The sequence below is a fragment of the Perca flavescens genome, chromosome 14, assembly GCF_004354835.1.
Source record: "Perca flavescens isolate YP-PL-M2 chromosome 14, PFLA_1.0, whole genome shotgun sequence".
Taxonomy (NCBI): Eukaryota; Metazoa; Chordata; class Actinopteri; order Perciformes; family Percidae; genus Perca; species Perca flavescens.
The window spans coordinates 32,370,681-32,512,731 of NC_041344.1; the positions used below are offsets into that span (position 1 = coordinate 32,370,681).

The 142,051-nt window shown below is 43.0% G+C and overlaps 2 protein-coding genes across 3 annotated transcripts; both read left to right on the forward strand.

Moving 5' to 3' along the window:
• Positions 1-3,544: 3,544 nt before the first annotated feature.
• Positions 3,545-11,923, forward strand: LOC114568226 (replication protein A 32 kDa subunit). Of its 2 annotated transcripts, XM_028597692.1 has the most exons (9): positions 3,545-3,798; positions 3,887-3,927; positions 4,015-4,149; positions 6,582-6,695; positions 6,785-6,841; positions 6,958-7,065; positions 9,232-9,330; positions 10,112-10,209; positions 11,508-11,923. In XM_028597692.1, exons 1-9 carry the CDS (start codon positions 3,786-3,788, stop codon positions 11,587-11,589), a joined length of 747 nt encoding a protein of 248 aa, XP_028453493.1. In that variant the 5' UTR covers positions 3,545-3,785; the 3' UTR covers positions 11,590-11,923. The 2 variants fall into 2 exon arrangements, with proteins under 2 accessions (XP_028453493.1, XP_028453496.1); XM_028597695.1 differs by lacking the exon at positions 9,232-9,330 and having other exon boundaries at positions 3,546-3,798.
• Positions 11,924-48,078: 36,155 nt separating this feature from the next.
• On the forward strand, positions 48,079-97,372 carry foxo6b (forkhead box O6 b). Its single transcript, XM_028596902.1, has 2 exons — positions 48,079-48,591; positions 93,808-97,372. The coding sequence occupies exons 1-2, from the start codon at positions 48,079-48,081 to the stop codon at positions 95,518-95,520; spliced, it is 2,226 nt and encodes a 741-aa protein (XP_028452703.1). The 3' UTR covers positions 95,521-97,372.
• The last annotated feature ends 44,679 nt before the right edge of the window (positions 97,373-142,051 follow it).

Here is a 142,051-nt window from a genome sequence, read left to right on the forward strand (position 1 = left end):
AGAAAAAGGCAAGGGATTCAGTGAATGTCACTGAAAGCACTTTTATTTAGTTTATATTTATTCATCATAACTAACTACCGCATTATATGGAGGAGCTGTGTGAGGCTGGATTCAGTGTGATAACTGCCTCGGTATTTTTTAACCAGGCCAGCCCAATGTCAGCCAACAGTCTACTTATGCATGCAGTGCCTCTCACCTTCAGGGAAGAAGTGAGAGAAGACACCAGCACACACAATCCTCCATGAGCCAGAGGATCTCTGCTTTTATTCTATGCTTCTTTTTTATTTTTTTTATTTGATACATAATGTTGTTGTGTTTAACTTGATCTCCTCACTGTGTCACTGCTCCTCGTTTCCTTTGGCTCTGGATCTTACAGTAATCCCTTTCTTCATGCTTCTGACAGGCTAATTCTAAGCCTATTAAGTTGTTGCAGCATTTGGCAGAGGATCATGCACGGGACCCCTTTTTGCCTTTCACGTCATACATAATTTGTGCACTTTTTTTTCTTTTTACAAATTTTACAGGAATCTGCAAAACCAAACAATCCTGGCTTCTTCTTTGCTCTCAGACTCTACCAGAAAATACCAATTTCTTTTGACTTGTTGCCAATATTTATCTGCTAGATGGCCTTCAATTCTCCCCTTAGCTGTAATAGTTTTATTTCCGGTCATGATGTGATTGAGATTTGGCTTAATTTCTGAAATTCCTGGCCTCATTGATATTGCACTCAAACACCGAATTGGCAGAAGTTGTGCTTGAGACAACGCGCCACGTTTCACTGACTTGGTATGAATAGCAATGCCACAAATCAGTATTAAAACCCGTCTTCGCTGCAGGGCACCCGTACTGCTTTGTTGGGCTTCTGTGGCTTTCGGTTTCATGAGCAGCAAAGTTTGGACTCAAAAGTAGGTCACCCATATCCGCGACGCTCTAAGTAGAGCAGAGGATGATGGGTAGAGTAATTTCCGGACAGATTTCTTATTTCAACCTTTCTAGACAAGGGAAAGGGGGGGGAGACAATTTGCTTCCTGTGGGGTTTGAGACATTTGCCAAACAAGTGCTTGGTCTGTGGCATTAAGAGATTTCACCCTTTTGATTTGTTGTATTCAATTATTTTGCACATGTGTAAATACTGTACAGGATCAATTTGGGGGGGGGGGATGAACAAAGGTTGATGTACATTGGACTGGATGTGCTCTGTTTTCAAGCCTGACTTGTTTGACATGTAAATTGCTGTGATGGATTCAGTTTGACTTCAGCTCTTAATTCAGCTTCAGTTCACTTGGAGAAAATGTGATATATTTACAGGTTAATACTGTCGGTGTGCTAATGATAACTGTTTTTCCTTTGCCTTTTTTGTTTTTTTTGTGTACGCAAAAGCGGTTATATAAAGTGGGTCAACTCAAATTGTCGAAACTTTTCTGTCTGGTACCGGGCTATTCTGGAACTGGAACAGCAGTTTTCGTTGGATCAATCAATCAAACCTCGCCACTTTGCCAGCCCTGATCCAGGACCAGCATACAACGTACTGCTTTGCTATCTCCTGGGACTCGGACATTTCAGTCACTGAGTGCCTCGTAGAATCTGTTATGGGAAGAATGTTACAAATAAAAACTTCGCCGCATGGTCGGAAATGTTTTCAGCGACCAGATGGAGAAATAAAACTCCAGTAGGCAGGTTGAAATTTACAGAAAACATGACGAGATTTCTTTTTAGCTTCTTCGCTGCTCAGCAGCAGGGTTACTATTGAGAATGTGGAGATGACGTCACTACACAGCACCCCGCCCCCTTCTGCCATTTTGGGAGGCTACCCGCCAGAACCGTTCATTGTTTGTATTGGTAGCAGAAGAGGTTGTTGTAATTCCTCACTATTTTTAAATGCCTGGAAAACACTGCTTTGTAAAAAAAAAAAAAATGCTCCAGTGTCTCACACGATTGTCGTGGAAACCATAGGAACCATATGTTAAAGTTTTTTCGTTTCCCTACATGGAAAAAAGCATGAAGGGAGAGCATGTCTCCGATGTGACAAGGAGACGTCGGATTTCTTGGGTGGCTGCAATTGGAAGAAAGGACCTTTCTCTGGTCCAGCACAGAGACACCACACTGACTGGAAAGGATCCCTACAGAGATAGACCTTTTAGTTTAACATAAAACAGCCCCGAAATCACCATCACCAAACTCTACCAGACTCCATGTAAATAATCAGTACTTTTAGAGTGTATAGAGCCTGCATATTTTCACATGTAAATGGGTGAATTAAGGGTTTATTTCAACCAAACCAGAGTGATGATAGTTGGAACAGTGGAAAGATGAACAAAGACTGCTTTTGGTAGTTTTATTTAGTTTCTGTCCACTTTGAATGAAGTGTGTTTTATGATGATAAAAGTACTGATTATTTACATGGAGTCTGGTAGAGTTTGGTGATGGTGATTTTGGGGCTGTTTCATGTTAAACTAAAAAGATCTTACTCTTTAACTAAAAGGTCTATCTCTGTAGGGATCCTTTCATAATGTTGTCAGACACTATAATAATCTGAGTCTGTCAGCGGCAAAAACTGAACTTTTAGTGTACACTAACTGATTAATATACTGGACCAGTTTCAGAGATTGTTTCCTATCAGTTTGTCCCTGTAAGGGCCCTTTTCTTTTGCTGCCTTCTTCTTAATTTTCTCGTAATTTCCCTGTTTAAACCATGGATATATTAAGAGAACAAAACGCCTTAATGATAATTCCTTGAGCAGTCTTTTCCAGCTCCGTGTCTGTGTCGCTCTGACACTGTTGCCCCTGGCAACCGTTGGCGTAGGATCCCAAAATGGTGGACGGGCTCAGACCATTGACAAATCGTGACGTATGTCCTCCTTCTCAATAGTGAACTACAACAAAAAATAAGCAGTAATAGATCTTTTTAGTACACTGAAACTAAATTAAAGCTAAATAAAAAATTGCCTCCTTAAAAACTAATAAAGGGCGCCCGGATAGCTCAGTTGGTAGAGCGGGCGCCCATATATAGAGGTTTACTCCTCGACGCAGCGGGCCTGGGTTGGACTCCGACCTGCGGCCCTTTGCTGCATGTCACTCCCCCCCTCTCTTTCCCCTTTCATGTCTTCAGCTGTCCTGTCAAAATAAAGGCCTAAAAAATTCCCCAAAAATAATAAAAACAAACCGTTTTAGTTTCCAGTCAGTAAATCTGCACCATGTTTTGTAGTGATTGTAATGGAGACGTCAACATCCCTGTTGTGAATCTTACGAGTCACTTTTAGCGACTGAAATCTTGAAGTTCCAGGAGATCCGGCTGCAGGACTGTGATTAAACACCACCTGGAACGTCCCACCAAATACATATCTGAACTCCCAGGCAGGCAAACTTCTTCTCTCACACTTTTGTATGAACAATTTCTGCTCTGATGTCATTGTAACATATTTTGAAGAGATTAAATGAAGTTTTATCAAAAGTGGTGTGAACCCCAGTTATTCACTGTTGAATGGATTCTCAATGAAAATAAATAGTAATTGGAATTGCTTTAAAGAAATGTAGCATGCAAATGGCTTCACAACTGTCCAGTTCCTCCTCAGCCCGTGTTCTTTGGTCCTGCACTGCACCATGGGTAATTGCTGTAATTTCACACACCTGTTGGCCTAGCATAATGAAGCTGCTAGCACAGTTAGCTCTGTTCTCTATCCAGTGCATTCCAGCCTGACTGAGTTGCCTTCTGACGGTCTGGAAGTCTCTGGGTTTTGCTGTAAATACCTGTAGCTGCCAATGTGACAATATTGAAGATATTTTGTCATGTGGAACCAAGGTAAATTAGCAAATATAGAAGTCCCTCCAACAAAAATAACTGTCAAGTCTATGTTTGAATATGGTTAGCATGTTTTGCTTTTCCATAGCTTGCAGTCAGCCCTCGGATGGGATGCCCAGCCACAAAGCAGTGAGTTCACTGGTGCTTCTGTCTTCTGTTCTGTCCATAAGTGAAATACTATGTAAGGGTCTGAAGAAACTGTGTTCATTCATGCAGACTGTAATGGATTCCTCCCTGATGTTGCCACAGAGGTCAACTCTTCTGATTTTGCCGTGCACAGTGTCTCAGCTGCTGTCTGCCTCTCGAGGCAGCGACAGAACCTTTACAATCTGCAACTGGGAACTCAACCAGGTATTTGCATTGGGCAACAATAGATTAATGTAAAGCACTTTGGGTTTCTCTGTAATGAAATGTGCTATATATGTATGAAATAAAATTGCCATTGCACATCTATAATGTCATGACAAGGGGCAAATTCCATCTGCTGATGAAGATCATGTGATATGATCGAAAGCTAGAGAACACCTATTAAATAGATCTTGAGGTGAGATTGGTTTGCCAACTGTGGTTTCCGGAACAACTTAAATACTTTAGCACTAATACAAATTAGTTTAGGACATGGACATGACTTGGGGCTTGTTCGTATTGACTTGGGTAGTGACGCGAGACTTCATAGCCAAGACTTGAGACTTGCTTGTGTGACCATTGGCCTTCTCCATGGGTGCTCTGTCCCAGAAAAACCCACGGAGGAGACCAAGCACCCATGTGCACCAGCGTCCACCCAGAATACACTGAGTTTGGATCAACAAACAAGTTGATCCAACCACTCTAAACTTTGTTAGAGTCAAAAGTTTTAGCTTAAATGTGACGGGCTAACGTTAGACTCACTGTGGCAGGTGAATTAATCAAGTGCACGGCTGCAAGAAGTAACCCTTTCCTAGTAAAGAAGTAACATCAGTGGTGAGTGAAAACTAAATCTGATGTTTAATATTTAGTAGCAGTGTGGGCCTAATGTGTTGCTGGTTAACTGACTGTATTTTATGCCATGCACTTGTAGTATAAATCGGCACCTATGCTTGTGACTTATGAGACAATGACTGCCCACAGGGTTCCTATGTGAGTCTCTAAAGGTCTATGGTGTGAATGTGAAAATGTCCAGACTAAAAGTTTTGATTTGGAGGGGCAGGGGGGGCGGGAAATATAGTAACATTCCACTATAAACATGACAATGGATGTTAAAAGGCCGTCAGAAAGTACGATTTTTGAAATGGTAAATTATGTATCGTTCGTGTGTTCTTGGATGTCGTTCAAAAACCTGGAAGTATACTGCCTTTTTCACTAGTAGGCATAAGTGTAGATGCAGGGGGCTCAAAACAATAGCTGTCTACTTTGCATCATTAGGGGGTTAAAGGCCCAGTAGGTAAGACTTATAAAACTAACTTTCTGTCATATTTGCTGAAACTGACCCTATGTTCCAGTAGAACTACATGAAGCAGGTAATAAAAAAAAATAACCTTACCTAGAATTTAAAACGTAGCGGGTCTTAAAATACACTTAACAGTTCAAACTCGTTATAGATGAGCCAGGTCTGCGCAGAATCGATCACCGGCAATTGCCGCTTAGATTTGTGTCCGACTTGATCCCAACTTGCTCTGATGTCATGCAACGATAACCTCATGAAATCAAGGCGGCCGCAGGTTTGAGACCCATGCAGTGCAGTTGCTAAGACCCAGGCGGACCCAGGGCATGCTGGGAAACGCCTGGCTCTCAGCTGATCTAACAGCTGATTGGTTCAGAATCGAAAACATGATGACGTATAAACTTTTTATTGTTTTTGAATCGGAGGGATTTTAACTATTTTTCTGATTTAAAGGCTTACTCTGTAAAGAACACATGTAGTGTGCCTGGTGGTTACATTTAGAAGAGCGAGACTAAAGTCTCAGAGAAACTAAATCTGTTGAGATTACAGATCATCTACAGTATGTTGTGTATTAACATCAACACCAGATCACATGTAGAGCATTTTAACAGCTACTGTCTTAATAAAAACAACTGGAGACTATCTACAAGCTGATACATGGATCTGATAACATTTTAATAAATCGGAATCCGACCTAACAGGATGTGAGTGTTTCTTTGACTTCCTGTTCAGCCTGAAGGCTGCTGGAATCGGCTCAAAACTGTCCGACTTCACCGTGGCTTTTTGTCACCGCCCGCGGCTGCTGCCGCCCGCTCTCGTCCACTTTACAGGCGAGGTTTGGGCTTTAGTAGAAAGGGGGGAGGGACTGAGGGACTGAGAAGTTGTCGATGTTCAAATTTTTTGACTAAGTCCTGGATCCTACCTACAGTACCTTTTTAAAGAACACAGCAGGAGCGTGAAAAATGATTGATTTAAAATAAATTTAAACTTTTTGAGCTTCTGGCTTTAACAAGGTCACGGTTAACAGATTTGTTCTTGAGCTGTACATGATTCCTCAAAAAAAAAAATCCCAAAAATGTGATGTTTTGAATATGCTGAACGTTTTGAACAGTACAGGAGAATAATACTTTCCTTTACATAAATAAAGACATTGGTACCATAAATTGTTGCATTAGAATGCAGGAAATTAAGAAGTTTAAGCTAAAAAATGTATGGAGGAGGACCCCCAGACCCTGCCATTATGTGTGTGTGTTAAAACAAAATCTATGCACTTGCTTGTAGGAACACATGGAATATGTTAAGTTGCCAAATTCTTGAATGGAATTTGGTCTGAGATAACCTGTTGTGCTTCCTGTCACTGCAGGTCTCTGTGGTGGGCATCATCCGAGGATCGGCTCCCTTTGTGACCAACATCCAGTACTCTGTGGATGACATGACTGGCCCACCTTTAAATGTGAAGCAGTGGGTTAACACGGAGGCCAGTAACATCAGCAGGAATCTAGAAATCATCTAAAGACTGTGCACTTTTTTGCTAAATAATAAAATTTCAAATTGTGTGTCTCACAGGACTGTGCTTCTCCTGGAACATATGTGAAGGTGACTGGAAGCCTACGCAGTTTGGATGTAAGCAACGCAAACAAAAGGTTTAGAGATGATGGGCTTTAAAGGGACGTGAACATTGATTTTTATTTATTTTATTTTGACTGTATGTGCCTCCCTGTTTTTTAAATGTTGATTAGGGTCAAAGGTCATTGCTGGCAATGGACATTCGTTGTATCAAGGACCTCAATGAGATCACGTCCCACATGTTGGAAGTGGTACAAGCACATATGCAGCTTTTTGGAAAGGTACACCAGCTCGTGGAAGGTTTCGAACATGTAAACCCTTGATTTTTGTGTAGAGCTCAACACACTGCAAACGAAGAAAACATGAAAAAAAACATTCAGGAAACCTCATCAACAACATTCTGCGTCGAGCTTAGCGTCGCCCACGACGATTGTTATTGGTTTAAAGTAGGGCTGTACCGAATTCCATTTTTTGACCTTTGGTGCTTTTTGACCGAAAAAGTGGCAGCGAGATGAAGCGACTGCTTTGTTAGTGCTTGTTTAATTTTTTACCTTCGTAATGTTAAAAACCTTTTTCACAGTAGCGTCACGGGACTCTCACGACTGACGAGTCTGATAGCCGGTTAACGTTACGTGATTGTCCACAGCAGCATCGTTTTTTGCGAGACTATGTCCCCTGGAAACAGTTTCCGTTGTGCTGGACTTTTTGTAGAGCGCTTCTCTATTTGCAGTGCTTTTTCTAAATGATGCGCATGTGTCAAGTCTATTATCTATCTATAAATCGGGATTTCTCTGGGCCTGTGGCCCCACACATGCGCAGTACAGGCATGTTTTGAACGGGCACTGCGCTAGTGTTTTCAAATGTGTTGTAAAATTGGTGAGGTTTCTTCATCTCTTTGTGTCGTGTCTATTTGCATGTGTTTTCTTAAAGGAATATTTCACCGTTGGAAAGCTGAATATATCTTTAAATTGGGTCATTTATGTAGTAGAAATGTGAAAAATGAAAAAGAAATTTAATTGGTGCCTTCTAGGCTGAGAAAAGCCAGAAAATGTGTTTTTGGCTTTATATGGATGAAAGACACCAAATCCCAGAATGCACCTGCTTTGCTGCTTTGAGTCCAATCCCAAGCCACGCCTACCGCTTGACAGACCGAGGCATTCAACTCCACTCAAGCGTGTTTTATTGTCATTTCAACTATTATATACGAAACAACGTTTCATCGTGACTCAAGTGGTGTTACACATTTAAAATATATAAAAACAACATATGAAACAGGCTACATTTAATGCACACACTTTATAGGCTCCGTAAAGTTCAGCTAACGCATACTAGCATTAGCGCTTGGTGGGCTGTAAACACAGAGTATAAACACAGCCGTGAATTAGCGTGGAATGTAGAATGGTCGGCATTTAACATTCACAAACTCCACCAGCAGTTAGCAATTAAATGGATACAAATCACATTTCTGCACCATTCCGTCTTAACACAGCCCACCTCTTTTACCCGGTGGCAGAGCATCTCTAGCTCGGAGGGCTAGCAGGCCTGGTAGCTGGACAGTCCGGTACACTATTCAGGCATGTTTCCACAACAACAAAAACACAGCAGTCTCTGAACTCGCGTTGGGAGTTTTGTTGAAGGTGGATATAGTCCAGTTTGTTGTTTTAATGAGCGGACACTTGCGAGCAGGATTGATGGGAAAGGTGGCCGGCTAGCGTTAGCTTTCCACCTAGCCGATGAGGATGTCCCCTAGTCAGTTAGCGGCATCGAGCCGCTGGTCTCTATGCAGGCGAAGCTTGCGTAGTGTGTCGAGTATTCCGTCTGTAATAACGTTTCCTGCATATTCTCCGATCTGTACCAATGTATCCCGGTGGTACACACGTGTGGTAGTTTGAATGCACATAATTGTTGTAAATGTTTGCTGCTGAAAGCAGAGAGCCTGTTTAGCGAAGCTTCAAGATGGCTGACAGTCGTTTTCATTCGGAATACCTCGGCCAGACTCGGCAGTCCAACCCCCTGTGGGCGGGTTGAAAACATGCGGAAGTAGCTCCTACTACTGGCTGTAGTCCTTTGGCTCTGGCCAAAAAAAATCCTCCGATGATGCAAAAATCGTCATTTTACGTCATCGGAAGATTTTTTTCCAGACCCCCGATGCAGAGATCACTCGTCTCGGGCACATGAGGGAGGGAAGCACGGTCATTCAGAAATACTACTGGGTTTCTACTGATACAAAGCTGAATGCTAAATCGGTGAAGTATCCCTTTAATTTTCAGTGCGTTGAGCTCTTAGGGCCACCGTATCCTTGAGTTAAGAGTTGCATTTCATAATTTCAGGTTCAGGTATTTAGTAAATGGCCTCAGCTGGCCTGATTTCGGTCTATGCCCTCTTAACACTAGTAATACTGCAAAAACCCATTTTTAGATTTTTCTCCGCCTGTTATGTTTATCCAGGCATTTGATGTGAATATGAATACCATTGTCATCGGCCATGGTGGCGGTGAACATCCTAAAGGCGTCTTGCCAAATGGTTTGTCCACCATCCAGGCTCAGGTAAGTGAAATGGGTTTAAAGGTTCAGTTCACCCATTGTGTTCCCCAATTTGTGTTTAGTGCAAGTCCTCATTTCCCTACTCTATATCGATGGCGCTCCATTTGCCAGATTGCTCCGGTGCTGCCGGAAATTCTGCCCAGATGTCCCTAATTTTCGGCCTGATGTCCGTCCCCTTCCTCTTCCTTTGTGTTGGTGTTCTAACCTCTGGTGGATTTATGAGGACTATGGTTAACTGCTCCTCAGATCTCTGAAATCCAGACAGCTAGCTAGACTAGCTGTCCAATCTGAGTTTTCTGTTGCACGACTAAAACAACTTTTGAACGTACACACGTTCCACCAAAACAAGTTCCTTCCTGAGGCTATGTTGCAGTGGCTCCGTCCGCCCAAGACGATTGTGATTGGTTTAAAGAAATGCCAAACCAGAGTACGTTTTTCTCCCATCCCAGAATGCAGTGGGGACTAGCCAGACCTTCCTCCACAGCGCTGTGGAGGAAGGTCTTGCAAGGCAAGACTACCATATCCCCAAATATCTACAACAGAGGTTCAGAGTGCAAAGGTAGCCCAACCCATCAAGTCATAATGGTGACATTTATTTAAGGGATTCTAGTTAAAATAAGGGGAAATCTTAATATCAAGAAAAAGTGAACCTTGTTATAGGTTTCTCGTAGAAATAGTATAGTATGTAGTTATAACAAGAAAATATGAATGATTTGTGCATTTAGTGAGATGCCATATGAACAACGGGGTTGGAAAGTGATTGATAGTTGATTTCCTGTCTAAGGTGATGCATGTGATCCAGAGTTTCTCTGTCAGCGATATTGGCATCGGGTTCAATGAACTGCAGTCCCAGCTCAACCACCTCAGCGTGGGAGACCTCAGGTACCTCTTGACCTCACTCATCTCTGGATAAAGGCACACTGGGTGATGATAGGCCACTTGCAATATTCAGACTAAAGCCTGGGTTATACTGGCACGCAACACCGTGGCGTGGGCTAGAAGACTGCATTGGGATCCCGCGGGACCTAATCCATATCAACAACGTTCCACTTCTGGGATTATACACATACCGTTGGATGTCAATTACCTTCCTCTTCCTTTGTGTTGGCGTTCTGACCTCTGGGGGATTTGTGAGGACTATGGTTAACTGCTCCTCAGATCTCTGCAGGGTAAATCCAGACAGCTAGCTAGACTATCTGTCCAATCTGAGTTTTCTGTTGCACGACTAAAACTACTTTTGAACGTACACATGTTCCACCAAAACAAGTTCCTTCACGCCGCCCAAGACGATTGTGATTGGTTTAAAGAAATGCCAATAAACCAGAGCACGTTTTTCTCCCATGACAGAATGCTTTGTGGACTAGCAAGACCCTCCTCCACAGCGCTTTGGAGGAAGGTCTGGCAATGCGAGACTACGTGGGTTTTAACAGGGGCTGTGGCTGTGAGCGGGCTGTCCAAAAATAAAGTGCTGTAACCGACTGCCGAACTGAGGTTTGCCTAGCTAAGTTTAATAAGAAAATCGGCAACGCACACGTTGCGTCCAGTTCAGCACCAGTCAAACACTAACACGCGGTGCGCGGTCACGGAAGGCTTGTATCATGTGGACATGCCGACAGTTTTGTTGTCATTACTTAGAATTACTCATGGGGGCGGCAGAAACTCATATATAGCTTTCAGAAAACAGTGCCGCACAGCGCTCTAACACTGGCCTCCAGTAGATGGCGCACACTGCGAGCACACTCTTTCCATGACGCCATTTTTTTTTTAGCTTTTACAAAGCGATCTCTGAGGTTTTTCCATACTCTCAAGCAAAATCATTCTACTGTTCCCAGTGCGGTGTCTCTCTCTGAACACACATTTAAGGCCGTTTGACTCCCTCCGCTCATATCACCCTACAGATGTTTGTAGAGGCGAAGCTGCTCGGTCGGTCTTCCCAGCCAACCATGTTGAAACGGAGCGGCACGACCACATGCCATGACCATTTTGCGGTGGCTTCGCGCTGGAAGTCACAGCCGCGGTGACGTCATTTTTAAGGCTCACACAGCTTGTCCCGGGAACACCACGGCGACCATCAACCTAGCTCTAGCCGTATCGCTCCACATACTGAACCCTTTATTATCTGATACTGATTGTCAAACAGACGCAACCTAAATCAGCAACCTGTCTCTCTTTCCGTACAGAGCGTCCCTGACATTTCTGATAAATGAAGGCCATGCCTTCTTTACCATTGATGAGCATCATTTCAAGTCAACAGAACATTAGCGGGCTAGCTGGAGGCATCACAGTCCTGGATCTGATCAGGATGTACCCACATTTTTGGAGTGACATACATATTTTTTTGGTTAAATTTAGTAAGTTTATAACTAGTGCTGTAGCTGATGGCTTTGTTTGTCTTGGTCTAAATATGTTATACCCTGTGGGATTACACAAACGGGGTTTATAGTGCATAGAATTACTGCCCTGATGTATTGCTCTGACTTCTTTATGCTGACCATATATATTTTTTTTCTAAGTTGTGTATGTGTGCTGAATTTGTCTGTACCCTGCAAATGTTATGTTTGCTGTATATAAAGGGACTGTGACTCATCAGAATCAATCAGAATACTTTATTGATCAGTTAAATTATTCATTTGCAGTTGCTCACAGTCAGTTTCAAGGTAAAATAAGAGTTGTCTGTAGCAGGTCTCATTTATATGAAGTAATTCTTAGTGTCTGTACATGTATTGTAGACATGCTAAGCCATATTGGCAGCTATGGATAATTCTCCATGTACATATCTTTCACAGATGACAAGGGAGTTACAATCCCTGGTGAAAACATTGTGAAACATGTAATTGACTGATCATACAGGTTTTGCAGCATTAGTAGACATTTGTAGTTGTTGTAGGTCTTAAAGGTGTGTGTGTGTGTGTGTGTGTGTGTGTGTGTGTGTGTGTGTGTGTGTGTGTGTGTGTGTGTGTGTGTGTGTGTGTGATAGAACTTCCTGTGGCATGAAATTAGCCTACCTGGCACTTCCCGTAAGAAAGAACCTCAAACAGCTGTAACAATGTACACAACTGTCATGTGAACTGTTTGCAGATAGTTTTTCTATCACAGTACACTAGTAGTAGTGTGCATCTTTTGTTATGCACTACTTACTACTACATTATAGAGTCATTTAAATTTAATTTTCACTTAATTTTTTAAGTGCATGCCAGATCATCTAAGAGCAACCAAAACTCCTTTTGGACAGTGAATTCTGGAGGGGCTGTGTTTGACAATTCTATGTAACCTTCTGAAACATGCAATCAAAAACTCAGGCCCACTTTAGGCTGTGATTGGCCAGGTGTGCAGAGGTGTGAAAGTAAGGCCATTTTGTTCTTCAAACAACCTACTTTATTAACCCTCTGAGGACGCAAGACGCAGCGGCGCATCCAAACAGTGTTTGACAAAACTCCTACTCAAAAAGCGAATAACATTTCAGACATTAATTTACTATTTTTAACTTAAGACTTTGGTAAACTCATTTCAAGCACCAAAACAATTCATACAACACATAAGTTAAGGTTTGTTTTCAAAAGAGATTTGAGAACTTTCAAAAAGCCAACATCAACGTTTTAGCTATAGCGTCAAATTATCTCTTTACACATTGCTCTAGGAAAAAACTGGGTCCTCTATACAGAAAGCTAAGTTTGTTCTGAACATTTTGCTATGAAAGACGGGCATCAGTTATATTCAAATACCTTTTTAAAAAGGTACATTTAAGATATGTGATTAAGATATATTGCCTTTCAGACCTCAAAGAATTAATCACCTTTCATTTGAACCATGAATGATTTTGAGGAATAAAATATATATTAAGTGGATTAGCACAAAATGTTGTAAAGACATTCATGATCCCCTGATGATGAATCCTGATGATGACTTTTGATAATCCCCTGACTTTTTCATAGGAAATATTTAGGTTCAGGGTGAAATTTCTCATAACTACTAGATAGATGCCATGAAATCCCCACGATTAATTGTAATAACTTTGGTGATCCTCCTGACTTTTCAGCGCCATCAAAATTTAAAAGGCCCACTATCTTAGTTTATGGCAAAAGACCTTCCATCAGCCTCAGCTAGAGTGTTAATGAGCAAATTTGAGCATGCTAACACACTATCTACTAAACTACGGGGAACATGACACACCTTTCCTGATACCTTTTAGCTCAAAGCACTGCTGTGCCTAAAGCGTGATTTATGGTTCTGTGGAGGCTCCATGCAGAGCTTTCGCCCAGAGATGTTCACAAGTAATTTTTTGGAAGTCCAAGTCAAGTCTCAAGTCTCTGGCCATCTGATCTGTCCCCAACACTGTATTGTTAAATCTTATAAATTCCAAGCATGTCCTGTAGCTACCATCCATACCATACAGTATCAAAATCAGTTGTAGGATAACTTTATGGGGTCTACTGCATGTATATTTCAACATTTTGGTATCGGACAACATATAGTCTAATCTTCTGCTACTCAACACATCCCTCTATCCCTCAGACCTGGTGAAATATTAACCTACAGACCCTTTCCAAAAAATTAGAATATCATGGAAAAGTTTATTTATTTCCATAATTCCATTCAAAACTTTAAACTTCCATAGATTATAGATTCAGGGCCCACAACTTAAACAATTTCAAGTATTGTTTATTTGTACATAATTTGGGCTTCCAGCTCATGAAACCCACGAAAACAGGATTTCAAAAAATTAGAATACTGTGAAGAAATCAGCCCAAATTTTACAGGGCATGAATGTTTTAAACTGATTGTCACACACTACTCATCTACTAAACTCAAAGCACCTGCACAGGTTTTCCCAGGTGTCATTAAATTGCTTCACTTTGATTCAATTGTCTCAGTTAGGATCAATATGGGGAAGACTGCAGACTTAACAACTGGCCAGAAGACCATCATTGATACCCTCCATAGGATGGGTAAGCCACAAAGGTTCATAGCTAAGGAGGCTGGCTGTTCAGAGTGCTGTGTCCAAGCATATCAATGGAAAGTCTAGTGGAAGGGCAAAATGTGGCATCAAACAGAGAAGATTCATGAATCTGGCAGAGATCCAGAAAGAGTGGAATGAGGCGGGAGTCACAGCTTCAAAAACCACCACATTCAGACGAATCCGGGAGATGGACTACAACTGTCGGGTTCCTCGGGTCAAACCGCTTCTGAGCCTGAGCCAATGTAGGAAGCGTCTCAACTGGGCCAAGGAGAAGGACTGGACTGTTGGCCAGTGGTCCAAGGTCCTCTTTTCCGATGAAAGTAAAGTGTGCCTTTCATTCGGGAATCAAGGTCCAACGGTTTGGAGGAAGACTGGTGAGGAACAGAACCCAAGCTGCTTGAGGTCCAGTGTGAAATATGATTTGGGGTGCAATGTCCAGTGCAGGTGTTGGTAAACTCTGCTTTCTTAAATCCAAGGTCACCGCATCAGTCTACCAGAATGTTTTAGAGGACTTCATGATTCCTTCTGCTAAGGATCTGTATGGAGATGCAGATTTCATCTTCCAGCAGGACCGGGCCCCTGCCCATACCGCCAGAAGCACCAAAACCTGGTTTGATGCCCATGCCATCACAGTGCTTGACTGGCCAGCCAACTCGCCGGACCTAAACCCCATTGAGAATCTATGGGGTATTAAGAGGAAAATGAGGGGCACCAGACCCAAAAACAAAGAAGAGCTGACAGCAAGCATCAAGGAAATCTGGGCTTCCAGAACTCCCAGGCAATGCCACAGGCTGATTGCCTCAATGCCACGGCGCATCGAGGCAGTGATTAAGGCAAAGGGATTCCCTACCAAGTATTGAAGATTGACATATCGTTTTGAAAGTACCTATTTTGATTGATTTGATGTGATCCTAATTTCTTTTTTTTCTGCAAAAACTGAGAAGTAAATGGTCACTTCACAGTATTCTAATTTTTTGAAATCCTGTTTTCGTGGGTTTTATGAGCTGGAAGCCCAAATTATGTACAAATAAACAACTAAATACCTGCAATTGTTTAAGTTGTGTGCCCTGAATCTATAATCTATGGAAGTTTAAAGGGTCTGTATGTCTGTCACATCATATGGATACAACTATAAAGATATAATGTGCCTGTTCCTAGCATCAGCACAACACTGTGCGATGGTTTGCTTGTTACCTGTGACGATATATGCTAAATTTAACGTCTCTTTCACATTGCAAGTGACTGACCTTTCTGGGTGCGTTTTGAGATGCCTGATGAAGTCCGACGTTGATCCGGCATCATTTATCTTGGTGCCACACACCTTGCATGTAGCTGTTCTCTTACTGCCACTGTTTACCAAGTTATTGAAAGCAAAACTAATGACAAAAGGCACAACTCTGGGTGTGTGCGTCGATCTCTCGTCAGGCTACAGCGTAGGTTCGTATCTCCACGTACCTACGTACGTAGCCACGCCATAGATTTAACGCAGAAGCACAAATCACGCTTAAGTGAGACTGTTCTCCCCTGAAAAACGCCCTCATTTGTTCAAGCAGCAAGCAGTAGTATTTAGGCTGTAGAATTTATGATGGGAGCAAAGCAGGTAATGAAGTACAAAACGCCAAATTTCCGTGTAAGGAAGAAGGTACGGGTGGTGGATGGGTCAAACAAAGGACTTTCATGCAGGAGACTGGGGTTCGTATCCTGTTTATGATTAAAGTAAATGGCAAGTTTCTCTTAACTTCAGAGAACAAACGGAGCTACTCCATGTTCCGCTTCACTGGAAGTTAAGTAACGTGTGATTTTAACCCAAACCACAATCTTTTTCTAAACTTAAACTAAGTAGCTTTTGTGCCTAAACCTAACCAAACCATGACAGCTTCACTTTAACAACAGGTTAAAAACCGTGACAGTTACGAAGTTTCCATCCACTTGTCAATCAAATTATCTGAAGTTGGGTACAAAAGTCATGCGAATAAAGCTGGTGAAAGTGTGTTTCCATCCAACAGCTTTAAAGTGAATAAAAACCTGTGCGTAATGACGTCACATGCTGTTTTGTGATTAAATTGGTATATCGAATTGATTTGAGACATTTTAAGGTGTTTCCATTCATTTTTGCACTGAATCGCACAAGATTCAAGCAAACTTTTGCGAACAAAGTTTTGCTAGACAGAAGTAGTTGTTAATATTAGAAGCCAAGCTGTAAGCTCCGATGGGCCTTTGGCTGAGGATCTGATCCAGCTCATCAAAAAGGTGGAACTTGCTTTACATTTTCCCTCCGGCACCGCTGCGAGACAACTCTCTTTTTTTGAGCCGTGTATCACTGTTTGAGCTCCTTCCATTTACTCCACAGGAAATCGAAATCCAACGATTATAGAAGTTATCTCACGTTAATGTGTCAGATAACGTCCATAATATTTGGACATTGGGTTAGATTTGACCGTTTTAAGTGGTTATGATGAGCAATATAGAAGAGAATTTTTTTTTGGTGATGATTGATCGTTGTTTAGGTACATTAAACCACGTTAAGCTTTTTCCTCGCCATATACGGCCACTGATGAAGAAACCATTAAGGACTTATAAAGCCAATGAGAACCGTGGAGAGTCAAACCCCAGCCGCTCCGCTGCCCTGAAGCAGAAACGCTTTGTCAGATAACGTCCATAATAATTGGATACTGGGTTAGATTATTTGACAGTTTTCCATGGTTATGATGGGTAATATGAGAGAGAAATTTGGTGATGATTGATCATTGTTTAGGTACATTAAACCACGTTAAGCTTCTTCCTCACCATATCAGGCCACTGATGAAGAAAACATTAACGTGAGATAACTTCTATAATCGTTGGATTTCAATTTAGTTTTTTTGGCAGGCTTAAGTGTTCATGACAAGATATGAACATGATAAATCTGGTTATGTTTTATCGTTGTTTAGATACATTAAACCACGTTAAGCTTTTTCACGTTAAGCGTTTTAACCATTGTTGGTCATTTCCTTCGCGAGCTCCTGATAAATGATGGCGTTTCTTAGATTTTTGCTATCTGAAATAGCTGTTATATTTTTGTGAAAATATAACAGTGAAAGTGAAAGGCACCCTGAACCAAAACGGCTACCACAGCATTTTGCAGCACCATGCAGTACCCTCTGGTATGGGCCTAGTTGGTCAGGGGTTCATCCTACAGCAAGATAATGACCCAAAACATAAGTCCAAGCTATGCCAGAACTACCTTAGCAAAAAAGAACAAGATGGTAAGCTTAAAAACATGGAGTGGCCAGCACAGTCACCAGACTTAAACCCCATTGAGCTGGTTTGGGATGAACTGGACAGAACAAGTGCCACACATTTATGGGAACTTCTGCAACAGAGTTGGGAAGAATTTTCTGAAGAATATTTGATTTTCATTGTAGAAAGAATGCCACGAGTGTGTTCAGCTGTTCTATCTGCCAAAGGGGGCTACTTTGATGAGTCAAAAATTTAGAATACATTTTGGTTTATAAATTGATTCAATGATTTCTTTTTTAACTTAAATTATTAATTTGTTATATTATTTCATTTCAGAGTACAGTAAGACATTGAACTGCATGAATTTCTATAAAAACCTGGAAAAATTGGGGTGTTCTAAAACTTTTGACTGGTAGTGTAGGTAGAAAGTGTCGCTACAGTGCCGTTACGTCATTCCCCAGCTGCAACGAAGGTGCAGAGAGCGCATATGTGGAAGACCAAGAAATTCAGACCAATCAGAGCAGACTGGGCTGTGTTAGGAGGGGGGCTTAAAGAGACCCACTGTATGAGAATAATTTTTTTTTTTTAATTAAAAATTAAAGCATTAAAACATGTTATAGTAGAAATCCAAAATACATGTCTGAACCTGAATATGAGCATGATATGGGACCTTTTAAAAAAGATTTCTTCTTTCTTCTAGCCACTAGTCCAGGTTGTGGGTTAGATGGCAGACGATTGCAAGCTGCTCTTAAAATGTACAAACAAATTGTAAACTCTTGAAACTTGATGTGAATCTATTTAGTCTCTAGTCAGAGAACAGATGCATTGTGATCCTTTTTAGAGGATTTTCCACAGAAAAACAATAATATTGTAATTTTTTTATTGTCATCTCTGCTATTTGTTTCTTCTCAATGTCTCACTGTTGTCCCTGATAACAAAGAAACAAATAAAATGGCCATTTGGCCCTGGCGTGTCTTTGTTAGCACGTGGGACTTTCCTGGGAAAAATACGCATGGAACCACACAAGCCCCAGCAGGGTAGACTCCAGCATGTGGTTCAGGGCGTCTACGCGGGTCTACATTGTTAGGGAAAACCCCCAAACCCAAAGCAGTAGCGCACCAGGGGAGCTGATTGCAGGGGAGGGTGAAGAGCTGAAAGGCCTGCTGGGATTGCCTGAAGAGCCAGATAGATGTCTTTGTTTGCTGCTGTCGGTTCTCAGCAGGGTCTTAAAAAAAGTCTGGATTAAAATAAAGCCAAAACTCATTGTGAGCAGCTTCAAACTCCAAACAAAACTGCATTTCTCGGGATCTGAAGCTGAAGATTGACAGCTGTAAGTAAGTAAGTAAGTAAAATGTATTTATAAAGCGCTTTTCACAGATAAAGTGCTGTACAAAAGAATAGGTAAAACAAACAATATAAAAATGTATATACATATGTAAAATTAAAGTGACACTAGTGAAAACCCATCAACCAAAAGCTTTCCTAAATAAACATGTTTTCAGATCCTTTTTAAAAGAGACCGCAGAGTCTGCCAGACGCATGGACAGGGGCAGGGCGCCCCACAGTCTGGGAGCAACAGACTGAAGAGACCGGTCCCCTCGGGTCTTATAACGAGTCTTAGGGACTACAAGCAGGTTCTGGCCAGCGGACCGAAGAGTCCGGCCAGAGGAATACGGCTTCAAAAGGTCCAGGATGTACTGTGGGGCCTGACTGTTTAAGGCTCTGAAAGTCAGCACTAAAATCTTAAAATCAATCCTGAATTTTACAGGGAGCCAGTGGAGAGCCGACAAGACTGGAGTGATATGAGACCTTCGCGGGGCACCTGTTAAAAGTCTAGCAGCAGAATTTTGAACAATTTGCAGTTTGTTCAAGGCAGACTTATTCAGTCAAGTAAAAACAGAGTTGCAGTAGTCAAGTCTTGTTGATATGAAAGTGTGAATTATCAATCCAGATCCTTTTTTGACAACATTTTGCGAATTTTAGAGATGTTCCTAAGATGATAAAAGCAATTTTGGACGAGCTGTTTTGAGTGTGTCTCCAAAGACATGGCTTGGTCAAACACAACCCCCAGGTTTCTGAGGAGCTCAGAGAGCCAATGTGCTGTTTGATCAGCGGGATCTTATGGTCTGGAGCAAAGATCAGCGTTTCAGTAGAGGCATTAATAATTTATAGCTTATGCTGATTTTCTTTTTAGACAAATTATTTTATGTCTCTTTGGCTCATATATATTTCTCATACACGAGCAATATGTTGGTTTCACTGAAATGTTTTCTTTTATTCATGCCAGTGTTTCCCATACATAGGTTCTACTTGGGTGCCCCGGCCAGGTAGAAAAAAATCCCAATTAAATTTTCTTTCCAAACTAGGGATGCACCAAATCCAGGGTTCGGATCAGCCGAATATTGGGCTCTTTGACGGGGTTTGGTTTCTGACGAACCTTAGAATTTTTTTCCACCGAACCTTACGCTTGCACTGCGTGCGCTACGCTGGTCGACGTAATGTACGTGGACCGTTCAATGCAGTAGGCTGTGAGAAACCAGCCAAAAGAAGGCGACCCAAGTCGAGCCACACGCCCAACCCGCAATACCGACCTGTCCTGCGGCGGCAAGGACCCCAAACGACACACATCGCCGCTGCCAAACGATTAGTTGCATTTGCAATAATCATTTATCCTAATCGCAAAGGCTGTGATTTGGTCACGTGACTTAAGAGAGCAAATCAGTCTGCACTCCACAGAGAAAGCATCAACTTAGCACGCTAACGCTACGCTGTACCATGAGCAGATTTCTGTCATTCAGACAACTCTGAGTTGTAGTTTAAAACTTTTACCACCATTTTAATAAAATGAAGTGTTTTATGCAGGCTTGATTCCATACATGCAGTTAATGGGTACAGGCACGCAGAACTGAAGAATCTTAGCAACAATAAGCTCTGATTAGCGGTTAGCTCCAGTTAGCTAACTCCGTAACTGTACTAATAAAACCATAGAAACAATGCGGCCACGCTGCTGTGAAAGCTCCCCGAACGTCATTGATCAGAGTCTGGTTGTTACCCCTCTCCGCGGCAGTCTCCTCCGCTCCATGTCTTTATAACGGAGCTAGCTAACCAAAACTGACTGGAGCTAACCGCTAATCAGAGCGTTGCTAACCGATCCTTCAGTTCTCTCTGCCTGTATCCATTAACTGTATTTATGGACCGGAGCCTGAATAAAACCCTTAATTTCATTAAATTGTCTGTAAAAGTTTTAAACTACAACTTAGAGGTGTTTGAATGACAGAATACTGCTCAGCTTGTAATGTTACTTACGACACTGAGCTTAATATAAACTTATTTATTAATTCACGGTGTCAGCAGCATGGCTTCAATCACTTCCTCTAATCCACTACTGGCATACTTATATATTGATCAGGTAGCTATGCCAACACTACAGCCACCTAGTGGTTGGGGTGACATCCACTTATCACTACACTGATGAGATCTAAATGAGTGCAATAGGACAAGTAACGTTACGCTATAGTACAGACAGGGATGCACCGAATCCAGGATACGGCTTCTGATTCGGCTGAATATTGGGCTTTTTGATGGGGTTCAGTTTCCGCCATAGACATAACAGTCTGTGGTTTCTGCTGAACCTTAGAATTTGTTTCCACCGAACCCTACGCTTGCACTACGCGCGCTACGCTGGTCGACGTAATGACGCCGCCGTTGATTATGGGAAGGTGTTAACGTAGGTGCAGTAGGCTAAATGCATAACGAAAACACTAACAGAACATCATTTGCACACTTAAACTAGGACAGGAACCGTTAATAACCTAGTCCCATGATCCTTTGCACTGCCGTGCAGAACAGTCAACACAACGGCATCCTGCGGGCCGTTACATTACACTTAAAAAAACGAACAATGATCTAACCAACAAAATGAACAATTATGATCTTCAGATAGCCCTAGTCTTATATGATTTAACAGGAGTTAGGAGGGAACAGTGTTTCAATTAATAATCTTTTTTTTCTTTCTGTTTGGATCATAGTAGTATTACAGGTATTTTATCTGTTGAACCGTTAACATTTGGCACAAAAAAAACCATTTAATTGACATGGCTACACTTTTTTGTCAGTTGTTTAAAATTTAACGAGCAATTTCTTGTATTTTAGCAAAATACTGAAAGCAGCCGAAAAGCAGAACCCAGTAGGCTACATTTTAATATCTGTTTATTTATCACACGTTGTATCATTATCGCGATAGTCTACAATGTTAGGGCATGTCGCGTATTTTCCTCATAACTGTGCAGCCTTAATAACTATCCTGAAATTGTGTCAGATGCCGCATAGTGTCGCAATATTTTCATCTGTATCATTTTTTTGTCTAATTAGTTAATAAATAAAATAGCTTTTTCTTTCTAAATTATCTGATAATGTTATGTAGTCCTTGTTTTCACCTTCGTTTGACTTGTTTATAACTGAACCCATTATAACTAAACCCAGCCATTACGTGCCACGCCGTCACATCCTGCACCACACACCACACACAAGTCAATTCTCAACCTGTGGGAAACGCTGCATGCTTTTATCTTCTATTCCAGTGCAATAATTACATCAATACCTGTAAAAAACTAATTACATTGGATTCATGTATCTGGCTTATTAAGTTTGAACCTGTGTTGTCGGCTTAAGTTGTTTTTGTCTTTGTAATATTTGTCCTGTCCTTTATTGCACCAATCGGGAGTAGCGCTCCTAATTTCGTTGTATTCTGCACAATGGCAATAAAGGCTTTCTATTCTATTCTCTGTGGGTCTTAATGAATACATGGGTAATATACAAACCACAATGCATTACTTTTCATAGTTATATACAGTGAATGAGGACAGCCTGTTTTTTTCTGGTCACCTTTTCATTTTTAGTAAAATGTTCACTTTGAGCCCTGTTTTTGTAGATGCTGGGAGCAGAGTTTGTTGGCTTAAAAAAGATAAAAAAGATACTTTGTACAGCTGAGGTTAGGTAATAATTCTGTGTCAGTTTATCACTACGGGCAACTGCTTTCATACTACACATATTCAGTAGGGGTGGTGGGGTGGGGGGAATGGATACAGCATAGTATCGCAATATTTTCTGTGGTAATACTGTATCGATACACAGACGCCAGGTATCCATCTTTTATTATATGAATTGCACATAAAAATTTACGTTTTTTTGTCAGTTCATCTGCTTGACAATCTAATTTTGCAGCAATAAAATTGAAGTGAGATAGACAAACAGAGAAATGTATATTTTTAGCTGAAAAGATGTTGATAAAGTTTTCCTTTGGGAACATCATTTAAAGTTGGAAAACAGGTAATAAATTGCAATATGTCGCATTATGTTTAAAATCGCATTGTGACAGAAGTCATTCATGCCATTTTATATATGAAAAATATTTATTTTCAACAATACCACATTGGACCCTTTTCTCACATGGCTGGTAATTCAATCAGGAGAGACTTCGTTGCAGATATACAAAGATGTATTGTACATATGCATAATTTGAAATGAACCGAGTCTTTTGGAGATTAGACGCATCATTATAAAATCATTTTTTAAAGGGGTAGAGAAGCCAAGACATATCCCCCCTGATGGAGCCTAGACACTGGTGATGGTAGAGAAGGAACCCGATGGAGCTGTCTGCCGGAAGGGGGATCCCGTTGGACCCCCGTCCAACGGGATCTGTTGGTCCATGACAGGGCAAACAAATACTGTTACTGTACGCTGTGACCTCGGCAGTTTGATGATTGAGCAAATGAGAAAAATAAATAACTACATAACTTGACATTTGAGGCTTTAACTGGTCTTACTCTTCCTGGAGTTTGTTTTATGGATGGACAGTAGTACACACTGCACTAGTTTGCCTACTTTAGATCAGCTTTAACTGCTGTTGCAACTTTTTGGAGAAGTTTCAAACTTCAAAGTTCTCAAGTTCTTTCTGTCTCATGTATATTTTTCCTTACCACCCTCTGTACAAATTCTTCTTTGTGTGAATAATATTTGGTCAGTAGCTGATTTACTCATAAAAATAGGAACTAAAATGTCACACGCCAGGAAAGGAGTAGTAGACATACCTGTAATAGACTGTGACAAGGCTATGAACTGTGGGTGAGGATTGACTTCAAAGGAACTCAATAAAGAAACCGCTATTTGTGACAGTAAAATCAATGCTATTTTTTCTCTCTCTTTTTCTATTTTTATAGCAGAATGTGGCTTTCTAAGCAAGTGCCATTGTCAGATATTTACGAAACACTTTGAGTGAGAGGGCTTTAATTGATATGACTGTTATTAGAATTCATCTGTGCTTGATATTTGGATAATAAACTATAATCCATACCTCTCACTTGGCTGTGTGTGAAATGATGTGAAGGAGGATTAGCGGGTCCCTGGAGAAATGTCCCGCTGAGCTTACTTTACTTTCATGTATTCACTTTTGTCTGCACGGTGCTGAATGGTCGGTCCTATCTATGGCAAAAAAAAAAAAAAAGAGTGCTAATTAAGTGATTTTTTTTTTTTTTTTAGCAAACTGATTTTGATAGCATGTCTCTAGCACATGCGAAATGTGTCATCCCCCCTCCAATGTTGATGAAAATATTCTCTGAAGATTTTGAGCACCTATCTGTTCTTTCTTTTTGAATTGTGTCCTGATCGGTGACAGGTATTGCGTTTGAAATGGCTCACACGGCTCGTCTATTCCAATCCAGTATGGCTTTTTGTCATCGCTTTATTTTCCACATTACTGCTGTACTGTGCTCTCTTAACAGCCATTAATAATTGTCCCCACCACATAATGAAGTGTCTCTGCGCCTGACAATATGCCGCCTGCTGCTAAACAAGACTCCAGACACCCTTCAGCAGCAAGGCATGCACGCCTAAAATGATGTTGTTTTTCCACCAGAGGGCAACATGTGTACTGTAATCCACAAACAGCCCTTATGTCTGCTTCACTCCACACCTCTACATGTAAATCACATTTTTTCTTTACATTTTTTTCTCCCCACAATACCATGCCATTGACAGTCTCTTATGTACAGTATATAGAAATGCCATTATTAATTACATAATGCAATTATTTTAATGAGAAACCCTCTCAACAGTCTCCCTTTCCAGACTGTGTCGGTAGTATGAGACAATGAGGGAAAACAGAAAACTTCACATATCCCCAAAATATGAGTGAGGCAATGAAGTGTGCAACATTATCTGCTTTTCTGTTCTCCATAAGAAGCTGTAATCTGTATTTTGTATGCCTTAAATTAAATATACGAGATAGATTGTGGCTGTGAATGTAGCCTACATTACATATCTTCCACCTTTAGGGGTCTCTCAAGCTCTGTGCAGGCCCTGCTGTCTAGCCGGTGCAGATAAATGGCACCTCGTTAATCAAATCTGCATGAGTGCGCTCAGGTTGCCATGGCAATAATTATCAGAGCTGCCTAATTAACTTTCTCAATTGCTTAATGATATACGACCCTCTGAACTCCCCTCGTTTTTTTTCCCTCTCTAATCCAAGTTGTTGTGTTTTTATTCCTCCATTTTCACTCCCCAGTGTTAGCCCGTGACCACCAAGATAATAGAAATTATAGAGAAATTAAATTCAGCACCACATAATTTCCTCTCGTCCCACCCCAGCCTGTTCCCTGGGGCTGAAACCAACGAGGGAGGTGGTGGGGGGGGTGTGTGTCAAACTTCACATGCAGCACAAGCACACGCTACTGAATGCCGACGCATGTATCTGACGTGTGTCTGGCCTGTACAGTGTGTGACTCGCATACTTTGTCTTCTGCAGTGACCTCGTGTGACAGCTGACTGAAGGTTGGGAGCAGCGGCCCTGTCGTCCCTGATCAGCCAGGCGAAACTCCTGAGATACAGCGAGACAGGGGGGAATCGTACCTGGTGACACCCAGCCTGCCATCCTCTGTCACAGCCGGCCTCCCATACTGCCTACTGCCTTTTCTGTCAGCCTGCGGACCCCTCACTGGCTGCAACTCACAGCCATCCCAACTTGTTCTCGGTTAGTTTTTCATATCTTTTAGTCAGAAGTTCAGAAGTAATGTGTGAAAAACAATTGAAATGTGCCTTTTTTTATTTTGACATGTCAACCCAGTTGTTATTCTCAACTCGTCAAATAGGGAGACGCTTGGTCAACGTCAGGCGTTTTTTTAATTAATTTTTTTACAGTGTATGGGGAGAAAGTGTTGGCATCACACCCCTAAATTCCTGGATCCTACATTTCCCCAAATGCAGCTCAATTAGACCCTCCATTCCCATGTCTTCTCAAACAGTTTGTAACAAAGACTATTAAAAGTATGAAGACCAAGCAGACATAACCAGGGTTCGTGTCCCATTCTTGTCCCGCGTGTCACTTAAATGTACATTTTGTAACCTCACCAACAATCTTTTGCTAAAATGTCCTGTTCTTGTGCCGCATCTCAGTTAAACGTCATTTTTTTATAGATCCTATGACATGCTGCTTTTTGGATGCTTTTATATAGACCTTAGTGGTCCCCTAATACTGTATCTGAAGTCTCTTTTATATAGACCTTAGTGGTCCCCTAATACTGTATCTGAAGTCTCTTTTATATAGACCTTAGTGGTCCCCTAATACTGTATCTGAAGTCTCTTTTATATAGACCTTAGTGGTCCCCTAATACTGTATCTGAAGTCTCTTTTATATAGACCTTAGTGGTCCCCTAATACTGTATCTGAAGTCTCTTTTATATAGACCTTAGTGGTCCCCTAATACTGTATCTGAAGTCTCTTTTATATAGACCTTAGTGGTCCTCTAATACTGTATCTGAAGTCTCTTTTATATAGACCTTAGTGGTCCCCTAATACTGTATCTGAAGTCTCTTTTATATAGACCTTAGTGGTCCCCTAATACTGTATCTGAAGTCTCTTTTATATAGACCTTAGTGGTCCCCTAATACTGTATCTGAAGTCTCTTTTATATAGACCTTAGTGGTCCCCTAATACTGTATCTGAAGTCTCTTTTATATAGACCTTAGTGGTCCCCTAATACTGTATCTGAAGTCTCTTTTATATAGACCTTAGTGGTCCCCTAATACTGTATCTGAAGTCTCTTTTCCGAAATTCAGCCTTGGTGCAGAATTACAGCCACTAGAGCCAGTCCCACAATGAGCTTTCCTTAGGATGTGCCATTTCTGTGTCTGTAGCTTTAAATGCTATTGAGGAGGGGTGGGGGTGTGGCCTTGACCAACCACTTTGCTAATGAGAAAGGGGAGGTAACCTTTCCCCTTATGACGTCAAAAGGAGAAGATTCCAGATGGGCCCATCTTAGCTTTGATTTTCTCAAAGGCAGAGCAGGATACCCAGGGCTCGGTTTACACCTATCACCATTTCTAGCTACTGGGGGACCACAGGCAGGCTGGGGGGACTCATATTAATGTTAAAACACCTCATAAAGTGACATTTTCATGCCATGGGACCTCTAAATGACGCCAAATTGGTCCAGGAGCGTCAAAAAGTGACGCCAAGAGTCTTGACGCTAAAGGAGACTTTTTGCGTCAGTAACACTACCCAGTGCGTTAAAAAGTGATGCCAAGTGTCCGTATGTGACGACTTGGGGGCGAGAACCAGTGGGTTGATGCATAGACTGTGTAAGTGAAGCCAAAACCTCTGTATTGCCCCCTGGTGGCTGGCTGCACTATAGGTCATACGTCAATCCTTTTTTTTTTACAGTCTATGACGAGAACGTGTTGGCGTCACACCCCTTAATTTCTGGATCCTACATTTCCCCAAATGCAACTTGTAAAATGTAATTTAAGCATTATCTGGCGATGCCGCTGGAGCAGAGGTCGGCAGGGGTTACCATGGTTACGTGTCTCCATTGGCAAGGAGGGCTCTCAGGAAGTAACGTTGAAAATTATAGCTTAGTGAGTCCGAAAAGATCCACCGAGCACGAAAAAGATTATTTACACAAAAGTACGTTAAACGATAGTATAGATATTGAGTATGTAGTGCAGAGTATGCAATTTTGTTTGTTAAAAGTATGAAGACCAAGCAGACATAACCCCGATGACATCACTATCAAATCATCTGTCAAGAATGTACTTTGAACATTAGCGTTTAAACCAACATGGACAAGAAGTCGTTAATGTGCTCAAATCTAAATCTGGACAACCACAATTCCATAAAAACTGGGCAAACTCCATCTGTTGACGTAGATCAGACCAGAACAGCTACTAAATGGCGAGGTTGGTTTCTTGACTTCCATTTCCAAGGCCAAGAATGAGCTTTTAAACTTCAGCCTAATGTGTCATTGAGGTTGGAGGACATGCTGGTAGAACCCCAGTTTGGTCCGTGTTGCTCCTCTCCGTGAACCCTCAGTTGTGACGGTCGTGCAAAGGCCATATTGCGCTGAAAAGTGGCGGTCCAGACCCATTCATGCCTGGGTTCTAGGATCAGCGCTGGGTTAGCAGACCACAAGGCCTGGAAGAGTTCATGTGATTAACTTTCTGCAACCACCATCAGGAAGCTTTATAGGACTGGGTCAAATCAAGCTTTTGGCAAAAAAACTGCATCAACCTTACAGCGTGGTTACCACCAATGTCTGCCATATGTCTGGCACCGCCCGCCGAAACAGTGTGATACCATTCCCCTTCTTATTTCCCACATAACCTAATTTCACAAAAACCTAACTTTCCTTTTTTTGCTCGGAAGACCTACTCGTGCTTTAATTGTACCTGCACTCTTTTGTTGCTTTAAAGCCGGTGGGGAAAAGTGGCAGGGGAAAGATTATCTTTGTAACACCTCTGCACTGCATCACTGTGTATTTTTTCTCCTCTTGTGAGTGGATTTCATGGTTGAGAGTGCAATTTGAAATAGGATTAACAGTAGGTGTCGGGTACTGTTAGCTAAACCTCTTTATGTCAGAGAGAAGTCTGTCACTGTGTCTGCCTGAACCCTTTCACCACTGAACATTGCTTGAGGGGGGATTCTTTAAATATTACTAAAACTGTCTTTGTATTCATCAAAGGGCTGTGAGGCAGGCAGGCGCAACACAATGTTGTGGTTTCTACCTTTAAAAAAGCACACGTGCAGTATTAGACAACCTCAACATGTACTGCCAATGTGGGAGCAAAATGCAGCCTTTTTGTTTTTTTGGGGGGTGTCTCTTTTCTGTCTAAGTGCCTCGGTGACATTGGGAGGCCACATGGTTGGCTGCGGCCCAGACCCACAGAGAGGATGCATTCCTGGGATGGCCATTGGCACTGTACGGGGCTGAGATGCCCAACCCTCGCTCCCACAGTTTCCGCACACAGCAGTGAGTCCCGCTGGAAAACAACAGTTTTGGCAGTCTTATGTAACCGGCGATGGTTGTAAAGAAATGGGAGGGCTAGAGGGAACACTTTTGTTGTCATTTCTTAGAATTCCTCATGGAGGAGACAGAAACTACGCACTATAGCTTTAAGATCAGTATTTTTATATTAACAATGGATACAATTACTTTGTGTAAAATGAAAGGGGTCACTCAGTAACGGGCGTAGCACAAAATTTGGACCCTGTACAAAGGCATCCTGGGCCCCTGACTGCATCCACGGCTATTCATTCTAATATCTTTGTAGGCCCCCTTCTCACATGAGGGCCCAGTATACTCAGTCCCTCTTTTTACAACCAGTATACAGTTCCTGCACAACACCAAACGGCAGACAGAGAAAGTTGACAACTACCTGTAAACATAGTTTAACCATTTGTTGAAAACTAAACCGCTAAAAGACGAGTTAATGTTGTCCAGAAACACAACTCAAACTAAAGGCTGATGTTGTTCTGTGTCTGCTGGATGTATCTGCCTGCTAACACGTTATAACACTATATGAACTTCATAAGGTAATAATATTATCTCATTTCCACAGCATAGTTTGGTTCAAACAGCGTAGTGTGCTTAGAGTGTGGTGTAGTTTTGCAGGCGGCCTTTTAAAAAAAAATCTGGGGTGAATGAATAAAAGAATTCTGATAGTCTAGCTAGCTGTCTGGATTTACCCTGCAGAGATCTGAGGAGCAGTTAACCATAGTCCTCACAAATCCACCGGAGGTTAGAACACCAACACAAAGAAAGAGGAAGGTGACGGACAACCGGGCAAAAAGAGTGACATATGGCGGAATTTCCGGCGGCACCGAAGCAGTCCCGGAAGTGGAACGTCGTGGATATAGACTAAGAAAAAAGTAGCCAGAAAATACAATTGATGGCCAAAACTACAAAAGTAAGACCCAAATTTTAATAAACCAAAATTTCAATCAATGCTGCTTCAGGTTCAAGCAGCTTGTATGAGCTGTGTGAGTTGTGACAGATGTATTTCCTCTGTGTTGGGTTGGCATGAAGAAATTCATGGACCATGGTTGAAACTCCGCTGTATGATTAAATGAGGTGACACAGGTGAGTCAAAAACTCAGTGTGACACCATCTCTTTCTTTCTGTTTTGCCTCATTATGAGCAGAGACGAGCACATCCCAACTTTCCTGATTGGAGGCGGTGGCAAGCAGCAGTCAGTGTTACTCAACAGTTGAAAGCCTCAGGGTTTCCCAAGGCAGGGAGTGGCATCCCCCTCTGCCAGTAAACACATCAATAATCCTGCAGGTTGACTGACTGGCTCACTGGAAAAGGGCATGAAAATGAAGGAGGAAGACCTGTGGAGAAGAGGCAATTAGTGTTCACTCTAAGGGGTACGAGGCCTTGGAATAGTTAGTGACATAGCGCTAGAAAGGAGAGTAAAAGCTGAGTCCCAGTTGGTTAAGGGCTGCTTGACTTACTTACTTACTTACTTACTAAGAAAAGAGTGAACTTTTCCCCTTTATGAACCCTTATCATGTACAGCAACTTTCCAACAAGTCCTCCAAACCATACAATGATGTGGGTTGTTTGTTCCCAACCCTCTAATACAACCCACTGGAACGTATCATAAAATAGCGCCCGTAGCCGTGGCGAAAATACAACCTCATATCTAAATCAGAGAACGGAACGTTGGCGGTTTTGAACGGAACGGTCGCAATTTTAAACACATCTTTAACCTTGTGAAATTGTCGCAGTTTGGTTATGTTTAGGCACCATAACTACTTAGTCAAGTTTAGAAAGAGATTGTGGTTTGGGTTAGAGATGTTCCGATTCCAGTATCGGAAAAGCCTCCGATACCTCCTAAAATGCTAGTATCGGTATTGGAAAGTACTGGAGTTTATGCACCGATCCGATATTAAGTAATTTAGGCCTGAAGAAAATCTATTTCAAAGTAATTTGTTTATGTTCTTTTTCCGTTATGACTCACTGTCAAACTGGATAATATAAGAAAGTTCTATGGCGTTCATTTTTTGTGTTTGTTCATGTTTCACAAAAGGTTTAACCTGAGCCAGGCCGTACAACAAAGAACATACAGTATCACATCCATACAGTGATACTGTAGTAGTATACAGCTGTTAAAACATAATATAATATATGACACACTGGTATTGGATCAGTACTAGGTATTGGCTGATATCCAGGTATCAGAATCGTTATCGAGAAGCAAAAAAGGGACCATCTCTAGTTTGGGTTAAAATCAGAAATTACGTAACTTCCGGTTACGCATGTGACGCAGAACGTAATGTTCGTTAAGTTATTATGTTGTTTATATTGGTTATATTATATTATAATATATTATATTATATTCATATAGCATATATTTTGTCACACCTTCACATTTAGCCTGTTCTCATGAACCATTCGTTCAAAAAGCTACAAAAAGTGAAGCACTATAATTCGTAAGCATTCCACTTTTCTTTTTTTGTTGCTGTATGCACCACATTGACGGCCGATGTATATGAACGCGACTTTCAAGCCAGGAAGCAAAGTTTGCTTCCCCGGGAAAACTAAAGTCTTTCCCCCAGGAAATGCGTGTTCCTTAGTAGTGTTTTAATCCAAACCACCATCTATTTCCTAATTTTAGTCGTTTTGGTGTCTAATCTTAACTTTCGTCGCGGCAAAATACTAATATTTTGTGGACTAAATTGAACTGTAATCTCTGCTGAAATTTGTGGCAGCGCGCGGTGCTCTGTACCCGGCTCACAGTCACCCATTTTCGGCTAAATCCATCTACCAACTGATACGACAGAGCTGTGACGGAGGTCCGTAGCCCACGTCACAAAGCTCTGCAGCGTCTTAATCAACTAGCAACTGCCGCTCGGCGACATGGAGCTCGTAGCCAGCCGGCATCATGTGACCAGCTGGCTTCACTCGACCAGCCACCATCACGTGACCAGCTGGCGGCCTCCTAATTTCGTAGGATATCATACGTTTTAGTGTGCATACATTTTTGTACGATATCATACGGACCCGTTCATGAGAACACGTTGTCATACTTCCTGCTTTGCTCCCGTCATATTGACTACGTCCACTAGAGAGCGCCACCACTGGAAACATAAATCCATCCATCCATCCATCCATCTTCGTCCGCTTATCGATTGTCGGGTCGCTGGGGAGCAGCTCCAACAGGGGACCCCAAACTTTTTCGAGCAACATTAACCAGCTCCGACTGGGGATCGGCGTTCCCAGGCCAGGTTGGAGATATAATCCCTCCACCTAGTCCTGGGTCTTCCCGAGGCCTCCTCCCAGCTGGGCGTGCCTGGAACACCTCCCTAGGGAGGCGCCCAGGGGGCATCCTTACCAGATGCCCGAACCACCTCAACTGGCTCCTTTCGACGCAAAGGAGCAGCGGCTCTACTCCGAGCTCCTCACGGATGACTGAGCTTCTCACCCTATCTCTAAGGGAGGCGCCAGCCACCCTCCTGAGGAAACCCATTTCGCCGCTTGTACCCTGGATCTCGTTCTTTCGGTCATGACCCAGCCTTCATGACCATAGGTGAGGTAGGAGCGAAACTGACCGGTAGATCGAGAGCTTTGCCTTCTGGCTCAGCTCTCTTTTTCGTCACAGCAGTGCGATAGATTGAATGCAATACCGCACCCGCTGCCCGATTCTCCGACCAATCTCCCGCTCCATTGTCCCTCACTCATGAACAAAACCCCAAGGTACTTGAACTCCTTCACTTGGGGTAAGGACTCATTCCCTACCTGGAGAAGGCATTCCATCGGTTTCCTGCTGAGAACCATGGCCTCCGATTTAGAGGTGCTGATCCTCATCCCAACCGCTTCACACTCGGTTGCGAACCCGATCCAGTGAGTGCTGAAGGTCGCAGGCCGATGATGCCATCAGGACCACATCATCTGCAAAGAGCAGCGATGAGATCCCCAGCCCACCAAACTGCAACCCCTCCCCACCCCGACTACGCCTCGATATCCTGTCCATAAATATTACAAACAGGATTGGTGACAAAGCGCCCAGCCCTGGCGGAGGCCAACCCTCACCTGAAACGAGTCCGACTTACTACCGAGAACCCGGACACAGCTCTCACTTTGGTCATACAGAGATTGGATGGCCCTGAGTAGAGACCCCTCACCCCATACTCCCGCAGCACCTCCCACAGTATCTCCCGGGGACCCGGTCATACGCCTTCTCCAAATCCACAAAACACATGTAGACCGGTTGGGCATACTCCCAGGCTCCCTCCAGGATCCTTGCGAGAGTGAAGAGCTGGTCCGTTGTTCCACGACCAGGACGGAATCCGCATTGTTCCTCCTCAACCCGAGGTTCGACTATCGGCCGAACCCTCCTTTCCAGCACCTTGGAGTAGACTTTACCAGGGAGGCTGAGAAGTGTGATACCCTATAATTGGCACACACCCTCTGGTCCCCTTTTTAAAAAGAGGAACCACCACCCCAGTCTGCCACTCCTTTGGCACCGTCCCAGACTTCCACGCAATGTTGAAGAGGCGTGTCAACCAGGACAGCCCCTCCACACCCAGAGCCTTGAGCATTTCCGGACGGATCTCATCAATCCCGGGGCTTTGCCACTGTGTAGTTGTTTGACTACATCAGTGACTTCCGCCTGGGAAATCGACGACAATCCCCGTTATCCTCCAGCTCTGCCTCTAACATAGAGGGCGTATTAGTCGGATTCAGGAGTTCCTCAAAGTGCTCCCTCCACCGCCCCTATTACCTCCTCAGTGGAGGTCAACAGTGTCCCATCCTTACTGTACACAGCTTGGATGGTTCTTCCCCCCTCCTGAGGTGGCGAACAGTTTTTCCAGAAACACTTTGGTGCCGACCGAAAGTCCTTCTCCATGTCTTCTCCAAACTTCTCCCACACCCGCTGCTTTGCCTCTTTCACGGCAGAGGCTGCATCGGGCCCTTCGGTACCCTGCAACTGCCTCCGAGTCCTCCGAGATAACATATCCCGGAAGGACTCCTTCTTTCGGACGGCTTCCCTGACCACTGGTGTCCACCACGGTGTTCGTGGGTTACCGCCCCTTGAGGCACCTAAGATCCTAAGACCACAGCTCCTCGCCGCAGCTTCAGCAATGGAAACTTTGAACATTGTCCACTCGGGTTCAATGCCCCCAGCCTCCACAGGGATGCACGAAAAGCTCCGCCCGGAGGTGTGAGTTGAAAGTCTGTCGGACAGGGGCCTCCTCCAGACGTTCCCAATTTACCCGCACTACACGTTTGGGCTTACCAGGTCTGTCCAGAGTCTTCCCCACCCCTGACCCAACTCACCACCAGATGGTGATCGGTTGACAGCTCTGCCCCTCTCTTCACCCGAGTGTCCAAAACATACGGCCTCAGATCAGATGAAACGATTATGAAATCGATCATTGACCTTGGCCTAGGGTGCTCTGGTACCAGGTACACTTATGAGCATCCCTATGTTCGAACATGGTGTTCGTTATAGACAATCCATGACTAGCACAGAAGTCCAACAACAAACAACCACTCTGGTTTAGATCAGGGAGGCCGTTCCTCCCAATCACGCCTCTCCAGGTGTCTCCATCATTGCCCACGTGTGCGTTGAAGTCCCCAGCAGAACAATGGAGTCCCCACTGGAGCCCCATGCAGGACTCCAGTCAAGGTCTCAAGAAGGCCGAATACTCCGAACTCCTGTTTGGTGCATATGCACAAACAACAGTCAGAGTTTTCCCCCACAACCCGCAGGCGAGGGAGGCGACCCTCTCGTCCACGGGGTAAACTCCAACACAGCGGGCGCTCAGCCGGGGCTTGTGAGTATCCCCACCCGCCCGGCGCCTCACACCCTGGGCAACTCCGGAGAAGAAAAGAGTCCAACCCCTATCCAGGAGTATGGTTCCAGAACCGAGACTGTGCGTGAGGTAAGCCCCACCAGATCTAACCGGTAGCGCTCCACCTCCCGCACCAGTTCCGGCTCCTTCCCCCACAGAGAGGTGACGTTCCACGTCCCCAGAGCCAGCGTCTGCCGCCCGGGTCTGGTCCGTTGAGGCCCCTGACCTTCACTGCCACCCATGTGGCATCGCACCCGACCCCAACGGTTCCTCCCACAGGTGGTGGGCCCATGGGCTGGAGAGATGGGAGCCACGTAGCTTGTTCGGGCTGTGCCCGGCCGGGCTCCGTGGCAAACCCGGCCACCAGGCGCTCGCCGACGAGCCCGCCGTCTGGGCCTGGCTCCAGGCGGGGCCCCGGCTTCCTCCGGGCAGGGTCACTCCATCTCTACCTTGCTTCTTCATTGGGGTTTTTGAACCATTCTTTGTCTGGCCCCTCACCTGAGACCACTTTGCCTTGGGAGACCCTACCAGGAGCACAAAGCTCCAGACAACACAGCCCTCAGGTTCACAGAGACACACAAACCTCTCCACCACGATAAGGTGATGGTTCACGGAGAAGGGAAACATAAATATAGGTCGTAATTGTTGCTTGTACAAACGACGTCTGGGAGCGTTTTTAGGGGGAAGACAGTCTCCAACTTTTATAAACTGGACACTACTTACCATGCTGCTTCCATGAATTTCAATGAACAGACGTTTTAGGTAGTAAACTCTTTGTCATCTTAAAGGTCCAATGTGTCGGAATTTCTCCCATCTAGAGTTGAGATCATATATCGCAATCAACTCTTTTGCACCACGCAGTTCAAAGTACGTATTACAGCTACGGTAGCCTTCGCGCTTCAAAAAGCAAAGAACAAGTTTGTGAACAGGCAACACAGATTTTGATAATGAACAACTAAACACGTTACACACTGGACCTTCAAAGATCAATATCTATGTCATCCCTATGTCCCCAGGACCAGCCTGGTCTGGTGTGTTCAGCCTCGCTGTAGCACAACAACTATAAGCATGGGGACACAACTAGCCTATAACTCTGTCAAAAGTATACACAAATATGCCTTCCAACAACTTCAAAATTTCCCTTCTCATGCAATGTAGAAATAGAAATGTAAAAACAAGACATTGTGGTGTCTGCATTTCACAACAAGTCTCCATACCTAAATGACAAAGTAGGTCTTGCCATGTGGATTACAAAACAACCCACATAAAGATTTACTGATCTGCCGCCTCTTAGGTTAAAGCTGCAGTACAGTATTTGATTCTTTTGTCACTTGAAGACTGTGAAACAGGGTTGGAATTTGGGTTGGCTATAAACACAACAATGACATATTATCACCTTATAAAAGTTGTTCCTGTGAACGTGTTTGCAAATCCTTGCCTATTTAAGGACCCCACAGACAAGGGGCGAAATAAGCATTCATTTGGAGTCATGTTTCTGGCCGCCTGACAGTTTACTGTTTTTTCAGAGCCTATTTTACTGAAAACAGCTGCCTGCATCTGGAAACAAGTTTACGAGTGAGGTGAGACTGAACCATGACAGTGAGCTTAAATGGGATGAAAACCTTCGCAGCAGAAGGGAACTGCAAAGTTGAGTGATGATTCTCTGCAATGTTTCCTCAGACACGCTTCGTATGATATCTTACGAAAAATGATGCACAATTTTTCCGCGCGTTTTCCTACGAATGTCCAGCCACGCGACAGATCAGTGCGCCTGTGCAAGCCCCTGCAGTGAAGAATCTGTTTAGGCAACAAAACTACTTGTTTAGTTTTAAGAAAAGATTGTGGTTTTTGTGGCGTTATGTACAGTAAAGTAAGTAAGTAACAAAAGTAAGTTAAAATAAGTCAACTTTAACTTTTGCTTAGACAGAGGACATGAACAGCGATCTCCTGGGTGAAAGTTTGTTTGACCAGACCTCCCGACTTTGTCGCTCTTTATGCTACGTCACCTTTACTCCCTCCAAAATGACACGAGTGCATTACTTTTCGTAGGTAAAGGTACGGCCGGTGAATGAGAACAGCCTGTTCTCTGTGGGTTTGTCACTATGAGTAAAAATAACACCGCTGTGGAGCTGTTTAAAGGCATTTTATTTTACTTTTAAAGCTGTGGTAGGCAACTTGGCGTCGCTGGGCAAAGATTCTATAATCATTTTTCAGCATATTGTAATTCAAGTGGTCTGAGAGAATACTAGTAAAATTGCATCTCCTTTTGGCTCTGTAATGGCCTTTAGAATATCTAGCCTGTGACAGGAGATATATGTGCTAAGCTAGGCTAACACGCCCTGGAGCTACAGTATGTCTGCACTAGACGCACATTGAACGATGACGTTGATATTTTTCCGCTCCAGTGGCGGTTCTAGACCTCAAATGGAGGGGCCAGGCTTGGGCCACATGCGATTTTAGGGGTACCAAATATGTGTGATGATATGTTTCTACAAAAGTCTAATCTCGCTTTGCCAGACCATCCACACACTGCAGAGCCGAGGAAGGTCTGGCTAGTCCACACAGCATTCCTGGATGGGAGAAAAACATGATCTGGTTTATTGGCATTTCTTTAAACCAATCACAATCGCCTTGGCTGGTGCTAAGCACCGGGAAAAGCCGTGGTGCCTCTGCTAAATAGCCTCACGAAGGAACTTGTTTTGGTGGAACATGTCATGTCAAATGTAGTTTTAGTCGTGCAACAGAATACTCCGATTGGACAGATAGTCTAGCTAGCTGTCTGGATTTACCCTGCAGAGATCTGAGGAGCAGTTAACCATAGTCCTCACAAATCCACCGGAGGTTAGAACGCCAACACAAAGGAAGCCCAAGGCAACGGATATCGGCCTAAATGAGTGAAATCTGGCAGAATTTCCGTCGGCAACTGAGTAATCCCGGAAGTGGAACGTCATGGATATAGACTAACAAAAGACTAACGATACACATATAACAATAATCACAAGAATACTCATTCAGTGTTAAGCATTTTATCCATCACTGCAGAATATCCCCTCTTTGGGGATATAGGTGGGGTAAAAAATGTATGAAAATATTTGCCACAGTTAGGGGGGCCAGAGGGGGGTCGAGACTTAATAATACAGGGGCACTGGCCACCCCCCCAACAGAATCCCAACTTTTCCGGTTTCCCAAAACATTGGACTGTCCCTTTAAATGGGACAGATTTCTACCATTCTAAAGCGTGTGCCAAAAGCTTTTTGGTGTGACGGGGTATTTACATTACATTTACATTACATCCTTTTCATAAGGGCATCAGTGGACTTAATAGAGATTAATAAGAAGAGTCATCTCGAGGGAGGCGGCAAGTGTCAATATGCATATGATCAATATTTGATGCTGAGGGACAAAACCCCCCCCCAAAAACCGATGAGGGACAATAGATAAACATGGCTCTCAGACGAATCCAGTTGGCAGAAATCAGTTCAATCTGACATATACTAGCTGGAAATGAAACACTGATGTAAATAAAAATATGTTTCCTAGGAAGAGTTTAGTGTTCAGGCTCACTTCATATTTTGCACAAACAGCCACAGTATCTCTGACAAATCCCCCCCCACCTGTGTGAAAACATGTAATTCTCTTTCTTCCTTGTGTCGTGTCCAGCCGTGTGACTCATGTTCGTCATGTTTACGCTGCGGCGGTACATCGCCTAGCCGTGATGACGAGGGATTTGCTGTAAGCCACAGCTGAACACCCTATATCCACCCTGCTGGCACGGCATCACTGTTTTCATTCCATATGATAGGAGTCACACCACATTCCTGTTACAACTTCTCTGCGGCACATAAAAAATCTCCTCTCGGAAACCGCAGAGCCATGTGTTTTGAATTTTCCCTCTGTTTGTTCCATTTACAGCATCTCTCTCCACTTTTTCTCTCTCTCACACACACACACACACACACACACACACACACACACACACACTGATCCCTCGCTCTCTCTCGTTCTCTCTTTTCATGTTGATAGGCCCATTTAGACCTCATGAAAGCATTCCATTTAGGTGCATTTGAGGTTACGGTTGTCACTGACAACCAGCTGTCAAAGAGTGGCAGCCTCTATCAGTGTTGGGGGTTTCCAGAGGAGCTTACAAACACACAGAGCCGCTATTGATGGAGCCCCGTTTTATGGACTCAGACCCACCAAAGGCAATGGCGTGTGACAAAGACAGCGAGGGGAGTTGGTAGTTTGGTTCTTTGACCCATACAGAGGAGTAATCATCTGATAATTAATCTTGTTTGATTCTATTGTAATGCATAGTTTAGATGAATAAATATGTTGAGATAAGTTAGATGGTTTCACCAGCAAAAAGTAATATGATTAAGAGGAAAACAAAAATGGAAATGTTACAAACAACTTACTGTACCAAGTAGAATTCCTCCGTATGTCCGTCCCCTTCCTCTGTCTCTGTGTTGGCGTTCTAACCTCCGGTGGATTTGTGAGGACTATGGTTAACTGCTCCTCAGATCTCTGCAGGGTAAATCCAGACAGCTAGCTAGACTATCTGTCCAATCAGAGTTTTCTGTTGCACGACTAAAACTACTTTTGAACGTACACATGTTCCACCAAAACAAGTTCCTTCCCGAGACTATAGAGAGCCGAAGTCACGCCCCTTCTACTTCCGGTCCATGGGACCTTAATTCGGAAAAAATATGAACGAGAGTCAATGGAGAGATAATAATTATTTTTTAATCCCGTTTGAATTGAGCCATGGATTATAAATATGTTCGTCAATTTAAAACATTATTTTTCAACCGAAGAAAGTCTCCGTTTATTGTTAAACTGTTGAAGTATAAGGCTGTGAAAATACGTCATTAGAAAGACTACACACTTCAATGTCTCATGGCTGACGTCTCGCTGAAGCTACGATGTCTGTGTGTATCGTACCGGGGATGTAACGTTACTCTAATGAGCAGAGGATCTCACTTGTTCTTTTGCTTCTCTGTTGAGAACACTTGACTGGATAAAACCCAGCAGGTAAGATAACGTTACATGTGTTGTAGAACAGAGCTAAGCTAGCTAGCTAGCGAGCAAGTTGAGCATCAAGCTAGGTGACGTAAATTGTGTGAGATGGGAGATGTAGTTCACTGAGCGGTTTCACACTAAACTAAGTGGTCATATGACAAATCTACGGCTAACTGAGACTTTCTTCGGTTGAAATATTCTCTTTTAAATTGACGAACATCATATTTGTAATCCATGGCTCAATTCAAACGGGATCAAAAAATAATATGCCTCTCCCTGTTCACTAGCGTTAATATATTTCCGAATTAAGGTCCCATGAGGTCCACCGAAAGGGGCATGACTTCGGCTCTCTATTTAGCAGAGGCACCGTGGCTTGTCCGGTGCTTAGCGCCGCCCAAGACGATTGTGATTGGTTTAAAGAAGTACCAATAAATCAGAGCACGTTTTTCTCCCATCCCGGAATGCTCTGTGCACTAGCCAGACCGTCCTCTGAAGTGCTGTGGAGGAAGGTCTAGCAACGTGAGACTACTCGGGTCATTTCTCCTGACTGTTTTGTATCATTTGCTGTGGTGCGAGATGTAGGTGCTGAGAAGACTACTACTTAAGTAGCGACTAGTCCTTGTGCTCGTCCACTATAGTCTCAACAGGGCTGATCGAAATATTTTCCTCCTCATCCACACTTCTCTCCCAATAGTTTAAAGACACAAGGCATTGTTTTTGAACTATTAATTTTACCTCTGCTTACTATCTTGCCATCACATCTAATCATGGATGTAAGCACACTCAGTTGTAACTAAGTAGCAAGCTGATATCGAAACAAAAAATATAACACTTAAAAAAACAGTTATTTTGAATTACTTTTAAATGATCATAGTTTAAATATTATTATTAGAAATGTTAGAGTATTTCTAGAGTATTATGTTTTTAAAATAAAAAATATATCAGAGATTCCATCCGCGTACCACTAGAGGGAGCTTGCGTACCACCAGTGGTTCTTGTACCACAGTTTGAGAACCAGTGCTCTAAAACAGGGGTCAGCTATATAACAGAATTGTATGACCCAGACCAAAATGACCACCAGCAGGCCTCATTGTGTAGCAGAGATTACTAGCCTGGCACAGCCATCCACACTACTATATCCACACTACTATATCCCCACTATTATATCAACACTACTATATCCACACTACTATATCCCCACTACTATATCAACACTACTATATCAACACTTGATTCCTGGCATATATTTGTTTATCTTTACTAGTGGTTTTCAAAAGTAGTAATCGAGTCTTAAAACTTTGTTTAAATTTGAAATACCACAGATATTTCATTTATTTATTTTCTAATAAAAATAACATCAAAGCTGTCAAGGTAAGAAACATCTGCCTAGTTGAGGTGATTGACACTGGCAAAGGTGAGGGAAAAATTATAAATTATAGGTAGGCCTGTTGATATTAAATAATAATAATAATAATAATAATAATAATAATAATAATAATAATAATTGTGTGCAGCACTTAATAAAGGTCAAATAAATAGGCCTATAAATTAAATTAATTAATTAATTAATTAAAAAAACATTGAAATTACACATGAGTAATAGAACATTTAACATGAGTAATAGAACAACTAGCCAGCTCTTATGCCTATCCAGGTAAGCATGTTCAGTAAACAGTTTTTTAGGTCAAGGTGAAAATGAAATGAGCAGTAGGCTCAAAACTAAAGCACAACAAAAATACAGAATAATGGTAATCAAAATCAGTAGTATATGTAGGTGAGCTGGATTTGTACTTGATGAATTGTGCTATCTTTGGGATGGGGTCAGCAACAGCAGTCTCCTCTCCTCACTTCAGGGTGCCTTCTGGAGCCCTGGCATGATGGAGGGATGACAGATTGAACACAAGAAGCACCATATTCAGTAAATGGCAAGACATGCTGCTGTCTGCTTTTCTCTGTGACATCATTTTACAAAATATGTAGCAAAAACACTGATTATTACACCGATTATTACCGAAGCCAGGCTGAACACTCACTCATTCCAGACAACAGCTAGCAGCTAACAGGGTAGGTGAATTTAAACAATGTCTGAGTAGAAAATGCATCTTGTTGTCATGTAAGGGCCCTGTTCATGTTGCACAGACATTTTAATTGCATTTTTTGTGTCTGTTAAGAGGCACAAAGGCACTCTTTATTTATCTTATGCCCCCAAAACTGCCGTTTTAGCTGAGTGGGAGCTCTGGGCATTAGCTGCAGCAGCTCCGTGTCGGCTCGTTTTTTTAAGGATATCACAATTCTGCAACTCTGCTAGTTCAAACTGAAGAGAGGGAAGGGCATCATTTATGTCGGCAGCAAAGGGGTTCTGGAACACGCGTATTCCTTTACCGTTGACATGAAGCTCACGGAACCGCGCACTGAACTCTCCCTGCAGCATTTCCAGTGCATCCTTGCACTTTTCGACTGGGAACGGGACAGCTGGGTTCTCAGCGCAGTAGCTTTGGGTGGCAGGGAGATGCGGGAAGTCCAGCTTTTGGACCTGTCTCACAAGCAGCACTAGTTTAACCTCGAACGCTTTGATGTGGGAATGCATGTCACTGATTAGCTTCGCTTTGCCTTGGAGCTGCACATTAAGTTGGTTCAACATTTCAGTCACATCAGTTAAAAACGCAATGTCCCATTTCCATTCTGGCTCGGTCAGCTCTCGTACCGTTTCACCTTTAGACTGCAGGAAGGTGTTGATTTCGGGTAGCAGGTCATAGAAACGGCGCAACACTCTGCCTCGGCTTAACCAGCGTACTTCTGTGTAGTACAGCACATCCACGTAGGCAGACTCAAGCTCTGAGAGAAAGGCCTGGAACTGTCTGTGTTTCAGCCCATGTTTTCGGATGTAGTTGACACAGTGCACAACCACATTCATGACAGACGCCCACTTCAAAACTTTGCAGCATAGTGCTTGCTGGTGAATCAGACAGTGGACTTGTAGTGGCGGGGTGAGACCTCGTTCCTCAAATTCGCTGTTCAAGCGCCCTACTAGCCCCCTCGTTGTGCCAGCCATACTAGGTGCGCCATCCGTAGTGATGCTGGCCAATTTAGACCAGTGTAGATCCAACTCTTCCATTGTTTTGCACACTTGGACAAAAATATCCTCTCCTGTCGTAGTACCTTTGAGACTTTTTAGAGCTGCCAGTTCCTCAGACACTTCAAAGCTTGCACTAACTCCACGAATAAAAATGAGCAGTTGTGCTGTGTCCTGCACGTCATTGCTCTCATCCATGGCCAAAGCAAAAAAATTGAATTCTGACGCTTTCTTCTTCAGCTGGTCATACACGTTGTCCCCCAAATCTTCGATTCGCCTGGTCATAGTAGGTGCGGAGAGACTCACCGCGTTGGGCGCATCCTTCTTGTCGGGACACACCTCCTCGGCCACAGCAACCATGCATTCTTTAACAAAGTCCCCATCAGTAAACGGCTTTCCATGGGTGGCTAATAGGTGAGCTACCTTATAGCTAGCTCGGACAGCCTGGTTGACCTGAGTTTGGCGAAGGAATACATTCTGTTGTGCAGCCAGTCCGCCTTTCATCCTCCGAATTCTGTCTTCTCTTGCTCGCCCGCGCAGGCTAGTATACTCATTGCGGCGGGTTTTGTGGTGACGACGCAGATTATATTCTTTGAAAACCGCCACACTTTCTTTACATATAATACAAACTGCACGGTCCTTACACTGAACAAAGAAATAATTGTTGGTCCACTGTTCTTTGAAAACTCTGCACTCTCTATCAACTTTTCGTTTAACGCTAGTCATTTTGCTGTCCTGAACATTGACAGTTGCGTGCGACAACGCGCATGCGCTGTCTGACATTGCTTGATCTCGAGCATGTCGGGTGACGAAAATTCAGCAAATATTATAGTTCATTTTAAAACTAAATATCAATTTTTAAAAGAAAAAAGAAAAAAATACCAGATGCAGACATGTTATTATTTTCCAAAAAGCAATTTAAAAAAAAAATTGGCCATGAAGACTTTTGGGGTAGTGGGGGGCAGAGGGGCGGGGGGGGGCGGTCAAAGGGGCGTGGCGGGCCTGAGTCGGCCCGCGGGCCTTAGTTTGGTGACCCATGCCCTACATGGTGCCACAAAAATTACGATTCCAGTGAAATCGTTTCTTTATCAGAATTGTTTGGAGGATTTGGTTTCAAATCCGATCATCGGTTCCAAATTCAACGCATGCAAGTTTTGGTTTCCGTAGCGACCAGGCGCTTGTGTTGCAGCCATGGAGCCCAGTAAGTGGCGCTCTAGTGTGGCTTTGTTTTACATTGAAAAAGTCTGGTAAAACTACAGACCACCATTGGATCAAAATAAAACGTTCCTCATTTTTGTGAAATAAGCATCAACTCCGCCCTTGTCGCAAAGACGGACGTAACCGATGCGGACTATTTACCAAGAGGGACACTTGGGTAAAACCGCAGATTGTCCTCCACATGAGCGAGAAGAGACAAGTTGCACTTTCAATATGCGTTCGTGGAAGGGTTGTGGGGAAAGTGGGAGTTCCACCCAAAAAGGTGGGAGGATAAGCGCAAAGTGAACCTAATTATATATTCCGTGGTATTTACAAAGACTGTCAGTAAGACAGCCTCTTAAAGCAGGTCTAAACCAGCCGCAGTCGAGTTTCCTCGTAGACCTTTATGCCGCTGGTGAAATGGCAACAGTAATTTGAGCAAGACGAAGACATAGGCGAGGCTGAAAATATTTTTAACACAAGAATTACACTTTGTCAGTGAACACAACATCATTTATCGTTACAGATCGAGCAGCCATGCAATATTAGAGTTACTGGAAGAAATCAAAGATGACATTGAATCTCCCACTCAGCGTTCACATCCCATTCCAGCAGTTGTTAAACTCCTCGCTACATTACAAATATATCGGCATCAGGATCATTTCAAACAGTCCTAGCATCAGCAGTGGGAATATCGCAGTCTGCACTCAGCCGTATCATAGCACAAGTACCGCTTCACTACAGCGCAATCTACGGTATAGTGGGCGGAGAAAGACGCTGATGCCTGATGGGTATCAGGGTTGATAAATACTACGCAAAATGTGGAAGCATAGCATGCGCTATTACCGAACTCGCATAAACGCAGCGCAAACTGCGCTAGTGTTAGTAAATCAGGCCCTAAGAAGGCTCGACACAACATGAAACTTTGCTCCAAGTATCAAGCATTGAGAACATTGTTTGTGTACCAAGAGTTTACTAAAAAGAAAGGTTTTGAACAACTCACTTTAGCAGTTGTTGTTTACGCTATCCGTCATCTTGCCAGTCAAAAAGTGTCGATCTCCGAATGCGAATGAATGGACTCAATAGGAGGGAATTCTATATTTTGTCATTCTTATATGAGGCTCCTTTTTCAACTACAAGGTCAATATTGTTTTTCACTAACGACAAAACAACCAATTATCCGAGCATTTATATGGATATATGGAACTAAGCTTTAGGAGCTTTCCGTCTTTATTCTCCTCCCGGTTACGTTGCATTCGGAGATCGTCACTTTTTGACAGGCTAGATGGACGGCGACCGGAAAAACCAACAGCGAGTTGTTCAAAAGCTTTCTTTTTAGTAAACTCTGTGTACACAACCACTGTTCTCAATGCTGGACTTCATGTGTAGAGCCCCTGGTGATACTTGGAGCAAAGTCTCATGTTGTGTTGAGCCTTCTTAAAAATAGTGATTTTGATGCTATCATAAAAGTGCCCCTAGCTCTCCCATTCAAAAGGCCATTTGACTGAAAACAAGAATACGGTAAATCTTAAAAGCGGCGTTTCCGTCCTAAATATGTTTTTTAACGAAAGTTTGACTCGGGTACATTCACAAAAAGACCCTAGGTTGCATTTTGGTGAGAGTTACACTTTAAGCTTAACTGTATCTGTGGATGGCTCCCATAGTGGCTACCTCACCTATAGGCCAGTTACCGTATCATCAATGTTGATGAAGAGGTTGTGGTTATTGTTGTTTTTTTGGGGGTTTTTTTTACGATAAGGCTGATTTATCTTTGCTAATAATATGTTGGAATCATATACTGTATATTTTCAGACATTTTAATTTTGGGGGGGAAAACAAATTCAAAAAAGTATTAAACAATAATGTGGCCCTAAAGTCAAAACTAAAATAAAACCTAATTAAAAATTCTAAACTACTGTAACATTGGTCCCATCACAGAGTTAACAATTAACATTTGCCTTTATACAAACTGCCATCACAATCTTCCCCTAACCAGACCTTAACCGTAGTTGATTTGCCACAGCCACAATCCTCTCCTTATCTTTAATATACCAATGCTGCCTTGTGCAGATATAATACAAAGCAAGATTTTTTTTTAAATGTGGCATTAGACATAAAAACCAAATCAAACTAAAAATGTCAGTGTTCTGCAGAATCATCCAACATCTAGTTTTGTTTAATAAAAACGTACATATCGCTGGTATTGTACAAGCTAAAACAATGTATTTTTGACTCCATGTGTTTAAATTGGATCACTTTAGGCAAACAAAATGATGAACAAATAAAGGCATTAGCATTTCTTCCCCAAAAGTGTATCTCTAAGTGTGGAGGAGGCTTTGAAACAGCATGTACACCTTACAGAACGTATAAATAAAGTAAACTGAACAAATCAAATACAAAAAAGGAAAAAAAAGAAAATATCCATTTCTTTTGGGTGGTAAAACTCTGCGATGAAGCATTAATAACTTACATATATTTACTTAGCAATGTGCAACTGTACATGGTGTTATGGATTTCATTTGAAAATACATAAATGCTGACCAAAGTTCATTATGAATTAAAAATACTACAAATCAAGGCTGTATCCCAGGTTGCCGTCGGCAGCCTCATTAATCCAAACTACATAGAAACACCATGCGTGGCCTTCACAGGGATTTACAAATGAAAAGTATAGGTTTTTGCCTTTGGAGTTTAAAAAAAAAGGCAGACGGAATTTCAAATATTAAAAGTGACGTATTTCTTTGAAGAGGCTTGTATTGATTTGAGGCACAATCTATCTATCTATCTATCTATCTATCTATCTATCTATCTATCTATCTATCTATCTATCTATTGCTAATTAGGTTATTGAATAACAAAAAGCTGGAAAATAAAGTTAACATTTATCTTTAATCCGTGATAATTGAATTCTAACTCATGATGATTGTCACTTGTGAAAAAATTGTTTAAAAAAATTCATGCTGCAACTAAGGTTTATTTCATTGTCAATTTATCTGTGAATTATTTTCTCGATTAATCGGCTAGTTGTTTGGTCTATACCATGTCACAAAACGGTGAAAAACATGGATCCGTGTTTTAAACACACACACACACAAACACACACACACCCTCCTCCTGCTTTTGGAAACCTGTTCTGGAGGGAGTGACTTGATCCAGGCGGCGTCCAATTATATGGAAGCAGCACTTCTCCCACTTTATTCCAGGCTACAGTTAAGTGGCTTCAAGCCTTCAGAGACGCACAGGGTTGTAGTATAAAGGCAGAGCAATAGGCAGAGACGCGGTACCCATGTGACATGTGAACGGAAAGCCAAAGACAAAGGTAGAAATATCTCCTACACCAAGTGAGGCGTCTGGCGGCGTGCAGAAGACACACACACACACACACACACACTCACACACAGAGAGAGGATGCTCCAAATCAAATCCATGAGGGCTTCTTTTTTTTATCGTCTGGAAATCCACGGCTTCATATAAATGATTCATGAGAGCCTGTTTCTATTTCTAAGGGAGTAATTGCGCTCGCGGTGAGTTTCAGCTGAAGCCGGCCACCAACCAGTCTGCAGGAGGACGGCTGTAAAGCTGGGGAGCAGAGCCGCCAGGAAATGATAAAAGTCAGATGATTTTTGGGGGAGTTTGAGAAGCGTTCCTGTTAACCTGCACTGTCTGGACCTCATCTGTCAAAGGGATCAACTGTTGCTTTAGACGTAGCGAGCACACACACACACACACACACACACACACACACACACAGAGACATTCTCCAAGTAGGTCTGGCTCTCATCATGGGTGTTTGACCGCCACTTTGGTCCTGCATGCAGCCAACAAACACAGCCGGTGTTGTGCCATTAACATGGAAGAGAGACTGATCCTGCTGCTGATGCCTCGGATACACCTTCATCTGTTGTGATGGGATGCCACATTGTTGCTCTGAGGAGAATGATAATATCCCACACCGCTGCCGGCTCTTCCAATACTACACCGTGTGTGTGTGAAACAAGACACATTTCATCTTTCTGCTTTTCTTTTTTCTTTGTATAAAGGGAGCAGTTTGGGCATTTGAACTCACTGGCAGACGTCAACATTACCAGGCTTTTTTTTTTGTTATAGGCTAGTGACCTTGCCCGATTTTGGACTATCTATTGAGCGGGAGATCACCATGCTGATGATGATGAAGAACGGCGGCGGCGGCGGCATGGATGCGCATCAGGTTGACATCGATTCGGAATTTGAGCCTCACAGTCGCTCGCGGTCGTGCACCTGGCCGCTGCCGTGTCCGGAGGATTTCCCCGGGGGGGGAGAGGAGGCGAGCCGAGCGGGTCTGGCTCTGGCGTCGATCAAAGTGGAGCAGTACAACGTGTCCGCGTGCCGGGCCGAGAGAAAAGGCGGCGCGCCGGCGGAGATCAAGCACCCGGCCGGCGCCCCGGCCCCGGTCGCGGCCGCTCCTGCCTGCATGTCCGGGGCTGCGCTCGATGTGGCCGGCCAGCTGCGCAAAGCCAAGTCCTCCCGGCGAAACGCGTGGGGGAACCTGTCTTATGCAGACCTCATTACCCGTGCCATCGAGAGCACCCCGGACAAGAGACTCACCCTGTCCCAAATCTATGACTGGATGGTTCGCTTTGTCCCTTATTTCAAGGATAAAGGCGACAGCAACAGTTCAGCCGGATGGAAGGTAGGCCACATGAGAGAATGTTTTGACACCACATGGTGGTTGGTTTAAGTGGAAGAAGCTGCTCTATATTTAGCCGTAGTGTATGTGTGTGTGTGTGTGTGTGTGTGTGTGTGTGTCTGCAGCAGAAGTCTTTCGTGAATATTTGAAAGCCACATAATTGACCCCTGGTTCCAGCGATTTATGTCAGTGGCGTGTCCCCGTGTCACTCCGCGCTACAGTGTGTGGAGAGGGGCGGTGAGCGTGGCTGGATGAGGGTTCACTGGGTTCATCGTGTTTAGGGATTGCAGACTGTGTGTTTGCATATAGGAGAAGGCACACGGAGCCGAACTCCCACTCTCCACGGTTCCCTTTTGGATAGGTTGGATAAATAGAGCTATTATGCGCTGTGACGCATTGGCAAAGTGTCTGCTTTCAATCCTATTTTTCCTCTGCGTTATCGGGTCAAACCGGGGACAAAGTGAGCCTCCGGTCCGATTTGCAGCTCCTCAAGTGGAGCGTCACCACATGCCGCCGGTTGGGTGCTCGGGATAAACCTTTTGGAGCCTCCCCGCCCCCCTGCTATCCAGTGCGCGCACGTCAAATTACGCACAGGCTGTGCGAAAGCATGGCACAAGGCGAGGGGATTTAAAAGGACAATAACAAGAGATGATGACATGGGGTGTCACAGCAAACAGATGTAACTACAGATTATCCCTTAAATTCAAATGAATATGAGGTTAATCTAATAGATTGGTTGCTGTAATCTACTTAAATTCACCACCCATTCTGTGCGCGGATTAATGGTCTTTTGTTTCCAAGCCCTATGCTGTAGCTTCCCCCTTAATATTATTCTTTATGCTTCTCAAAGTTTTGCTTCTGCAGGCCACTTTTCTGAAATGTTCAGCCATTTCAAAGCAGACTGAAAAACGTCTTAATCAGATCTACTGCTAAAAAAATGTGGTTCAATAAATCCAAAATAATTGTGTTCCTATATAAGGTAAATATGGGCAATAATCCAGACTGTTTAAACTGGGAATTCATATGTAGGTCATATATATATAACAGAAGTAAATACTATTTGAATCAGATTTTTTTTGTTAAAGGAGACGGAAAAAAAAAAAAAAACAATATATTTGACAATCTGATTTCCTGATTTCCACGGGTTTCATGGTCTTTTGGTGTAGTGGGGGTTTCATCAAAGGGCTACAATGGTCAACATTTCAATGAGTGGGAATTTCTAAAATGCTGGATACACACAGTTTACTCTGACAGAACAGGGGACAGGGGACCAGGCCTCAGTAACTCCCTTCTTGTTAAATTTGACAGCAGGATTTAATATTTACAGGCATTGTTTCATCTAGGAGCTTAAAAAGAGATACATCGTTCAACATCATAATAATCTATTTATTGTATTTATTTAATTTATGAGGACAACACACATTAATCTACATTTCTTTAAATGTTAGCCAGCCAGCTAATTTTCAACTGCACTGCTTTGGCGGGGTGTTTTGGGACCAGAGCGCCATGCAAACATGTTTAAAGGGTCCCTCCAGTGATTTAGTACTTTACTTCTATAATTTTGGAAAGCTCATTAAATAGACACATTGAAGAACAAATGGTCAAATTTAAACTTAAAGCAGCAGAGGCTAAGATATCCTGACTTTTAGTCTTATGCATCAAGCGGCAAAAACCCTGCATCCTTCAATACCCATAATGCAATCATTTTATTAGACCTTCCCTGACGACTTATTTCAAACCAACAGCTCCAGTTTATAATACAGGCTTTCCGTTAAAACTTTTAAGCCTTGAGCCCAAGACGAGTTAACCGTGACTGTGACATCACCAGGGTTATTCTTTCGACTTTAAAGCTTCCTCAAGAGCCACACGAGACAATATACTAGTTTCCCAGGCTGAGTAGTAGTATAACTTGTGACGAGTAAACTGAGCATCATGTAAAATCAGTTGGGTGCCCCTTTAATGGGTAGTTTAGTTTTTTGTCAACCTGGACCCTATTTTCCCAGGCATTGTTGTCTAAGTGACTGATGTGAACAAAAATCTTGAAATTGGTCCAGTACTGAGCGAGAACGCTGTAACCGGTAGCCGCGAATCAGGCTGCAATGTAACCCTAAAGGGCAAATGCGCACCGTAAATTTGGTCCACTAAAAGTTCTGTTGTTGCCGCTGACAGGCTCAGATTATTATTCTAAGTGTCTGACAACATTATGGAAATGATCCCTACAGAGATAGACCTTTTAGTTAAAGAGTAAGATCCTTTTGGTTTAACCAAAAACAGCTCCGAAATTGCCATCACCAAACCCACCAGACTCCATGTAAATAATCAGGACTTTTAGCGTGTATAGAGGCAGTATATTTCCAATATGTAAATTGGTAAATGATGTGTTTATTTCAACTAAACCAAAGTGGTGATTGTTGGAACAGTGGAAAGATGAACCAAGATGGCTTTTAGTTTTATTTAGTTTCTGTCCACTTTGAATGAAGTGTGTTTTACGATGATAAAAGTCCTGATTATTTACATGGAGTCTGGTAGAGTTTGGCGATAGTGATTTCAGGGCTGTTTCATGTTAAACAAAAATGATTTTACTCTTCAACAAAAAGGTCTTTCTCTGTAGGGATCCTTTCCATAATGTTGTCCAAACACTTGGAATAATAATCTGAGCCTGTCAGCGGCAAAACGAGAACTTTTAGTGGACGTAAATTGAAGGTGCACAGTTGCCCATTAACGTTACATTGTAGCTTCTTTCACTGCATTGGTCTCGCTTAATACTGGACCTATTTTAAGGATTGTTGTTCCCATCAGTCACTTAGACACAAAAACATAGTAAAACAGGGTCCAGGTTGAAAAAAAGTTATCTAAGATTCTGTTAATTCTTTTGAAGTTGTGCTTTACTTTCCTGTGTGTTTCGCTTTTCTGACACAGCCTGGCGATAGAGATACAGAGGAGGGGAAACGCAAGTTGCAGTGGGATCAACAGACATTTCAAACCACCTGTGTGTTTGACATCGCTTTTATCCAAAATCCTTTTTCTACTTCTCCTTCCATGTTATCATATCCTTATAGCATTTTATGATAAGTGGCTTTGTCTCCCGTCTGTTTGTCCCTCTCACACACAAGGTTTCTCCAATGCTTTCCCCTTCCCTGCCATCTCTTGGCTCCATACCAACCACCAATTGAGCAGTATTAAGACGCAGATTAATCTCAATAAAATCACCATTTGATTTAGGTCTGAACACAGCGGCAACAACCCCTGTCCAATCTTTATGGTATGGTTTTTTTAAAAATTGGATTTAAAGCTGAGCTTAATTCCCAGGGGCCTTGTTCGTGCTGCCCAGAGATGCCCAGCTTGATACCTGCTCCCGTTTCAGCTTTGCGTGGACGTTTTGATTGGCTGGTCTGGCAAGGAAGCCTATTGGTGGAGAGATTGAGGCTCCAAGTCGAAGTGAAAAACAACTTGATTCAATCATAATAACACCACAAAACAGAGCATAAAAAAGGAGAGAGAGGAGGGACAAACACATGCACGCACATGTTGGACTGTAACAGTTGGCACTGATTTTAATGAGATTTGAAGCACGGAGGCACACACACACACACACACACACACACACACACACACACACACACACACACACACACACACACACACACACACACACACACACGTGAATAATATGTTTACACCCTTACATTCCTGTGTGTGATTCTGCTTAGATTGAACATTACTGATGTGGAGGTGTGTGTGTGTGTGTGTGTGTGTGTGTGTGTGTGTGTGTGTGTGTGTGTGTGTGTGTGTGTGTGTGTGTGTGTGTGTGTGTGTGGGGTGGGGGGTATATGGATGGATGGTTGGATGGATGGGATGAGTGGGAGGGAAATAAGATCCAGTCAGAGTCTTGCTATTAAAAGCAGTCTTTAAGAGCTGTTGTGTAATGCTGTCTGAGAGCTGCTGCTCAATTCAGCCGCTGGGCTCTTTGTCTTCATCTGGGCCAGCAGCTTCTGCTGCCTCTTAATACCAAGCACGCACGCACGCACGCACGCACGCACGCACGCACGCACGCACGCACGCACGCACGCAGGCAGGCAGGCAGGCAGGCAGGCAGGCAGGCAGGCAGGCAGGCAGGCAGGCAGGCAGGCAGGCAGGCAGTTGAGGTGTCACACACTTGTTTAACTGTCAATCACTAAGGCTACAGAGGTGGACTTCTTTCACACACTCACACACCTCTTGTGTCCAGCGTATGGATTTCTACGATTGTGGACACACACACACACACACACACACACACACACACACAATGATGACTATGTATGGATTTCTGTGACTGTGGTTCAGTAATTGCGGTCAAGTGTTTGGGCCATGTTTGCTGTTGTATCTGAGGTGGGAGGCTGTGTTTGGTCGTATGAAGTGAGTTCAGTTCTGTAGGTGGTCATGGCGGCGCTGGTGGTGGTGATGCGGGGGTATGCGCTCTCACACACACACACACACACACACACACACACACACACACACACACACACACACACACAAACACACATTGTTATGTTCATTTCACAAGTGTCTGTGCGTGGGAATGGATGTGCTGTGGCCTGTCTGCAGGCTGTACTGTACTCCGACTCAGCAGCAGCAGCAGCAGGTAGGAGCTCCCTGACTCTACCTGGAGGCTCTAAGCTGCATGTTAAAGGAACATTGTGGGTGTATGAGTGTTATAATCAGACGGTGATATAATGAGCACGCGGCAAACAAGCATACTTATACAAAAAAGCATTAATTTAGCTTATTTTGTTGGTAATGTGTAATAAAGTGACTGTATTTTACTAACTTCAAAAAGTGGATTTAGTGTAAAGTTACTTTATAACTTATACTGTAACAATTTGGTCCTTTTTACAGTATTTTTTACCCGCTGAGAGTTTTCTTGTTTTTGAACACCTGAGAGACTGCCGCAAACATACATTAGCATTACTTTCAGTATCTAAATTTGTATTAGGAAAGTCATTTTTTATAATTTTTTCAGGCTAGGTAATTGCTTGTTAACACCATTCTGGGAAGCATTTAGATCACTTTAACGCTCCACACGTGCTTCTGTCAGAATGATGCATGTTCCCTGCATGTGTATATAGTAGAGCTCTGCTATATATTCTACCTGACCTGAACCCTACGGGTCCTGACATTGTTTTACGCCCGGTTTGGGTTTATTTCTACTGTAATTAATCAAGAAAATTCTCTCTTTCTCTCTCTGACTGTGCCAATCTGCTGCATCCATGCGTGCCATGTGTTGCAAGTAGATTCAAAATGCCCAGCTGGGAAGACAAAAAGAGACACGTAACATGTCCTAAATCACTCCGTCCTTCACTAGTTAACGCTATAATGAGCAGTAAATTGCAATTTTCAACGCTCATGGTCATTGTCACTGACAGCTGTAGAGTCGCAAGAATGTGACTCATTGCATTGTGTGATTGTAAGCAGAAAGTGGCAGAAATGCAACGGACCCATCTTTTTCAGATTTTTTTTCGAGATTCAAATAAAATGGTGGAACTAAGTTGGAAAAATGTGATGTCGAATAGATGATATTTTTTTTCCCCACAACTTTAACTTTGATTTGGTCATGAATATTTAATTTAATGCTAGAAAAACGTGAGATTTGGAACCAAGCTTTCTGGGGCTTTAAGGCCCAGCCAGGCGAATAACACACACCAAAATGGTTGCAGGACCTTAGTTCTTTTGACATTTTTAAATCACAAATTTCTGAAAAGAAGACAATAAATCCCTCTAAAATAATTGTTGGGTGTGAAAATCTATTTTCTAAGGTATGTAGGATATACAGTATATGCAGGGAAATACTGTTTTAATTTTATCTGACTTAATCTGATTTATGTCAGCCCTACTGCTGGTCCGACTGACTGTAAATTGGTTTACCTTCTCCTACTGTTTATCCCTGATTACTGAGAGCATCAGTGGATATTTACCTCTAATACTCTTCTAATCTGCTTGTAATGCATCACAATGCACTTCACGTAAAGTATTACCGCCCACACTGACGGCCATCGCCTACTTCTGCTGAGATTCCACTCGCAGGAGATGGAAAAGAAGGAGAATAAGGTGCACAGCGAGAGAGAGAAAAAGTGAAAGGCAGGGATACATTTTGAGGAACAAGGTAGTATTTGTCCAGCCAATAAAAACCTTTTTTTTTATTTGATTCAGAATTGAGTGGGAGACGGAGAGAGGCGAAAAGAGAAAAGATGCGAGCGCGAGAGTGGCGGTGCAGGCCCCTGCTGCTGCGCGCATTGATAGCAGCCTTAATGCGTGCGATGCTTCAGCGCCAGCCGAGACAGAGGGGAATTTGGTTGGAGATGGTGGAACAGGCTTAGAGGGTTCCCTGTGCCAGCCGGGCCTGGCGCTGGCTCAACGGAGAGCCCTCTGCACTGCTACACAGTTATTGTTATTATCACAAAGGCGCAGGAGAAGGAGAGGCATCTCTCGAGTTGGCGGGCTTGGCGCTGGGTTAACCGGGGGCGGGGAATGGGAAGAGGAATTTGGAAAGGCAAAAGGGGGGTTGGTTGTTGAATCTGAGACTATGGGTAAAAGTCTCATCTGATCGGTCCTGTGAATGGAGAGAAAACAGTTGGGGAGAGTCGCTGAGGGCTTGAATGGAAAAGGAAGCCATGCTGAGACGGACAGATTTTGATCTGAGAGGATCAGCTGCCTTGTCAGTGGATGCGGAGCAACTGAAAGGCCTTTGAATAGAACGTGGGCAGATATCACTTCAATCTGGAGAAGGGCTGGGATGTAAACAAGGGATGCACCGGGAGTGGAGGCGGGGTGTTTCACTGCTTAAATGAGTCATAGTGGTTGGGATACAACTGATATATTCTCGCCCTCCGCCCTTCACACTTCAATCAATTGGAATAAATCAGCTGGAATAAAAACAGTGAGAAACACTCTACACACAGATATTCCAAAGTGGAAGTCCAGACACACAGCAGTCAGTCAGGAAGGCGGATCTTGGGAATCATGCCTGGTGGTGTGTCGTAAAAAATAATATGTCGGCTCAGCACACGTTGTCTCCCAGACCTCAGGGCTCTGGTGTCTGGCTCGGACGATGCACAGAGCGGTAAAAAACATTCAGTCCTCACAGGTCAGCTTTGTAATGCTGTCACACTGCTAATCAGGCCTTAAATGTTTGCTTCGTTTCTACAAATCACATACACTTTAGCATCCCAACTAACCATCTAGCCATTTGTTCCATTCATTTCTATATGCTTTGAAAAGCTATTAGCTGGACCTACTGTAGTTTGAGTTATGTAATCCATTAAAGTAGTTCCTTGAGTAATATTTCACTTGGTAGATTATCTCAAAGTGTCAAATCAAATTTCTTCATGTGCCTGGAAAAATACATCAAAAACATCAACACATCCTCATACCTGAACGACAGAATAGGTGGTTTGCCAAAGACTCCCAATCCGACAAATGTGACCTGTGGAGAGTACCAGCGACAGGCTCACGTTGTGAAACGGTCGTGGTTTTAAACCATAACCATAAAGATGGACTACGTGTCTTCACTTTCCCCCACTGTACAAAAGTGAAGCCAAAATATCCCAGTTAGGAGCGCTGCCATCTGGTAATTTTGGAGCAAGAGTCTGCACAGTTGAACAAACATCAACGTGATGGAAACTACCTAAAACGACAGGAATCTGACATCTTTGGGAGAATGTTATTTAACTTGTACTTTTTCTACTTTTATTTGGCCCATGTCCCATCCACTAACATGAAGGGGGCGGGATTTATGACCTATACTGCAGCCAGCCACCAGGGGGTGATCCAGATGTTTTGGCTTCACCTATACTGAAAAGTCTACTCATCAACCCTTGTTTTAAACACGTGGTTAACGTTGTGAATTAAAACCAAAATACTTGCTTAGGTTTTGGAAAAGCTCATGGTTTGGGTTAAAATAAGTTTGTTAAATAACTTAAAGGAGAAATCCAGCCCATATGTTTTCATGCTAATCAAATGTGACCAGTTTTAGCCCAAACCGCTACTTAGCTTATAATGCTAGTCGTCGGGGCATGAGGAAAGTAAAGGGAAATCTCTATTTCTATATGACTAACAAGGCTCAAAATAGCACACACTTCCACGGTAGCATAATGAGGGTCCCTAGAGGTAAACCAAAGCATTGAGAACTTTCTAAGTGTACAAAAGATGTGTAAAAAGATAGTTTAGAAAGACAATACCGCTCACGTATACATGTGGGCGCCATCTTGGGAAAGCATTCACGACCAGTCGAACGACGAACGCCATGCAACCAGTAACCAGTAACAAAGCACGGCGTTTGTCATTCGACTGGTCGTGACTTGCCTCATTATGCTACCGTGGAAGTGTGTGCTATTTTGAGCCTTGGTAGTGGTATAGAAATAGAGATTTCCCTTTACTTTCCTCGTACCCCGACGACTAGCATTATAAGATAATTAGTGATTTGCTCTAAAACTGGTCACATTCGATTAGATTCTTTAAGTTACTTACATAAGTGAAGTATGTTAAGTACTGTAAATGGCATTAGCCTACTTTACGTAAGTTAATCTACGTACCTAAGTTAAAATAAGTCAACGTTTACTTTTGGTTTCACATGAGACACAAACAGTGTTATGTGAAAGTCCAGCTCTTTATACTACGTCACCTGCATCCTCCTTTGCTCCCATCATTACTGCGGCCACTGGGGGTTGCCTAACAACAAACATAGATATGGGTCTTAAAAAGCATTTTTGCACAGACAACCTATATGGCCGTATTTTGGGGAGGATGTTCTGAAAAGACTGTATACTATGAGTTAGAAAATAGTCAGCAGAAATGTTTAGTATACATGATTCGATGTGATGTTACATTGCTCATCAGTATAGCGATAATATAAAAGCTGTGAGAAGGTTATCGCAAATCATTCTTCAAGTCTTCATGTTTCTGTTATTTAATTTCACAAACTGCGAGCAACAAAATAGAACACTAAAAACATTTGATTTTATTATTATTTTGAGATAACCTGGAAAGTTATATATCACACAGGGAATTACTTTTGAAATACAGTTATCCTAACAATCCCAATCCATCACTTCACAGCAGCATCAAACTGATTATTATCCCACCGGCATCACAGAAATAATGTAATCATGCATCTGAAATCGCACTACATTTTAATGTGATTAACGACACAGTTTCTTCATAAAGTATTCAACCCCGTAACTTTCTGCATATTGTACTCATTATACTATGCACCAATTTCAATAAATCATCATGCACTTGCAGTGTATTTATAATGGGCTTTTGATGCCTTATAATGCCTTATGAGCATCACTTCAAGTAAATTGTTGCCCTTATTTTCACTGCAAATGGGATTAGTTGTTGAGTTCCTGCACACGCTAAAATGGGGTTGATAGAGGTTTGTATAGATCTGAAGATTCTGTGTGTGTGTGTGTGTGTGTGTGTGTGTGTGTGTGTGTGTGTGCTCTTGTTGTTGTATTGCTAGGCCTGATGGGAGTCCAGGTCCGGGGGGTACAGCTCTAGTTAATAATTCAGATGAGGCTCATTATCAAGGCAGCGCAGATCTCTCTCTGATTCCACCTTAATTGCAGGCAGGATGTGCCTCTCAGACACTCTCAAAGTCACTCCCCCTCCTGTCTGCAGCCGTGCACACGCATGCACGCACGAATGCACGCACGCATACACGCGCGCACGCACACACACACACACACACACACACACACTTCCAGACCTCTGCTCTCCTCACTGAGATCAGGCCAGAGTCTTTGCGTGAGCAGGTGAAAAGACTTTGGAGATGAGTGGATAAATCCCGCTCAGAGCGTGTGACTATCACAGGAGTATCGACTCCAAGGCCAGGCATGTGCTCCTATTATGAGTCACTTACATTTTTAATCAGATCTTCACGAGGGTTTTCTCCCTTTTGGAGGGCTCAGCAAACTAAGATTGATGGGAGGTAATCAGTTGGAGGACAGCAGCTCTGTGATTAATGCTGCTGGAGAGTGAGCCTCGCCGCTCCATGCCGGATGACCCGGATCACGGCTTTTCAACCCCAAATTTTCCAGAGAGTTGAAGTGAGGAGGGCATGTAAGAACAAGAGAACCGCTGCTGCTTGACAAGTAGCATCAGACGTATGTGGCATTTAAATAATGGCCTGGTGTTTGGTTGTGAAGTTACCACTCAGAGATCTCTCTCACAGGTGATCGGAGCAGACAATCAAGATCACACGCAGTCACACAGAACAAATGTACAAGCAGAACAACGTGAAAGGAGACCTATTATGCTTTTCTGTATTTCCTGTCATATCTATAATGTTACAATATCCGTATATTCATGTTACATGAGCCAAAACCCTGTTTTTTCTACTCTTGGCTCAGTATGATGTCATACAGAGCTGGTTTTCTATATATGGTCATCCAGACAGGCACGCCACTGCAGTCAGTGTTACATACGTTACATACCATGCTACATGTAGCTACATGCTAACGCTGTTAGCATGTAAGGAAAGCTGTAATCTTGGTTGCAGATGTTGTTAATTTCTCTTGGATTTTGGGTGACATTCCTGCTGGAACATGACTGGTTGTGTAGTATTTTGTTTACCCTTTTATCGGCAATGTTGGCGAGTGCTGCTACACTCCATTACAATCCGTCGCTAACTACATGTAGCTACATGCTAACACCAGATGTTAATTTCTCCCAAATTTTGGCTCACATTCCTGCTGGAACATATCTGGTTGTGTAGTATTTGGTTTAGAAGCCTTTATTGGTGTTTTTTTCGTGGTAGAAAGTCTTGCTATATGCAATGGACTGTACAGAGGCAGCGACAGCGGAGCACAGATGCAGAGACTCCGGAGATATGGAAACGCTGACCAATCAGAGCAGACTTGGCTTTTTCGGGGCTTGAAGCGCTATCAGTGCTAAGATGCTGATGTTAAGCAGGTATAATGTTTACCTTCTTACTTTAGCGTGTTAGCATGCTAACATTTGCTATTTATCACTAAAGAAAAAGCACAGCTTAGGCAGATGGTAATCATGCTAGTGTAGCTGGTACATGGTCGTGAACCAAAGTTGGTCAAATTGAAATTTAGACCTGATAATTGCAATTTATCCTGAAGGGGACATGAATATTAACTCATCCTGTAGTTTTTGAGATATTTCACTCAAAGCCACAAATCAGCATGCTTATCCTCTGGGGACCATGAGTGTCAGTACAAAATGTTATGTTCATTTGGCAATAATTGTTGAGATATTTTAGTCTAGACCAAAGTGGTGGCCATAGAGTCATGCTGCTAGTATGGCTCAAAATACAATTGACATTTAACTTGAACCATTCCTTCTTTATTTCTGTCTCGATATAATAATAATAAATTGAATTTTTGGCTTTGAAAATACCCAGTGCTGACAGCTGTAATAAAATGTCCTACTTACACTACTTCATTTGCTATGTTTACATCGGATGATACGACTTAAAGCTTTGGTGTGGTAAATGTCTTCTGTTTACTCTTGGGAGACATTTCTATGAATGAAATTTGCCCACAAATGGAGTAGAATAGGACACCTTACATACTGTAGCTATTTAGGGGGCATTGATTATGCCAATGATCACATCTCTAATACCAGAAATGATAAGTTTGTGCAGTTAACAAAGTTAAGAAAAACTTATATGTGCAAACCTCACAGTGGTTTAGGATACATTACAAAGGCTTTTTTGCATGAGACCCAATGAGTCAATTCATAAAAGCAAAAAAAAAAAAAAATGTCTCTACAAAGTAGCATGTTAGATAAGACATTGGAGGGAAAAGTACAGCCAAAGATGCTAAAAAGGTTAAATGTTTCGAGGGAAATGAATGGTCGCAGTAGGTACAGAACAACAGGGCGTATTAGTAAAAAGCTGCTCTCCATCATTTTACCCAACCCGGTCTCACGGCAGTTCGTGTAAATGTCCACGTTATTCTTAATCTATTGATACGTGTTCACGGAGACGTTTTTCTCGTTTTTTACGTGTAAATGTCACATTATTTTCTCGGGGAAAGGACGCCGGGAGGCGGCCGAAAAGGTCGCTCCATAAGCCGGGAGGCGCCCGCGAGGCGGCCCGCTGGGGACCCGCTGGATGAGGCGGCCGGGAGGCGGCCGAAAAGGACGCTCCATAAGCCGGGAGGCGCCCGCGAGACGGCCCGCGAGGCGGCCCGCTGGGGACGCCCCACAATAACGGGATGGCGGAGGTTGGGTTTGGGAAAAACTTACGGGGAAAGGGCGCCGTAAACACCGAGAGACGCGCCACAGTAACACGCGGACAAAACGCTACACGCAGGGACGCCATCCCCGGGAAACAAAGCGCCGCACGCGGGACACGATCTCCGCTCGCCCGGGTGAAAGTCCTGTGTTGTTTAACCCATCCACCACCCCAACCAACGTCCCTATGCGGATTTTCGGCTTCTTATATTACTCCCTACAATTTCGTGCTGTCGACACAAAATATGCTTCCCATTGAAATACATTACTTTACATTTTTGTGTTGTCCACCACATAAAAACCGACAAAAACGTCTCGTGAACACGTATCAATAGATTCAAATAACGTCACATTTACACAACCTTCCATGAGACCGGGCTGCAACCGTACTATCAATCACACTTAATGCGTATTGTTCTCAGTGTAGTTCAGTCATGTTCAGGTGATGTTCTGCATCAATCAAGTCACATTCATTCGTTGGTAATTTAATCCATTTTCATTAAAGATGTCTGTAATTGAACTTTGATCATAGTTGATGAAAGCCATTTGAAAATGAAAGCCATCAGTGCCTTAAGAGCCCGATCATTGGCTGTGAGTTATTTGCTCATTGTCTTTGTTAAAATGTCTGTTAAGGCAGTTGCTACACTCGGGAAGGTGTCTGCTAACGATGTCAAGTCGGGCCCAGACACAGAAAAAGAACATGCCTACTGTCTATTGTCAGCACAGAGAAGGGTCAGGGAAGAGTATCTCACTTCATGAATATTCATCAGTCTAACGGCATATTTGGACAAATTACAATAAAAGCCTTTCAAGCTGGAGCTGAGTGGAAATAATTTACAATCTAGTCATTTTGGAGGTTAGTAATCAAACACCATTAAACTGCTTTTAATCACGGCTAAGCAGATTCACATTATGGTATGTACAGACCTTACTGTGTGCGCATGTGTATGTGTGTGTGTGTGTGTGTGTGTGTGTGTGTGTGTGTGTGTGTGTTTGTGTGTATGTGACAGAGGTTAGAAGCGTAAGACGCATCTCAGTGGATTTCTGTGTCAGTTTGATGAAAATAGGTCAGGATTCAGAGCTTGGCGTTTAGCATTCTGCTCATGTGATGCCCCCCTCCGTCTCCCTCACCATTCCTCTGTAATCTCAACTCTGTCCTGTCATCCTCTGTCTCTCTGTTGTGGCTTCCATAACGTCAAGCTCACGTAAAAGAAAATTCCAATCGGCCGTAGATTAAGCCCGCTCCACCACAAAAATTGCACTTAAATCCACAATTGTCTGTGTCTGGCAGAATTTATTTGATTTAGATGTACTTTTGAGTATTGTAGTCCTGCTTTTGAGAGAGAAAATAGATGTGGCGCAAAGTTTTATGAGGATAATATTTCAATCAAGGCCAGCAGTGACCTAGCCTAGCAGAAGGTCTACAGTATGTTTGGTCACCACTAGAAGGGCTGGATTTATTATTCTCCCACAGAGCAGGCCCTCATCTCTCATGACTGCCATGCTTTAATGCTCTAAAAGGTGAATTCACTTAGAGATGAGGGAGCGCAGTGTTGAGCTACATCTGAGGCTGTGCAATTGAGTCACAGCAACCACCTTTGGCATGTGGAGAATTGGATGTACACAAACAATGGGTAAATATAAAGTTAACAAAAATACGAGATAAGTGAAAAGACTGCTGCCAGGTCAATTCTGTTAAGTGAATTTTCTGATAAGATTGATCTGTGTCCAATTAGATTAACTCAACAGAAAAAAAAGCTTGTTTCAAAACACTGCCTTGTTGCCTGGGAAAGCTGGGCCATCTTACCAGCCAGCAGCTAATTAAGAAGAACAACTAATGTAATTGTAGCCGTGTGACTTGTAGCTATCTAGCTAGTTTTTTCTTTGTCAGCACAGAGGGAGAAAGATTTTTGAGTGTTTATCAGACTGTTCACCCAACAACACAGCAAGATATGAACATGTACTGATTGCTTTAACATGATATGGATATAAAGTAGTCTCCAGATGTTCATTTATCATGATTTTATGCGTCCACTGCATGGTACGGCTCTGCTCTACTTCACTTGACTCACTCTTTTTATTCTGTTAGCAAAAGTTGTGGATAGTAGCTGGTACTTTTTTAGTACAAGCGAGCTATAACTATACTAGAAGGTGCAGTTAAAATACTGCAGACCAGTTATTGGTCAGAGAGAGCTGTCACACAAGAGACATCCTGCACAAACCCGCCATTTAAAAAAAGTCAAGCTAGGGTCAACAGCAGCCGCAATGTTTTATTCACAGCCTGCAAAACTATCTGCACGTTACGCCGTACACTACGTCGCACACAATCCTGCACACAACGCCGCGCACTACGCCGCGCACTACGCCGCGCACTACGCCGCGCACTATGCCGCACACTACGCCACGCACTACACCGCGCACTACTGATGTTCGTGGCTTTGCGGACCTACATCGGCGTCCAAACACGGCGGATCCAACGTGTTCGCGCGGCTCGCCTTTATAGTGCAAGAAAGCAGCTCGTTTCCTCCTCTGACCACTGCTGCTGTCGTTTAATCGCGTCCATCATGTTTATCTGCTAATTCAAAAATGGCGGTCACAAGTTTCTGTTCATCTTGTTGGTTACTAAGGGTGTGACGAGATCTCGTTGTACGAGATCTCGCGAGATTAAAACGTGACGAGATTTCTCGTCGAGGTGAAAAGTTGTCTCGTGAGGCGATGTTATGTCAGCGTGATGGAGCGTGAAATTACTATTGAAGATCCCCTGCCACTTTTAAATCATTTGTGTGGCAACATTTTGGTTTTCCTGCGGAAATAATAAACGGCGAAAGAGTGACAGACAAGACAAACGCAATATGTAAACATTGTAAGAAAAAAATGCCGTATACCGCGGCTAACACGAGCACTATGCAAAAACACTTACAGCACCACCACAGCTCTCTACTAACTACAGCACCCGCGACGAAAACATTAAAAGGGCAAACAACTCTAAAAGCCTTTGCATCTCTGCCACCGGTAAGTGCAAGAGCCACGGCAATAACGAGGGACATAGGCGTTTTCATTGCAGCTGATATGAGGCCATTTTCTGTGGTGGAAAATGTTGGATTTCGGCGACTCCTCCACACACTGGAAACGAGGTACGTCATCCCATCACGCGCGCATTTAACTCGCACTGTAGTCCCAAACCTCTACAAAGAAGCCAAGGTCAGTTGAATAAAAAAACTATTTTCCATTCATATATTTCATCATTGAGGATTTCTTTAAATTTTTTTTTAAAATCTCGTCTCGTTCTCGTGAACCCAATCTCGTGATGTGTCTCGTCTCGTGGAGTAAGTGTCTCGTCACACCCCTATTGGTTACGGTAACCCCGCCCCCAGCCGCTGACGTACGCGGTTCTTACTTCTGGCCTAGCAATGATTTGGTGCTACTTAAGAACCACTTTTACTGGTTCGGAGCTGGTGCTTTGGTGGTCGAAAAACAAAGAACCGATTTGAAACTAGGCTCTGGCTCTGAACCAGCACCAGCTCTGCCTTGGTGGAAAAGGGGTAGCAGACATACCTCTGTTTTTGGTGCCAATGAAGAAGATATCACGGTAGCTTCATGCGGCATGCCTTATCAGCTAAGAATGCTGCGGCTACTATCCTCAGTGGAAAATGAAATAGAGTAATGGACCCGTTACCAAAAGTGAGTTGAGTCGAGCCGAGCCGTACCACACAGTATTTGTTCGCTCATGACATTTCATTTACTGCCACTGCTATAGGATTAATTTGGTACACATGCAATATCAGAATTGAATGGGCAGATTGTCATTGAACTTACTGAGCACATTCATGTCACTCACCTCTCATAATCTAACAGTTGCAGTCGCCTGTTGCAGTGAATAAAAACTGTGCTCAAAACATTTGGGAGTAGTGCAGCAAGAGGTGAGACACTTTCTTGAGGGTAAAATTGCTGAATTTATTAAAAAAATCTAATGCATTTAGAGGTAGGACAAATATACATGAAATTGACAGAGCACATCTATGCCCAAAAGAGGACGAACCCTTGGAACCTTTTTAAACGATCCTGTGCTCTTTCCTTAAGTGTTACCACCAGGAGAAACGTGCATGTTTTAACCTTTCATTGATAAGGCTCTAAGAATCGTCAGAGCACAACAATGGCTTTAATGACCACTTCAGTCTCTGTGGGCCACTAGCATGGCGTTTTAGTGTCTCTGATGTCTTGTCAACAGATCCACAATAAGTGAGGAAAATCTGATTTTAACAAGGCATTGATGGCTGAATGCAGACAGGCCTACAGTATTAGCTTTGGGTAATCACACGTATCAGCAATGAAAAATAACTTCTAATAACCAAGACCCCCCCAGGGGCTTCACAAGTCCCAGGTTCACTCCATGTTGATTTGATTATTGCAGATGTGTTGTGAATCTGCACCACAAAAGCACAACATCAACTAAAGTGGGTTTTGCAGTGTTGGCTAATTGTGTGTCCCTGTCCTGTAGAGGAGACCTGTGTCAAAATCTAGTTATAAGACCCTTATTATTTTGGTTCAGTTTTGCTCACATGGTGCCTATTCCTAAATAAAGCAGTGTTTATTCAAAGAACCACAAACTTACTGACACCCTGGCTGGTCTCTGGGTGTCTGGGCCTGCAATGAAGCAGCCATGTGTGTTCTACCATATGCAACGGAGTATACACATGATGCACAGGAAGTGGTAGATGGGGGATCAATAGGGGGCCAAAGACAAAATTTGTCCCCAGACAGGTTAATTTGGCCATGCTAATAACATACAGTGGTGGAAGAAGTATTCAGATTCTTTTCTCAATTAAAAGTACTAATACAAAACTGTTAAAAAATACTCTGTTACAAGTAAAAGTCCTGCATTCAAAATGTCACTCAAGTAAATCCGCTAATCATTTCAGCTGGACTTGTAGGTCTTTATATTGTTGGGTAGTTTAATTTATAATAAAACATCGCATTTTATAAACTGCATGGGTTTTGTGTGTAACTAGTAACTAAAGCTGTCAGTTAAATGTAGTGGAGTAGAAGTAGAAAGTGGCATGAACAGAAAATTAAAGTACACGTAGCTGTTAAAAGTTGCTGTTATTGAAGTATATAGAGTAAAATGTTTCCACAGCCGTACACATGTCCGTGTGCTGTGTTCATTTTCTGCAAATCCTTGTGTGCCCAGTATCTGTTCTCTCCTTTGTCAGCCTCTACCTTGTGAAGTGTTTGATTGTGCCTCCCTAACTGATTTATTGGCCCTCTGAAAGTCTGACTTCATCAAATCCCTGATAACGCTAGTCATATATACTGTCTTTGATGAGTGGCACCGGAATCAATGTGTGGATTTAATAGCAGCATTAATCTGCCTGTTTAATGGTGTTGTTGAGTGGAAGGTGGTCACCACAAGATGCGGCACTAAAAGATGAGTTATGGGCCCAGCCGGCGAACGATGAAAGGGCAAAATGCAAAGCAAGTTGAGATGTGGAGGAGGGCGGCAGAATTAAACAAGGTCTCGCTATACATACACTGTACGGAAGAGAGGCTGATAGAGACTAGAGCTATAGTTACTGAGCATGGTGTGAATGAAAAACGTTGCAGACAGTTTGTCAGAGTCTGCAGTGGGTTGTCATCGGTCGCTAGGTGTTGCTACACACATGCCTGAGGTGAGATTTTATTTGTTAGCATGCTTTGCGTTTCCGCTAATTTATTGAGAACACATGATAATTGATTCTCACGCGACATTTATCGGATTACACAAGTATGCTTTGTTTCTCGGCTCGTCATAACCCTGTTTAGATAATGAGCCTGCTAAAACATATCATACATCATACACTTTTTTTCCCCCGGCTGTTTTTCAGAACAGTCAACATTGTGGCAGGTTGTTTTTTTGTAATGAGGCCCAGTGAGGACTTTATGCCATGTTTAATTGGCTGTGGCTATGAATAAGGTTACATCAATATGCCGGCATCATAATAGGCTGTTATCATGTCGTCAACCCCTGATAGGATGAAGATCAGTGGTGGAATGTTACTAAGTATATTTACTAAATGCATTTACTCAAGTACTGTACTTAAATATAATTCTGAAGTAATTTAGAGTTAGTATTTAGTGCAGCATTTAATGCTATACTTCTATTCCACTACATTTCCAAATTTTCATTAATTTTTAGCGTGTTTTGGATGGTGCAACAAGGCAGTTCTGCTTGGTTCTTTCGGCGAATGATTGTAAAAATTTACAAAGAATATGTTTAGGGCATTTCCTCTCTGACTGGGATGTTTTTGGACCGATTGGTCTTTACACGGAGATACAGAGGTAAGACCTAATGAGGTATCCAGCTAATTTAAATAGCTCACGTTACTGTATTGTGTCAACAGTTACCTTCATTTAATATTGCATGTGGTGTTTTCTTTTGCGGGGTATAATATTATATGTATGAGTTGTCTTGTCATGGGCTGTGAAAACAGTTTTATACTGACCTTTATGGCTCTGGGGGAGCTCTTGTTGTTGGTGCTTGACCCATACTTTGACCAAAGGGCAGGATATCTCGGCCTCTGCTGCTTCGATTCAGACCATTTTTTCTTTTGTCTGTCTTTTGCAAGTCCCCCAACTTTAAGAAAGTGCAATAGTAAATAGCTGAAGTACTCCTTTAAGTGACATGTTGAATGTTTCTGGTATGTTGTTTGTATTTCAATTACTTGAAATTGAGTATTTCTATATTGTGGTATTGCACTGCTAATCATGCTACTCAATACTATAGTGGATGGTAACACATTCTTTAGCCCCAAAACTATAAGGCTATAGCAGTAATATATAGCGTGGAGTTCAGTTTTAATGCCCCATAATGCTGTACAGTATCGGAGGCCTTTTTGAGCATTATTGACCATCATCATAAAATATTGTCAATTTGCAGCTTCACTCTAGAGATACTGACAGACATGAAGGCAGCTGAAGCCTACAGTAATGAAGCTGATGGGAGGGCAGGATGGTGGTAGCGCTGTGGTTGCGTGAGCAGTGCACAGGCCTGTCTGTGTCATTCTCGGGGATATTAAAGACGCAGCGTCGAGGCCTTTCCCTCCGCTCTGTCCCTGCACTCCCTCTCTCCCCTCGCCTACCCCGTTCTCCCTTTCCCTGTCTCTCCCTTTCCCTCTCCGTCTCTGCTAATGATCTGCTCCGCCTGTCGCTGCCTGGCTGACTGATGCCCACTGACAGCCCCACTCATGCGGAAAGGCTGCACCCCTCCTCCCCTTTGTGCACACACACACACACACACACCCACACACACACACACACACACACACACACACACACACACACACACACACACACACACACACACACACACACACACACAATGAACTCCTACACATCCCAACGCTATATATTTATTATATACCATGTGTGACACACATACACCATGCACGCCAGCTTGCGTAAGCACTCACGGCCAGATAGATAGATCCACACAAACAAATCACGCCCATTTGTTCACTCACATGTCAACAGACATATATGTAGAGCAGATGACAGACGCACAAATAGAGCACACAGTATGCATGATCCACCGATAGCACTCATCCTATACTCTCTATAGCATCCAGCTGACTTCCCATCCATGCATTCATTTTTATGCAATTGACAACATATTGAATTAGATAGGCGGAATGGAAAGTGGCACATTTCAGTGAAATTCCCATAGTGTCGCAAAATAGTTTTTTGGCTTGCTTGAGGCAGAAAAGTTATAAGAAATAATATAATAAGATGGGAATGTATTAGTCATATGAATAACGATGCAGGTTTGACATGATAAGCTTGGTGAACGCCTCACTCTCAACAGTTAGTTTTGAGGACATGATGTGTGATACACAACTATCCTGAAGATTGTTGTCCTGTATTACATTTAGTTACATATCAAAGTGCATATACGTGTATGCATTAGTGAGGAGACAATTCATTGATTAGTTGATGGACAGAAAATGAATAACTTTTATTGTTTTGGTAATGGATTATGAGTCATTTATCACATCAACATCAACTGGTTCCAGCTTCTCAAATGTCAAGATTTGCCACTTTTCTTCACTCAAATACATTGTAAATTCAATACACTTGGCTTTAAGACTTATGGTTGAACAAAACAACATTACCTTGCTAATTTTGCCCAATTTTGTGTCATTTTAATAGTAACACTTAAAGTTTTAGCATTTAAAAGCAGTATATAACCATTTAAATGGTTGAGTGGCTTACATGGTTTATAACATTGTTACAAATGTATTAATGTAAAGTTATTGTCAACAATTATAACTTCTTCATTTTATATATTTAAAATAATCCCTGATGAAAGTTCCTTATGCAGTTATGCACAGCTTTCTTTGCCCACCAAACCCATATTTTTACAACTGTGTTTTTACAGTCATTTTGTCATTTATTATCGGTTAATGCAGCAGCCTCCACTTATAGGGACCCACCGGCGGAGTTATCGTTTTTGACAAATACATTAATAAACACTTAAATCTGGTTACAGCTACACTGACACAACATGTTTCTGCATTCAGAAAAAAACTCCGGATTCACTTCACCCTTTCTCAGAAACTCAACTAATTCTCATTTCATTGTTTTAAATTTTGCGTTGGATTCGCCTGGATGCGGGGATTCAGGTTTGATTATTATTAGCTGTGATTGCCAACACTAATCCAAACATTTTCAAAAACCTGCCGGTAGGTGAGATTTCCCACGAATATTAAATGTATTTATGCACACATTAGCCAATCTGAGGTGAGGCAGAAAACACTCCAGTGGTGCTTAGAAATAAATCCTCGCTACTCCGCATATTTAGCAACAACTTCAAATTGGCTTGTGCATATACCCTGCTTTCTCAATAAAATGATTACTGAAAATCTTTCTAATCTTTCATTAGAGTGTGCTCCAACATTAACTCAGTACTCTCCTGCTGCTCTTGTTCCTAATTACTAATTGGCCCTTACGAATAATAAACAGTCCTTCATATGGAAATCTGATCAAAATAGCTTATTTGAACCAAATCAGGGTAATTAATTCCCATAGACATCCAGTGTGGTATTGATCAACTCTACAATCAATCCATTATATGTCATTTTTTCTATTTGTTTTTTTGTGTGCAAACAAAATAAAATAAAAAAGAAGAAATGTACAATAGCATAATAAAATGCACAGGTGGGTTAACTAAAAAAACAAACCATGGGCCTGTGAAAGGAAACCACCTACACTTTAAGAAATAAATCCATAAAATGACCCATAACCCATTACCTGGACTTTGTCCCATCATTAAAAAACGGAAATTAGATTTTTCATTAGTCTCGCATTGCCAGACCTTCCTCCACAGCGCTGTGGAGGAGGGTCTGGCTAGTCCACACAATATTCCTGGATGAGAGAAAAACGTGCTCTGGTTTATTGGCATTTCTTTAAACCAATCACAATCGTCTTGAGTGCCTCTGCAAAATAGTCTCTGGAAGGAACTTGTTTTGGTAGAACATGTGTACGTTCAAAAGTGTGCTGAGTGTGCTGGGCTCAGTCCCACTTCAGAGTTTCAGGGAGGTAAGAAACGAGGTCAGTGAGCAACGCTGTGATGCAGGGCGACATCCCCGGGCTCCCCTCAGTCCCGCCCCGCACACGGCCCACAGTGCCCCAGCTGTGCCATTACACTGGGCCAGGGTTCCACAGGGCTCTGCCAGGCCTGCCGCCTCAGGCACGGATCAGACCGGGAGACTCGGCCAGGTACTTCACTGCTGTATACAATATCTGGGCAGGAGAGCAATAGGAGAGAGTTACAGAGGAGTACGGAGCATGCTGTAGTGCAGCACCGGTCATTATTTTCTGTCATAGTGTTTCAAGCTTTAGTGTGTAACTTTTTGATATTAATGAACGTCCGTTACATTCAAGCCATTGCCAAATTAGTTGCTACAAAGCTAATTAAGACTATCAACTCCACACAACTCTCTCTGGATTTCTCAGTATGACTATGTTCAGAAGATTGTGTCGCAGAAACAATCTTGGGCATGCATCTCTACCGCAGCCTTGCAAACTGTTGGCTGGTTGGTTTGTGTACAGTAACCATAGCAACGCACAGAGCTGACCGTAAGCCGTAAACAGGCATGAGGCCGTAAACTGTCGCAAACTGCGGTAAAAACCCAGATTGAGACGCGTATTCCGAATGCTCTGTATACATGTCTAAATGAATGAATGCGTAGTGGAATATTAGTGTGCATGTAAAAAAAGGTGGCAAAACATTGCTTTATTGCACATGATAAAGTTTTATTATTTTTATGGACAGGTTTTATTTTGACAGTCCCCGGTGGTAAAGGAGGGAGTGAGGAGAAGAATATTCCTTTCCTTCCTTCCTTCTGCCCTTCAAACACACACGGAAGTCTAACCACGAGTAAAAGCTGTTAGGAACGATTGACACCACGCAACAAAGACACCCAGACACACAAAATCCATTTCCATTTTTCTTCAATTAACAGCACGATTTCAGACTTTGTTAGCTGCGGTCAGACCGCCGAGAGAACAGTGAAGTTCTCAGTTCAAGAAAACGCGACAGCGCTTAGATGTGCAGGAGGAAGAACTTCAAGCCTCTAATGAAGTTTCTCGTCTACTCTTTGAAAGACTGAAAGCTCTGTTTTACTCCACCCCTCAGCTTCCAGCTTGACCCCCCCTTCACTCACACATGCACACACACACACACACACACACACACACACACACGTGCACACACTCAAACGCACACAAAAACACACATTCCAGCATCCCTATTAGCAATTCATGAGCAGCGTCTCATTAGACTTTAAGTTTTACCATAGGCCTCTGAAGTATATGGCTGGAGCAGTTATTAATATTTCATAGTCTCCCATTGAGGAGCTAAAAACGAAGTCGACCTGCTTCCGCTACAAAGTGACTCGCGCTCCTTTTTTTTTTTTTTTCTTCTTCTTCTTCTTTTTGCCCCCACTTTTCCCTGTTCGTTAGACTGTCTTTCTCTTCCCCTCTCCTCGCCGTTCACCGCCGCTTTCTCTCTTCAGCTTCCACGCTTCCGATCCTTCTCTGCCACACAGACCTTAACTCAAACTGACTTAATTGGGCTGTCTTTGTTCTGGGAAATGTGGGCATACCTTCCCCTTCTCCCGAGCAAAGAGAGGAAAGAGAAGTAGAAAGTGAAGTGGGGAGGGAAACAACAGAGGAGGAGGGAAACGATGGAGGAGAAACCTGAGTGAACCCCGATTGCTCTACGAGTACTCACTGTGCCACGCTGGGGTTAGGGGGGCGAGGGGGGGAGGGGATATTGTGTGTGTGTGTGTCTGTGTGTGTGTAGGGGGGGGGGGGTCTCGAGGGTTCACGGGGTGTCTGTCAGAATGGCAGACAGGAGCTCTGCCCCCGAAACAAACCGATGCATGAATAAGTCAATAAAGCCATGTCTGTGCTGCGTTTTTGTGTGTGTGTGTGTGTGTGTGTGTGTGTGTGTGTGCGTGCGTGTGTGTGTGTGCGTGCATGCGTGCGTGCGTGTGAGTGAAGAGGAGAGAATCTGATGAGGATGATGAGGCTTCTTCTTTCCCAGCGTCTGCGACAATGAGACAGACGCCACATTCCCTTGCAATGAGAAACAGACTGAGAGAGAGGAAGAGAAGAAGAGTGATCAAAACCAGAGTCTGAGAGAGAGAGTGGGGGGCTTTGAATTGGTTGGGACAGTTACAGCATGCTTGCATGTTGCACGAAGATGATTGGAAGCAAAAGTATTTGGGAATACGCTCTGGGCTGCGTCTGTGTGTGGCAGGACTCTCTGCACATGCAGGCCTCAAACTGAGAGGCGAACCAGGATGAACCCAGATGAACCCAGCTGAACCCGACTAGTACTGCCGAATGTGAGACCCAAATCTGACTCAAACACAAGGCTATGTTTTTGTCATTCCTTTTTTCAGATTGACATAGCTTTCCTAATTCCAAAGTAGAACAGAATAATCTTCATTGTCATTGTACATTGTACAACGGAATTGGATGCAGTCCATCTGCAAAAGTGTAAAACAGGTGAATACATATTTATAAAAGAACCTCTGAAAGTTAAGCGACAGAAGATTGTAAAGAAAGAAAGAAAGTAAAGACACAAATACACAAACATACCACACATACAGGATATTCACTGCACAATTTATCCTTAATACTCCTGTAGGGTTAAGTGCACGGCTTTTGGATAACAAATGCATGTTGAGATTGATCTTTTAGTATGCTTTGGGGCATTTGTTGAGGCAGTGGGAACTGTAAAGCTCTTCCAGCTAGGGGAGATGATGCCAATGATCTTCTAGGCGGGCGCGACTGATGTCGGTGGTAATTGCTTCTAATATTCTAATAAACATTGTGTCATTGCTGAAACATGTCCTAGTCCTAAACCATGACCATTGATCTCCTACTTGATGTTGTTACCTGGCTGCAGGGATTTGCTCCCATTAACCCTGATGTTGTCCTCGGGTCAAATTTGACCCGTTTTCAATTCAATTCAATGTTATTTATAGTATCAAATCATAACAAGAGTTATCTCAAGACCCTTTACAGATAGAGTAGGTCTAGACCACACTCTGTGATTCCCCCAAGAACAAGCATTTAGTGTGATAGTGGCGAGGAAAAACTCCCTATCTATGACTAGAAATAGTAGTTGTAGTAGTTCATGGCATAGCAGGGCGCTGCAGGGTGTCACAGGACATAGCATAGCACAGCAGAGCATAGCAGGGCGTGCAGCAGGACCACGGCGACAGCTGCAACCATGATTTTGGTGCCACCTTAATTTTCAAAGTTTCTATAACAGACATTTGGGTTTCTTTCAAGCAAATTGCACAACAATTACACGGATGGTTCCATAGAAACGCTCAGTGTTTTATTGAATTTTATAGCATTTCGATAAAAAAATGAAATTGTTTCAAAACAGTAACTTTGACATATACCTCTGATTTTAACGAACTAACTAAAAAAAAAAGAAAATTGGTGTAATTTCATATACAGCAAATTAGGTTTATTGGACATGAATTCCAAAAATAAGTGTAAAACTAATAAGTTGGTGTTAGTGATGAATGGAGGTAATGAAAAAAAATAAAAATAAAAAGTTGAAAAAAGTGTCAAGAACATTGGAAAAAGGGGTTAATTTTTACCCGGTAGGACAACACAAGGGTTAAGCCAGAGCAGTAGTGAGGTCCAACACTGATGTTGGCTGATCAGGCTCACAGTCGGCATTCAAGTTCATCCCGGAGGTGCTGGACGGGGTTGAGGTCAGTGATCTGTGCGGACCAGTCACGTTATTCCACACAAAAACTGGGAAAACCATTTTCTTTATGGACCTGGCTTTGTGCATCTCCATGTTCGAAACAGGAAACACAATCTGCCACAAAGTCAGAAACACGCTGTCTAAAATATAATTCATAATTTCCTTCTATTTGAACTGAAGGGTCTAGCCCGAAACATAAAAACAGCCCCATAAAAAAGCCAGACTGTCCTAAACTCGACTATTCAAACTGTCCAGAACGGAACAAAGTTGATGTCGTTGTGTCACTAGGAGTTGTAGAGTTGCCAGTTCCAACATTTTTCACTATTTTATGTTGGAAGGATTTTGCATAGCCAGTGTGGAGATCTGCACAGGCCTAAAACTGAGACTCAAACCCAGCCCGTACCCACATCTTTAAGAACCAGTATAACCCAGCTGGAACTACCAATTTGTTTTAACCTTTATTTTGCTTTATTTCACACAGTTTTCATGTGGCTCTCACAGTCAGAGAGAGAAGGAGAGAAATGTATGGGCCTTCAAAGGCCTTCTCCAAATCATTACAGATTTTACGAATCTACCATTTACCATTCCTGACTGTTGCATTAGCTGATCAGTCCAATGCAACGTACTGGCTACACTCTGTTTATTGTCATCTTTCCCTTTTCCCACCAAGCATTGCATATCAACTTGAAATAAGTAACACACCAGCCCAGTATCTCCACATTATTCTGTAGTGAACAATTTACGTCCAATGCAGGAAGTAGTTAGTTGCCTAACCTTAACCATACCTTAGTCTATATCCACGACGTTCCACTTCTGGGATTACTTTGGTGCAGCTGGAAATTCAGCCGGATGTCCATCATTTTTGGCTGGAGGTCTGTCCCCTTCCTCTGTCTGTATTGGCGTTCTAACCTCTGGTAGATTTGTGAGGACTATGGTTAACTGCTCCTCAGATCTCTGCAGGGTAAATCCAGACAGCTAGCTAGACTATCTATCCAATCTGAGTTTTCTGTTGCACGACTAAAACTACTTTTGAACGTACACATGTTCCACCAAAACAAGTTCCTTCCAGAGGCTATTTTGCAGAGACACCGTTGCTCCATCTGGCGCTTAGTGCCGCCCGAGACGATTGTGATTGGTTTAAAGAAATGCCAATAAACCAGAGCACGCTTTTCTCCCATCCCAGAATGCTGTGTGCACTAGCCAGACCCTCCTCTGCAGCGCTGTGGAGGAAGGTCTGGCAATGCGAGACCAACCATACGTTGACCATAATTTGATGCCATACCTGCCATACCTCTTTCCTTACCACATATATTGGAAAAACTAATTGTTTTCAAATCGTTGGTATTGGACATTGTAAAATGTTTCCCCTGAAGGTAATCTGCAGCGGTTTGCAGAATCATCCAATGTGAACCTTCTGTTCCACAGTAAGTTTGAACACACATGGACACCGATGATTTAGCGCAACAAGTGAAGAGAGAGATATTTCTTAATAAATAACATTTGAAAATAAACCAGAACCCGTCCTGTGTCCCAGTACCACAAAATAACGGGAGTTCTTGGGACCCTGATCCCAAACCTAATACTGTGTCATGACCACACTCTAATGGCGCTTTTCCATTATATGGTACCTACTCGCCTCGCCTCGACTCTACTCGCCTTTTTTGGTTTTCCATTACGAAAAAAAGTACCTGGTACCTGCTAACAGGTACTGTTTTTAGTACCTGCTCAGTCGAGGTTCCAAGCGAGCTGAGGCGAGCCGAGAAGGTGACGTGAAACCCTGCAGGTTGCTGATTGGTCGGAAAGAAGCGTCACTGATCACTGCATTGCTAGCGAGAGACGCCATTTTTAAATAGTTTAGCCAGCTGTGTTTTTTTGCTGCTGGAGGCTCCACGCAGAGCTTTCTCCGTAGCATAAAAGTGGCCTGATGGTTATACTGGTGCGCTGGTGTGTGCATGTGTGATGTGTGTGTGTTGAGTCGCCGTATGTGTGTCGAGTAGAGTCGAGGCGAGTCGAGCAGGTACCATGTAATGGAAAAACGCCATAAGAAATAAATCCTCATAATAACAGAAAAAGTTCTGGCAGCTCATTACCCGGACTTTGCTCTGTGCTAAAAAAACCTGAAGATTCAAGAAAAATTTCAAAAATGTCAAAAAATAGCAACAAACGCAGAAAAAAGCAACAAAAACATTAGTAGGCAAACATTTCTAAAATGTCGTAAAAAGCAACAAGCGTCGGAAAAACGTGACAACCCAAAACCAATGTCCGTGGCGGACAAAAGTGGGAGGGGGCAGTACAAATTATGCAATTCCAAATGTAAAAAAACTAAAATACAACCGTAAATCACGTTGTATGGACAATTTCTGTTATAATATACAGTCATACAAGCGTTAATACACACATATTTCTTATAGTGTGCCGCCAGGTTGAGTTCGGAGAGCATAAGAGGGTGTTGACGGGGCTGAGAGGTACAGTAAGAGCTTCAGGTGTTAATATGTTTGAAACTCTCTAATCATAGCTCCCTTGACACGCATGTGCTCCTCAATGTGACGAACCTAGGCAACGAAAAAAAAAAGATTTAATAAGAGCCAATGAAGTCAGAGAGAGAGAGAGAAAGAAACAGAGGAAAAGAAAATAGACGTGGGGAGGAGGGAGGGTGAGACACTAACACAGGGAAAGAAAGCCAGGATGGAAACAATTCAGTGTCCTTGGAAACCAATAAGGCTAATTTGAATTTGAGACTGAGGACTTCTTCTCTCTGCTGTCGCCTCGTATAACCTCCTCCTCGCCCTTCTTCTGCGCTCCCCAATCAGTTTAATCTCTCTCTGCTCATCCTTCCCAGATGCTCTCCCTCTCCCTCTCTCTCCCTCCTATCCATCGTTCAATACCGCTCACTCTCACCAAAGCAGATTTCTTTGCATGACGGATGGGCTCTGTGAACACTCGGCCCAAAAGCTCTGTCAGATCTTCTGCTCGCGTAGTAAAAAGCTGAGAGGCGGGCGGTTCATTTGGGGACACGCGTGGCATTATGGGGGGTGGAGAGCAAGGGAGTCAGGAAAGGGGTTTTGGTTTTGGGGGGACTTAGCGTCACTTAGCGTCTTAGCGTCTATGTCAACGCCTGGATCGAGTTTTGGTCGGCCAGGCAGCGCCCGCGTGAGCCATAGGAAAAGCTGCTCATGGGCGCTTTCAAAAGAAATGGGGGGGCTTTGTTTTTTTTTCTCAAGGTCTCCCTTTTTTTTTTTCCTACTCTCACCCCATCAATTTCCCCCGCACATTATTTCTACAGTCTCTGTGGTTCTCCAACGAGCCCGCTGCCTCGTAGGCATCTTTACAAGTCCTCCTCTTTCAACATCTTAACCATAACCCCCTCCAGCCTTTCTCTCCTCACTCCGTTCTGCTCTCGCTTTTCCTCCCCGTCTCTCATTCTCTCTCTCTCTCTGTCTACGATGGTCATGTCTCATGGGGGAAGACAGTTGGCAAGATGCAGGCTTGCTGCCATGGCAACAGCAACCCTCCCTCTCCCCAAGGTCTCCTTAGCAACTAGTAGCTTGGCATTGTTGTAATGAGCCGGCCCAACAGGCCATACTAGCGAAGCACGAGATGTGTGTGTGTGTTTGTGTGTGTGTGTGTGTGTGTGTGTGTGTGTGTGTGTATGTGTGTGTGTCTTTGTGTTGCTTTGTCTTTGCCAGGGTGTATTGTCAGAGTGGGGTTTGACTTTTGACGTGATGTCAATTAATCTTACAGGACTAGAAGTTCTGTTAAAGTTATGATTTGTGAATATGCATGTCCCCCCCCGTTTCTTGTCAATTTCTTGTCACCTTTCCAGATTGCGTCCACTAAATGTAAAATGTATAACATCGTCTCGTCTTGTGGAAGAGTGACAGTCAACACACATCACACAGAGAAGAGCATTGGCCTTTTTTCCCTTTGAAAATTGGCATACTTCAAAACTGCACATCTGATGAGAGATGTGTTTCTCTCAAAAGAAATTTGAGTTTTTCAAAAAAAAACTGTGAATTGGCAAAAAGATTTTCTGGGAAACGATAATCAATCTCAAGTCACCTTCACATGGATTTTTTTTAAAAGTGTATTCAAACCTGGCTGAATAAAAAAAGGACTAATTGAATCAAACAAAACTATAAAGTATGTACCACAGGCAATTAGTATTCTTCTCATACTTTTGCTATCAATACTATTGCTGTCCAACTTTGTATTTGAGTGTGGGCTCGAAAGCAGATATCAGATTACAGTAAAGCAATTAAAGATGAAGCTAATGATGATCCATTATAAACAGAGACATAGCACCAAGGTTGCAGTGAAATATGATCCAATATGTGTCTGTGTATGTATTTTGTTTTGATAAATGCTGCTATCAGAGGTCATTGTGAGGATTCTGGTGATTTGCTGAACTGGAACACTTTGTCGTGTTGGAGCCTGGTTCCAGACCTCTGAAATCGCACATCTCCGATTTGTTTAGCAATTGAAATGGTTCCAGGGTAGTGCTTTTTTGAGGGCTACAAGCCTGTAAGTCAGAGCTTTTCAGGCAGGAGTAGAAAGGGGATGCCATTTTCCAGAAAAAAGAATTGCTACATCCCTGAAAAACAGTGAAAAAAAACCCAAACATTTCTTTTGTTTCAACATTTTAAAGGTTGCTCAAAATTAGCTTGACAATTTTATGGAAACAAAGCTACTGTCCGAAACAAACTATTTCATAATCAAGGCTGTAACTTTGGGAATGACCCACTCAATTTACTGCTGAACTTTAACCCCTTGACGCCTGAATTTATTCACAATTATATAAACAAAATATTATGTGTGTTTCTGGCTCCAAGCTGATGCTAAATTAAGTTGAGATTGTTAATTTGTCTATAGCATATGGAATAGATATAAATTTAGGTATGATGCAAATTAGCGACAACAGGCATTATGGTAAAATTCTTTACAAAATGGTAAAATTAATAAAACACACAGTAGATTTCATTCATGTCACAAAGTTGTTAGAACTTCTAAACTGTAAATGACAAATACATGGATCTTGACAACGGCAAGAAAGAAAACACTCTCCTACTCCCTAACATTGATAGTAGTTTCTTTACGGTTAGGGGTAGGGTTAGGTTTAGGGGTAGGATTAGGTGTAGGGGTAGGGTTAGGGGTAGGGTTAGGGTTAATTTCGCTTACGTGAACCGGATGTATCTCCCACTCCGACCGGTCCTACGAGAAACCAGTGCATGCAAAAGGTTCCTAGGTATGTATTGCATGTAAACAAACCGGCATTGGGGGGAACACACACGCTATCTCGCCTGCAGTCGGAATGGAAGGGGTTTGATGCAAATTAGCGACAGTCGGCGTTAAGGGGTTAAAACTGACGCACAGGGAGCCAATGTAGGGTGTAAAGAACGGGAGTGATGTGTGCACGTCTAGATGTATTTGTTAAAAAGCGAGCAGCAGCATTTTGCACAAGTTGAAGACGTGAGATGGAGGTTTGATTCAAACCAACATAGAGAGCATTACAGTAATCCAACCTTCAACTAATAAAAGCATGGATCGCTTTTTCTAGATCATGCCTGTTAAGGAATGGCTTAACTTTAGCTAGTAGACGGAGCTGGAAACAGTTCATTCTAACAACATTGCTGATTTGTTTGTCAAATTTCATGTTGCATTCAAAAGTAACCCCCAAATTTCTGACAGCTGGCTTAAAATATGAAGCCAGTGCTCCCAAACTCAAGGATGGACCGTTTGTCGTGCCTGAAGTTCTGAAGATGATACACTCCGTTTTAATTACCTAAAGCGTAGTCATTCAGTGAATGTATTACTACGCAGCCATGTGTCTTATGAATCTTCAATTATAAAAGACGTTAACTGCTCCTAGCTACTGTACACCACTTCATTTTTGTTTTGAACATTAGCAGGACAGATAACCAGGGTGCCATTTGCCGGGGGACCCTTTCTGGTCTACATACCCCTGCCTCTGCTGAATTATTTTAGCCTAGACCATATTTTAATTATATACCTAAAATAGAAGTATTTTAAACTAAGAAAAGCGCTGTAACGTCAACAGTCTATAGTGCCATAGAAGGATGAAATCCGAGCAGCAGTTGCTGGTTGTATTTAGCCGCTACAGAGCTCCGGGACGCCGGCTACCAGCAGCAGTTTTTTAGCCACCAACAGGTGACTGTGAGCCAGCGACAGGCACCGCCAGATGATGGTGCTTTCAGGGGCCGTGGTGGTGGAGTTTAGCCAGAAAAAGAGAGCGTCATAAGCTGCTGACAGTTAAGTTTGGACACTAATACGACTCTTTAAGTTTAGGATTTTCGGTTACACTTTACTTGAAGGTATCTACATAAGAGTGACATGACACGATCATGAATATGTCATAAACATTATAAACATTCATAAATCTTTATGACATAACGCTTATTTTAGTAAGTGTCATTTGGTTTTTGTCATGACAAATTATGGTTATGGTTATGGTTAGGGTTAGGGTTAGGTTAGGGTTCATTTATCATGACAGTGTCATGTGTTCATGACACTGTCATGACACTCTTATGTAGATACCTTCAAATAAAGTGTTACTGGATTTTCTTCACAAATCGCACCCTGCAGATATCTATGTATACAAGTAACTATATTAACACAACAGAATAAAATACTCCCTCCTCCCAAACAGTAAGCAGCTAACTTGAACACAATGTCAGCCTGTATGAAAGTGAACCAAAATGGCAATTCAGTCTAACAGACCGGTGCTGTTCCCTGCTGAAGTAGTACATTCACGTTAGTATGATGCATTAATCAAGCAGCAGTTTTAGGGCAAAGGTCTGAATATTCAGCCATATCTCCCGTTTTTTAAACTATAATGAATATTCAGTACAAAGTGTTGAATACTCACGGTCATGATTAAGTGGCTTTTCAGCACTACTTTGGATGAAATCAAACTAACCTAAAATGAAAGTACAAACTCTTGAAGAAAAGTTGATCACCACTTCTTCAGGTGTTATTCATTCAAGGCTGCAGTGTTCTGTTCGGAAGCTCTTTTCATTTAGGAAAGACCAAAGGTTGATCTCATTATTCAAACGTGAGATAGTTGTTATTCTTGTAACAAGTTGTGGGGCAGAGTTCGGTGTTTGCAAGTTCCCATCTCTCCAATTCTTCAAGTCAATCTAGACGTTGTTGCTTTTTTATTAATGTGCCATTCGGAATGTCTCAGCCCTCAGTGTTTCTGCCAGTGTATCAGCTTTTGACTGTGGATCATTGCATTTGTTGGAGGTGTAGTACAGCCTCAGTGTGTGGATGGATGTGACAGCTGAGTGTTGAGGTGGGTGGTGCTCTCCTGAGACCTGATGGCAGGTGTGATCAGGCCTGTTTCTCAGCTTCTCCTTTGACTCCCATAGGTGTCACGATGCTCCACCTGGCGTGTGAAAGCTCTCAGGGGAAGGATAGATATCACAGCTGTGGAGGTGACTCCTTTTGTGAGTGTGAGTCAAGGGTGGAGATTACAAACTACATTTACATTTACTGTCTGTAATTAAAGAATAACTTTTTTTTTCAACACTTATTTTCTGACTTAGTGACTGATGGGAACAACAATCTTTGACATTGGTCCAGTATTAAGCGAGATCACTGCAGTCGGCAGCGGCGAAACAAGCTACAATGTAAGTTAATAGGGCAATGTGCACCTTATATTTACTAGAGGTGGGGGAAAAAATCGATAAAGCATAGTATTGCGATATTTTCCATGGCAATGCTGTATTGATACACAGACACCAAGTATGGATCTATTGTTATATATGTGTTGGTCCCATTTTGCAGCAATAAAGTTGAAGTGAGATGAACAAACCTAAATGTATATTTTTAGATAAAACAGATGTTGACAAAGTTTCCTTTTGGGGACATAATTTGCACAAGAGGCGTGATCAACGAGCATAGTTCAAATGACTCTGTACGCTATTGGATAGTCCTTCAACCAATCAGACCAACGATCTGGGTGACGTAGCAGCGACAGCGGCATCAACGGGTTGCTGCCATGGAGTGCTACGCTTTGGTGGCCGTCTTATTGAATGCAAACAAAAAGCTGCTTGGTCGCTTCTCTATCGTCATCGTGTTAAACCCGCCAATAGCGCGCCAGGTGGATAAGCCAGTTTGTGATTGGTCCCCGCAAATTTGTAACGGAAGCAGGATAGATAAACGTACAGGTTTCCAGCCTGAGCTGCAGGGAAAAATCAAATCGCCGGCCGATCGGGCTGGGTTTACCCAGTCTAATACTGTATATTGCAGAATATTGCAATATGTTTAAAATGGCAATAATATGGTATCGTGACAATATGGTATAGTGGGGCCTGTGGTGATTCCCACCCCTACTAGCTATGTAGTTGGGATATTAGCAGATGAGGATTTTTAAAAAGAAATACTTGAATTATACAATTTATTATATTTCTACTCCAGCAGTTGACTACGACTGTACTTTATTAGAATTAAAGCAAAGTCCTGGAGCAGTACATAACGGTGTTCCTCCCCCAACTCCCCCCCGGGTGTTCGTGATGTAAGGGGAGCCAACAGAAAGGAAGCACCACTCATGGCTACTCTGGATCCATCACTCTTTACAGAGCTGGCTGTGGCCTGAGGACCGGGCATCTCTGGCACGAAGGGAGGATTTTCCGATCCCCTGCCCCGCTTTCAGATGCTCGTTAATCTGCCGGCTCTATTTTTATCTGCCCTCTCCTCTCACCCTTGGGCTCTCTCCGCCTTCACTCGGCTCCTTATGTCCATCCACAGAGGAAGAGGCTGCCTGGGCAGGCCGGCAGCTCCAATTAAAGGCCTCTCCGCTGGGGATTGGGCTTGCTGTCCGCCTCTGGCCCCTCAGGCTCTCTTCCCGTCTACCTTTCACAGGTTAGCCCCAGACGACACCTCGCTCCCTCACTCGTCTTTTCCCTCCCTGTCTGCCTTATTTCTCTGTCTCCCCCCCTAGAGCTTGTGGATCTCCACAGGGAGTAGAAGGGAGTGAAAGGCCTTCTGTCACCCGAGGGCTGGCTCTAGTCCCTCGGCTGTTCTTTAAGGAGAAGTTAACTGGTGCACCTTTTAGGAGGCAGCCTCAGTACAACTGCTGCTCTGATCATTTTGTCATAGCCACTGCCGGTGTACAACCCAAACTGCTGCTACCTCTGGAAACACTCTTATTCATCCTCAATGCAGAAAAAGCAAGGTTTTTTTTGATTTCTCTGCAAGAAATCATTATGACTCAAAGAACCATACAAATGTCATTCCACCTACAAAGGGTTTGTTTTAACCTGCCGAATTAGAGCAGTCAGTCTTTTATTAAAATGTTCTTAATATATGGCATAACAGAGAATCTTTAAAAAGTGGTTTGTCATGCTACTGTTAGTGTCGCATTGCCAGACCTATCTCCGCAGCGCTGTGGAGTAAGTTCTGGCTACACCACACATACATTCTGGGATAGGAGGAAAAAAACACTCTGGGCTGTTGGCATTTCTTTAAACCAATCACAGCGGTCTTGGGCGGCGCTAAGCTCCCGATGGTGGCTCTGCTAAATAGTCTCAGGAAGGACCTTGTTTTGGTGGAACATTTGTACCCCGCAAAAGAAAACGCCTCATACAATATTAAATTAAGTTAACTGAGCTATTTAAATGAGCTGATACATGGTTAAACCTCATTAGCTCTTACCAGTGTATCTCCGTGTGTACTTCGTCCACAGCAATCCCACCAATCGGTCCCAAAACGTCCCAGGTAGAGAGGAAATGACCTAAACGTATTCTTAAATCTTTACAATCATTCCCCCAAAATATACTTCTATTGATCCAGTCTGTGCTACTGTTAAATGACCTATGTGGTACATGTCTAAAGAGACATTTTCTGGTGCTGAAGTATATAAAACATGATTAAAAAAAAGTATTTCAGTATCTGTTCCACGCTGTGTTATTGTAACTGATAGATCTGTGCTGTTGCTAGCCTTGTACACAACTAACCTATTGTGTTTCTTGAATGGGCCTAGCTACACTGCATTCATCTGGATCCTCTGACCTATTACTTTCCTGCAATCCACCAAAAGAATAGCATCCCCCCAGCTTAGCCCCCACCCAACCCCCCTAATCCCTCAGCCTCCCACTTCTTTACTTCCCTTCAAAGAGACAAGCGCTGCCTGTGACATCAGTCACAGGAAGTGAATCTTTAGCGTTGACTAATTTCCATCGATTGCCTCCAGACAGGCTTAGCAGACGAGACCCATTCCCACACAGAGCTGGCTGCTCTCATTTAAGTCTCCCCGCCTGCAGAAAACGCTTCACAATGAACGCAGTCAGCGCTTTTATCTTCTCCCCCTCTCCTGCTTATTATCAAATAAATGCGCGGCATAGAGAGATACCCATTGACAGGACCGTGCATAATGACTCCTGGCTGTGTGAAATGGATTCATAAATAAATGTTGAGCGAGGGGAGACGACGGATTTGCCTAGTCCCACTACTTCTCAACAAGGCGGCGTACAACAATCCACACAGCACTCGGGCTGGATTGCGTCGGACGGCATCTTATGGGAGCGCCGCGTGGAATTCGAGACGCAACCCTTGCTCTTGAATGTGCTGTGGAATGCGTCATACATTTAGAGGAGGGCTCCTCGAAGCAGAAAGCACTATAAGATCTGCTACATGATGTTCTACTGAATCCTCTAAAGAATCCCCTCCAAGTGACTTCTCTCCTGTGAGGATTGAGAGGTAAAAGCAGCCTATAAAAATGTCCGGGAGCAGATCTCATGTGCAACCTGTTCTCCCGTCTCGCAGCTGACAGAGCTGCAGCAGAAGGTAAATCAGTTTCCTTTTTGCTTCTGCTTTCACGCTCTCATGAGTATACCAAGCGGTTGAAACGCACATATCCTGCAGTTTTCCACGTGCAAACTCAATCCAACAGGCACACCGTCGAGCCCACAGACACCAGAGGCCTTCTTGTTTTTTAACAAAGCGTCCTCATCCGTCCCCTGTCAGTGACATATTGCTTCATTAACGCTCTCGGCTTTGTGTATATTGACAGCTTTTTCAAAATGGCAGAGAGTAAGAGTGTTCCTGCCGCCTGCTCTGCGCCTAAGGGGCTTAAACAGACTATAAAACCCAGACTGAGTCTGTGCTAGTGAAGTGTGCTGTGACTGCCACTGTACCCCTCTGCCAAAGTAATACGTCTGTCTGAGACACGCAGGGTGAAAAGGTCTCAATCGCCTTAACGCTAGATTAAGGAGCAGCTTGATCAAGGCGTCTTAAGTGCTTCATTTTGGAATCAGGATCAATAGCCGCTAAGAAGAATTGAGCTAGGAGCTTCGGTAGGTAGAGCTGATTCGATAGAGGCTAATGACTTCTCCGAACCCCTTACACTGGAGGAATGGCTCATACTGTATACCCTGCTTGTTTTTTATTAGCAGTCCTTTAAATGATGTGGAAAAGGTTATTGTCTCCCCAAGCTCCAGCTGTCACAGAAAGTAGACAAAGTAACAGGGCCTTGTATTAGCGCTTGCATGCTAATACGCAGGACTCTGGTAAAAAAACATGTTTTTTGTACCGGGAGCGGCGACAACAGTCAGGCTGTGGCGTGACGTAGCGTGGGGTCAATCCGGACGTATTTTAAAGACCCGTGATGAAAACCTGTGCTTGTTTTTCTTGGCTCCCAATAACTGTCCGACCAATTACGTCTATCAACCCCGCGCCCAGCCTCGGTCGCCGTGATCCGACCAATCCCCACCCTGTCTCTGTGGTTTCAGGGTGAAACCCAGCTGAGGAGTGCCCAGAATTAACCAGGATTAGCCTCGGATTGTCTGGGATTACTCAGGCTGGAGAGGGATTAAGTATGATTGCCAGTTTGGGGTGGGTGGTGTGGGTGTGTGGGTGTGCGGCGGGGCAGATGTGTGCAAGTCTGTGTGCACGTGCACATCGAGGTAAACATGTGTCAAGTTGTGAAACATATGGTGGCGTTTGTTGACATGTGCGTACAACGCTGCCTGGACTGTAAAATCTATAAAACACTAGATATGATTTGATTTCCACATCTTGCTGTCTGCACAGAGGCGTGGAAATGTCTAAAAACTGTTGTTCCCTCTATAGGGTGACAAGGTCCAGTACACAGATGTATTTTCATATTAGTTGCTTTTTCGAATTCATAAGGGAGGCTTTTTTCTCTGCTCAGACACAAAGCTCCGTTGAGAGAATTGCTCGTAACAGAGAGAGAGACAGCGAGAGGGAAAAGGGTGCAAAGGGTTGCATCATTCTCGTTGCTATGCAACACAAACTGGATAATTTGCAATAGATGTAATTAGCGTCAGCTAGCTAACCCGGACAAAATAAATAAATAAATAAAAAATGGGACATTGAAAATAGTAATAATTAAAGAAAATTAGCCATTGCTCTGTTATTGCTATTCTGAAATGGAGGCTGCAGGCACAAGGCACCCTGCTGAAGAGAACACACAGATTCTAACCACTTAAAAGGCTGTTTGGTATAGGGGCTGGACAAAATAACAGCAATTGACAGTGTAATATAATCTACAAATACAATCAGAGAAGGGGAATTCAACTTTCTTAGTCTTAGTTTTAACACCAACGAAGGATGCATTTCTTGGCGGTCTACCGTACTGGATAGAGTAAGACTGTTTGGAATGTGGAGTGTGTTAAAGGGACACTCCTTCTGATGAGTAAATGGAACCTCGTGTAAAATCGTGGAGTGCTACTCAGCCTGTTAAAACTTTGCAAACAGGGGACGAGGATCCACTGGATCGTAATGCACTGTATATACTTATAGGCCTATATATACACATCACTGTCTCTTGAAAACATTTATATCTACTAAAGGGGGGGCCCTGTATTACACAGTTACATTTAAATGTTCATTGTTGTGCAATGTAGTTCATGCTGTAGTTTATCATCATACTGAGCACTAACCAGTATGCTCAATCCCAGTCATAAATTGCTGCATGGTCTGGCATTTAAAAAAAAAATGGAAAAGTGTGAGAATTCTATGTTTAGACGGATATGTGTGTCTACGGGCCATTAGCTAACCACTGGACTGACTCTCCCATGGCTCGGCGAAAGCAGCAGTGTGTCAGGGTCAATCTCAGTCACTATTAATGTACAATATACAGTAGTGGAGCGGGATACAGTAGTGGAGCGGGATACAGTAGTGGAGCGGGATACAGTGCAGCGCGCTCCCCGTAGAGGAGGAGGGTGGATGTGAGGACAGATTCAGTCACCGTTCTCTCTGCAACAGTCCATCTCCTGCTGCATTAACAGAAAGGCAAAGGCTGAGAGCAGAGGGAACAGATATCTCCTCTGCAGAATCACTCTTTCTGACAACTTCATTTATACACGGAGGCAGGGATTGGCCAGCTGTGTGCCACGGAGGGCTGACAGTCTGCAGGTTTCAGTCCAACCAAAGACTACGCTGGAGGTTTTCACTGATCGTCTCCTCCTCTGTGGCTAACAGTGGGCTAATCACTGACATCTCTAGCCCTTGATTGCAGTGATAACTTGGAGACTCTCCACCTTCCCTTTGCACATGATGGGCCAATCCAGCACCAGAGTAACGCTGATATACCGGACTCATTAAAGTGATAAAACAGGAGGTCCTGTGATTTTTTCCCCCCTTTTGTCATCTTGTTGTGTTAAAAATCAAAATCAAAAGAAATTTCTTTTTCTTGGAGGGGACTTCAGACACAATATACAATAATACATCATCAGTCAATAATCATACACAAGAATTGTTGTTGTGTTGTCCTTATTCTTGCACTCAGCCAGCAAACGCTATTGAGGATAACAGCATTATTTGGTTTATTTGATCTTTCTATGGGGGCCAAGTTGTGGCCATCATGGTAGTCTGTCATTAACCAGTGGGACTGACTTGTTCTTTCAACCAATAAGTTCTCCAAATTCCACAAGCAAATGTTGGCAGGACCACATCATCTATGTGTGCCTTCCATTTGGTTAATCAATTAGAGGGCACAGGGGATTTTATCAGAATACAGCCAAAAAAAAAAAAAAAAAAAATGCTTAGAAATATAGGAAATATTGGATAGGATAGAACAACATAATGTAATTCTGCTAAATAAAACTTCATATTCATTATTCATTTCACTTTTTGTATTTATTTTCGACAAATTGTGTATCCAAAATACAATACACATTTTCTATGGGCTCTTATGGCACAAATTTTGATAGTCATCATTGAAACATTAACTGGTCATGTGACAAGGGCTGGGAAGATTTTTTTCACAGAACCGTATAAAAAAGTGCAATACACTTACAATAGACTTGGCTCAAACTTTTAACAAAGTACACACTTACCATACAATGTGTGTTTAAAGTATATATCTATATATGGAAAGGCATCGATTTACAGAACAGGCAGCCAAGTGACAGTACTCTGATCCAATGGAAATCAAATTAGTCAGATTGACAGCACTCTAGCCCAATGGAAATGGGGGGGGGGGCAATCATATTGGGGCTTGCCACCCCAGGCCCCCCTTCTAGACCTGCCCCTGTTCATGGTGTCAACAAAATGGACAGGACAACGTTCAGTTCAGCTTACCAAGGAAGCCAATAGAGCTCAGTGTGTTTCCGGAAGTAAAAGTCCCATTCATTTTCTCCATAAGGATTCTGATTATCAGCTATAATATCTAGACCATCCGAGGTACACTGACCACCAGCTACGAGGTTGTGAATGAGCAGTTTCTGCTCCAGTAAAAACTAGAAGTCCATATGAAATCAACCTTGTTTTAAGAAAAACATGTTTTATTTGCGATCTTATGGATAAATATTACACTACCCACAACCCTAAATGTAACAGCGACGTCTCTGATTGGTGGAACTCACTGGAAATGTTAACAGCACCCACAAACGGCTAAAGCGAGATGCTACGATTGAAGTCTATGATTGTTTCTATACACAGTCTTGTACCATTGCCTTTTTCAGTTTTCAAAAGGTTCTTTTCTGCCAAATCAAATGTTTTATGGTCATGATTCGTCTCTGAGCTGGTTGGATTGGTCACAGGCTTAAAGCTCTTTATATAAGCCTGTTATATAAGTGGGCAATCACTGTTGAGCTCTATAGAGATATTTAAAATACACATATACCAAGGATGACTTAGTAGAAATGGAAGATATTTTGGCTAAAACATATTTGGTCAAAAGAAGCGGGGTTGTAGCAGAACACTATTTGTCTTTAATTAAAATTTTCATTTATACATTACAGTCAGTGCAGTGTCACTCCGAAACGGGCTTTAATAATGTATATTTGTGATTTTATGCAAGGTGAAGGAGGTCTTTCTGTTATTTAGCATATTCTCATTGATATAAATGGGGTGGAGAAAATAATAGAAACATCTGTTAGTGTAACGCAATACAATTCAACAGCATCACAAACTACAGAATTCAAAATGACCGTATAGTTGAATAAACACCTCTCTGAAACAGTTTCAACAAAAAACTATTTTGATCATAACCTTCATGAAGGTAGGATTTATTGCTGGACTGCATTAGTTTTAGCTAGGTGTACCTAATAATCTGGCAACTAAGTGTACATGAACTTAAGCATTTTGCATTGAAACAGCAAATGTAAAACCTTACTTGTTAAGTAACATAGAAAGAAGACATAAGATGTAACACATCGTCCTGTTTTTGTCCGCAGTTATGATGAATATAATTTAGTTTGATTGATTATATAACTATTTTCTTGATGAAATGCGCACTAGTTGTCTATTGAATGTCCATAACTAAAACTGATTCATGTTGATCAGATTCCACACAAATAATTATGAATGACATTTGTTTGGGAACTATGGTACATCAAGTTTAAATAACTCTAGATACCTCTTCTAGCTTCACCTGTCCTTTTCCAGTTTGTTAGTGACTCTCCTGTGGTCAGATAATGGGGCTGGCAATCCAGAGATCACCTAGCCTGACAAGCCACACCCACATCCAGATGTTGGGTCTGGGAACTCACCATTGGCAGGGCTCAATCCGAGGGGCGGGATAAACAGTTGTCTTTCAAATTCCCTCCGCACGCAATAGGATAGCGCTCCAACCAGTCAGAGCAACGAAGAAGGTGACATCTTCCTTTTTAAAGAATGACTTCAGTGCCGTTCTTTGTTCTTTTCTCAAAGAGAAGCTGAACTCCAAGTCTTCCAGAGTCGCGGCCAAAGCCAATTCCAAAGACCGCTGTTCACCAGCAGCAGCCATCTTTTTTGTTTTCAAGTAGCAGGGAATTCACGCAGAACCGTCGCAACTCTGCCTTCATTATGTTAAGCCCCGCCCACCGACTCTATACACGATGTGATTGGCCTGACGAGAGTTTGGTTTTTCCAGCTCGCAAGCAAACGGAGAGTTGCTAGACAACCCTGGCTGACAACATTTGCTGCCACTAGGGTGCGTCTAGATTTCTAGGCTAGAGATCACCATATTTGGGCGTATAAACGGTAACATTAGGAGCTGACAGTGTCAGCACCAAATTTTCATTATTTCAGCACGTTGTATTTTAGGAAATGAAAAGGCTAATTTGAAAACATTTTGTTGCTCTTTTAAATTTAAATGATTTACCTGATGAAGGGATCAGACCAAAACGTTGTATTTTTCTAAATAAATTATTGCTTGCATAATGGTCAGTGCGCGGGACTTTCTCTAAGCTTCTGATCTGCTACTTTTGATCATATCCTACGCACCTCCCCGACAAAAGGGGTGTGCAAAAAAGCTTTCCTACGTTGCTCTATTAAACTCAGACGAAATCAGGCAAAATCCCGGACAGACATAAATGGTGACCAATAGCATTGATTTATGAAAAAAAAATGTAAATGATGAAATGTGGAGATACAAGGTTTCTGCTCAACAGCGACGATATGCCCAAGGCCCTTAACCCCAACTGCTCCAGTGGAGCTGCTCAGTGGGCAGCAGATCAGACTGTGGTTGTACTGGGCAGCTTCCAGCTATGAATGTGGAACTGTGTGAATGTGATCAGGGCGTTCCTGCAAAAGAGAGGCTGCCTCTCAGTGAACCTTCCCTGAATAAATAAAGGTAAAAAAAAAAAAAATGCATTGATTTATGAAAAAAAAATGTAAATGATGAAATGTGGAGATACAAGGTTTCTGCTCGACAGCGACGATATGCAGAAGACAATGCAGAAAGCTGCTACATTATAGTACTGTACAATGTATCAGCAGGTGAAGGAACAGCGGTCTGCTGTTGTGGTGTAATTGTTGCTGTGGTAGTACAGAAGCTCTCTCTTTTCTCACACGCACACACACACACACACACACACACACACACTGCTAATCACAGCTTGGTACAGGTAGTGAGACGTTGGGACTGCTGGTGATTGAGCCTCCCTGGTGGATTGGAAGCAGGAATCTGACAGACTCAGATAAAAGGCTGTTTGGAGTTGCCTGCAGCATCAAACAGCATCAGCCACCCCCCCCACACACACACACACACCACACCACCAACCCCTCTCCTCGCCCCACTCTTCATTTCTCCCTCTTTTTGGTTTACTCTGTTGCCATGGCTACGCCCAGCCGGAGCCGTCATGTTGCAGAGGAACCTGTCAGGGCGGTGCTCTCAGATCACCTGATGTGGGTCGCCTCCACCGGCGGCCTCGTTCACACGGCGTCATCGTTCAATTCAGCTTTGATTAAGTCGGCGCTCCGTAGCACGCAGCAGCGGAGAAGTGCAGTCGGCTTATTTTTTCGTGGTCAGCATTGAGCTTATGCAATTTTACCGACCTGGTGTTTTGTAGGAGGACCCCTACGAACAGCAGAGAGAAAAAAAACATAAATACATCTCTCTTATCCAATTTTCACGTCTGTGAAGAGAGTCTAGTCAAAGCAGCGTGATTTGAGTGGAGGATGGGATGAAATTACCTGTTCAGAGTCACGCTGAGGGGATAGGAGTGTGTGAAGTGGGCCTTTTCTTCATGAATGAGAATAGTAGTAGGTAGGATAGACTGATTTGAAATCCACTTAATGCTGAATTCCCCCCTGGAAAAATTTTGCGGGAAACATATTACCTGTTGTTCTGGATGCTGTGCTTTCATAATACACTGCAACAACAAAGAGCGGTCACCTCTTTTAGCTGGCTGTCCAGTTCACAGTCATGCAACTCTGTTTGCTGCCAGAGTATAGGGGAGAAGGGGGTGGGGGGGAGTACATATGATGACTGTATAGATTGCATTGAAGGGTGAAATGTAAGCTGGCCTGCCATTAAGCACAGATTTGCATCTCCTGCTGTTTGTTTCCGATAGTTGCTCGCCTTTCAGTGTGAATGAATGAAAAGTGAGAGGGGGTGGAAGTTGTGCAAGGTGACGAGAGGATGGATGTGGAGAGAGGGAGAGAATGAGCAATGTCGTGATCAAGAGACGCTGGGACACAGAGAGGGAGATGAATGGGGCTGAGAGCAGGAAAATTGGACAGGAGGCGGGGAGTGAATGAAGATAGAGAATGGCTCGAGATATCAGGAGACAGAGATTGTGAGCTATGTGCAGGTAATAAACAAGGCAGAAATAGATAGATATCTCCAGAGACTAAAAAGAAAAGTGTGTGATTGTGCGCACGGGGAAGAGGGTTGCGGTTGAGGGGGTTTTAGTTCCTCCCGAAAGATCAGAAAAAAAGCGAAAAGCAAAACAGAGGTAAAGAGAGGGAAGGTGGAAAAAAGCGGGAGGAAAGCTGGAGAGAGTGTGAATAATGACACAAGCAGGAAAGATTTGGATGAACATGCTGTACTTAGACTAACTTGGCCAGCTGAGATGATGTGTATCCCTGCTAAGCTCTCCTTTAGGCAGGCTTAGATCTCATCAACTCACTCCAGGCTGGCACTGGCTTCAAATGCTGCTACGAAGCCCTGGATTAGCTATACAGCCGTCACTCAGACACTTAAACAGTGGTCTGGAGAGGCTTATCCTATACACCCCCCCCCCCCCTCCCCCCCCCCACACACACACACACACTCCACACCCACCCACAATCGGCACGTCCGTCCGTCTTCAAAGCTACTCGCAGGAAGACTTCATCATAGCGATATCTGCCGCCGTAGCCTACGGTCATGTTAATTGTCTCATGATTTCAAGAGGTTAAATGAGCATGTCCCTCTCCTCCCCCCTCCCCCCTGTTAACTTCCCCTATATTTTATTTCAGGCCTGTGTGTGAGTGTTCCTTTTTTCATTCTGGTGCTTTTCCAGATCTTCTCCTGCCAAATCACGCCTTGCCTCCCCCCCATCCTTCCTCCCTCCCTGCCTCTCCCTCCCCTGTCTCTGGTTGGATCTCAGGCTCTCATATTTGGAGGCCCTGCAATCGATATGGTCTGTCTCTGATTGGGTTGCCTCGCGTGATTCATTTCTGTAACCTTGGTGATGGTTTGATGTGGAGGCTGCACCCATGTCCATATTATGACTCAGTGAGCGCGTGTGGAGAGGAGAGGCTGGTCAGGGGAGGTATCGATTGGTCCTGCCCTCTTTGCTCTCCCCTCCATCTCCCTCTCTTTCTTTATCCACCTTTTTTCTCGCTCACCATGCAGCCTTGATAGTTTGGCCATAATTTGAAATGACTGTGTTCTCAAGAAATCATTATTTAACCCTAAATGTTCCCTTGGGTGTTAATGTTTATCTCTTTTTTCTCTCTCTGTCCCTTCTCTGCCTCTTCCCCCCTTTTTCCTGCCATCTCCTTCCCATCTTTCTCTCTCGTTCCAGAATTCAATCAGACACAATCTGTCCCTGCACAGTCGCTTCATCAGGGTGCAAAATGAAGGGACGGGGAAGAGTTCGTGGTGGATGCTGAACCCAGAAGGAGGGAAGATGGGCAAAGGACCCAGACGACGGGCGGCCTCTATAGACAATGGGACCCGCTACCTGAAGACCAAGGGTCGCATTAGCCGTAAGAGAGCAGGGGCCATAGGCCTCGGACGGGGACAAGGTCAGGGGGCCGGACCCACAATGCAAGGCTCCCCCGAGCATGGCAGTCCAGCAGGGAAAGGAGGTGTGAGTATGGGGGGTGACGAGTATGACACCTGGACGGACCTGCATTCCCGCACCTCCTCCTCTGCCTCCACACTAAGTGGCTGCCTGTCCCCGATTCTGGCTGAGGCGGAGGCTGACGAACCGGACGAGGGTGGACTGTCCTGTTCAGCCTCCCCTCGACTGTACCCCAGCCCCACCAGCACCCGCTCCCCGGCCCTGGGCACTGGGGGCCACTGTCCAACCGTGGAGCTGCCCCAGCTGACTGACCTGACAGGGGCTATCAGTCTAGATGAGAGTGGCTACCCCCAACCACAGCAAATCAAATGCAACGGTTATCCCTACGTGCCTGCGCCCAAGGCAGAGGGCTCCTACTGTGGGCCCATGTATGGACAGCCTTCCATGGGCATGCTCCGGCATCACACTCCCATGGAGACCATCCAGGAGAACAAGCCAGTCAGCTTCCAGCGCCAAATGAGGGGCTACTCAGAGAACAACGCTCTACAAAGTCTCCTTACTGAGGGACCTCCGTACTGCAACAAAGACACAGTGCTGGGCCCGGGACGGGAATCACACACACTAATGACACAGGGGACCAATGGCGTTCATAGCCAGCACAGCCACAATCAGAATCGCAGCCACAATCATAACCACAATCACAGCCAGGAGCATGCTCTCAATCCTAGTCTACACAATGGCCACGGCTCAGTCCATGACCAGAACACAACCCACCGTCAGAACCACAATCAGAGTCACAAACACCAAGCCAGCCTCGACTACAGCCACAGCCACAAGCCCCACCCTGCCCATGACTATGGTCCGAGTCACGAGCATGGTCACAGTAACAAAGTAAACGGCAGACATGATCACAACCCTCCCTCCAGTCACATGCACAACCACAACCCCCATAACCCTATGCACAGTGGGCCTCACCCCCAGGCCCTCTCCCCACGAGTAAGCACCGACATCCTGCAGCCCTACAGCCTCAAGACCTCTAACCACTATGGGCCCCGACCACACCTCCCAACATCGCCGTCCCTGCCGCCCAACCCCGCCGGGGTCATGGATGTTCCCCAGGACCCTTGCTGTCTGGCGTCCGCACCTCACCCCCGTCACCAACCTTACCCCGGAGCTCACCATCAGGGTATGACCGACTCCTGGCATGGCTACTACCATAACAACCACCAGCCAGGGAACGCTGGTTACCAGGGGCAACAGCACAACTCCCACAGTAGAATGGCTGCCAATCTGGAGATGGAGAATGTTGCTAGTAGCCTGGACTGTGATGTAGACTCCATCCTGCTCAATGACTTTATGGACACAGAGAGCATGGACTTCAACTTTGACGGCTCTTTGTCCCAAGGCATGGGCATGGGGATGGGCATGAGCTTGGGGGCATTTGCTTGTCCTCCATCAACACACAGCAACCAGAGCTGGGTGCCAGGGTGAACCCAGGCCCAAAGGTTTGGATTGACACATGACTGGAAAGCTCACCCACTGGGCCAGGCTGCTGGTGGGCTGTACCCTTGGACTGACTGACTGTGATTCTGTTTCTCTGAGACTTTAGAACAAAATACGTATTGTCATTTTGTTTCCTGAGGACTACGTAGACCCTCACATCCTACTCTTTCTCTTTCTCCCCCACTCTGTTTATAAAGCCTTCTGTCTCCATATTGAACCTGCCCCCAAATTAGCCCAGTCCTAAAGCCCCCCTTGTTCATGCCCTTCAGTTTTTCTTTGTTTTTGTTTTTTATGGTCTCCTCGCAATCTCACCCTGCCTGTCCTAAGCTCTCAAGCACTTTAAATCCATCCTTTTCACACAGATGCAGTAACACAAAGACCAGGCTAAGTCACGATGTGTGTTGGCTTAAGTTTAATGTATGCAATCCACTTTACAGTATTATCTCCTTCTACAAAGGAGGTGTTGTTTTTGACTTCAGAACTTGATCAAACAGTTGCATAAATATCTTTAATGTACAGGTGCTTTTAGATTGGGGGTTAAAAGGCAGGGAAGGCTTTGAGGGTTGAAGGATGAAGGTTTATAGAAGAAGAGGGAATAAGAACTAAAGGGATGGAAGGAGAAAAAGGAAGGAAGGAACGCCAGGGTCTTCTCTCCCTGGTTCGTTTCAGTGCAGGAGGACAGCCATACATCAGGCAACCAACAGCACCACTCCAATGAAATGCAACGTCCCATCTTTAATCTCCAAAGTAATGCCAGAGTAATGCATCACTATTGCAAATCTAATGCGCCACTCTGTGTTTTTTCACCCCCCTGCCCCCCTCTCTCTCCTCAACTCCGGACACACCAGCTTAATGTGTTTTGCCGAAAGTGATGATTAAAGTCACTCTGCACTAAATGGGGGGAGGGACTGAAAGGGCTGGTGTTGGAGAGGGGGGAACTGAGGGGAGATGATAGGAAAGGAGAAATGCAAATATTCCCTCTGTGCCTCTTCCTCTCCATTTTGTGGATTTATGTAGCTTTCCCCGTAATGAAATAAGCAACGATCAGAGCCTGCTGTACATCCTGAGGAGCTCTGTGATTGGCCTGCGCCGGGCTGCCTCAGCGTGGCTCCTTCACCGGCTGACCCCAGAACAGCTTACTGAGCAGCTGTGGTCAAGCCAGGATGTTGATGGAGCTGCCGTCGTCAGACCCCAGTCAACCTTGTCTAATTCAGTAACACCCAGGTTCAAGCCCACTATGTGCTTTACCTCCTGCGAATTGCACACTGATGCACAGCGTCAGCAGATTACTATTTGGTGCTATCTCCTCTGCCCAGGCTCCCTCCTATCACACCGCCCCATCCCGAGGTTACTCGGAGGGTAAACAAGAGTAATTAACCGCCAAACAAGATGGATGATTTATGCAAGTGTGTGTATTCGCTCATCGGCACAAAGTCATAATTCTTTCTCCCGCCAAGAACAAGGAGGGTGATTTTTGAGAGGTGATGCCCAGCGACAAGGTAAAGCGGCTGGCAAGCGGCGTGCTCATAGTGTCCTTCGAGTCCTCCAAGCATTCCCTTTACAAGCATTCCCCGCCCTGCCCTAGCTTTACTTTGCTGTTGTCTTTTCTTGTGCTCGTTCTGTGATCGTGCAGTTGTCTGTCCTGTTTCAATACAGCATGGATAGAAGCTTTCGTGTGCATTTTATTTTCTTCATTCCCAGAGGGGAAACATGCAAAAAGGGGGCATTCGCCCACCCTTGTCCTGGCACCTGTCCCACTCAAGATACAAAAAAATAGGAACAAGAGAGAGAAGAAAGGTAGATAGATACAGGGAGAGTGAGCGAGGGGGAGGGAGCTACATGAGTAGGCAGGATTTGTGAGAATGGGAGAGATTTTCCAGCTCGGTAGCTTTCTGTACAATTGGCTGTTTGAATCAGGCCAAATGTCAAGTGCTGCTCAGCCAGCTCCACCGAGCTTTGACCAGAAAGCCACTTCTCCCTCCTGATCAAGGACAATGACGGGTATTTCCATACACGTTTCTTTTTGCTTTTTTCCTTACCTTTTCATGAGTTAAGATGGCCCATTGTTGTAACCCAACTGTAATTTGTTCTCTGGCCTGTGTGCACTTGTGTGTCAAGCTTCTCGTGGGTGTGCGAGTGTGTGTGTGTGTGGGTGTATCACAGTGATGTTCAAGAAATGATTAAGGAAATATTGTTGAGAACTAACTTGCCCTGGTATTGTCCATGCCTGGATGAATGCAGCATACATAATATATACAGTTTATATTTATTGGTTAGGGAGATGGGTCTATGGAGGACCGCTCAGACCCCTTCACTGCTTTGTCTTCTTGATGACAAAGTGGCAGAATGCTTTCAGTTTGACTACATTTCATTCTGTATATAATCTATATTGAGAAAATTGTATTATAATTTTTTTGCAAATATCAATTTTTTTTCTAAAATGATGTATCTGCTCATCTGTTGACCGTAAAATAAAAACAAAAAAGAACATGATGTTTTTCTGTGTATTTGTGTGGTATTTTCATACACAAACACACTGGTGTCAGGTGGAAACCTTGTATCACTTGCATATAAGTCTTAAGAGTGATTTATGCTTCTGTGTTAAATCTACGCCATGGCTACGTACGTAGGTACATGGAGACACAGACCCCACGACGTAGCCTGACGTGCACCTCTCAAAAAATGTAACTACACGTCGTTCGGCCGTGGCTTGGTAGCGTTGCATTTCCCCCCCGACTCATTTCCCGGTTCTCCTTCTCTATCAACAACATGAGATCAAGGAGACGGTTAACTTCTCCTGCTCCATATCTCCCACCGTGGTCAGAAAGAACAGGGGAGACACTTTGGTTCTCTCACTATGACTCTAGAGTCACTACTCACTCCGAAGCTAATCACGTCTCTCTCACTCGCTCTACCACACACTCCACACGCACACACATGCCGGCCCCGCTATTCTCTTAAAGAGATCGACGCACACACCAACGGCCAAGTAGAAACCTTATGTAGGCTACGGCTAAAGGTTTGAATAGAGCCTCCGCAGAACCATAAAACACGCTTTAGCACTATAAAAAGCAATTTTTTTAATCAGACGCACATCAACAAGTCAATGTTACTAATGTAGCCCAAAATCACAAATCACAAAGTTGCCTCATATGGTTTAACAGTTACCTGTCTGTCATTAGCCCCATGCTTTGGATAAAGAAAAAACCTGTTAAAGGTGAAGGGGGAAAAAAAGTAAGAAAGCCCAGCAAGTGCATCTGGGGGATTCCAGTACAGACAAACATAGATGTCGTATGTATAGTAAAATAGTGAGAAATAGCAATACTAAAACTGCAATATGGAGAATCAGAATTGCAGTATTGTAGGGGTGTAACGGTACACAAAAATCCCAGTTCAGTGGTCAGTGGTAGCAGGGCTCAAGCACTTTGACCATAAACTTTAATTTGGTATTCTCTACGACAAAGTGTTTCCACAGACACGACCAACTTCAGTAAAACAATGTCGACATACAGTTTGAAACAAATTGTGTCACAAATTCAAATTGAAAAAAAGTCCAATTGTGAATTAAGCTTGACTAACCTGGATAAGCCGACTAATGCTACAGCCGATTAACAACAACCAGAACAATCCAGAATTTCTGTTGGGCATGTGCGAGTAGTAGACGTATTTTAACGTGACTGAGTCACAGGGCGTACCCAACCAGTTTTTCCTACCAAACCGAACGTCCTGTACCAAAACGGTTCAGTACCAATACTCGCCCCATTACAGTCTCACGGTATTAGGAAAATGAAGTGCAAGCATACTGTATATGAACAATGGACGTAGAAAAAAAGGGTTCTGGCAACTATAATAACATTGTACTTAGCAAAGTAACTGCCCACATCTTGAAACATCGCTACAATGATGGGGCAAGAAACACAAGCAGTCAGACAATCAAAAAGGTTTTACACAAACAAAAAAGGTTCAGCCAGATTTTTAAACCAGTTTATTTGGAGGTTTTTACTTTTTTTGGCCAGATGTTACCTTTCGCTTTCTTTTTGATGGATTTGTGAGGACCATGGTTAACTGCTCCTCAGATCTCTGCATAACTCCAGACAGCTAGCTAGACTATCTGTCCAATCGGAGTTTTCTGCTGAACAAATAAAACTACTTTTGAACGTACACATGTTCCACCAAAACAAGTTCCTTCCCGAGGCTATTTTGCAGCAGCACTGTGACTCAGTCCGACGTTTAGCGCCGCCCAAGACGATTTTGATTGGTTTAAAGAAATGCCAATAAACCAGAGCACACTTTTCTCCATACCGGAATGCTGTGTGGACTAGCCAGCAGAGGTGGAAGTAACGAAATACATTTACTCATGTTACTGTATTGACTAGTTTTGTTGTTATTTTTTTAAATCGGTAATTTAAAATGTACTTGATTACATTTTGAGTGAAGTATTGTATTTCGCTACATTACAAATCCCATCCTATATTACAAATCCATTTTTTTTTTACTGAGTAAAAAAAACTAAAAACTAACAAAAACCAAAAGGAAATTAAAAAATCGCGCCCGAAACCACTACAGTAACAAATGATGTAGTGTAGTGGCTTTGAATGACGACCAAAACTTCTTGTCTTTTACTGTGAACATTTACTGTTCAATATGTTGCAGTTTTACAAACAAGAAAGTGAACAACTGAAGCTTGACGACATCTTGCATCTAGCGTCTCACGGTCATCTCAATAAGCTAGCAAGAGTACACAACAGACAACTTCCGTGTAGGCTACTGCAAAATAAAAGCACTTCCTGTGACGGTTTAGCCTGCGAAAAACCTGACGAACTTCCGGCAAATTTGAGATTTGCTCTGCAAGTCCGTCTGGCCAAGAGCCGATTCAAGTGTCAACCAGGCTAGTGACGGTTCGCAGTAAAACTAAATAAATGTTAAACAAATAAGGTTGTGTACCTTTTCACATATGAGCTGTAAATCAAAGACATTAAATAATGTAAATAGTGAGTTTTAATCACACTATAATTTACCATTCCCTTTAGACTGTTTTAAACTAAACAACATGAATTTCTTATTCAAGTGCTTTAAACAAACATTTCACAACAATTGATCAGCATCTAGGCTGCCTACCAGGTACCAGGTCTTTCTGTCGGAGATTGAGAACGAGATGGAGGTGGATCAAGCGAGACTGTTTTAGTAGAAAGGCTAGCTGAAACATTGAATTCTGCTGCCCAACACGACAAAAATCCTTGGCTACATTTGAAAGACTGTTTTTCATTTAAATTCAAGAGGGCCAATAGTATCATCATGCAATGCCAGATGTGCTTGCCAAAGGAGACTGAACTGGCAGCATCCAATAACTCCACATCTAATCTGCATTGGTACTTCAAACAAAGTTTTCATGACTAATAGCAAATTGCCAATTAACAAAACAACATGTTTAGTGGCATTGCTAATTTTTGTCAAGCACTAGCAACCCGTAGGACAACGTATGTAGCACTCTGGCTAAATGAATACATCTAATTAGCTCATACAGTCTACTTAGGTGTGTAGAAGCTAGCTGCTACATGTCTATACATTTGTATAGATGTTTATACATTTGTATAGAATTTTCTTTAATTAAAAACAAAATAGTTTTGGATTTATGACCCCTTGTCCTATTTTCACTACATGGGAGAGATCCCCCTGCCACCGTTTTACAGTAATTTTTCACATAGGTAATTTCACTTGTACTTGAGTAATATGTCATCAAAGTATTGGTACTTTTACTTGAGCACAATGTTGTAGTACTTTTTCCACCTCTGCTAGCCAGACCCTCCTCCGCAGCGCTGTGGAGTAAGGTCCGGCAATTTGGAGGTAAAACCGAGAGTGAGCGCGCCTGAAACGTCGGAAATAATTCCTCATTGCACAGGAAAACTGCATGTGTGCAAAACGACTGTCCAGCAAGTCAAAGTTGATCTGAGAAGACTGTAAACTGTGATGGGTGTTCGATTTCTCCTCCAATTACTGTAAGTTGTGCTAACCTCAAGGTTTGTTTACAACCTGTCTGATCTTCTTTCTGTCCATGTTTTCTTGCCCCATCTGACTTTTTCTTCAGCGATGACCCCTCTTTCCGAGATCTTACCAATTAACTTAGTTACAATTAATTACAATGTTATTATCACAGACATGATGGATGGCCCAAAGTATAAAAATAACAACAACATGAAAATCAGCAGAAGTGAAGTTACCAGGTTTTCACATTAGCAGTCATCATAGCAGCTCATATGTCAGTTAACATCAGTATGGAAATATACAGGAGACATCATTAGCTGTATGTGTCGGGGTGTAAGCATCTGCATGCGTGTCCACGTATATGTGTATGAATGTTTCTAGAGAGAACATATATATATGTGTGTGTGTGTGTGTGTGTGTGTGTGTGTGTGTGTGTGTGTGTGTGTGTACGTTAATGTATGTGTTTGTCTGTCAGTGTGTACATAAGGGAGTACATGCGGAGAGTGTATCATCTGGGTTTGAGTGTATGTATGTGGCTGCATGTGCTTGTTTGTGTGTGTCTGAGTGTGTACAGGAGATAGTGTGTGTGTGTGTGTGTGTGTGTGTGTGTGTGTGTGTGTGTGTGTATATAATGCATGTGTTTTTCGGGGTTATACATGTTCCTGTGTGTGTACACATGTGTCTATCAGAGTGTGTATGATGAAGAGTTTAACACATCACTATATCACCCCACACCTCAGTTTGGGGTTCTCTGAGTGTGTGTGTGTGTGTGTGTGTGTGTGTGTGTGTGTGTGTGTGTGTGTGTGTGTGTGTGTGTGTGTGCGCGTGCGTGCGTGTGTCTGTCTAGCGCCTGTGTGATAGGGCTCGTTAGCAACACGATGCCATACCACAGCTGTGTCTGTCCCAGCGGATTCTTCCTCACTGAGGGACTGACTGCATCTGCACCGCCATGCTGTGCCCCCCACACACACACACACACACACACACACACACACACACACACACGGCTGTGTCCTCACTGCCCCCTCACCTCCGTTGCTGTGTGTGTGGTGTGAGCCTGCAGAGAGAAAGTCAAAGTTAGCAGCCGCACACCTGAAAAGTTGGCTGATCTCTATACACCGGGGAAGATGGCGGCACCGGGGCACACACACACACACACACACACACACACACACGCACGCACACACACACACACACAGATTCAGAAAGCAGTATCAGCTCTCCATCATCCCCAGCTCAAGCCTTTGTATGAAATATGCCTCTCGGATGCTAGTTAGTTCATGTGGTAGAGAGAGGAAGGTTAGTGTGAGACAGGATGCATAATAAGGACGAGCTCCTGCTGCACTCCATGCAAATGTGGAGCCTGACGTGTCAGAGCTGTGATGGATCTGTTCTGACAGACACGGTGACAGCCCGGTGACAGCAACTTAAAAACCGACACCCCCCTCTCCCTCTTTCCCTCTCTCCCTCCTCATATATATTTACAACCGAAGCATCTTAATGCACTTTTTCTCCCTAATATCTCATGTTCTTCTGCAGCGAATTCAGAGCCGTCCCCATATTTCACAGGGTATGGCATTTTGTGATCTGACAAAGGTTGTAGGCTGATATGCGAGCTCTGTACCAGTGCATGATATCTGCATAAACTGTTTGATGCTGTATAATGTGTAGGGTCTGTTGGGGCAATATTAGGGAGAAACACTCGAATCCACAGAATCCCAGGAAACTGCTCTGACATACTAATCAATCCCTTTTGAGTTAGAATATTGAGACCATATTGAGATCCTATAATAATTGTAGTTTAACAAAAGACTTATTAATGCACCAACACTAAAATCGCATTTAGTTGTATCAATGAAGACCTGAAACGTGATGGCAGATACGGTTTTATTTGTCTGATGTTAAATTCTAGTGTCTATTTAGGGGAAGATTATAATTACACATGTCTAGCTGATAATGATTTACGCTATAAAAACACAAAGAGGAAGACACCATGTTTTATCGATCAGTATTGTCTGCAGATCTGTGTGAATCCAACAATAGGACTGTCGGGACAGGCAAACTTATCACTTCTTACAGACTTTATTACTGTGAGCTTATGAAAACATTTGAAAGTAGTTACACTCTTGATACAGTTCCATGTCTTAATGCAAATACAGCTAATCACATGCAAGTTTATGGTAATGGGCAACAATCTTAGGTTGTTAAAATAGAAGTGATACTGTAATTAACCACTGATCTGGACACGTTCCAATCACTTCTCTTTAGAATAGCTTTCACCCTATAATAATATCACATTTGATCTACTGTTAGTTGCTGGTTTTATTGGTTCACTTGATTTTACATATGCTTGTTTTTTATGTTTTTGTTGTTGTTTGATTGCTTCACTTGCTTTTATTGTAGGCCTACTTAATGTGGTTTTATTTTGAAGTGTCTTTGAGTACTTTGAAAAGCGCTAAATAAATAAAATGTATTATGATTATTATTATAATAATAATTATTAAGCCCAGTTCAGACCAAATATTTGCGACGAATCCAGTTTATACCAATGCGACGAGACGGTGTTACTATCTCCATAGCGACGACACTGTACTTCAGTTCTAACTTCCTTTTAGGCTTTTATGCAGCTGGATAGCATTAGTAGCATCTTAAAATGGGAATAGGCTACGCTCAGACTGCAGGCAAAAGTGGCCCAGATCTGATTTGTTTGGGGTCAAGTGACCAGGTCAGACTTCTTCAGAAGTAGTGTGGACACTCAAATCTTTTTTCAAATCCGATTTAGACCACTTCCATATGTGGTCCTGAATCAGACCCAGGTCTGATTTTTTTTCAATGCGCCAAAGTGTGAACAACCAAGGTGGATTTGATGCGACTTTTACGTCAATCATCGACATTTGTCACAATTATGGGAGTTAGCACTAGACACAGACAGTAAAATTAAAAACTTGGGATGGAGCAAGTCAATGGAGGGAGAGGGAGGTGTTAGACCTAATTAGTGTATGGAGAGATACTTCAATTCAGTCAAAACTAGAAGGATCATACCGTAACCGCTCCGTTTTTTTTTAAAAATAGCGAAAAAATCCATAACCTCCCTAACTCAGTTAGTTCGAAACCGCAAACAGTTCACGCTGGAATCTGATATAGGCCACATTTTAACGCGGTAATGTGAACAGCCAAAAACAAAAATTTGGATCTGAGCAAAAAATCTGAATTAAGCATTAAGACTTGTGTGAACGTACAGTTGCATTTCTACTAGTGATGAAATGTGGAAAACTTTATTCAAATTTTTATTTCTCTGATTCTCTGCTTTGTTTTAACGCCACTCCCTCCCTTCAGTCACTCTCTAGCTCGTTCGACCACATACCATGCACGTGGGCGCTCGTTGAGCCTCTCTCTAAAACTGCTGAGCGTTTGTAACTGACTTCACCAGCTGACTTCTCTATTGGCTGTTGAAACAGGTGACGTCCCTTACGTTCTAAAACCAGCCTCCAGCGATCAGCTGGCTTGATCGAGCTGAGACGGGCCGGTTCAGACCGCTGAAACTTTTCCCTGCAATGTTCTAAAACGGTTTGGTCTGTACGCCAATCTTGGGTCTAAACTGGGCTTTAGGCTTGCAGTGTTCAAGCCTTTGTTTTGTACAAGCCTTTGTGCTTAATTCTGATTTACAGCCCAGATCAGAGGTTTCAGATTTGCTGTTTGCATTATTTTTCAAATGTGGCCCATATCTGATTCCGCTGTGAACTGGTCACTGTCCAACTGAACCGACCCGCATGTGCAAAAGAAGAATAACAAAGACGTCACATCCATCACACTGTCATATGAAAGTAAATACGGAGGCCACTGAAGTCAGCGTTTACGGTTTAGTTTATAAGTCGACGTGCAGTCAGTGGAAGCGAGTTCATGAGCAAACTATAACGACGATGAGGAGAAGAGAGCCACATTTTTAATTATGGCTTTTTGTGGAGCAGTGGCTGCTGCGACTGTACGGAGATGTGTTGGCGAGTCAAAGCCAGGAATGGTGGGATCGGGACTGGAATGGCTTCACTGAAACAGATGTCATCCAAAATGTAAGCATGTTAAAGGCTACTTTTAACTACATCCGCCAGCGCCTCTCCACAAGACTCTGGTGGCAAGTTTAGGCGACCCATCTCCCCGAGAAAGGGCGTAAAGGTTGGGTTGTCTCGGCTGGTAAGTGATTAAAAAAAAAGTCACATGAAGTAAAAAAAGTCACATGAATTCGATAAAGACTGTGGTCGCATTGCAAAAAAATCTGATCTGTATCCTATTTAGGACCACATACTGTATAAATATGGCCCATTTTTTAAACAACTATCAGATTCCATGTGATTTATGCTGTTCAAATGAAAAAAAATCAGAGACACATATGAGCAACAAAAAAAAGATCTGCCATTTTTTGGGCCATTTTTGCCTGCAGTGTGAACTTTAGTGACCGCCCAAACACATCATTAATCATGTTGAATCAGGGGAAGGCAGCTCAGTCTGTGGGACTTGGCTTGGCTTGGCATCATACTGTTTTCCTCCTGGGCACTGCCGACGTGCCCTTAAACAAGGCACCAAAACTGCTCTGAGGGCTTCACCCAAGCTTGACGCCGTGCTCCCAGAATTGCATGCGTGTGCTGTGTGTGGAAAGAAGGGTATGTGTATGGTCCATTTCAGCTGCCAACTACATGTACAAATGACTTTGTGGATTGTGTGGATCGACAAATAAAGCCATCTTTCTTTTTCAAGCACATTACAGTATCAACATCATCAGTGAGTACCAAAACGTTATGCCCGCTACAGAAAACCTACCTGGTTGAGCATGTGCAACCATGTACAGAGGCTCAGTCCCTGCCACAGCGACTGTGGGTTCGATTCCAACCTGTGGCTCTTTGCTGCATGTCATTCCCCCTCTTTCTCCCCCTTTCCTGTCTAATAAAGGCTTAAAATGCCCAAAAATTATCTTAACAACCCCCTCCCACACCACCACCCCCAAAAATATCTCATCTTCTTCATCAGGACACGTCCGATTCTACTACCAGGCCCTTGCCCTGGCCACTCTACACAAGGTAGGCTGGCATCAAATCATAAACCATTTACATTATGTATTTGTAGTCAGTTAACTGATTGGTTACTGTTGGTCCATTGCAGTGAGAGATATCAAGCAGTGGTATTGTTGCTATGGTTACTTTTACAGTTTAATATACATTGTGCATTAATTTAAAACGGTGGTCAAACTGTGCCCCTTTGTTTAATGTTTGCAGTTATGCAATCCTAATGGAGACCTGGCAGCCAATCAGAAAGGAGCTTCTCTCAGGGTCATGGCATGAGCCGAAGATATATATTAGTCTCAACTTATAAAGAAGCATGCAGACTTTAAAAAAAAAAAAACAACAAATTAGAGCTGGGCGATCTGGAGAAAATCAGATAGCATGATATCTACATATAATGATGTCGATATAATATTGATATATTGCCCAGCCCTAAATCATATTCTGAGATAAGCATTTTTTTCCACAGAGGCCATATTCTTTCTGTACATTAACACTTAATGTTTTATCCACAGAGGATGTGAAGTGTAACACTGCTGATCATCGGACATACTGAACACCGTTGAAATACGGGCTGATATTCCGTGTTAATATGAAGGAATTTTCTGGAAGGATTTTTCTCACGTGTGTTTCCGTATATAGATTTTTGGATGAACAGAAATGTCCGTTAAAGGTACAGAGGATATACTTTAAATTTAGAGAATTTTCCTTTTTTGGATAAAAAGAAATTGCCCATAAACTTAACGGAAAAGGTAGTGGTAGTTTTTTGCCAGGACATAATCTGTTTTTCCAGGGATGTTTTTTCTTACAGTGTACAGTTCCGTGTCGTGATCCGGTCTCAGTGGCTTCCTGACCCCGTGCGGCTCCCGTAGAGACGCTGGGACGGACTGATGGGACTTCCTGCTGGCGAGTGTGTCGCAGCGTGCTCACTGCTGCACTTTATTATAGCAGAGTCTCCCCAGGGATCCAGCTGATGGCCAACATCAAAGCTGTGCCTGCTGTATTAGAACAGCGAGAATGTGGGTGGAGGTCATCTCCAATGAATTCTGCCTCATATATGGGACAACCGCCTTCAGCACGTTGCATGGATGCTCATTATCAATTGATGGAGCATTGAACACTCCCTGTTTCTCTTCAAATTCTCTTCTTTTTTTCTCTCCCTTTTTCTCGTCTTTCAAGGGACTTTTTCTTCTTCCCTTTTCCTTTTTTTGAGCACGGATTTCGACAATTCAAACTTCCGCTCAATGACAAGCTACGAGTCCCACGCTGGAGAAAAGGTCCCATGTGTTTGAAGCATCTAGGCCGCTCCGTCTTTTTGATCAGCGGCGCGGCTGTGAATTCTGCAGATCAGAAAGTGGATCAGAGGCTCCCCGGGGACCGCCATTTACGCCTGCCACCAGCAGAGGATAGAGAACGTAATTAAGAGTTTGTTAAGATACCCAAATTCCTTCTCATTTCCACACCCGCCTCCCTCCATCCGCCTCCTCCCGCTCCCAGTGTAGCTCTGATCTCGCTGCAGATTAAACCTCTAGTTCCCCGGGAAGACAGAGCCGTGGAGGGGAGCTGCAACTCCAGCCACACGGGCTGATTATCTTAAAGAGTAATTAGCGAGTGTGACAATCTCGGAGAACGGAGCGCTGTGTCGACATGATGGCGACGGATTATTCCGACTGGGGGTGGAGGGGGGAGGGGGGTTACACACGGGCCCCTCTGAAAGGCACAAGAAAAGAGGAGTCCGTGTGTGTTAATAATCAGTGTCACTCACTCTTTATGTGTCTTTATGTGCTCGTTAGTAATTACCGTTCATGTATGTGTACGTATCAGTGGCAGTCAGGCAGTCAGCGAGCAGCATCAAACCACCGCAAGGCAACAATTATCATCCCCCTCAATAATGTGCAGCCCGGCTTAGTGCAAAGTACGTGAGATTTGACACTGAATGTTAATTGATCTGGAAGTTGATTGTTACTTTATCAGGGGGGGAGGGAAGACTTTGAAAACCCAGTTTTTCTCGCATAGAAATGTGTCTCTGGGTCAGTCAGTACAATATGTTTCATATTTTGTCAACGTTATTGGTCTTTTCCACAGGAAAAACAAAGACAAAGGAAAATAAGCACACCGTACATGTCGGCAAAGGGGGGTTCAAATGCCTCGCATCACCGTAGGAATATCATTTTATTTTTCATTTATTCCTCCCCACACTCTACTTGCTCTTAATATTTAAAATAATACACTTAACATTAAGTAATTTTAAATCATATAGAGTCTAATTGAAAGAAGGGCTTAAAGAGCTATTAAAAATGAATTACTTTTAATGTGCACATGAGGAAAAATTGAAGAGATATGTGTGAGGAGGTGATTTGCCCCCCCCAACGTGACATTATTATTTAACTAGGGAAGTCACGCCATGATCCATATAGAAATATCCCCCCCATGGGGTCTAGACACAGGTGGTGGGGAAAGAGTAAAGGACTAACCTGGCCGAAGATCTGGTTGGGATGTGTTCAGGCTAGTCTATATCCACGACGTTTCATTTTCGGGATTGTTCAGGTGCTGCCAGAAATTCCGCCGGATGTCACTCATTTCGGACGGATATCTGGCACCTTCCTCTTTCTTTGTGTTGGCGTTCTAACCTCTGGTGGATTTGTGAGGACTATGGTTAACTGCTCCTCAGATCTCTGCAGGGTAAATCCAGACAGCTAGCTAGATTATCTGTCCAATTGGAGTTTTCTGTTGCGCGACTAAAACTACTTTTGAACGTACACATGTTCCACCAAAACAAGTTCCTTCATGAGGCTTCCACAGCACTGCAGAGGAAAGTCTGGCTAGTCCACATATCATTCTGAGATGGGAGAAAAACATGCTCTGGTTTATTGGCATTTCTTTGTGTGTAAGTTGTGCTACAGCTTGTGATGTTACAGTGACTTCCTGTTTAGTAGTTATAAGGAGCTCAGGCAGCACTTTAAACTAAGACTTAGTAAGGGTAGAGCTGGTCCAAATCCAGCTCGCAGTGTAATTCCTGATGAGCTCAATGGAAGGACCCATTGGACATCTGGTTCCCATGGAGGTGATAGAGTTGAGGTGGGTGGTGTACGTCACTCGCACACTGAAATGTAGCAGAACAAGGAACCGATTTAAACAGCCACAAGATGATCAGAATCAGAAAAGGATGCTTATGAGGAATTTCTCTCAAACAAACAAGTAAACAAATAGATTAAACATTAATATGAAAAAAACAATAAATACAGAAAAACAAATATATACATACAAAATAACTTGCATGAGAAAAAAGGCTAAATGGGTTGAGTGCAGTATTTGCAAAGAATAGCAAGGTTCTTCAGCGTTTTTTAAGCCAAGGATCCTTTTAACTGAGAGAGACGGAGGAAGGACCTCCTACTACATACATTGTATAAAATTAATAATTAATAAAGTTGCACATTAAACTGGGCTTGCAACAATGTGTGGGCGGCCTAAAGCCTTTACACATACCTTTTTAGTGCATAGAATACTAAGCTATGAAAATAATCGTTGGTATGATTTTATAAATCATGTTTTTATGTGGCACAGTGAATCCTTACGGTGAACTGTATCTATGGATGGCTACCTTAGTAGCCAGTAGGCCAATCATCAATGTATTTTTTTCACAAATAGGCTGGGGCTGGGGGTGGTTCAGAGAGGGATGTCAGTGTGGGTCCGGGGCCTTGTTGGTGAGGCTGACCACAGAAGGGAAGAAACTTTTTATACTGTTAGATTTTGGATGGGGAGGGGTTCAAACAAGGAATTTGCCTTGGTGGACGGTGCATACATAAACATTAACATATTAAAAGGAAATAAACAATAAATGTGCACAATATAACAATAAGAAAAGAATGATTTATGGTTTAGTGCAGGATGTGCAAAGATGTTGATGATTGTGCAAAAAGTTTTACTATATAAAGTATTTGCAATGCTCAGGTATATAGTATAAAGAAGAATGTAACATGTAGTGTCTAGGGGTATTATAAAGAAATGAATGCTATTCGTACCCCACCGGTATTAATACCCCATCTGGTACAAATATCAATGTAAGAACAAACCCCTGTGCATTTACAGTACCTTGGCATATATTTACACACAGTTATCCATACTACTCATGTATTACACCTTTTTGGAATATTATCGCCCTGACATTCTTACCCTAACCATAACCAATCCCACTCCTATTGCCTAAACCAAACCAACCCAACCAGAGCAGGCATAGTCATGAGTCTTCCCCTACCACCCTGCAAAATATTTTTCGTGTTCGCGGGCCACGACTTGCGCAATTACATGCAAATGATCCAATCCAAAATGAAAAAACCAAAACCACCTCACCTGGGAATTGAACTCCCAACTGCCAGACCAGCAGCTCTTACATAATGTTGCACAACTGCAACCACTTGATGTCTTCAAGCCTCGGTTGCTAGGTAACCATACTGTATACAAAAAATAGGTAATATGGTACTAACTAACAAACGTTTGTATGCTTTCACTGAAGACAGAAAGCGTTAGTATCCATTTTCCGCTAGAAATTCAATTGTTGTAAACTTTAGAGACAAAACTTTCCTAATATGCCAGTTTCTGCGGTCATGGAAGATGAACGTCCGCCATGATTTCGGTGCACGCAAGCAACGTTTTTTTGTTGTTACGTCACAGAGTGTGAATAGCTCAGCTGTGTGGCCGAGGCTATTCGTACCGGGGATGCAAATAGACACTCCGTTAAAGAAAACAGAATGACATACAGTACAGGCCAAAAGTTTGGACACACCTTCTCATTCAATCCATCCATCCATCCATCTTCGTCCGCTTATCCGGTGTCGGGTCGCGGGGGGAGCAGCTCCAGCAGGGGACCCCAAACTTCCCTTTCCCGAGCAACATTAACCAGCTCCGACTGGGGGATCCCGAGGCGTTCCCAGGCCAGGTTGGAGATATAATCCCTCCACCTAGTCCTGGGTCTTCCCCGAGGCCTCCTCCCAGCTGGACGTGCCTGGAACACCTCCCTAGGGAGGCGCCCAGGGGGCATCCTTACCAGATGCCCGAACCACCTCAACTGGCTCCTTTCGACGCAGCGAGCAGCGGCTCTCTCCGAGCTCCTCACGGATGACTGAGCTTCTCACCCTATCTCTAAGGGAGACGCCAGCCACCCTCCTGAGGAAACCCATTTCGCCGCTTGTACCCTGGATCTCGTTCTTTCGGTCATGACCCAGCCTTCATGACCATAGGTGAGGGTAGGAACGAAAACTGACCGGTAGATCGAGAGCTTTGCCTTCTGGCTCAGCTCTCTTTTCGTCCACAACGGTGCGATAGATTGAATGCAATACCGCACCCGCTGCGCCCGATTCTCCGACCAATCTCCCGCTCCATTGTCCCTCACTCGCGAACAAAACCCCAAGGTACTTGAACTCCTTCACTTGGGGTAAGGACTCATTCCCTACCTGGAGAAGGCATTCCATCGGTTTCCTGCTGAGAACCATGGCCTCCGATTTAGAGGTGCTGATCCTCATCCCAACCGCTTCACACTCGGTTGCGAACCGATCCAGTGAGTGCTGAAGGTCGCAGGCCGATGATGCCATCAGGACCACATCATCTGCAAAGAGCAGCGATGAGATCCCCAGCCCACCAAACTGCAACCCCTCCCCACCCCGACTACGCCTCGATATCCTGTCCATAAATATTACAAACAGGATTGGTGACAAAGCGCAGCCCTGGCGGAGGCCAACCCTCACCTGAAACGAGTCCGACTTACTACCGAGAACCCGGACACAGCTCTCACTTTGGTCATACAGAGATTGGATGGCCCTGAGTAGAGACCCCCTCACCCCATACTCCCGCAGCACCTCCCACAGTATCTCCCGGGGACCCGGTCATACGCCTTCTCCAAATCCACAAAACACATGTAGACCGGTTGGGCATACTCCCAGGCTCCCTCCAGGATCCTTGCGAGAGTGAAGAGCTGGTCCGTTGTTCCACGACCAGGACGGAATCCGCATTGTTCCTCCTCAACCCGAGGTTCGACTATCGGCCGAACCCTCCTTTCCAGCACCTTGGAGTAGACTTTACCAGGGAGGCTGAGAAGTGTGATACCCCTATAATTGGCACACACCCTCTGGTCCCCTTTTTAAAAAGAGGAACCACCACCCCAGTCTGCCACTCCTTTGGCACCGTCCCAGACTTCCACGCAATGTTGAAGAGGCGTGTCAACCAGGACAGCCCCTCCACACCCAGAGCCTTGAGCATTTCTGGACGGATCTCATCAATCCCGGGGCTTTGCCACTGTGTAGTTGTTTGACTACATCAGTGACTTCCGCCTGGGAAATCGACGACAATCCCCGTTATCCTCCAGCTCTGCCTCTAACATAGAGGGCGTATTAGTCGGATTCAGGAGTTCCTCAAAGTGCTCCTTCCACCGCCCTATTACCTCCTCAGTGGAGGTCAACAGTGTCCCATCCTTACTGTACACAGCTTGGATGGTTCCCCGCTTCCCCCTCCTGAGGTGGCGAACAGTTTTCCAGAAACACTTTGGTGCCGACCGAAAGTCCTTCTCCATGTCTTCTCCAAACTTCTCCCACACCCGCTGCTTTGCCTCTTTCACGGCAGAGGCTGCAGCCCTTCGGGCCCCTCGGTACCCTGCAACCGCCTCCGGAGTCCTCCGAGATAACATATCCCGGAAGGACTCCTTCTTCAGTCGGACGGCTTCCCTGACCACTGGTGTCCACCACGGTGTTCGTGGGTTACCGCCCCTTGAGGCACCTAAGATCCTAAGACCACAGCTCCTCGCCGCAGCTTCAGCAATGGAAACTTTGAACATTGTCCACTCGGGTTCAATGCCCCAGCCTCCACAGGGATGCACGAAAAGCTCCGCCCGGAGGTGTGAGTTGAAAGTCTGTCGGACAGGGGCCTCCTCCAGACGTTCCCAATTTACCCGCACTACACGTTTGGGCTTACCAGGTCTGTCCAGAGTCTTCCCCACCCCTGACCCAACTCACCACCAGATGGTGATCGGTTGACAGCTCTGCCCCTCTCTTCACCCGAGTGTCCAAAACATACGGCCTCAGATCAGATGAAACGATTATGAAATCGATCATTGACCTTGGCCTAGGGTGCTCTGGTACCAGGTACACTTATGAGCATCCCTATGTTCGAACATGGTGTTCAATTATAGACAATCCATGACTAGCACAGAAGTCCAACAACAAACAACCACTCTGGTTTAGATCAGGGAGGCCGTTCCTCCCAATCACGCCTCTCCAGGTGTCTCCATCATTGCCCACGTGTGCGTTGAAGTCCCCCAGCAGAACAATGGAGTCCCCACTGGAGCCCCATGCAGGACTCCAGTCAAGGTCTCCAAGAAGGCCGAATACTCCGAACTCCTGTTTGGTGCATATGCACAGACAACAGTCAGAGTTTTCCCCCCCACAACCCGCAGGCGTAGGGAGGCGACCCTCTCGTCCACCGGGGTACACTCCAACACAGCGGCGCTCAGCCGGGGCTTGTGAGTATCCCCCCACCCGCCCGGCGCCTCACACCCTGGGCAACTCCGGAGAAGAAAAGAGTCCAACCCCTATCCAGGAGTATGGTTCCAGAAACCGAGACTGTGCGTGAGGTAAGCCCCACCAGATCTAACGGTAGCGCTCCACCTCCCGCACCAGTTCGGCTCCTTCCCCCACAGAGAGGTGACGTTCCACGTCCCCAGAGCCAGCGTCTGCCGCCCGGGTCTGGTCCGTCGAGGCCCCTGACCTTCACTGCCACCCATGTGGCATCGCACCCGACCCCAACGGTTCCTCCCACAGGTGGTGGGCCCATGGGCTGGAGAGATGGGAGCCACGTAGCTTGTTCGGGCTGTGCCCGGCCGGGCTCCGTGGCAAACCCGGCCACCAGGCGCTCGCCGACGAGCCCGCCGTCTGGGCCTGGCTCCAGACGGGGGCCCCGGGCTTCCTCCGGGCAGGGTCACTCCATCTCTACCTTGCTTCTTCATTGGGGTTTTTGAACCATTCTTTGTCTGGCCCCTCACCTGAGACCACTTTGCCTTGGGAGACCCTACCAGGAGCACAAAGCTCCAGACAACACAGCCCTCAGGTTCACAGAGACACACAAACCTCTCCACCACGATAAGGTGATGGTTCACGGAGAAGCGAACCATCTCATTCAATGCGTTTCCTTTTTATTTTCATGACTATTTACATTGTAGATTCTCACTGAAGGCATCAAAACTATGAATGAACACACATGGAATTATGTACTTAACAAAAAAGTGTGAAATAACTGAAAACATGTCTTATATTTTAGATTCTTCAAAGTAGCCACCCTTTGCTTTTTTATTAATAAGGGAAAAAATTCCACTAATTAACCCTGACAAAGCACACCTGTGAAGTGAAAACCATTTCAGGTGACTACCTCATGAAGCTCATTGAGAGAACACCAAGGGTTTGCAGAGTTATCAAAAAAAGCAAAGGGTGGTCATGAAAATAAAGAAACACATTGAATGAGAAGGTGTGTCCAAACTTTTGGCCTGTACTGTATGGCGATACCTCATAATAGCTCTGTTAGAACTGATACAAACACTAATCCACTACTATAGAGAGCCGAAGTCCCGCCCTTTCGGTGGACCTCATGGGACCTTAAGTCAGAAAAAATATGAACGGTAGTGAACGGGGAGAGGCAAATTGTTTTTTGATCCCGTTTGAATTGAGCCATGGATTACAAATATGATGTTAGTCAATTTAAAAGAGAATTTTTCAACCGAAGAAAGTCTCAGTTAGCCGTATGTTTGTCATAGTACCACTTAGTTTTGTGTGAAACAGCTCAGTGGACTACATCTCCCGTTTCACACAATCTACGTCACCTAGCTTGATGCTTGGTTTGCTCGCTAGCTAGCTAGCTTAGCTCTGTTCCACAACACATGTAATGTTATTTTAACTGCTGTGTTTTATCCAGTCAAGTGTTTTCAGCAGAGAAGCAAAAGAACAAGCGAGAGCCTCTGCTCATTTGAGTAACGTTACATCCCTGTTACGATACACAGAGACATCGTAGCTTCAGAGAGCCGTCATCCATGAAGTTGTAGTCTTTCTAATTACGTATTTTCACAGTCTTATACTTCAACAGTTCAACAATAAATATAATAATAAAAATAATGTTTTAAATTGACGAACATCATATTTGTAATCCATGGCTCAATTCAAACTGGATCAAAAAATAATTAATATCTCTCCATTGACCCTCGTTCATATTTTTTCGAAAGATAGGTCCCATGGACCGGAAGTAGAAGGGCGTGACTTCGGCTCTCTATTACCACTGCTAAGTATTAGTACTGAGCATTTGAACAACTGACAATATAGCTTCACTTCAGATGTAGTGTAGAAAAGAAGTGACCAGTATTACAGAGTGTACCCCTATGGTTGGTTTATGTCTTAAAATAATGGCCAGGATCTCCCGGAAAAGGCACGGTATGTGTGTCTCTTTTTCAAACATCACTGCAGGTTGACTGCTTTTAGCAGCAAAGGTTGATTGTGGGCAACAATACCTCGCCGAAACTCTACTGCCGAAGTTGCGGGCTGGCTCGGCAACGTTAGCTAATGTAATAAAATTTAATTTTAGCATAGGTACAGGCTAACTATAGCCAGTTAGCTTTGTATGTAACGTAACAAAAAGCCACCCATCTCGTAGGAGCAAAGCTTAATATTTCATTCAATAAAATTATGGTACAAAAGGAGCACTAATGCCACAGGTCTTATGTTGACAACGTGGACGCAGATATAGGAAACTCCGAAGGCAGTCGTAATATTTACTTAGCAGGCTAGGCTAACGATGTTGCGCTAACGTTAGCAAACGTCGGCGTAGCGTTAGCTAGATGTCTAAAAAGCGAACATAATCCCCGTCCAAGCTGTGTTTCACTTTCCCTCCAATATTATTATAAACATAATAAAGAAACCTGGACTCAGTCAAGACCAAAACCATATTTGGCGAGACCAGTGGCAAAGACCGAGACAAGTCCAAGTCCAAATACCAGCGAGTCCAAGACCATAGAAAACCATCTTGACTGGACTTGAGTACTACAGCCCTGCTTTCCTGCATGTCATGACCCCTCTCTCTCCCCTTTTAAAGCTGTCTCAAGTAAAGGCCTAAAATGTAAAAAAAAAAAAAAGCTCTGGTTGCATTGGTGTCATGTAGCCTCTGAAACCGGAGATTTTGGCTAGTGACGTCAGAGTGCGCACTGTTGTATCCTTTGTTTGACATCAGATTGTGCGCCGCTATCTCCATTGTTTACATGAGATGAATCTCTGCAATGGAGGATGTAGCTATGATATTGCTGCTAATAACTGTGCTAACAGGGCTTGATACATGAACACAGTCCCCCATTGTATTGCGGAACAGAGGCGTCAGAATGCAATACTCTGAAAATCACTGCTTATTACTACACTCCCACGACACAGAACTCGCCGTCATCGTCGCCAGTTTTGGACAAGACGGACAAGACCCGGGTCGGACCTCTACGGGAACATCAGGCTTCTGATTGGCCAACGTAGCTTAACGGTTAGGGTTAAATCGCCACCTCTTGGTTTGGCATGCTCTTGACAGCACTTTGATAGCATGTTTTTTACATTTTCATGAGGTTTTTTAAACCTTGCTTGTGTGGATGAGATTTTTTTTTTTTAATCGAAGGAGGAAAAACTCTGTTTATAAAATGCCTGTGTACGTGTGTACTAGGCCTTAGAATACCTCCAAATATCCAATATGCCTCACAGATCACTGCTGATATTTAAAATTTCAAAATGAATTCAAAAAGTGTGTTTCTAAAAAAAAAAAAAGTAATTTCTTTCTTTTCATTAATTCACTTTATTAATTCCTTGAAGAAGCAAAGCCACGGGTGAGCTAATCACCTCGTGTCCTAGTTTTTGTCTAATGAAATTTATTAAGCTTGTCTTTATTTAGAAACTATTGACAGTAGTCTGCTCGGGAAAAAATCTATTTGTCCGGTTATTACCTTCTGGCCTGCCTGCTGTCTGCAGCTGCTCATTGGTATATAGTCTTTGTTGTCTTACATGTGATCATTGTCATAATCCTCACAGCAAAGCAACTCCCTTGCTTTACTGGGAGAGATATTGATGGCACGCTTTAGAATATGGGACATGAGGGCTTTTATCGCTACGAAGACCAGGCTGCATAAGCAGACATATTGGGAAACGTTGCACTTCTACTCCACTACATTTCAGAGGAAAATATATATTTTTTTGCTACACAACATTTATTATTTATTGACATATCTAACAATTGTAGTCAAGCAGCTCTGTTGTAAAGGCTAACGGCGCTCGGATAGCACAGGGACAATGCACAGACAAAACTATAGGTCATAAATGGAGTAATTAATGTTTGTGTTAACCACCATGCTAACGGCATTGATAACAGTGCTGTCACAAATTTTTTAGTGGCTTATTAGCAAACTGTTTCTTGCAGATTGTCACTGAGAACACAGCTTTTAGAAGTTAATATATGAAGTCTAAGCAGACTCTGACAGTTGAAGGGCAGCTAACGTTAGCATTAGCTGTCTCCATGAAGCTCCCAGCTGAGCTCCTATACTGTAACGCAGTTAGGAAACATTAACGAGCTAATTAATGGTAACATTAGCATTTTGACTCGGCGGATGCCACTTTTTACTTATGTTAAAACAGTTTTTCCAATCCTTCTTTTGATTCCCGGCTGCAGATGTGGAGCAACTCCTGAATTTGAACCTAAATTGAAATATAGAACACTGTTGTGAAGCACTGAATGGGACGGAAACTTTTATTTATTTTTACTTTATTGGTTTACACATGCACAAATAATACAGATTAATATACACATATACACATAATCAATAGATGTGATGAAGAGATAAAAAGAAAACCTGGGAGGGGCTTAATCTAGGCACTCTACATAGTAAGAAAAACTAAAAGACTCAAAAGAAAAAATAAATAAGAAAAAAAAGCCAAAAACTAAAATAACACACCATTACACACAATATAAGATCAACTGAGCACAACATGGGTTGTTTACAGAGACGTGCCATAGGGATAGCATTGCACGGACAAAAGCAAACCTTTAACAGGTTTCTTAAATTGGTCAAATGTTAGCTTAAAATAATCATCAGCATTCCATATCACTTAGTTTAGTTTAGTTTATTGTATTATTATACAAATAATACAGATTAATATACACATAATCAATAAAAGATGTGATGGAGAGATGCAACAAACCCTCACAGGGGCTAAATTTTGATTTTAATGTGAAAATTACATTTAAATGTGATCTTTTGTTTTTGTCTCTATTTGAAGTCGATTCTCTCATGCTGAAATGAATTCAACCAGAAAAATGTATATGGTTCACTATTATTATATTATTATTGTCTACTACGCGACAGAAAGTCGCGCGGTTAGCTTATTTTACAAAAATGTCAATGGACAAATAGAGTCTTTAAACGCTTCAGATGTAAAGTTATTTGCTGACAAAGTCACGCCAAAATGAATGGAAGTCAATGGAATCCTAACGGCAGGTGATGGCTTGTTAGCATCAAAATGTCTCCATAGTACGTTACAGAAAGTTTCAAAAGAATCACAATTCAAAACCATGACTTTCAAAAAAAAAGTCTATGTGAGGACTCCACAAGCGAGCAAAGTTCTGTTCTTTCTTTTTTACAATATATGTTAGTCTCTCCCAAGCTAGACAGGACATTAGTTCCTTTGTCCACAATATGTGATGTTGGGGCGGGGCTAGAAGGGGGTCACAGGGTGGCACCGGCCCCCCTCTCAAATATGATTGTTCCCCCCTGTTGCCCTCCCCCCCCCAATCCATTGGGCTAGACTGCTGTCAATCTGACAATTGTGATTTCCATTGGAAACTGAGTACTGTCACATGGCTGCCTGTTCTGCCAATCTTCCCAGCCCTTGTCACATGACCAATTAATGTTTCCATGACGACTATCCAAAATTCTGGTACCATGGAACCAGCACTGAGATTGTTTATCAAAAAAAGTGGCAGACTAAGCCTATAGAAAATGTGTATTGTATTCGGATATACATCTTGTTTAAAGGGGTGATAGAATGCAAAACCGATTTTACCCTGTCATAGTTGAATAACGACAGTTCGGTGGGTAAATAGGACATACATAGAAGCTCAAAGTCCCACTGACACCCCTTTACTATGAAAATCTCATATTTTGAAACTGCCGCTGAAAACGGGCGAATCCCAACAAAGCTGGAAGTTGACGTCAACCTCCCAAAAACCGGAACCTTTGTCAGCCCATAGGTGTATTAAGAGAACGGTCACGCCCCAACATTTACATAGGCTACACAACTGACCTGAGATCAGGTAGTCTTCCGAATCTAGGTCGCGCAGATCTCTGCTATTCCATTACAAAATTCACTTCTGAAACTTTTTTATGCAAGAACTCAACTATGTAAAGCTCAAATATAGGCCGTTTTACGAAAATGGATGGCTAATTGCAAATTTTGTCCGACTGTGTGTCGGAGTTCAGCGCCGGTGCTGCCTGTGTTGCTGCCTCGCCGCCCAGCCTGCCTTCCTTCACACACCCCGGCCTGCTCTGAGCTCGATTGAGCTCCGTTACGACTGGCAGCCCACAGCACTCCATACCCGCGCAAAGTCACCGGTTTTAGGCAAATGGACTACTAAACGCTGGTGCTCTGACAGAGCTCCATGGCCTGCAGTTCCCCTCTTCTTAATGCCAGGTGTGTGTGAGTGAGAGCGCGGTCAGAGAGCTTGTTACACCAGCAATCTCTTACCACAGGTTCCATTTAATGTTATAATGTGTGTAATTATAATGTGTTGAGTTATTTAAACAAACGATTGGTGAAATACACGCCTCTTGTCTGCGAGTCTCATTGATAGAGCCTGCGGCTGGATGGAGCTATAGCTAGCCTCTTCTTAGAAATTCCTCTGGAATTCACAAAAATTCATTAACTTGAAATTGGACACTGTTGTTAGCTTTATAAGACATTTAGTTAGATGTTGTATAACTGGCTTGACGAAATTCAAACTGTAAATATACTCGGAATTACGCCGAAAATGAAGCTAACTATCCGTGATTTGTAGCTACACACAGCTAGGATTGAAGGGACAGTCCCTTACAGCTCACAAATATTCATTAACTTGAAATCGGACACCGTTGTTAGCTTTATAAAACATTTAGTTAGATGTTGTATAACTGGTGTGACGAAATTCAAACTGTAAATATACTCGAATTACGACCAAAAATGAAGCTAACTATCCGTGATTTGTAGCTACACATAGATAGGATTGAAGGGACAGTCGCAGCTAACGAAACCTAGCTAACCTTCACAAATATTAATTAACTTGAAATCGGACACCGTTGTAAGCTTTATAAGACATTTAGGTATATGTTGTATAGCTAAGTGGTGTGACGTGTGTAACATGTGGTAAGAGAAGGCTGGTGTAACAAGCTCGCTGACCGCGCGCTCACTCTCACACAACGGGCCATTTAGCTAGCGGGAAGAGAGGAGTTACAGGCCCTGGAGCTCTGTCAGGGCTGCCAGCCTAACGGAGCTCACAGCAGGCCGGGGTCTGTGAAGGAAGGCAGGCCGGGCGGCGAGGCAGCAGCACCGCCTCTGAAGTCCGACACACAGTCTTACCATATTTGCAATTAGCCATCAATTTTCGTAAAACGGCCCATATTTGAGCTTTATATAGTTGATTTCTCACATAAAAAAGTCTCAGAAGTAAATTTGGTAATGAAACATTGCAGTGTCTGGAATATGAGATTCTGTCGCTTCTCTAATGTGTGTGTATTGGGGATTCGCTCAACCAATCAGCGCGCAGCTCATCTAAATATTCACGAGCATACCATATTTGGAATAAAAGCTCTTGTTACAAATAGGGCCAAAACACAGGGATGCATAAGGACCAATAAAATATCAACCAGGCCATTTTCAGCCCAACCAATGTTACATAACCAATTAGGAGACCATAAGGAACAGTGTGAAATACTCTATATAATCATTCTATCACCCCTTTAACATTTTTATTCATTTCTTTTCATTATTTATCTCAAACAATCAACAATGTTGCAAAAGAAAAAATAAATAAAAATAAAACCACAAAATAAAACACAATCACAATTTAACAAAAAAATAAAAAAGGATTAGTTCGAGAAGGGACAGGCGGAAGCAAATAGCATATTTGGTCCTGCCCCTATTTCACAAAATCATATTATTACAAAGCAAATAGATATGCAATTACAGCATACCATTTTTCAGGTCTTACAATAACTTACAACAATAATACCTTTACATTACAATTCCATTCCTGTGTTTCAGTCTAATCTTTTCTGTATTGGTCAAGTAATGCTTTCTTTAATCTTTTTTTAACTAAATTATATTATGGCTCTGTTTGATGTCATTGTTCCATTCCATAAGGTCACCCCACAAACTGAAACGCACATGCTTTTAACTGCAGTTCGCACAAGAGGTTGTTTGAACATACAATGTCCTCTTAGATCACGGCCGCTCGCAGATTATAATCCATGATCCATATCAATTTAGGTTCACAGTACATTTTGGCCCACCTAGTTTTTGTAATTTTTTCTGACGTTTTTGCCACTTTTTACGACGTTTTTGTCCGCTCTTTTCTACGATGGCTGAGGAACGTTTTTCACTTCTTTAGGAATTCATGTTGACCAAACTGTAAGTGAGAAGACTATATGACACATGCAATAATATAGTCAAATATATTTTACTTTTTTGATTAAATAAAAGCCTATCAATGAACTAAACATGTCTGGCCCTTGATGTGATTCTTATTTTCCAGTGTGGCCCTCTGGGAAGTTGAGTTTGACACCCCTGTTTTAGATGATATCCCCCGTCTCTATTAAACATTGCGAGTATGTTACATGGTAAATTATTTTCTTTAACTGTAAACATAAATTGTGCACTTTTAAATGTAACAATGTCCATAAATTTAAGCAAATGTGAATTATATTTTTTTTAACAGATTATTAATGTGCTCATAATACCCGGTGTGATTTATTATCCTGATTGCTAATTTTTTTGCAATGTGCAAATATTTTGTAAGTTGCTTTTGTAGGTATTTCCCCAAACTTCCACGCAATATAACATATATGGTAAAATAAGTGTGCAGTACAGAGTATGTAATGTATTTTGGTTCAATATGTGTCTAGTTTTGATCAATATACCAATACTCCTGGCCATCTTCATGCACAGATATTTAATGTGGGGCTTCCAGCACAGTTTGTGGTCAAGTACAACACCCCGAAATTTACTTTCATAGACTCTTTCAATTGTTTCATTATCAATTACTATTGATAACTTATTTGAATCAAACCAAAGTTTTAATTTATTCATTTCATTTGTGACCATTTCCAGCAACTGCTGCATCTTCTAAAATGAAAACAAGTGAAACTAAGAATGAATGTGATATTTTATTTAGCAGAATTACATTATGTTGTTCTATGCTATCCATTATTTCTTATATTTCTATCATATTTTCCATGCTGTATTTTGACAAAATGTCCTCCCTGTGCCCCCCCCCTGACATATTATTTGTGTGTCCCCCCCCCATGCCACTCCACTTATAAAAGCCTGGAATCGCCCCTGCTGGAAGTCCCCGCTGTTGTGTGAAACTGCATGTTGGTTTATGGCATGCATATCATTTCTTTGGTCTGTAACACACACTGAACTCTGTGATCCGACTCGTAGCCATTCTCTGCTTGCCCCTGGGACTTTTCTTCTTGTTGACTGCATGTTGAGATGCCAAAACAAGCCGGAGAGAAAACAGATCAATGAAACCCCATATCAGATGATGGAAAAGCTGCGAGAGAGTTAGCGCAGAGGAGTGAAGATCAAAACTGGCCAAACAAGAGTGACATCATCACCTCTCACAGTCTCCCATCCCAGCAGGTTGTGATGGCGGTTTGCTCATGATCCAAGTTTAAAGTGATTATTATAACCCTCAGATCTTTGTGATCCAATTAAATCATCGCTGTCGGGTGAAAACCTTGTATGATCAAAAACGTTGCTTTTCAGGAAATGGGAAAAAATTAAAAAAACATTTTATTAAGCTATTTACCTCAGACGAAACTACCTCGTCACTGTTTAAATATTTGTGAAACCCACAGACAGATGTAAAGGGTCTGCGATGATTCATGAAAAGAAATTAAAATTACCAAATATGGAGATCTTCTGCCCAACAGCAGCAATATACAGGTGTACATCCATTTCAGCTCCTATATTTAATGTCTTCTTAAAGCTATGCTCTCTTTTACTAACTGATTTAATGGAACTATAATTTAACCTGTAGCCAGTGACAGATTTAATCTCTGGTTCCTTCAGTGACTCCTGGTTACTGGTAATGTTTTAAAAATACAGTTCCCAGAGTTCTGTGGGGTCAGCGAGCACATCCTGAACTGCTACAGAACAGAATAAGAGTAAATTGTGCTGAGAGAATCATGGCATCATAATAAAGAAGGCTAAAGAAGACAATATAAAAATTTCTGAATATATATCCAACACGGTAAGGGTGTGCAGAATTAAGGCAGATGGAAAAAAATGAGTGAAAAAAACTGCACGTATCCTGATATATAGAGTCAAATGGAGAATATAAATACACTGATATTGTTAAAAAATTCCAGCCTTAAATAGTATCAAAAATTAAAATGTTTCTTCTAATCACAGGAATCCCCAGAGGAGCTCTTTTTTGGTCGCCACCAACTCCTGAGTAAAAACATCTGCATCTTTAGCTGCTAATTGCTCCACTATGTTCAGCAGTTTGCCTCCAACTGCCTCTGCTGTTTGGTGCTGAGCACGTATTGTGCAGTGGGTCTATCAGAGCTTTTCGCTGAAAACAGCTGCCACTAGTGCCCCCTTTAACATGACACAATGTTGTCTTTTATTTGTCCATTTCTTTAGAATAAGTAGAAGTGAGCAGATAGCCAACTGAACCGAAAAGACTTCATCAATCAACAGTAGTTGATTGTTTGGCTGACTGATGATCTCTGGGAAATACAGTGGAAAAACACCTCAACAAGCACTAAGCAACAAAGATGAAGACAAACTAAAAGGAATGAGAATCACAGAATTATTTTACAGGCTCATAATTCACACTGCAAACTGATGTTTGCATGATACATAACTCGAACACACCACAAAAAAAGCTGGAATGAATAGTGATTGTTCTCCATCCCACCATAAATTAAAACTGGATGTGAGGAAACTGTGCAGTATCAAACTGAGCCTGAGAGCAGTAGAAGTGTCAGACTGAATGGCAGGTATATTGCATCCATCAGAGGAATCATCTCCCCCAAAACACTGTCCGCCTCCAGACTCAGCTCTCTTATTTTTTTGTAAAGGAGGGGGTGGGGGGGTGGGGGTAATTCTCTGCAATTCCCAAAGTGTCAGCCGGCACTATCATATCACAGTCTTGCCAGCTCTGGCTAGCTTGAAACAGAGGGAGTGATGTTGAGTCGGGCAAGAGACATCTCATTACACTTTCATATGCTGTTAGCTGCCGCAGGTTGGTCGGCTGGTCAAAGAGAACCGAACACAGCTTCATTGATTCAGACGGCTGCTCTGCTCTGCACGCCCAGAGGCAGGTGCTTCACTGTTTTCCCCAGCGCTAATTAATTTCCCGACGCGTCATTCCTCGTCGTTCCCTGCAGTCCTTTCTTCTGCTCTGTGTCCTGTGGCTCTACTTTCATCAAACGGCGTGATGTTTGACATCAAAATGGTTTCCGCCATGGCCGGGGTTTGACCTAGCTTGGCGTCAGCCGACTGCAGCCTGACATGACAGTGTCTCTCTGTCTCAACCCCAACACTGGAGCCATTCTTTCCCTGCCACACTGGATCCTCCAGCAGGCCAGGGCATATGGCTGACATACATCGCCGGTGGTTACGCCTGGGGGCTGGCGTCCCCTTCTTTGAGGCCTCGGCTCCACGGAGAAGCAGGTGGTGCCAGATAACAGCCGCTGGATGCAGCAAGAAGGGTCTTTCCTTACATGCACCCTTAATTCCCCTTCTCCCCAGTGCAACCAGTACACTGAGTACTCCAGTGGTTTCTAGCAGTTTGTCAAGAAGGCCCAAAGAGTTCTTGAAGGTCTTTCTCAATATGCACACTGGTCAGTCATGTTCAGTCACATGTTTAATGTTCATACTGGTGCCATCAATTGAGCTTATGGTCACAGTTTAACATGAATGTCCCTCTGTTGTAGTATTCTATAAGTGGCATGGCTCTTCGGATGGCAATTCTTTGTGCCAGACTGAATATCTCAACAACTATTGGATGGATTGCCAAGACATTTCGTCCTGCCCCCTGGAAGTGCGGCAATTAATTAATGAATTAATTAAATAATTAATAATAATAATTAATGCCAATTAGACATAGCGGCCAAACAGTTGAATTACAACTTCCGTGTCCATCATGTGATGCCAGAGGGCCCCAAAAGACTTTTTCTCTTAGACTTACTGTACATGGCGAGAGACACATCTGTTAATCTGTGGATACATTTTTTCGAGCATCACGACCCCTGTGAAATGACTCCTTTCACTATCAGAAATGTATCCATTCGATCGGATAACATTAGAAGAGTCGCACCGTTAAATCATTTAATCCCCATTCAAGTTAGCTCGGCAGGCGGAGTTCTCGAGTGTGCCTGCTCTATTTATTTTTTTAAGTATGTACTTTTTGGTGTTGTCAAATGCAAAAAAGTTTAGCTTTAGGTTGTAGATTTATTTCAATTTGATAGCACAAAAGAAAATAATTCTGTTAAAGGTGAAAAAATTAAGGAAATATGTGGATTTTAGGGTCACTCAGTAAGTAAATGGGGTAACAAGGGATAACCTAAAAAAGTGTTTACTCTGCAAATTTCAAACAAGGTTTTCACACTGATTTTTGTTTCATAGTTTTTTATTATCATAGTTCGACCTGTTTTAAAATAAGCCTAAAAAAAACGAAAGACAGATTTGCAGATTTTATTATGAAAAGTAAAAATTCTAAATATAACTCAAAGACAAAAGAAGGCGGAGAAATGAAACATTATTTAGTGAAGATGAACTCATGAAGCTAGGTCTACAAACACACTGAACTAAACTGGCCTACAACTCACTGTAAAACGAGAGCCTTTCATCCAACCAGCTAAAAGAATTGTGTCTTAATCGACACAACATCCTGCATGCAGTCCATCCCAAATTGTAAATGTTTTATGGGCTTAGGTAGGTTTGTTCTCTCTAAGGGAACCATCTCCACAGGAGTAAATGGTTCAACTTGACATTCTTAGCCTTGAGGTCACCTCCGATGATCTTTTCCTCGGTGGATTCCTCTGATTGTGAATTCTGTCACTGTAGTGAGTGGTTCCAGTGAAGCCCTGCTGATGCATGGCTCTCAGTGGTACCCAGCTGAGAACTCTGAGCCAGTAGCTGCAGCCTCAGACGGGTCAGAGGAGGAAGCATCAGTACTGCCTCACTACCTCTGATCTGCTCTGACAACAAGCCTGTCATTTGGCTGACTGGCTCCTCTGTGTTTAGTTGGTTGAAACCAGTTGTTTCTGACTCTGGAGGGGGTTCAACTGGCCATAGGCACACAGTAATCACACAAATCAGACACAGGCCTGGGTCAGATGGAGGTTTTACTGTGCTTTGTGTTACTGATCTGACCAACTACAGGGAGCACTGTATTTCCAACCCGTTCTCACTCCCAACTCGTAAAATACTGACGCTTCGTCAGCATCTCTCAGCATCAGACAGAGAGACAACGGTAGAGAGTAGGATTGAAGACCGATGATCTGCGAAAGGAGGTTGGTTGGGGTGGTGGATGGGTCAAACAACGCAGGACTTTCACCCAGGAGACCGGGATTTGTGTCCCGTTCTTGTCCCGCGTGTCACTGAAACGTACATTTTGTAACCCCACCTACCATCTTTTCCTAAACCTAACTGTCCCGTTCTTGTGCCACATATCAGTTAGACGTACATCCATACCCAGAGCATCAAAAAGTGACGGCAAGAGTCCCGACAAAGCACGTCTAAATACGACGCCAAAGGACTAGACGCTATACAGGAGACTTTTTGCGTCAGTAACAAACGGCAAATGCACCTGAACAAGCGTCGCCTTTCGACGCGCTGGGAGTGAGAATGTGTTGGTATATCCCGGCACACTATTTATTAAGTGATTGTAAACTTGTTTCTAAAGATGCTCAAACCACTATTCTGATATGAATGGATCATATGACAATGTGTGCAATGAAAAAAGATGCTACTGGTGAACACACAGAGAATTATCACCCAACTCTGCTGTTCAATTGAATTATTGCTCTGTGTCAGCTTTTTGCTGTGTGCAACTGCTTGTTAATACAACTTAATTTTAAGTGATAACGTTTACATAATGTTTACAGCTTTTTGTGCTGCCCCAAAAGTGCCCAAACAATCAATTAAATCAGATTTAACCCTTGTGTTGACTTTGGGTCACATTGACCCGTTTTCGTTTCGTTTCACGTTTGTTTTATATCAGAAAATATGGGACGTAGTAATAAGCGCTGAAAGTGTGTAGAAGAAAAATGTAACAATTTAAAACGTTGGAAAAAGCAAAAACATCAAGACGGGAAGACAACACAAGGGTTAAACAGAGATGTTGCATGCACATGACATCTAAGCAGTGTATCCGGTGTTCCCTTGGAGCATTGGTTGCGCAGGTGATGTCCTCAAGATGTAATTATGGTCTATGAATGGTGGGACAACTGAAGTAAGATCAGCAGCAAACTGAACATTGGACATGAGGTCTCAACATTATAATGCAGTAACCAACTCTGAAGTTCTCAAGTAAGATATTCTGCTGTCAGGGTATACTTTTCAATCCTCCAGAACATACAATGTATGCAGTAAAGTACATGGCCAATAGTAAGTAGTACATTTCCAGGATAATTGCCTGACATGATTGTTGGATGTCCCTAACCTTCCGCTCTGTGTGTGTGTCGGTGTCTCTGGGCTAACTCCCAGTAAAACCACAAGTAGTTGTTTTTAAATGATCACATGTGGACAGAAATAGAACAAATGAGATACAACATGTAAGTTAGTTAGTTAGCCTAGCTAAAGGTGTAACTGTAGGTGTATTTTTGAATTTTGGAGAGAGTTAGGCTAAGCTAGTAGCCTGACAAGCCAGACCCACATCCAGATGTTGGGTCTGGGAACTCACCATTGACAGGGCTCAATCCGAGGGGCGGGACAAACGGTTGTCTTTCAAATTCCCTCTGCACGCAATAGCATAGCGCTACAACCAGGCAGAGCAACGAAGAAGGTAGCGAAGCTAGTTGATAGATTAAACTTTAAACTTTTGCCGTATCCGGTCGGCAAAACTCCGAACACATCTTCCTTTTTTAAGAATGATTTCAGTGCCGTTCTTTGTTCTTTTATCAAAGAAAAGTTGAACTCCAAGTCTTCCAGAAGACCGCTCTTCCCAGCAGCAGCAGCCATAAGTCCGCCCACCGACTCTATACACCATGTGATTGGCCTGACCAGAATTTGGCTTTTCCAGCTCACAAGCCAACAGAGAGTGCCTAGACCCCCCTGGCAATAAATTTGCTGGCACTAGGGTGCGTCTAGATTTCTAGGCTACTAAGCTAGCTCTTTCACCCCTGCTTCTAGTTTTATGTAGGCTAATCTCCTGGCTTCAGCTAGTATAAAATACACATCATGTCATCTCATCTAAATCTCAGCAAGACAGCGATTAAGTGTATTTCCCCAAACTTTAAAAACGAGTATATTCCCAGCTAAACACTGAATGAAGCATCAACAATGTCCTCAACTTTTAAAAACTTGTACATGTACCAAAATGAAAGTTGATGTCCACATTTTTCAAGAACTTCTACATGCATCAGCCGAACTCATTGGCATGAAGTCTTTCTGCTATCACCTCGAAACTGTTTCCAAAGTTATTCAAAATGAATTTTCTACCATGTCTCAATATCAAATTCAGAGAACTGTGTTTGTACTTTGAACTTGACCTCCTATTGCACCAGGCTGGGTGAAAAAAGAAATAGATTAAGTCTACCAACCGGTGAACGAAAAGACTTCTTCCATGTGGCTTCTTTTGATAAATTACAGCGATGCTTGAAGTTTTTGTGATAATAACCTGTGAAATATGTAGATGTAACAAACCAGGAGCTCATGCCCTGCTTCGGGCCAAAGCAAACAGACTTTATGTTTGCAAACACCTTTAAATAGAGGGAGAGAGAGAGAAAGAGAGAGAGGCCATTACCAGGCCACACTGACCTGGAGCAAACCTCTCTCTCTCTTTATCTCTGTGCAGCCACACTGGTGCTAATTGAAAGTGCTGTGAAATATAGATGAACACAGGAAGCAAGCAGGCTGTTCCTTCCTTTTCCTCTCTTGCATCCTCCATCTCATCTCTCATCCCTCTTTATCCTTTTATCTCTTCATCTGCCTCTCCTCTTGAGGTCAGATTGGTCTCTCTCTCTCTCTCTCTCTTTCTCTTTCTCTATCTCTCTCTCTCTGTCTCTCTGTCTCTCTCAAATTCAAATTGCTTTATTGGCATAAATGTCAGGAAACAATATTGCCAAAGCATCAAGGATAATACCATTCTATAATAATAAGATAAGAAAAAATACATATATACAATTCATTGCATAAACTAAAATATATGTCTAAAAATAAACAGAAAAAAACAAGAAAATCAAACAAACTGTGTGTGTTAATTTGTAAAAAAAAAAAAACATGTTAAGTGTCAAATGTAAAAATAAATAACTGTCTCTATCTCACTCCTTGAGTCTAGACAGGTTAGGTATCCAACAAACAAAAATGATAATGAATGATGGCAATACTACACTATATAGCAAAAGGTATGGGTATGGAAATCTAAACTTCACACCTTGTGAGATTGTTGAATGTGTCATTCTAAAACTTTGGGCATTTATGTGCTGCTGTAACAGCCTCAACTCTTCTGGTTTCAGGCTTTCCAGCAGATGCTGGAACCTGGCTGCAGGGATTAGCCATTTCCCATTCAGCCACAAGAGCATTAGTGATGTCCAACACTGATGTTGGGTGATGAGGCCTGGCACACATGGTCGTGTTCCAGTTCATCCCAAAGCCCCATCCAACAGGATTTACTTGAAGGTATCTACATAAGAGTGAAATGACAGTGTCATGAACACATGACACTGTCATGACACATGAACCCTAACCCTAACTCTAACCCTAACCCTAACCATAACTTTTCATGACAAAAACCGAATGGCACTTACTAAAAGAAGCGTTATGTCAGGAGCATTTATGACTTGTTTACAATGTTTATGATATGTTCATGACAGTGTCCTGTCACTCTTATGTAGATACCTTCAAGGAAAGTGTAACCCCAATCTTCAATGAACAGATTCACATAAGAATTGTGATTCTTTTCTTCTACAATTGTGAACGATTTAAAAATTCCAAAAATCAATTTGTACATTGTAATAATAATGTGGTTTCACATGCTATGTTGACTGAAGAGAAAAGGCAGAACTCCCAGGCCATTAAACGCATTCTCATCAACGGGGTTGTATGATATCGTACGAAAACGTATTCACAACAATCTGTATGATATATAACATAATGATGGCAGCCGGTCACCGTTAGGCCTATGTGACAGTCAATTTTAGCGCGATTAGATCAGATCACTGTGAGCTGATGGCTGTGATAGCGTTCATGACAGTTACGTTTAGCTGAGAAAAGATGGCTTTATTTGGACAAAAGGGGCGGAGCTAGGAAGGATGGTTAGGGTTAGCCAGGTCTAAGCCAGTGTTGTGTATGGTTTCATTGGTGCTGCTCTAAACTAATTGCCTGGCTCCTCCCTCCTACGTAATTCTGCTCAATCTTCATTTCCATTCAGTACTCCATCTGGGTTTGCGGTATATTCTTGGGTTTTCTCCAGTCAAATATTTATTTAGTGAACAGAGGGAGTGGCCGAGAACTATGATGTTGAGGACGTGCGCTAGAAAGATGGGAGCGAAGCCATTCGGTCGGTTGTGGCAACGCTGCCGAATATCCGGAAGTTAAAGCCTGAGCAAGAACAATCTTTGCTGAGTTGTGTTGGTGGTCGTGATGTGGTGGCCCTCCTCCCCACGGGGTTCGGGAATAGTTGGATTATTCAGCTCGCTCCGTTAGTGGTGAAGGAGTTGGCTAAGGCTAACGCTAGCGATGCTAATGCTAAATATAATATATATAAATATATATATATATATATATATACAACCCAGTCTCATGGCAGAAATGGTCATGTTGTTTGATCTATTGATTCATCTTCACAAGGAAGTTTTTGTCGTTTTTTCGTGGTGGCCAGCACAAAAATGTAAACTAATGTATTTAAATGGGAAGCATATGTCGTGGTCACAGCACGACTATGACAGCGAGTAGTGAAATGAAATCCGCGTAAGGAGATTAATGGGTCAAACAATTCCGGACTTTCACCCCGGAGGCCGGGGATCGTGTCATGCGTGTGGCGTTTTGTTTCCCCGTTAACTGTCCCGTAATTGTAGCGCGTTCCCTGCTGCCGCAGCTTCGTGGTGTGTGAGGCATCCTTTCCCCGTTGTTTTTTTTCTAAACCCAACCTCCGCCATCCCGTTATTGTTGCGGCCCCGCGGCCCTCTCCCGGCATGTGAGGCGTCCTCCCCGCAATCTCCGTATAGACCATTTCGTGCTGGCCATCACGGGAAAAAAACGAGAAAAACATCCCTATCAATAGATTAAAATAACGTGACCATTTCACGAACTGTTACTGTTACTGTGACCATGTTGATATATATACGTTTATTGAGGTAATAAATCAGGTGGGAGTAGGGCCATTATCTTCTAAAGACTTCTAAAGAATCAGACTTCTTTTTGGAGCCAGTGAAGTCGCCCTCTGCTGGAAATTAGATAGAATGGAGCTTTAAGGAGCTTCAGCATTGGCGTCACTTTACAGACCCGGAAACTTTGTTCTTTACAGTCTGTGGTTCAACCTAGTGACAAACTGTGGATGTTAGCAACACACACATACACACACACACACACACACGGCATGGAACTGAAGGTTAGCAGGCGTGCAGGGGCTCACTCCGCTCCAAGAAAATGTCTCTGAGCGTCAGCACTTTCATTTCAAGACTGCCTCACGCACACACACACACACACACACACACACACACACACACACACACACACACACACACACACACACACACACACACACAGAGCCTGCTAGTTGCTGCTGCATGATCATTTGATATGGTTATCTGTATAAGCTAATGTACTGTGTCTGTGACTGTGCGAGAAAAAAAACAAAAACTTGTTTGTGCACGAGTGTTTTGCGTTGATCCCACTGAAAGTCACCTCTGATAGCCATTATACACCCACGCGCTAAAATATCCCTCAATTTCTCTTACCCCCTACCAGCTCACTCCCCCACAGCACACACTAAACAGACATGCTTTATTGCTATGTTTCTCTGATTTGCAGGGGATTTACAACGGTGCTGCGGCCATATTAATAGGGTGGTGTACGCTTCAAGGGCTAGCTGCTGGATCTTAGGCACAGCAGTAGATCTGTGACGCGCCGTACGAGCTCAGATTCTGAGGTTTAGGAATCAAAAAGTGATTTTGACCATCAATCCGTTTTCCCAACACGAGGTAATGTCTCTCGGGATTGAAGTCAAAGTTTAGCTCTTTGTGTGTGAGGGAATTTATGTATGTATGCGCATGTTTCCTTGCTTTTGAACGTTACCTGTGTGTGTCCGTGGCTGTGATTTGAATGGCACGCAATTACGCAGTAAGTCTACGTCCACCTTTAATTTGTACGTGTGCAAGTTGTATGAGAGTGTAAATCACCTCTGCGCCTTTGTTGTGCCGCTGCCTGCCTCTCAGTCGGTGGTCTGTGATAGATCCTGACAAGCTGCTGTCTGAATTATTGATTCCCTGATCTTAAAGTTTGATGCTTAGCCTGAGGGCTGGATTAACCTGCCGACAGCACCGCCGTCTCCCCTCAGAGGTAACCGCAGCACAAACACACAGATGCATATTCATGTCCACGTATGTGCACATACATATATATATATATATATATATATATATATATATATATATATATATATATATATATATACATATATATATATATAAAATAGAATCACTGATTTTGTCTTTTTGCAAAAAAACCTAGGTAACACTTTACTTGAAGGTATCTACATAAGAGTGACATGACAGTGTCATGAACACATGACACTGTCATGACACATGAACTCTAACCCTAACCCTAACTTGTCATGACAAAAACCGAATGACACTTAATGACAGAAGCGTTATGTCATAAACGTTTATGACTTGTTTATAATGGTTATGACACGTTCATGACAGTGTCATGTCACTCTTACGTAGACACCTTCAAGTGAAGTGTAACCAAAACCTATTGTGTGTAAGAGTAGGACAGGGCCAGGAAGCACTACCAACTGCTGGGGTGAGACAGAGCCTTCTGGCTGTCACATGTTTACAGCGCCTGCGCAAACCCTTCATCATCTGTCTTCCCTCTTGATTTGAATTGTTGACAGGTTGGAATGAATCCTTGCCCCTTCAGAAATTTTCGATGCACCACACCCCTGCTGTGACATCCCATCTTGTTCAGAAACTACATGGCAAATTGACAATTTGTCCATTTTTGTTGATGTTACGGCTGAGTGATTTGTTACAAATGAAGGCTTTCATTATGAACATGTCTCCATTGGAAACGAAAAAAAAAAAAAAAAAAAAAAAAAACATTGTTGAGTTACCAGATGACAGATGAAGGTGTCTTGTGGATTTAGAAGTAAAGTAATTACAGCCTTGTTAAGTAGTGCCACACCCTAAAAAATGCTGGGTTATTTCATCTACCCAACCGCTGGGTTATGAAATGTTTTACCCATTATGGGTTATTTATATGGAAGTTGGGTTATTTTGTGCAACTCATGCGTTGAGTCAAAATCCATCAACCCAACATACATCTGACTGATGACCCAGCACTTGGGTTGTTTGTGCTTCAAACGTCATCAGATCATCACCAGAGTCCACACACCGAGCGCTCGTCACAGCAGAGAACCAGTCTGGTCATCCAACGAGGCAAATAAATAATAAAAGGTTTGTGTACACTAGCTACATGTCTAATTCACATTGTCTGTGTTGCGTTACCTATTAAAGTACTATCTTTATATTGTGAGGCTAGTTGGTTAGTTTGGCTAACAACGTAGCTAGCTACTGTAACGTTAGCCATTTAGCCGTTATCATGGAAGCATAGATAGCCTACAGCTTATCCGTTTGGTCTGAATTATATTAATGAATTTGTAGTTTAACAGTTTTATTGCAATTTATTTTCTTAAATTGTACTGTAATGTGTTAGAATTAATCTGGCATATGGGTTAATTTTGCCCAGCATTCGGGTACACTATATAACAAATATGTAGTTGAATCAACCCAGAATTGTAATTAATTTGACCCAGCATTTGGGTACACTATATAACAAATATGTAGTTGAATCAACCCAGAATTATAATTATTTTGACCCAGCATTTGGGTACACTATATAACAAATATGTAGTTGAATCAACCCAGAATTGTAATTAATTTGACCCAGCATTTTGGTAGAATATTTAACTCATCTGTTGGGTTAAAAATGACCAACCCATCTTGCTGGGTCAAATTAACTACTGTTGGTCCGGTGCAATAGTGATCCAGCGGTTGGGTTATAAAACAACCCAATCATTTCATCAAGTGTGCATCAACTAATGGTCTGCATGAAAACAGTGCTGAAGTCTGTACTGCTAAAATCAAAGTGGCGTTATTTATTGGCCTTTTCTCCGTCACTCCTGAACCTTTCTCTCTCTCTCTCTCTCTCTCTCTCTGTCTCTCTCTCTCTCTCTCTGTATCTCTCTCTCGCTCCCTCTCTCTCTCTCTCTCTCTCTCTGTCTCTCTCTCTCTCTCTCTCTCTCTCTCTCGCTCCCTCTCTCTCTCTCTCTCTCTCTCTCTCTCTCTCTCTCTCTCTCTCTCTCTGTATCTCTCTCTCTCGCTCCCTCTCTCTCTCTCTCTCTCTCTCTCTCCGGCTCCTACTGTGTGCCGTTTCTCTGTGCTTATCTGTCACATTGCTGAGGTGAGTCCTCTGTCTCCTGATTTATTCATGATACGACTTTTAATATCATTCACTATGACACTGGAGTCTGCATCTCAAATTAAAATCCTTCAGGCAAAAAATGTGTGTGTGTGTGTGTGTGTGTGTGTGCGCGGCAGGAAAAATAAATAAAATCTACTGTATCTTCATCGGTTTATACAGCATGGTGAGAGCAGGTGCCTAAATAATCCATTATCTGCCATTATCTGATTACATGACGGTGTTGCATATTTATGCAAAACTGCAATACTATATCTTTTCTCAGAAATATCACAGGCCTGAGTGTATCCTGTGTGTGTTTTGTGTGTGTGTGTGTGTGTGTGTGTGTGTGTGTATATATATATATATATATATATATATATATATATAGTTTATATAAAGTGTGTGACTTGTCTCTGTGAGTCTCTATGATAATGTGGCATCTCAACAATTAGCCAGGTGTAATTGAGTGGGGTACATGATTGTCACTGGCAATTGCAGTGATGGAAAGGCACGCCATTCAAGAGTGTGTGGGCGTTAACCACGAGCGTGGTTCCATGTTTGTCTCTGCGTTTTAATGGGCGCTATAAGCTTTGATGGAACATTACCAGTTTGTTCATGAGCGTATGTCAACATATGTGGGTGGCAAGGTGCGCTTCTGAAGAGCTTTTTCTCTCTAAACGTGTGGGTGGGATTTTGTACATGTTTATCAGTATATTGGAGAATGTGTCAGGAGCATTTAAAAGTGACAAAGAAGGGGAAAAGCCAAGTGAAGACTTCAAGACACCCGTGTGTTTTTAAACCTCAGTTGTGTTTCTACTCTATGTTCACGTCGCCTCCTATACATTTGTCTTTTTCTCAATGGCAATTTGATCACACTTGATACCTGCTGATTGCAATCTGGTTGTTGTCACCTTGCACCTGATCCTATAGCTTCCCAGTGCTGTAAACCGCTGCTTCTTATTTCTACTGTTCTGAGTTGCACAAAGAAAATTTGTTGCTTGGAAATGCAATTTTAAGGTCAGATCTCTTACCAATGACAGCACTCCCACTTTAATGATATGGTGGTTGGACCCAGCAGTTTGCAACGTGTCCTTCTGCAGTCCCCCCCCCGCCCCTTTTTTAATAGTATGTATTACTTACCTTCTTATCATATTTGTACATATTAATTATCTTTTTTACATTTATTTTATATATTACTTATCTTTTTTATCTTTATTTGTATATATTTCTTATCTCTTCTATTATACTTGTGGTAACTGTTCTTATTGAACCGTGGGTCGGAGAGAAACATACTTTCAATTGCTCTGTATGTCTGGCACATATTGCAGAATTGACAATAAAGTTGACTTTACAAAATACGATTTGATTAAAAAATGAACCTAGTGAGCCAACTTTAACACCAAAACACTGTACTGTATATGTTATGATTGAGAATGCATGACATCTAATCAGCAAGCCACCAGAGGAGTCTAAATGTAAGCTAAACTAATGGATAAATGGTTGTTACAAAAGCTAAGCTAAGCTGGGCTATTAAAGGCTAAGCTTGAAGCTAGCTCATAACATTAATTACATTCATTCTATAATCTATAATTTTTACTGTTACCAACATCTTAATCATGCCACCCAAAATAACTACAAACTCAGGCCTCCTATCTGTCGAACATCTCAACTTCAGTTTGGTTTAAATGACAGAGGTTCAGTGATATGGAATGCTTTTCCTTCAGATTATTTCTTTTTATAACACCTGACCAATTCAAGAAAGCTGTTAAAGGTTTGCTTTTGTCCGTGCAATATTATCCCTATGGCATGTCTTTGTAAACAACCCATGTAACTCCCAATGTTATTTTACCTTTCATATTTATTCTGTTGATTTGATATTGTGTGTCATTTTATTTTGGGCTTTTTTCCTCTTTCTTTTCTATTCAATATTTCCTTTTCTTTCTGTTTTAATTGGAGTATGGATTGGAGTATGCCCAGATTAAAACCCTCTGAGGGGTTTTTATGCATCTCTCCATCGTATATTAATCTGTAGTATTTGTATATGTGTACACCAATATTAAACCAAAATTAAACCAAAATTAAACTAAACATTGTCTCCTCTCCCTGCATGTGTGCATTTAACGTGAGAGTGAGACCTGAGCTGGCCTGGATGAGTGTATGTCTACCCTACTTCTAGAGGTTGTGCTGTGTTAACCTGACTCGCCCAGTCGCTGTTTCAATTCGACTGCCTGCCTCGATCTCTCCTGCCTTCGGGAGACCGCCGCTCAGCGTCCTTCGTCATCATCGTCACCGGGCCAGCCCCGCTCTCTCTGTTGTACTTCAGCTTTTTTAAAAGGTGTATTTATAAAAAGTTGTTTTGGGAAAACTACAAAACGTCTCTTCATAAACTCTCATGAACAGTCTTTCTCTCCAATAACCGTGTTTTCCGTGCGGAAACATGGCTTTCAGCGCCAGGCTGCAGCGTGCTTCCTTCCGCTTTAACTTTCCCTCTTTAACTACTTTGTACATGTACTGAAAGACCTGTTGTAACAGTTGGAATAGATGGCTAAAAGGAATCAGAATCAGCTTTACTGGCCAAGTATGTGTACACATACAAGGAATTTGACTCTGGTTTTAAGTTGCTCTCAATGTACTTCCACACAGTTCAAGAAGAGATAGAAATAGACCTACAACTAAAACAAGGACAACAAAGCTGACATATAACTATATTACACAGCAAGCATAAACACTGATGTACATACAAACAGTGTTCATAGACAAGTCAAACTCTTACTGTAACCCGAAACAACTAGTACTGGTATACATAAAGAATGTGAGTTAGTTTATATACATGCAGTGGGTAATTATGTACAATATGCATGACTACATGTATATGCAGTAGCCTAACTACAGCATGCTCAGAGTTATATTTGGCATTTATAATTAACTGTTCATCAGAGTGATGGTGTGTGGAAATAAACTGGTGTCTGAAACAGTTCCAGTTCAAATCCTAGGGAAATAGGGGAGCAGATAACATTAACAGTTAGCTAGGAACTCAATTTATTGAAATAGAAGAGATAAATGGTTGAACTGGATAGCTAAAAGTAATGGACAGAATAATTACATAGAATAATAGAAAATATAAATTTAAAAATATTACGTACAGTAGCTATTGAATTCAATTCAATTCAATTTAAATTATAGTGTCAAATCCCAACAGGAGTTATCTCAGGACACTCTACAGATAGAGTAGGTCTAGACCACACTCTATAATTTACAGAGACCCAACAATTTCAATTTCCCCCCAAAGAGCAAGCATTTGGTGCAACAGTGGCGAGGAAAAACTTCTTTTAAACAGGCAGAAACCTCGGACAGACCCTGGCTCTTTGTGTGCGGCCATCTGCCTCTGCCAGTTGGTACACAGAGACATAAAGACAGATATACAGAAATATGACTCAATAATTTAACCCATTATCCATTACTGTTAGGTAGTACCTATTATAGGTAAGTAACTACTTTTAGTAGTTAGAGTAGAGATGTGCGAAGGAAAAACAGAAAGCCACACAGATTCCATGCTTTATGGTGAGATTACCACCTGGCCCTGCTCTTACCCATAATGCTGTATCCCTCTACCATAACAAATACCCTAAGGACAAAAGCAAGGGATGACAAAGGATGAAGATGAAGAGGAGGGTGGATGCATGTTGTGCCTCAGAGCGAGGGCATGGCTCGGCAGTGTCCCCTCGATGCTGGCTGCTTTTTGATGTGGAGGACGCGGAGTGGGCTTGGTTTTTAATGTTATGCAACTTTGAAGATGGAGTGTTTGAAGTTATGCATGAGTTGGACTCATTTCCAGCTTCTTCCTGATTTGTTTTTTTGTTTTTTTTTACCATCTCTTTCTTCTCTTAGAGCTTTTTTTTTTTCTACGAGAGGCACAAGTTATGTGTTTGAAGTGAAGGAATGTTTCAAGGGTATCTGCCGAAGCGCCCATTGTGGAAGTGCTTTTTGCTATGCTCATGCCTTAATTGTGCCTCATACTGTAAGTAATTGTTGCTGCCATGTTTCCTCATTTCCTTTCTCCTACAGAATCTGTACTATCTCCCCCGCTGTATTCGTCACGCCTCTCTGTTGGGCTCTGTTCACAGATTTTAACATGAGAATATATGAAAGAACTTGTGGGAACCATGTTCCTCTGAACCAAGGTCAATAGAAGATTACAGGGTAAAAAATGACTTTTACTGTAATAGAGGGGACTTGAAAAGGACTGACTTTCAAACCATATCAAGTGGACATTTGTCACTTAATATTGAGTCCATACAACTTTTGAGAAAATACAAAAAACACTTGAGAATGAAAATCCCATTCATATTCTCCATAAGGATTTGGATTATTAGCCATAAGGTCTAAACTATCGAAGGTAGACTGACCACGAGCTCCAAGGTTGTGAAACAATGGTTTTTGCCCCTGTAGAAGCTAGAAGTCAGTATGAAATCACATTCTCACTCCCAAAAAGCGACACTTGGTCAGGTGCCTTTGGCGTTTGTTGTTGAGGCAAAAACTCTCCTTTAGCGTCATGTTTAGACACGCTTGGTTGGGACTCTTGGCGTCACTTTGTGACGCTCTTGGGACTCACTTTGAAATGCTTTGGATCAGGACGTACGTTTAACTGACATGCTGCACAAGAACGGGACAGTTAGGTTTAGGAAAATATGGTGGGTGGGGTTACAAAATGTACGTTTCAGTAACACGCGGGACTAGAACGGGACATGAACCCAGGTCTCCTGGGTGAAAGTCCTGCGTTGTGAGACCCATCCACCGCCCCAACCAACCTCCTTACCTCCTTTAGGTCTGTCATACTACTCGCTACCGTTGTTGCTCTAAACACTACATCAGCTTACAGCGCCGCGTTGAGCTGCTGCTCCATACAGACACTGAAGGGGGATTTTTGCGTCGGTATCTGACGCTGAGAGACACTGACCAATCGTCAGTATTTCACGACATGGGAGTGAGAAGGGGTTGGAAATCAACCTCGTTTGAAGAGAACATGTTTTGTTTGAGATTTCATGGAGAGATACTACGTTACCTGCATCCTAAGCGCTACAGCGACGTCTCTGATTGGAATTTTTTTCTGCACCCGCGAACAATTAGTGAGCTGCTACCATTGACGTCTTTGATCGTTTATTCTCGTACCTTTTTTTCGGAGTTTGAAAATGTTATTTTGCGCCGGATCAGATGTTTTATGGTCACAATTCATCTCGGAGCTGGTTGGCTTGGTTCCAGGCTTCAAACTCTTTATATAAGCATTTCCTGAAGCTAGTTGCTAACTAACTGTCTCCAGCAGTGTACAGAGGGTTTATCAGAGCTGATAAACAGCTGCAGGAAACCAGGTTAATACAATGAGCTGAAGAATACTGCAACAGTCTGTAGAGACATAGGTGAAATCTACGGGGGGGGTATACCCCCTCAATAATCAGAACTGGGAATTTTCCCAAGTTTTTGACGCTTCCCTTTTTTATGGACCATTTTCTTTCTATGTTTTTAATGCCTTTTCAAGGATGTTTAGGGAAAATCTTTTCGAAGTTTTAATCGCCTTTTTGAGGATTTGGTTTTGTTGCTTTGTCCGACATTTGTTGCTTTTTGACGTTTTTGATGTTTTTGACGTTTTTTTCAATGTTTTTGTTGTTTTTGTCCCTTGATAGTTGGAGATCTCAACCCCCCCACCCCCATGTTGAACCCAAAGTTATGCCCTTGTGTAGAGATACAGAACATTACAATTCAAGGAACTCTAGGTAAAACCTTGGGAATGTAGATTTTGAGTGTGTTTCTTAGAAAAAGAAATCTTCAACTTTTCTGCTCCTTTTTAGAAACGTTGTTTTTAAGAGTGTACTGTATATGTATGGTGCAGGAGAATTACAATGGACACGTGTATCTATTGATAGATGTGAGGATTAACTGCGTGACATTTAATCAGATCTCTACCGCGCCAGTCTCCTAATAAACATGGCCGCATGTATTTGATCTCGCCACCGTCAGAAGAGACCTATTTAACATTTGAAGGAGTGCAATGAAAACAATATTTCAGCTCGATAATAGGATCTATTTTCATTCAGCTCCAGAATTCTCCATTTCCTTCTCCCAATAAACAAGGCCGAGCAGCCCGGCTACATCTATTCCTTCCCTTGCTCCTCTCTGCCCCCTTGTCAAAAAAGACAAATGATGTGAATCCTTCCTTTTAAGGAACGCCACAGCCCATTTTGGATCGTTCTGCGGGAGCAATAGCACTGTTCAATATTTGGGATTAGGCTTTGACAGCATGGAGGAGGATCCATTATCCCAGTGTCGTGTGAAGCC

Coding starts and splice junctions, on each gene's coding strand:
- LOC114568226 (XM_028597692.1), top strand. Junction 6,696..6,784: donor AGCAGTGGGTTAACACGGAG/GCCAGTAACATC, acceptor TGTGTCTCACAG/GACTGTGCTTCTCCTGGAAC. Junction 7,066..9,231: donor ATATGCAGCTTTTTGGAAAG/GTACACCAGCTC, acceptor ATGTTTATCCAG/GCATTTGATGTGAATATGAA.
- foxo6b (XM_028596902.1), top strand. CDS start 48,079: ATGCTGATGATGATGAAGAACGGCGGCGGCGGCGGCATGGATGCGCAT. Junction 48,592..93,807: donor ACAGTTCAGCCGGATGGAAG/GTAGGCCACATG, acceptor CTCTCGTTCCAG/AATTCAATCAGACACAATCT.